The following is a 132067-nucleotide window of genomic DNA, read 5'->3' on the forward strand; positions in this document are numbered from 1 at the left end:
TGAGGACTTACCTAACCAACGACGGCGATCTGCGCGAAATCCGAGCTTGAGGAGAGATCGGGATAAGGCTTTGGTGGAGAGAGGGAGAGCTCTCTTCGCCAAAACCAAGATAGGGCAAGAGTGGTGAGCAAGTAGGTGCCTTTTTTATATTCTCCGAAGCGACTAAACCAGCTTAATTAGGCCGTGCTTGGACCGACCTTACTCGGGCCGGCCCATGAAAAGCAATTCATTAGAGAAAATTTCATTTCACTCCTAAAAAACATTTTGTTACAAAAATGCACTCCTAAATTTTTAACATAAAAAAAACGCTCTCATGAGTTTAATAAAATTTATCATTTGACCTCAATAACTAAAAACCTAACAGAACAAACTTATGTCCCCAATTCACTTGGCCATTTATCAACTTGAACATAGACTAATTCCAAAACTTTAAAGGGCCTTTGAAAAAATCGATAAAGCTTATGGATTTGAATGACATTTTCTCAAGGTGAAGATTCTTATATACCAATAATGTTAACAAACATTAGTATCATATATATAAATAATATTACTAAGTAACATAAATATTATATTTTGTATTTTTGAAATTTAGGTTTATTACTCATCATCATTATTATTATTATTATTATTATTTTTTTTTTTTTTGAAAAAGTTTGTATTGCCAAATATATATATATTTTTGCCTTACAAATAGAAATTTGAATGGGCAATTTTATTTGAAATTAATGCAAACTTGCTTCCCATTTACATCTTGGATGCATGTGAGTGGGACCCAAGTGGCCAACTTTATTTGTGTCAATTATGCAAACTGGTGAATGCATGTGGGAATGATGAAAACACAGCTAGTTTGTCCCCCCTTTTGATTTTCTTTATTTTATTTTTTTATTAATCTTTCATCCAACATTACAACTCGTCCAATACATTTTTTCTTAGATGATTTTTTTTTAGTTTTCATTCTTAAATGCCCAAAAGAAAGATTCTACTTACAGGTAAGCAATAAAATTATGTTTATTGTTTATATTGCATTCTGTAGTTACCTACAGAGGATATAATATATGCTTTGTCAATTGTGTTTGTTTACAAAAAAAAAATGTGAGAAAGGAAGATATATAAAGTTTTTTTTATTTGTATAAGAGCTTGTCAACTCATTGGCGACTTGAAATAGTATGGCTATCACGATTCTTGCCGATACATTCTTTAATATAGTTGACTACTTTGGTTAACATACCTAATTAAGTGGTTGAGATACTTGTTAGAGTAGGCAATGACTCTCCATGATCGAGGTATGCGATATTTTAGGTAGTTTACACTTTATAGACACACCTTTTGGGGCATATCGTCGACATAACCCTTTCGTCGTCGACGCATACCTCTTTTAGTAAGTTTTAAGATTAATGTAAGAGTCGAGCTTAGTCTCTTCAAGATGATATTACTCGACTCATGTGTTTATAGTCTTGGACATCCCTTAGACAAATAACAAATAGCAATTGCAATATTAATAGCAATAGAAGAAAATGAGAAGGAATTGTAACAAATAGGAATCGATGGAAACTTCTTTGGAAACCCTCTTTCTTTTCTTAGTAGTGTGATTCTATTTTTATATTTCATTAAACACAACCCGTAGGATTTATTTATTTATTTTATTGTTCAAATGATTTTATTTTTCCTCTGCGGGCATCTTGGTCAAGCATGGGCCATGGCATTTTCCTCGACGGATCGACGTGTTCCGCTAAACCCTAAAAAGTTGTACTCTCGTAGCATCTTCCTTTGTGTTCCGTTTCCGTGGCGGCAAGCAGCGTCCAACGCAAGAGAAAAGACCCATTTAATCCTCTCTCTAGCCACGCTTAATCCAGCGATTTCGTGTCGTCGTCTACGATTTCTCCCTTATCCAGCTCGGCCTCTGCTAAATCGTATTTTCGCTTGTTGATCTTGGGAAATCTAGTTGCGAGCTTTGGTAAAGTTTCCGCCTTTGACGGAGAAGAGATGGATGGTGCTGGCTTTCAGAGTGGAGGATGGCGACGGAGGAAGAGGGGCTCTAGGATTGGGTTTGGAGGTTCCGGTAGATTGGTTACTTCTTCGCTTCCGAAACTCGGTGCGTTTTCCTCTGAGCTGGTCCGTGTGATTTCTAGTTTCTAGTGCGTTCGTTGTTTGTGTTGATCATTGAACATCCAGGAGATTTCATTGAACTCAGATCGTGCTTTATTTTCTTAAAAAAGAATTAGGATTTCTGGCTTTGCTAGATCACTACTGAACTTATCGAATAGTTGTTCGCCTGTCAGAATTTGATATCTGACAATTATGATTACGATCTTTTGGCAATAGTTAGGACCCTTTGTTTTCTCCATTTAAGGATGAATTCAAGTAAAGAATCAGATATGTGCCTTTTTGAGTTATCATTGAGATGAAGTGCAAAGTTAAATCAATAAGCAAAACTGAAAATTGTTTTCCTCTTTCAGATTATAATTTCATCATCATGAATAATCTCTATTGCTTATCCTTGGTAGACATATGCTTAAATATACCCGAATTGCTTTTACACTAGTTCTGCAAATTTAGTTTTCATAATTCAGATAGTATGTGACCTATATCATCATATAGATGAAAGAATATCATTCATTTATGGGCTTCTGCAAATTTAGTTTTTGTAATTCAGATAATATGACCTTCTGTTTTTCATAGTAATGAGCACACTGCTCTGATTACCATCCTGACAGCTTTATGTGTTCTATAAGTTTTCAATCATCTGCTTAAGCTCTGAGTGTGTATTCATTTGGTAGTTTGACTAGATGTCCATCTCAAGCTGTGTATCTTACTACAGTGTTTGCAATTGCATGCGTGAGAGATGATGCTTAGATTCTTATTTTCATGTCTATTTTCCTTGCAGGGCTTGACCATCCGCGTGATGGGAGCTATTTTAATGTAGAATCAGATTCTACTAGCAGCAGTGGGTATCGAACCGAAGAAAGTTCAGTAAGTGCAGCATGCTCCTTCTTAGGCTATAACCACATGATACACTCTTCCTTAATGATTAAGATTTACAAGTCCAACTATGCTTTCTTATCTAAACTAACAAAATTAGATCGTGTTACACATATTAACAGAATATTATTCTGTTTGCAAAATGATGTCTGCGAAATTTCATTGTTTTGACACGCTTAATAATATTCTGATGATGATTTTTTTCTGTTCTAGCAGAGTTCAGACAAGCAAGCAGATAGAGGACAAATAAGTAGGGAAATGGCTGAAAAGTTAGCAAATGCAGAAGATACTAAATACTGTTTACCAAGCATGATTGAAAAATTAATGCATGCTGATGACCTGCATAGTGCAGGAATAATCCGTAAGAAACAGAGGACAATATGCTCTTGGGGTTTGACAAAGATGGATAAGGGCAATACAAATCCAATTCAAACATCTTTCATGAACTTACAAAAAACCAAAGTGAATTTGGTTTCTAGGCAACATAAATGTGTTGGTCCAATAGGTTTCCCGGTTAATGAACCATTATGTGGCCGAGAACAGTCTAGCAATTATTTGGAGGAACAAAGCTTCGCCGGAGACAACATAAACTCTGTTAGGGAAAGAACTTCCTGCCTATTCAGTCAGTCTCTTAAAGAACATAGTCAATTTAGGTTAGCAAAATTGCAGTATACAGGCAAAAGCTTCCCACGTATCCATCCAAGTCAAGTCAGCATGTTGAAGCACAATTTAAAGAAAGATTATAAAACGGGTGGTGATGTTTTGCTTCCAAACCAATCTGCAAATCTGCAACTTAGTAACAGAGCACAGGAAACTAGATTGAGGTTCATAGAATTCCATTCTAAAGGAAGGGGCCATCTTAGTGTGCCCAGCAATATGAAAAAGTTTGTCAGTAAGACAAGGAATTCAAGAGAAGTTGCCAAAAGTGTCAAAAAGCTTGTGGGGCAGTCCGTGGATGTTGGCACTAGGACACCCGGCTCACTTGGCTTGGGCTCAAGGTATGAGTCTAATGATGATTTCAGAATTTTTACAAAAAAGTTGTACTCAAGGCACAAAAATTACTATTCTTATAGTCGAAGTTTCACAAGGAATGGCATCATGCGCAATAGGGAGAAGCTTCAACATAAGCTACCTTCATATGACCTGCAAGTGTGTGAAGATGGGAAGGTACCTGAGCTTGACCTTCCTGGCTCGGCTATTGCAGCTGTTTCTGATGATGGGAACCTGGATGATGTGGATATTCTGTTGCCAAATATTAGACATATGGATGAAGAAGCTAGAATAGATACACACTCAATAAAGAATGAAGATAATATCAGCAGTCATCCAGAGGTTCTTGGTCAGGCCCAAATTTCCAAATCAAATACGGAAGTTACATGCGACGACAATTCAGAAGTTCTCAGACTGCCTAATGTAGATGTTGAAAATCTTAGATCGCTTCAACAGAGTGAGGACTTAAGGGAGTTTGTTAACGAAAGGGTCAGGGATTCCTACCTGCTTGACATATTCTTACATCCTGGTGCTTGTTGTGCTAAGAAAAGGAAGCTTTTTGATGCAAACTACTTGATGGAATGTGGTACTGGCACAGGTCTGTTTGAAAAACTCGAAAAGAAGTACAACACGCCTGTCTCATGGTCAAGTTCAGAAAGAAAGCTAATTTTTGACCTTCTAATCTCCATCCTTGCTGAAAGCCTGTCTGATTGTGTGTACCTGCATCCATGGACAAACTCAACTCGTAAGATCGAGCCTATCTTGTGTTTTCAAGGAACGATTGAGAATACAGTACAACTTTTAAATAGAAAACACAGAGAACTTTGTTTAGGAAATGCAGAAGAAATGGTGCTGGATACCAAATGGTTAGATTTGGGAAATGATATCCATGAAATGGGAAAAGATATAGCACAGATGCTGCAGGAAGAACTCCTAGATGATCTTGTTTCAGAATTCATCTCATGTTACGATGGTTTTTGCTAGGAAATGCTTACATACGGTGGGAGTTTTTCAATTACCAGAAAGGTTTGAATCGGTCATTCCAGTTGAGTCGAGAGGATGCCTATGGGTCGATCATGATGATCAATAAGCGCTGGGGTTACCGGAGTCGAGTCATCTTGCTCGTCTATAGGTGTTAAGGTCCAACAATCATGCCAAATTGTTAAGGTCTATAGGTGTTAAGGTCCAACAATCATGCCAAATTGTTAAGGTCTATAGGCATGGCTATTTTTTTCTCTCCTTGTGATACTTTTATAGTGAGCATTTGGAAGCCAATTTGGTAAGAGTACCAGAGGTTTTTTTTGTCCGTTTTAGGAAATAGTTGTCGCTAGGTATTTAGGATTGCTTGATTGTTTGGTTAGCAATAGCTATGCTTAGTCTCTCTTGTATTTGTTCTACCACCAATTCTTCATAGAAAATAATAATAATCATAATAATGAAAAAAAGAGATGGATTGGAATTGTTGAAATGAGTGATAAGGGTTGACTTTTCGACATTTGTCTCGTGCGACTGGTAATCTAAATCGCTATTATTTTTTGGTTTTTTCTCTATCTATATATTATCAAAAAAGCTACGGTACTTTTTCCAAACAATAATGAAAATATTGGATGTCATGACTTAAAATAAATAAAAATAAAAAGAGCTTTCTTTTATTAAAATGTGGCATACGCCAAACAAATTAATCGAATATATGGAAAGAAGCGTAAAAAAACTTAATAGACGAAATTTACACGATATAAAAAAATATTGCATTTACTTGATCATACACTGGATACAATTTAGCCACGTTGTAAGTGAATCTCCAATGGGGAAGCCACTAAACTTTTACCAGCTGCAGGAATACTAGTGTTGGATCTTTTCGTTGGGGTCATCGGGAGGATGGTGAAGAACAATGATGTGGCAGGTACGGACAAGCTTTCCACAAAACTAGAAACTCCTCTCCAAAAATGAGTGATCAATCAGATCCAGTGCAAACATATAAACGAATAAGAAATGGATCAAAAAGTGGAATCCTAGTGATAACAAGCCAAAAATTCTGGAACAAATCATAGTGATAAGAAATGGATCAAGTGCATAGTTCGTGACATGAAGTACTTGCAGTTGTTTGGAATCGAACGTTAGTTTTTTTTTTGTAAATGAAAAACAAACAATAATGGGAAAAAAATCCAGACACAGGCACATTTGCTGGAAAATTTCTTGATCACTATACTAAAAATTTTCTAGGCCATGGGCCTGCATGGAAAAGAAAATCCAATTGGTTTCAATCCAAGAAACTGGCACTTTTGATTCCACTCTACCGGCTTATTAATTTCCAGTTACAACCAGAGGCTGAAGCCCCCAGTTGAGCACTCAATAGATGAGAAGGTAACCCCAAATAGCATCATAACAATATAACAATGTTGTAATCGTATGAAAATTAAGAACTGAGTGGCTAAATGCAAGAATAGTGTTTTATTTTTAAATTATGTCTAAGGCTGCTTGAGGGATACCACATGGAGAGATGAGTGAGAGTCCCCTCAAACGGCCTCATAGGAAGAAACCTTCCTTTTCTGTGCACCCCTTAACTAAGTCAGATGGCACTCTGGAGCTTTCACCACCACATGGCTACTCAAGGAGGCAATGAAAACACAGGACTAATTCCCGACCAAGGTAAAACATCCTAATCCGCAAGGCCATGTTTCCTACCAACGAGACAAACTGTTGAAAGAAAAAGCAGGGGGAAAACTCATACAAAAAAATGTATTTTTATTTTCCATCTGAGTGTTTCTGAGGCTGCTTGGGGAAACCACACGAAGATAAGTGGAGTCCCCTCAAAAAGGTGCCATAAGGAGAAACCTTGACTTTTTCTGTCCACCCCTAACTAGGCCAGATGGCAGAAGAGCTTTTGCTGCCACAAGGCTACTCAAAGAGAAGATGGTACTAGGGCTTTTGCTGCCATTGGGTTAGTTCTTACCAAGGAAACACCAGCTAGTCCTTAACAGATGATAATTATGTGCTGAAACGCTAAATACAGGATTAGTTTTTTTTTAAAAAAAAATAATGTCCAAGGCAGATTGGGGGATACCACATGGAGTTGAGTGATGGTCTCCCCACAAAAGCTTCAAAGGAAGAAACTTAACTTTTCTGTGCGCCCCCTAACTAAGCCAGATGGTACTAGGGCTTTCGCCGCCACATGGCTACTCAAAGAGGCAATGAAAATAGAGGATTAGCATTGTCGAACAAATTGTGAGGATGTACTACGGATGACAGTGCCGAAGATGGAGCAGAGATCAACAATTTAAGTGCCGCAGGACAGATGGCAAACGATCCAAGAAAATGTGACTATCCTTTTTCATATGCAGCTGATAAACAGCACAAGAATAACAATTAGATAATAAGTAACAAGTCACATTCTCAGTGTTCCATCTTTCAATACAACAATGATGAGCAAACGAGGATTGGATTGGAGTGAATAAGGTACAACAATGACCTTCTCAAGCACATTAATGAAGGCAGCAACAGAAATAAGATTCACAACACAATAAAATTGAGTCTTTGTTCATCTTTTATAAACAATTTGGTTCTTGCTATAGATCTTAAATTCAAATGATTGTTGAGTACAGTTTCTGATATAATTAAGGATATCTTCAAAACCTAGAACAAAGTACTTAGATTTTAATAAATCTAGCATTCATTTATATACAATAAATTCATGCATATACTTTATACTTTCAACTTCAGAAGAAATCTCCTTAGAAAATCTATTTCTATGAGTTGTTCTTTTTAACTAATTCTTCATAGAGCAATGATATGCACAAGGAAAAATCTCAAGGAAATACTCAAAGATTGACACATAAATTCATGGCCCACTATTTCACATTTTGTGGGTCCCATCATTTTATGTGTCTATCCTTGAGTATTTCCTTGAGATTCTTTCATTGAGCATATCATTTTTCTTCTTCATACTATTAATTCCACATGACATAATCTATCAATTTGACTCCTTTGTATCTCTGATGATCACGCAAGCCATATGATTATTTTTTTGAATAATTAGGTTATTTAAATTGTAGTAAATTTATCTTAATTTTTTAGCTTCTTACCTAACGATATTTAAAATTGTTAAATCACAAATGACAAACATAAAACTCAAGCAAAAAAAGTGTCATGGATACTATTAAGAATGTGCTGGATTTGCTACCCAATTAAAAATACATAACATATAACAAGCAAAAAAAATATCATGAATTTGTTCCCTGTGGGCAACAATCAACAAGAAAAGGGAAGCATGGATGTATACTCTAGATAAACAACAGATTAGAAAGTGAATAATCACTTAAAATACAATTACATACACTCTAAATATCAAATGATGCTCAGCATTAGCATCTTGAGTCACATGTGAGAAACGGCATGCCAAAGCACATTGCCTAATCAAGGGCACAATGAAACCCCAACAGAATAGTGATGTAATTTGTAAATATAAAACTAAACTACAAATACCATGAACAAGACTGTAAACTCAAATTAGGAGAAGAACACGACATTCACATTGAAGTAACTGAACATAACACGAAACCAAAACCAACAGCAAACTAAAAAGGCACAGCCATGATATAGAAGTCCCAAAATACTCCAAAATCAATCCATTTTACTCACATTTAGACAAAGAAAACCACAAAGAAAAGAGCTACCTGATGCTTTTGAGCCGGTTGCGGATGGCACGAGTCATCTTGGGGCGGAGATCCAACGGAAGAAGCTTCTTATTCTTGTAAGCCTCCCTCCGCGCAGCTCTCTGCTTCTGTGAGACCACAGTAAGCACACGCGCTATGACAGTCTCGCATCCTTTCTGCCAAGCAAATCAAAGATCCAAACTTTAAGAAAATATAAGCAACGTAAATTAACACACGTACAAGCGCAATGGAAAAATATAGGAAGGAATGCTGACATCTTCGAGAGCTTGTTGGGCGCGCCACACCGGTCACCTTAGCGACGCGGAGGAGGGAGAGCTCAATCTCCAGGTCCTTCAACTGATTCTGCAGCTCCGCCTTCGTCTTCCCGAGAAGCTCATGAACCTTAATCCTTGCAGCAACCAACAACCACAAAGGAGATCGAAAGACTCCTTCTCCAAGACATCAAAAAAGGAGAGGCACGCATCTGCAGAGATCAAAAGCTTACCCATCGTTGTGGAAAGTCAAATCGCCACCCCCTCTTCGTCGCTACGAGTTCTTCCAATGTGAACAAACCCTAGCACACGACACAAATATATATCATGATCCCAAAACCGAGAGCTCGCTTTAGGTGGGCCTTCAAGCTACGATTTTGGGCTGAACTAAAGGCCGTTTAAATTACAGTTTACTAGGCCCGATTAGAACAATGGGGCTCACTGTTCATTAGAAGGCCGCTTAATATTAGGGTCCAAGCTAAGGTGGTTTTAGAGCATTAATTACGCAGAAGTGAGATATTTTTTTTTTAATGTATAAGCTCGAGAACCTTTCGCTCTCTGCTTTTGTAAAAAAAAAAATATTTAATTTTTTATATCAGATATTAAAATGATAAAAATATATATTATATTTAATTTTAACTACAAAATTAAGAAATATATATTTTCTAATATTTGTAGCTTAAGGTGGGTATAGAAAATTGTTAATTCGTGTTGCTAATTCTTAAATGTAAGACTAAAATAAAATATGACAATACATATTTTTTATATAAAAAATAATTAGAAAAAATTATTAATAAATTTTAAAATTATTATAAAAAAATATTAATCTAATTTAATTTTAAATTTAATCAAAATTAATTATTAAAGGTTGAAATTCTTAATTGAATAGTTGGATTAAAAATAATAATTATTAACTATATCATAAACTTTACTAAATTGATCATAAATTTTTTACTCGTATGAAATACATCACATTTTAGATAAAAAACAATATTCAATTTTCTATAATATTATTAAATTCCTTCCTTGATTAAATATATCAAGTATTAATATAAAATTATTTTTAAAATATATAATTATATTATATAATTTATTTAGAGCAAGAACATAAATTTTTTCCACGGCCATTTGTTGTTTTTTTATTTCATGCATCCAACTCTTCAATGAGATCTCTGGAATAAATCAAAAAGTACTTACAAGATTTATCCAAATAGTCAATTTTAGATTTATCGTCCTACTAGAATTACAGTATATCACAATTGAAATTTTAACTTTAGATGTCGGTCTAAAAGAAGACATTGTATGACCAACTAAGAGTAATCATGAACTATAATCTTTGAATACAAATTAATAAATTATAAGTTAATCTAATGATAAATTCTAATATTGTATTAGACCTCTCAATAAAAGGAAATCCATGAATATGTTACTTTTTATATTTAGCATGTACTTTATTTTGACATTAGTTTGTTTTCTTTTTTTTTTCGGTGAACTTAATATCTATCAACATTGTAACATTCCTTTACTCATGGGCATAAATTTTGCCCAATTGAAGGAGTATGTTAAAGTCATCTTGTGTTGCATAAACTTAGATTATGCATTCATGCGTGATTATTTTATACCTTTGTCCAGTACTAGCACTACTAAATAGAAATTATTTTTGACAAGTGGAAGCGATCAAATCACATAGGTCTTAGTATTTAGAATCATCATATTGTCAATTTCAAAATCATTAAGGGGTTCAAATTCTGAAGACATTGATGTCAACTACATTCTTGAATGATGCAGCAAGCAAATTCATCTCAAATGAAAAGGTTGAGACTTCTATAATTTATGAAAGTTTGTTTTAATGCGGTACAAAGGGAAGAGAAACATTAGAGAGTATATTATGAAAATGTCTAATATGGTAACAAGATTGAAGGCACTAAAATTGGAGATGTCTGAAGGTGTGTTAGTGCACTTCATTTTGATATTTCTCCCTGTACAGTACTTTTAAGATCAGTTACAACACTTAAAAAGAAAAGTGGACATTATAGCTCAGAGGAGGAGAGATTAAAACTAGAGACATTTAAAAGTGCTCATACGGTAACAACTGCTTAGAGTAAGAGTAAGAAAAGGAAAAGCACAATAAATAAGGGTAAGCAAACTGTGAGTAAAATTTAACAACATACAATAAGTAGATATGCAAATCCTTTCATTATTAGAGTTTGATTTCCCTAAATGCTCGGTGGCTAGCTTGGGCCTCTATGAGAGTATGCCTCTATGAGAGTATCACACTAATGACCTCTCTCTATAGAGTCATATAGTCATATACAATCTTTCACAAATTATATATACCTAAACTAGAGTGTGAGATGTTGGAGCTCCATAAAAAAAGGGTTTATTGAAGGGTGTCAAAACATATAAATTCGACTTCTACAAGTATTTTGTTATTAAAAAACAAAGTAGAGTGTAGTTTAAGACAACCACACACAAGACAAAGAAAATTTTAGACTATGTTTATACAATTCTCCGGTGTCATCCGACGTAGCATCACTTGGAGGACATATGTATTTTGTGAATTTCATCAACAATTACTCACGAAAGTCTAAGTGTACCTTATGCACCACAAGTCACAAATATTTTCAAAGTTCAAGATGGGAAAGCTAAAGTAGAGAATCAGACTAGAAGGAAATTAAATGTCTAAGATAAGATAATAGTATTGAGTACAAAAATTCAAAATTCCAAAAATTTTATGATCATCATGATATCAAGAGACACTTCATAGTTCACATGACATCACAACAAAATGATGTAGCAAAAGGATGAACAGGATGATAATCAGCAAAGCTCAATGTTTAAAACTGAATGTAGGGTTTGCAAATAACTTTTGGACAAAAGAAATAAATATGGCGTGTTTCTTGATTAATCGGTCACCAAGGGCAACACTAGATGAAAAAGTTTTAGAGGAGGTGTGTGTTGGGATCTCTCGTACGGCTAGAGAGGGGGGTGTGAATAGCCGACCCCAAATCTTTGCTCGTTTCTTTCTACAAATTAGGTTAGCAGCGGAAATAACAACGTAGAAAGAAAACAGGAGAAGAAATCAAACCTCAACGCAAGGATGTAACGAGGTTCGGAGATTAGGGCTCCTACTCCTCGGCGTGTCCGTAAGGTGGACGAGACCAGTCAATCCGTCGGTGGATGAGTCCCCGGAGAACCGGCTAATACAATATACTCCTTGTGGGTGGAGAAACCTCGCCACAAACGTTTGCAACAGCAAACAAAGAGTACAAGTACAAAGAATAAGCAAGAAATACAATAAGAATACACAAGCACTCTACCAATCTTGCTTTCTCGTCGACTGGAGTCCGGATGAAGCAGCAGCAGCTGTTCCAGTCGGGGAAGCTCGCGAAGCTTTCGGAAGGAACTCAGCAGAGCTCTTATCGCAGCCCACAAATCTTCAGCAGAAGAGAAGAAGGAAGGAAGAAGAATCCCAGAAGCTCTCAGCCTTTATACTGCGAAGAAGAAACAGTGAAGAAACTAGCGTTGCGTCGCAACGGCTAGAACTCTGATCTGATCGGTCTCCACGATCGATCAGACAAGCTGTGGACCGATCAGGTATCGTCCTGATCGGTCCATGGACCGATCGGACCCCGATCGGTCCACGGACCGATCAGAACCTCCTGATCGGTCTACGGACCGATCAGCTTCTTCTCCGCGCCGATCTCCTTCGATCGGTCTCCGATCGAGATAACCATCGATATATCGATCGGTCAGCGATCGGTCACCGGCCGATCGGATGAGCCATATCATTGGATCGGTCCGCAGACCGATCCAAACTTTTCAACCCTAAACCTAAGGCTTCCACACCAACATCCGGTCAACCTTGACTGTTGGTACATCATGCCAGCATCCGGTCACCCTTGACTGCTAGCACTCCCCTAAGTGTCCGGTCAATCCCTTTGACCCACTTAGACTTTCACCAGAAGTCCGATCATCCCCGATCCATCTGGATTTTCCTTGCTGGTTTCACTCACGGGACTTTCCAACCGCCTAACATCGATTAGGACTTTCCACTGCCTAACATCCCGATTAGGACTTTCCACTCTGGTTTCACTCACGGGACTTTCCACACCGCCTAACATCCCGATTAGGACTTTCTCCTTCTGGCTTCACTCACCAGGACTTTCCAACTGCCTAACATCCCAGTTAGGACTTTCCCTCGTGCCAAGCTCCCTGCTTGGACTTTTCCAGTGCCAAGTCTCCATACTTGGACTTTCCGCGTGCCAAGCTCCCTGCTTGGACTTTTCCCGAATCAGGTCAACCAGGTCAATCTTGACCTATGGTTGCACCAACAATTTCCCAAACATCTATTCTTGTCAAACATCAAGAATAGAACTCTCTTCTCGACAAACATCAACATACAACTCAACTAGATCAATCTTGACCTAAGGTTACATCAACAATCTTCCCAAGTCAAACATCAAAATACAACTCGAGTCAAGTCAACTCGAGTCGGGTCAACCAGGTCAACCTTGACCTAAGGTTGCACCAACAGTGTGGATAGGAAATCCAATTGATAACTCTAGTCTCAGGGTATTTGAATGTCCAATCTGTGAGACCGTTGCGGCCGGCTAGGAGGGGGGTTGTTGGATAGTCCTGTAAACACAAAAACTAAACAACCCTTTCTCGAACTCTTTAAGCTACACTTGCATAAATAAAGCAAAACAGTAAATTAAAAACATAAAGAACGAGGCACAAGATATTTACTTGGTTACAACCGATGTGGTTGTTAATCCAAGGAAGTTGAAAGCACTAGAATACTCCTTCAGGCGGAGAAGCCTCTTACAACGTTGACGCACAGAAACAGAAACTCAACTACAACTCTAAAGCACACAAGCGTTGAAATTAATTACTTGGAGTTCGTTGAAAAGCTTCTGGACCAAGGCTATATTTATAGCCTTGGTCGGAGCGCCTAGAAGGGTTCCGGGCGCCCTAGGGGGGATAAAACTTTATCCCCAATGTTCAGATCGTGTTTGACGCGATCTGGTCAAGATTCAAGGTCCGGTCGCTCGGAGCCATTCCGGGCGCCCCGGGATGTTCCGAGCGCCCGGAGCACTATAGTCAACAGTTGACTTTTCTCCGTCGGGACCTTCGCTCCGGTTCAGTTCGCCTTGGTCCGGGTCTTCACCTCCGGATCCACTCGCTTGGGTGATTTTTGTCATCCGGAAAAGGGCTCACCTGAACCCAACTTCCGGTCTTCTCGAGCAACCTTCTGCTCCGGCTTCTCGTCCCTCAGAATCACCGCGTGCTTCCTTCTCGTCTGCCAGCATATTCATCCGCAGTCTTCGTCCTTAGGTCGCACTCCGTGCCAACCTTCTCGCTAGATGCGTCTCTTGCTCCCCGAGCAATCTTCCGCTCCGGCTTTCATCCCTCGGAACCACCACACGCTTCCTTCTTGTCCGCCGATGTACTCTTCCGCAGCGCCTCGTCCCTCGGACGCACCGCGTGCCGTCCTTCTCGCTAGCTGCGTCTTCCGCTCGAGTACCTGTGCTTCTAAGTTCCTGCACACTTAGACACAAGGTTAGAAACACACAGGACCTATCTTAACTTGTTGATCTCACCAAAACAACCTTGGGGTTTCAACACAATCCACATGCATATTTTTAATGAAGACAGATCAAAGGTGAATGCAAAGTCTATAGTACAGTGTATTTTTCTAGGTTATCAAAAATGGTGAAATGCTTCAAACTTTGAGATTCTAAGGAAAATAAGACGGTGATCAGTAGAGATGTGACTTTTGATGAAAAAGTCATATTATAATGTACTCAAAAGGAAAAAAGAAAAAGCCATTAGAAAATTACAGCAACAATAAGGATGTTGTCTCGGTGGAGCTAGAAACCTATCATTCTAATAAAATTAACTCAAATCACATAGAGCATCATCAGACTATAGCTATAGAAAAGAATAGATGTACAATCAAACAACTAACTAGGTATGTTTTTGAGGACTTGATTTCTTATACACTTATCACTAGTAGTGAAAATTTTATGACTTTTCGAGAGGCGAGACAAAGCTCAGAGAAGGACAAATGGATAATTACTATGATGAAAGAGATAGAGTCTTTGCATAATAACTAAACGTGAGATCTAGTAAAAATTTTTGAAGAAAGACGGAATATAGGATACAAATGGGTGTACAACAAAAAAGAATTCATGTAAGAAAGTGAAGAAGAAAAATTCAAGGCTCGATTGGTAGTAAAGGGTTACTCAAAAAAGAAGGGGATTGACTATGATGAGATAATTTCTCTAGTGGTCAAACATACATCTATCAAGGTGGTGTTGCTTTGGTAGCACATCATGATTTGTTATTAGAGCAAATGGATATGAAGATAACTTTTGTTTATGGCAATTTGGAAGAACATATTTATATGTTACAACTAGAAAGATTTAGTCTGTCCAGGCATGGGCACTTAGTTTATAAGCTGAAAAATTACTTTATGAGCTAAAAAAATCTCTATGATAGTGGTACAAGTATTTTAACTCCTACATGATTCAAAACAGGTACAAAAGATGTGAGTATGACAGCTACATTTACGTGAAAAGCTTTGAGGATGATTCACTTATCTTCTTATTACTGTATATGAATGATATGATGATTTGTTGTGAAGAGTATGAAAGGAGGTCAATAAGTTAAATAAGTTTTTTAGCAAGAAATTTGACATAAAAGATTTGAGTGTGACTAAGAAGATTCTTGTTGGATCGATCGCACGTTAGAGGGGGGGGGTGAATCACGTGGTTTTCAAAAACTTATCTTTTCTGTTTTAAAATCAAAGTACGAATGCAGAGGAAACTAGGAAGAATGAGAACACAAGAAGATACGAACGATTTTACTTGGTTTGAAGCCTTCGATGACTCCTACTCCAAGACACAAGTCCCGCTGTTTTATCGATGGATAATTCACTATAAGCCTCTTCTGGTACCTACAGAAGAGGGGATCGAAATACAAAAGAAAGTTCGAACAAGTGCAACACCCTGCACTTATCCTTTTTGCAGTAATTAATTACACAAATTAAATTTTATCGATAGTTTGGGGATTGAAAGTGGGAGCGCTCGTGTAGATGTCGGTCTGTCGGCCTCGATCAAAACTCCTTGGAGCAGTCGTCTGGCGCAGCAGCTTCACAACAAAGTCGTAGCAGGGACCCGGAGCAATCGAAGCCTCAAACAGGCGCGTAATAGCTTGTATGGAAGTTGTTTTTCAATGTCTTCTCGAGACAGCCTTACAAAAGGTATGGAAGGCGCCTTTCATAGCCACGTAAGACGCCTCCAAGGAGGCAACTTCGATCCCGATCAGCCCCGTACTTATCTAGACTTCAACCAAAATTTATCTTGCGAAAGGCGTCTTCCATTGCCATGGAATGTGCCTTCTATGAATAATATGAAGGCGCCTTCTATCAAGCTTGAAGGCGCCTTCGAACACTGTTCATCCGAAGGCAAATATGCTTCTTTGTCCTGCAAAACAACGTTAGTCCAATAAATAAAATAATAACCTGCAAAACAAATGTTAGTACACTAATAATGAGTAGTATTGATTAGTTTCTGTCCTCCTAGGACCAGGAACTAGTTAAGGTCTTAGGTTAGAGATCCCAAATGGACCTAAACTGGAATGATGCCTACTGTCCCACTAACCGGGAACATCCTCACTTGATCACTCTCCTCTAGTGACTTACTTTAACTTACCAGTTTGCCGGACATCCGGTCAGCCTGTCGACTTGTCTGGACTTCATGCTAGCCATCTAATCGGCATGTTGACCTAGCTGGACTGTTTGCCAGATATCCGATCAGCTCGTCGACCTATCTGGACTTGGTACCAGCTATCCGGTCGGCCCGTCGACCTAGCTGGATTTGGTACTAACTATCCGGTCATCTAGCTGGATTTCGTATCAGTCATCTGGTCGGCCCGTTGACTTAGCTGGATTTCCTGCACACTTAATCACGTTGTTAGATCACAACAAAACTTAACTTAACTTACTTGTCATTCATCAAAACTTGAGTTAGACCGTTAGTGCAAAACTGCACCAACAATTCTTAAGGTGGAGATACATAGAGACAGAGTCTGAAAAATTAGAGCTATCTCAACGGAGTTATATTGAGAAGGTGTTGGATAAATTTAACATTGAAAATGTGAAATCTATGAGTACACCTCTGGCGCATCATTTCAAATTCTCTCTTACAAAGTACTTAAGAACAGATGATGAGATTCCTAACATGTAAAATGTTTATTATGCCAGTACAATTGGTTGTCTGATATATGTCATGGTTTGTATAAGACTTGATTTGATGCATACTGTTAGTATGGTTAGTAAGTTTATTTCAAATCCTGTTGACAACATTGGAATGTTGCCCAAATCGGATGGAACATTATTGTCTTCCTCACTGTCGCATCTCCACTTGCTCATCATCGTCCCAATACTACTGCCTCACGAGCCACGGTGACTATTGTAGCTCATGGCTAGTTGTAGGCGACACTACATGGTCACATCTCAAGTAGAGCTGCAATGCCGACCTCATGAGGTGGCCGCACAAGCAACACCATGAGGTCGTCGTGCAGCCCCGGTCCTAACAATCAGGAGGCCCGGGGCGAAACAATCAAAATAGACCCTTAATTTTTTTTCATAAAGTAAAAATTATTTATAATGACTTCTTTTAATTTTTCTAGATGCAAAATCATCCATAATATTATTAATTTCAAGATTTTCTAAAATCTCTTTTTCAATAGATAAAATTATTAATCCATGCAATCTCTTTGTGATATTATTGATCTCATGTATATTCTTAATAATTTTAATTTCGAGAAACTCCTTTTAGTTGATCTTATGGTAACAGACATAGTTAACAATATTTTCTAAGCAATTGCAACATTTGGATAACAATCTATATTTTTCATAAAATTAAAAATATTAATTGCTGACATTATCTCATTTGGTAAAGTTACTTGTAATATTTTTAATTCCGTAAATAAATCATCTAACTCAACATCTAATAAATTTTCATGCGTAAAAGTGGATGTTAATACAATATTTTCTCAACTCATTATTATCTAATGATTTTAATATTTTCGAATCAAATAAAAAATCAAATATATTTTCAAATATTATCATTTCACCAAATGTTTTCATTACAATAATTGTAAAACTATAATTTAAATAAACTGAATAAAACTATAATTTAAATCAATTAAAATAATTATACCTGGATGAAAAAGATGAGTAGATCTGTAGATGACAGTCCGCAACCGTCGCAACTCGCAAACCTCGGCACCGTAAGCTCAAAACCTCCAGGAGCAACGTGTCGGAGGTGGTGGTGCAGCTGTGTAAAGAAGTGGCAAAGTCACAGCTTCACTGTGATGCCGTCGCGGTCTCATGGAGTCGCTAGTAGAAAAGAGAACAAACAAAAATCAGACAACAGTTTACCAAATCTAATTCTAAAATAATTAATATATATATATATATATATATATATATATATATATATATATATATATATATATATATATATATGAGTATTGATATTGTGCGCGACGCGCACAGTGCGCGACTGTGCGCGTCGCGCACAATATCAGTGTTTTTTATTTTTTTTTAGTTTTTTTGAATTTAAAAAATTCAACATTTCCTTATTTAAAATTTAATATATAGATATATCCCCTAAACACATTACAATACTCAATAAATATTTAAATTAATTTTATTTTAATTTTTTTTTAAACCAAATACTATAACCTAATTAGAAAGCCTAAACCCTATAGGTAAAATCTAAAAAAAAAAATAGCTTTAACACTATACCCAAAGCCTGAACCCTATAAATAAAATCGTAAAGAAATTTTTTCATTATTTTTAAATTCAAAAAAACTAAAAAAAAATAAAAAACACTGATATTGTGCGGGACGCGCACAGTCGCGCACTGTGCGTGTCGCGCACAATATCAATACTATATATATATATATATATATATATATATATATATATATATAATCATTTAAAAGTTAAAAGTTGTGGGCCCCTCCAAGAAGTTGAGGTTGTGCGGCGGCGAAAGACAAGTGCAACAGTGAAAAGTTATAAAACTTAGTTTTTAAAATAATTAATATATATATATATATATATATATATATATATATATATATATATATATATATTATATAAATATTTAATATTTGTGGGCTCTCCCAAAGTTGGGGCCCTGGGCAATCGCCCAGGATGGCCCTGCCTCTGGGCCGGGCCTGTCGTCGTGTAAGGTGGTGCTGCACGTAGTTGTTCGTGCAATGGTGGCATTGTGCAGCTGTTCATTTTTTATTTTCCCCATTTTTTCCTTGGATTCTCTTATCTTCCATCTTCTATCATATCTTTTCTTTGCCTTCACTTCGAAGAATTTTTTCCTCCAAGGAGATTGCTTTTCTCTCTCAATCCGGACATTTTTTATTTTGCATATTTCATATATAATTTCTGTAGAAAACTTTGGACAAGCAAACTCATCTTATTAATTTCAACATTTGTTAATTAACAATCATTCTAAACATACGATTTATTAAGCATTCTATTTGGTAAACTAATCGCACAACCTTCCCTCCTTCCTCCCTGTTGTAGCCAGAGAGGTTTATCTTAGGAGGACTACGAGGCTGTTGAAGTATGAGTTCAGGAGGCACAGTAGTACGAGGAGAACGAGGGTGGCGACCACGATGACGAGGACGAATATGCCTAGGGAATCGGCGTGTGTGAAGAGATTCATACGTCTCCACCGAGCATTTAGTCAATCCTCTCCGACTCCATTTTAACTCCAAATTCACATACTATCAACAAAAACAAGCAAATAACAGTTCTTTGAATCAAAAGAGTAAAAATAATGAAATCACATATAAATAGGATGTGATAATAATGTAAATCAAATTCATTAAATGCAAATAAATGTATGACAATCAATGCCCAGAAACATGCAAATATATGCACATCAAGGACCGAGCTTATCTCTAAGTCGGCTCCTAATGGAGTCAATTCTCGTCTTAGTCGGATTAAATCTAGCTTATGTGGATCCATCCTTCTCGTTTGATATGTTTGGAGTTTTCTTTATTTTCACAGAGTAGCTGTTAACAACTTTTATCATGTGTGCTTCCAGACTCCACCATGTTGGTCGTGCTGAAAGAGCTACCCTCCTAGGACACGCAGGGGATCGTACGGGCGGAAGCCCTCCCTGTCAGTTTTGCCAGTTGCTCCCACTACAAAGGCTATATGAGTTCCCTCTATATAAGCAAGATTACTATCCACTATAAAGAAGAGGATACCTGTTGTGCGAGCGGAAGCCACCCTTTTAGAGCCTTTTCCTACAAGCTCTCCTACATCGATATCAATGCAGCATGCCAGGAAGAAGAAGAAAGCGACACAAGCAATGACTGCTTCCTAAGAACTGAGTGCTGCAAGCCCCTCTTTGGGGACCTTGAGATTCTCATTTAGAACTAAGGGACTTGGTTTTGAAAGTAAAGGGAGCTAAGTAGGCAGAGAGCCCACTAAGAATTAAGAAGAAGAAGAAGAAGAATAAGAGGACAACTGGACTGACACTATCCCCATTTGGAGACGTGACCTTCGTTGTCACTCCATTATAGATCTTAGAGCCTCATGCAAACATAGAGACGCTTAGCCTAGTGAGGAAAATGAGCCAGACAATTGATGTACCATCTATTGGGTTCAGTGTAAAATTAAAGTATTAAAATAAATATAATAGAAAAAAGAACCCATCAAAGATTCAAACAAAATCTAGTTATATCATAGATTTTGTAAAGATGTTACCTCTTGATACGTAAAATTCCTTTTGTGTATCTGGAGAGTCTAGTCAATCTCAACATAATCAATATGTTCGTGCTTCTAGCGGTATCTATACGAGTACAACCGTCGCTCGTTTCACAAGCACAATTGGAGTCTCTCAAAATCACATGTACATAGTGCTAGCTATCATGCATGTATATAAGTAAAAATAAAACCCTAACTTTTAGATAATTTTTTTAGATAAGATATGCTCGTGTTGTCACTAAGTCTTATCTATCTAATAAGACTTTTTAAAATATGGTCAAGTATCTAATAAGACTAGTCTTATCTAATAAGACTTTTCAAAACATGATCAAGTATTTTATGATGGATTTTATTTAATAATGTAGTCAATTCTTATATACTAAAATATTATCTTAGAATGTGGGCTTCATTTGGGTTTATTTAAAAAATATAAATAAATATTAACTAACTATTAATCCAATAAATTTAAAATCTAATTAGATTAACTCATTAATCTAATAAGATTTAATTAGATTAAAGTAAGACTTTGATTGTATTCTCAACATCATCATCGTCGATGGCCATTCGACAGGTAGAGTCAACATCTCCCTTTGTTGGCGTGACCACCATGTAGAAAATTGGGGCATTATAAGGTATACACTTTTAAGACATTCCCTTAAAACACCTCATGAGCATCTATGGTAGATGCATATAAAGTTTTTAGAGACCTTTTAAAAATTAAATTAGACAAATTATTTGGTGAATTTAAATTGCATGAATAGACTAACTTGAGTAAAGATATAGTTTTGATTGCATGTCAAATCAAGCAAGAAGTCAAAATCTAAGTCTAGAATTGAAATTTGAAGATGGGTCAAATTCAGATGAAGACGACGAGAAACTAACTTCGGGGATAGTTAACCTAATCCGGAAGATGTTCAAGAAAATAAAGGGTTCACCAAACAATAAATCAAAAAGGTCATCCAAACAAAATGCCAGCAAGTGGATCTCATTGCACCGTAGCCCTAGGCTCCTTTAATGCCTTTGTTATAATTAAAAATGATTATATTCATTTTAGATATCCCTCACCATCCGTCGAAATTTATGTGAACCTCTGATGCATTTGTGACCCATAAAAACATTGAAAATAAATTTAAAATTAAGTCATAAGAAAGCCTAAAAGGTTAGAGATTTGACTATACTCATCATTGATGTCTATCTAATGCAAAATAAATAAAGCAGGCAAATGCTCCACAGCATCTCACTCCAAGTAGGTTGCTCTGGTTTTCTTTAGTTCCTCTTTAGACACCTTTGCTTAGTTTATGGATTATTTGTCTACACCTCAAATATTTTTCCATATCCTGCATTCCAATCAAGGAATCAATTTGTTCTTCGGTGGGTTTCTGCAATTATTGCCAGCACCATGATCATGCTTTTGTCTCCATCAGCTCCAGAGAACATGCATGAAGACAAAATTAAGCGAGGAAGACACAAAAAGTCAACCTTCGAACTCTGCGTCCTCTGTTCTTTGTTTACAGAAACTGCCAAAATGAGATCTTTGATTGTTTTGAACAGTTTGGAGTGATTTGAGGCTGATGTTCAAGAAGAAAATAAGCATCAAAGACAAAATTTTTGACCTTTTTTCTTTCTTTCCCATGAGAAGAAGAACAACAAGGCAAAAGGGGGGCAAATCTAACTCGGAGGCTTCGCCTGATCACAGTTTGGTGCAATTCTGGAAGCGGAGAGCAAGTGGAAGCCGGCATTGCTCGCGCTCTTCCTGGCAGCGGAATGACCGGAGTCAAACGCACGTTGACTACTCTTCTTGCAGTAGGCGATCGCCCCCTGGATCGAGGTCTCCGCGTCGGAGCTCGCGCTGCTGCTCCGCCTCAGCATGGACTTACCGCCGCTGAACTCGCTGGAGAAGGACGATGATTTGGAAGAAGCGGCGGAGGACTTGCTCCAGCTCTCGTCTTCCGCCATGTTTGGATTTTGACGGCGCCTCGAGGTTTTTGGGCCTTCCAATTTGTCATTTGTGGGTCGAGGTTTGTGGAACAGGGATTTGAAATAAGATCTGGAAGCTTTGACTTTGAGGCTGAGAGTGGCCTCCTTGAGCTTCTTGGCCCATGATTTCTTGGGGTTGAGCTCGGCGAAGCTGTCCTGGAAGTAGTCCTCTTCCTCGGGATTGAGCTCACAGCTGACGTTGCAGGAGTGGTATGGCGTTGCGGTGGCGGAGGAGGAGGCGTTGCGGAGGAGCTGCTGGACCATTTGGAGGCGAGGGGGGAGCTGGAGGGGGAGGAGCTTGCCCTTGTAGAAGAGCTCGTCGGCGGGGGAGGGCAGGGGTGGGTCGTCGGAGGTCATATGGAATTCGAACTCCGGCTGAAAGGAAGCGAAGTCGATGTCGATGAAGTCTTCTTCCGCCATGGACGCTGATCTCTGTTTGCTCTCGGCGATGGCGTGGTGCGTGGGGAGGAGTGAAGGTGGCTTTTAAAGCAGAGCTGGGTTCACTGAGGCATTGTGTCGAACACCTGTCTCACTCACTAAGATCAAGATTTTATAGCCAAAATAAAAGGGAAATTTTTGTTCATTTTAGTTTTCATATTTGACATAAAATATTATTCATTAAATCCATATTCATCTAAGTTAATATAAAATATCAGTTTTGTCAAATTGTTCCTCCTTAGCACAAAATATAAAAAACTAAAATAATTAATCATTTCGAAGCCCTAACCCAAATCTCCTCGAATTATGTGCTTGTTTAGCTATGTAGTTAGATATCAAATGACTTTATTAACAACTTAATATTACCAGAATCCAGAGCGTAGGCATTGTTTTATAGACGTTTATATAATAATTTTTGCTACGGAAATGAGTAAGAACACTTTGAATGGAGGCATTCTTTTTTGTTCTATCGGAACATCTACGCAACTAGTTGATAATAATTTAAAAAGAAAAACAAAAATCATGTTTTTTTAATCAGTAGTTGGAATGTCCTAAACACAAAGTATAACAATATCACTCAACTTTTACTGCATTTTTAATGTCAAATTTGTCGTTAGCTAGACACAACTCAAACAAACAAAAAGGAAAAAAAGAGTTTTTTTAATTGAAATATTGTGGAAATATTTATGTATTAAATGGAGCTCCCTTCGCAGTTGGCCTTCAAATGAAAGGGGACATTGAATGGTGGTGGGTGGCAAAGAGGTGATTAAAAATAGGGGCCTTGGAAGCTCGAGGCGTCTCCCTCTCTGCCTTTGTGTTGCCCACGCGATCTCAATGAGCACGTCTATTGTATTCTTCTCGCACGTAGGCGATAGCCGAGAAACAAACAAGCTTGCACGCTATCCAACTCTGGTTTTTCAGGAAACAAAAAAAGAAGATAATCAAATTGAAACGGATCAAATTAGTTTAACCTTCCCAGTTCAAACTCAATTTCCAGAATGGATCAGCTTTCTCATTGATGGTCCTACAATTTATCCCCCACTTTACGTACGGAATAATCATATTCTTCTTCTGATTAAAAAAAAAGGGGGGAGAAAACATGATAGAAAGGTGATGCAGTTGTGTTGTTGCATCAGGTGTGGCAAACAAGCAGGCCGAAGCCACTATGTGATGCTGCCTTTTATATAGTCTGAACAAAAACATGATACCAGGAAGGCAGGAAACTAGCTGCTGCATTACTTATATCGAGTGGATGGGACAAAATATGAGAGATGCAATTACTGAATTTAGTCATTTTTCATTTCTATATAGGTGGTCTTTCGCACATTATTTTGGAACAGCTCACCTCCAGAGAGGGTGGTGGTGTAAAAAATTCCTCCACTAGGCATCATAATACAACTTTGTAAGAACACCTCCTTAATCACTCTTTATCTGAATCACCTCGAGCAAAAGTGTGGTGAACATTATCAATCAATTTTCATCAGTGGCATCCTCCAGTAGTTCCAAGAGTTGAACTCCTCCTGCACAACGGAGCAGATAGAAAAGCATTTACCATCTGTAAGCAGATTTCGAAAAGCTTGTACTGTCCGGACGATATGAACAAAGTCCCGAGAGAAATTTGATTACTCGAGCTGGTTCACGCAACATCGTGCTTTATTTATACTCCAAATGAAATACTCAAAAGATCATTCATCAAGGAAATGTAGAAACTTAATGGTCTGAAAGCACTATAGACACAAGGGGAGGTAAATAAATGCAGGTGGTATTAACAGTGTTTAAGCTCATATAAAAGAATGAACTTTCCGTAAGTGGAAACACACACCTGTTCAACCAGCGAAGTTGACGGAAACATGTCATTGACCAGCGTATGCAGGGAGGTATAAGATTTCACATCGACACAGTGATTGATTGCCACTTCACCCTGTCAATTAAACTTTTGAGAGAACGTTAATACTAGCAGGCATTTTTGCGTGTATTCCTCGTGAACCATTAAAAAGCGAACCAAAAGATTAACCTTTGGATTTATAATGAAAATCTTTCCCTTGGGGATTCCGATCTTCCTGTAACTAAGCTCATCCGTGTCTCTATTCCCGAAGCCCGCATAGAATGGGTTGTAGTCAGCAGGAAAAAGTGCTTTAATGTCCTACAAATACATAAATGCAGTTGATTCATTCATAACTCAAAACCATCAAAGAAAAAATGCAGCAACTTTTATCAATACGAGATTTTCAATCAACTGGCAACTTTTGCGTAAATCACTGTACGCGCATCTTATGTAATACTCAAGAAGAGTGATTGATTGAAGTATGGTAAGCTGAAACTGATGACAAGACCATTTGAGTAAGATTCTTCAACTTCATTAGCTTTACTATAGTTAAAAAGCTTTAAGGTTTCACTTGGCATCGGGGTTTTATTTATCCAGCAAAATGGGATTACACAAGATCTTCAATAAACCTAAGTTTGAACTCTCAGATCATATTCAAGATAAACCTAATATTATTTGCAGATAATATTGTTTGTTGCTGAGTTAAACAGTTGAATTTAAATTCGGGAGGGAAGCTTTAAAATCTAAAGGATATAAGTCATGTAGAAGTATAACTAAATATATGAAATATAATTATTAATAATAAAGAAATGAGTGAATAATAAGAAGTTTGGGAATGAAATTCTTCAAGTAAAAAAATGTAAAATGTAAAATTTTTGAATTATTATTGAACCAAAAGGAGAAATTAATGAATAATTATTAACAAAAAAATTATGGTTAAAATAGAAAGAAATTTTCATTTTTTTGTGTGATTGTTATCTACCATCTGGGTGGAAAAAAAATTTCTATCAAATAGTGGCATGTTACCCATGGAAGAAACATGTAAAGAATTATTTAAGTAGCAATAAGAATAAGAATGCTAAGATGTAGTATGAGTTTACTAAAGAAGCTAGCATAGCCACTAATATCTCAAACAATCAGATTTAGCTTCAATAGACAATAAAATATAGACAAGTTGAGATAGCAAGGATATGACATAAGTTAACCATCTAAGTAAGCAAATTTTATTCAATGCAATAAAAATAATAATTTAATTGGTTTGAATATTACTAGTAATATGAGATTGTATAAAATTCAATGAAGAGATAAAATCCATTTAGTTAACCCTAAATAATTGAGATAAACATGGTTTGATAGAGAATGAATTCTTGTTGTTTATACATCAAGTAGTGATAAAAATGTTTTATCAATACTTAGGTGAAAGTTAGTTATGTACATATCAAAGTAACCTAAGTGCTGATATACAAGCATAAGGCCATCATACAAGATTCCTACCCAAATTTAAGTGAAAAATGATTTGTTTGTATACCAGAGTAAACAAACAAATATGTTTCTCTAAAATCACAAACATTAACAAGGCTAATGTACCCTGCTGATGTCCCTGTATGTCATGACTGTTAGACATCTGATAGAATTCCATGTTTCTCACAAGTCCTGACCAAATGTCTAGATGAGTCATATGTGATCCAAACGTGTGTTTCCCATAATTAGTACGAGGGAAGCGCTGATCACTCTGTAAAAGCTCCTTATATTTGTGTTAATCTTTTTTGTCTACCTTACTTTTTAGATAAAAAAATAAATGAAAAAATAAATAACAGAATAAATGTCTAATAGGATTGAAATATCACCTCCAAACATGCAATCTTGAACTCATGAGGAGCTCTCCTTATAACTGCCAAAAGATGCATGACAATTAGAAATAAAAATGCATATGATTTTATTTATATATCATATTTCTCACTTTTCGTTTAATATTGGCTGGAAAAGTATGCATTGCTAAGCTTTATGAGGTTAACAAAAAGCTCAATAATACAAAACACATTCACATGGGAGCAATTTCAAAGATTAGGACTGGTTTGACACAGCACAAATTTGATAGTTTTTGGACTGGCTTGACATAGCACAAATTTAATAGTTTGTGGATACCGATCTGCCCCAGTCTTACAAGACTCCTTTCAATACAAATATTGATTTAAGCCCATACATATTAAAAATAAAATATTCATGAGCAAGCACTATACTTGACGTAGTAAACACTCATTTTATGTCATCCAAACAAGAGAAACAAAGAAGCTCGTTTTAAACTTAGCTCATCCATGTTCATGAGAAAAGTTCATAAGAAATTATTCAACAAACTTAATTGCAAGCTTCGTAGTGCTTGTTTACTCATGCAAATGTATAAAAAAATATTATATATATCTGAATTACATATGTGATGTATATTTGTCTTACAAATTCTAAGGTTGTAAATTCCACAACATTAATGAGTCATGTTGGTGTCAGCCCACAACCCTTTGGGTCAACAACATGGTGTAATCCTTCCAATAGACTCTATGCAACACTATATGAGCTTATCATTAAAATTTAATCTCTTGAATGACTTTTAGATTATGTTAACTGGAATTTTCTTAGCCACTCTCAACATTTTATACCTTCCATTTCAATTGATTCATTTAGCAATTTTTGAATATTTTCCAACTATCTTAACCTATTTTTCCTCATTTAATTATTCTATGATCCTAAACTATTTGAAGTATTCTAAAATAAGCACGAAGTATTCTAAAATAAGCACAAATAAATAACATAAATTTCATTTATAAATTCAAGTCATAACTGATTCAACCTTTTCTCTAGTTGGGCTCTGTAAAAGTTAGAGCTCTGTGAACTCTCAAATAATTCATTTTGTAAGAAAATAAACTTTGAACACAAATTTTGAGCTCCGTTAACAATTTTCTAATAAACAAGATTGAATGTAGCATGAGTTTCTTGTAAGAATCAATATCATTGTATTGTTTTGATTTGTGAAGGAAAACCTTAAAATTTAACGAAAAATGGACCATTAGGTAAAATGGACCTTAAAATTAGTTGAATAACAAGAGATATTCAACTATTTTTTTCACTTCTTGAAGCCATAAAAATACCTTCTCGGTAAAGTGAGGGAAACAATCCATCAGGAGAAATAACAATCGGACCATTAGGCAAGGCTTTTCCATCCTGAATAATATAGAAATAATCAAGCATTCATCGATTAGCATAATGGTAAAGAAAATAAATGACGATCAATTCTAAGAAATAAAGTTGTTGGAAATTAAACCAAATCCTGAATCAAAATATATGAATAAAGGGCAGCCCGATGCACGAAGCCATGCGAGGTCCCGGGGAAGGATCCATTGTACGTAGCCTTACCCTGCTTTTTGCAAGAGGCTGTTCCCAGGATTCGAACCCGTGACCTTTTGGTCACATGGCAACAACTTTACCATTGCGCCAAGGCTCCCCTTCAATCAAAATATATGAATAAACCAACATTTTCTGCATGTTCAGTGAATCGTCAAAATACTATCTACTTTTCCAAATGGAAATAAACAGCCATGTTGAGTGATCAGCGAATAAGTCAGTCAAACGATTTCTGGAAATAATTAGCCAGTTCTTATTCAATCATCAAGCAAGCTCTGCAGACTGAATGAAACGTTGCCAACTACTTACTATTTAGTCTCAAAGGATAATGTTCCCAATGATGAGATACTACCAAGTCAGTTTGAGGACAGAAGCCATTATGTTTAAGTAATATTGACATATAGGTTACCTGTTTCAGATTGAGAAGAAAACTTCTGGTAAGATATGCCTGAACAATAGCCCTTGCACTCAAGAACAATAATTGATAGCCATTTTCCTGATTAAGAATAAGAAAAGGCATCACGAGATCTTCAATGTTACATAACAAATGTTACAATTGGAATCTTAAATAGGTCAGAAAGCTATATCCTGATCAGAACATCACCAAATGGAACATAACCACCATCGAGACTCATTGAGTTACTATTTTCCAGTTAATATGCACACTAGAAACTGAACTAATGCTACCAGCTTAAAAACAAACTCTCTAATCATAACAGGAGCATTTCAGAACAAAATCTACATAAAGGTATGTTAACCAAGTTGAACTCTATTAACAAAGAAATAAATCTACAGGGGCACTAGTAGCAAGAACTGGAAGTATATTGACTATAAAATGTTTGGTTGTTTCAACTTTCAAGACAAAGTCACTAGTCAACTCATTCTACACAAATGCCAACATGAAATGTTTAATCATTTCAAGAAACAAACCACAATTTTTCAAGAGATACAGAAAGAACGAAGATGTATTGTGACTTAATGATAAGGTAATTCAATAATTTAGAATCCTTTCCTATTGTTGGGAAAAAAATGATATATAACATGCTTCTGGCCTAATGCTTGTTTGTTTGCTGCTGCAGCTTTCAAATTTCAAACAGAACAAATAAACTATGTAACTATATTCTGAAAACAATTGGCTTACAGAAACAGCAAGATCCAGAAACACAACTATGGGCTGAAGAACTTCTAATTATTGCATAACTGGTAACCTTTATTGCAGAGAAAAGTCCAGCAACTCCAGACTGAGTCCAATCCCTTCCAACAAGTGGCATGAACTGTCCCAGAACATCAGATCTAAAAATAGGACCAAAATGAACTTGTCATGACTCGTCAATGAATGCATGAAACCAACACAAAACATCAACTATCAACAACTGGGTTAAAGTGCTAAACACAAGATAGAGAAATACAGATCAATTCATAAGCACATCACCAAAATAAGTATAATTGCAAATCAGAGAAGTTATGAACTTCATGAATTTTCCTTAAGAGTCATTAGCAAACTCTTTAGTTTGATTATATAGAGCAAAACAACAAATAACTTCATATCAGCTAAACTGCTTTATGATGAACCAAATGTTGATTAAAAAACAGAAAAGATACTTGGTTAACAACACAGTTTTAAAAACCATGACGTGCCAGTCAGCATGGCCAAAACATTTCATTCAGCAGATCGACTGAAATGCAGAACAGTGCCTAGCTCCTTTATTTTCCAAGTGACTCATACTCTTCGTCCAAAACAACATCATCTTCTGAAAGCAACTCTAGCTTTCCAGCATCTAAAAATGCAGAACACGCCCAAATTAACATCAAGGTGGAATAGACTGCATTTCTAGGGCATGCTTCCTTTCTTATTCAAATTCTTCTTCTTTTATGAGCGCTCAACACCGAGATTGACACAGCTTGAGCACATCTGTTTCCAGTCAAGCACTATACTTCTAACATGACACATGACTTTAAACTGTAGTTAAAAATCAGATACAGCAGCATGAAGGAGACCTTAAACCTTAGTCAGCAATGCCAAAGCCTAATCAAAGAATTCTCTAAGCAAAAAAACAATGGAGCAAAGAAGTAATATCATTCATTTTATTACTGAAAAAACTCTGGATTAAAAATTAAATGCACATTTCCACCAGGAATAATGTTTATTGTAAAATAAACAACAAAGTTCATAGCTAATTATGCAGCTTCTGCTGAACACGTTAACCCAATTGCAATGCAAAAATCATAAGAAAATGGCTTCAATTACAAGCATATATTTCAAATGAAAGAGGATCTAGTAACTAAGATAATCTAAAGTGATGACATCTTTCTATCTGCAAATTTTATTGCTCAGTTATAGTTAGATAGCCTATCTTACTAACATATCAGTTAACCAAAATTTCTAAGCAATGAAAAGAGACTTACTTTGTAATTGTTCCATCTACATCAGATATGACTATCCGTGCATTCCACTTCCACAAATAAATATGTGCATCAACCTGTCAAAGTAGCTTAATCAAACGGACATATTAAAATGCTTATGAAAGTTCTAAAAAATCAAACATTATAATAACAAGAACCTGTTGCCTCCCTAAAACTCTAGTTGAAAAACTGAAGGCTATCATGTTTTGACCTTCCCTTAAGTTTAAAGAAGCAATCTGCTCATTTGTAGGAATAAGTGTTCGCAAATATTGCTTGCGAGGAGATTGCTTTATGTCATCATTGTTAATTTTTTCCACACTTGAATTTTGTAATCCAGGTTCTGAATCGACATAAAGATCCTCATTAGAAGAATTACTTGTGCTGTGTTGAAGAGACCTTGACCTCCTAAATGGAATTGGCCATAGTCTCCATCTACGACTGATGGAAGGTGATACTCCCGTTGTATCCTCTCCCGACTTTGTTATGGCTTCATCTTCAATGGGGATACAATCTTTCAATTCCATTGAAACATTACAACCAAATACAGCCTTTCTGAGTATAAGATGGGCAACATTGTCCCATTTGAAATATTTGTTTTCATATCTGACAACAAGATTTACATTCTTGATGATGGACATTCCAGATGCCTTGTACTCGTCTTCAGAAATTAGATGGGCTTGAAAGACTTCCTTGGCAGAATTATGCCCCATACCAGGACGTAGTAAGTTACCACAAAGTGAAATTTCAAAGCCTGTATCATAAACAAATGATAGAACAAAAGTGAATTGTCAAATCTAAAAAAGATAAACATGACCCAACTTCATATAGTTGACATACCTAACCCAGCATCTTTCTTTTCTGTGACATAATTCTCAGTTGTGCAGCATTCTTCTTCAGCAGTAGAATCAGAAGCTATTGTGTGAAAATGTTCCTCATTATTTACGTGTTTGACATAATTAGACGTACCCTCAAGGTGCACAGTTTCATTGCCAAGGATTTTATCCTTGGAATTTAAAGTATCAATTTTCTCATTCAATAACCTCTGGGAGCATGATAAATGACCAGCATCAATATCTTTTTTCGAATCCTCCATTTTTGTCATCAAAGTTTCTGATGGATCAGACCTGAAGTTAGGATCATAGTTAATCATTGGCTTGAACAATGGTCACTATAAAGAAGATATTTTTCAAATACCTGAAATACACATCTTGTGAATCAACATCATCAGCATGTAACGAAAAATCCAAACAGCTCTTAAATGTGTCATTTTTCATCAGACCTGCAGCATCTTCCTCCATATCACTGAGGTCATCTGCTTTATCAGTCTCTTTATCATTTTGTCTCAATTCATTAAGGGCTTCCAACTGGTGATCAGAAGCATTTTTTTCCTTCAGAGTCTCATCTAGATCACCAAATAAACCAGATTCCCACACTTCTTCGTTGGCAACAAATTCTTCAGTGGATTCTTTGCCAGGTCCAAGGTGGAACTGAGGAGTATCTAATTGGACATTGTCAGTGTTCTCTTGATTTGATGAGATTGGGGCAGTCAGAATATGCCCATCCACACTTATCAACACCATTTCTGAATTAGAGTCGCTTGATTCTTTAACCATATCTTCCACCTCATCAAGACTACCATAGTGGTAATTGCTAAACACCGAGGACCCAGACGAACTCTGTGGTGAAGTTTGTTCATCCTGAAACCCATTTAATTGTTCGACAGTCTTAACATCATCACCCTTGTCTGAATTGTAATCAGTTTTCAAACTATCAGCATTGTTGACAAAACTAGCAGTTGGCCTTGAATTTGAAGTGTCTAAATCACTTATAATATGAATGCTGGACTCTGCATCGTCACTTCCTGGCACAACCTCTCTCAGAAAATAGGCCTGTCCAGAATTATCAAGATACATGTGGAAATTTGCTTCAACGCCATTAACAGATATCGTGACAACCTTCTCTGCACCTTTAAGTACACCTTGAAACTTTCCAAACCGCACATACCATGGTGTGCTGCGATATGAGCCATCCTCTTGCCGAACAACAATGACATCAACGGCACCACCAAAAGGGTGGAAAGGTGTCGCAACCGAGTAAACTCCTTGAGAGATGAGGCTTCCTACTCTTCCTACCACATTCATCTTAGATGATGCACGCAAGGCCTAACTCATAAGCTTCATCTTAGAACAAGGCAATCCAGACAAATAAATTGCTAATCAGCTGACCCTCGAATGACCAAACGAAAACCATCTTCTAAAAAGCAGCGTTAGTTGACAGAAGCTACTACTCTGCAAGATTCAAAGAAAAATTAACGGGTTTTGTGCAGGCAAGCCAAATTCTTGGAAACTACCCGTCAAGAAAATATTTTGAGGCTCTTCCAATTGAGGAGGAACAAAAAAAGAAACGACGCAATGATCACACGTCGGCAATAGTCAAGTAGTCAGGGGAAAAAGGAAAACCTAAAAAAATCAAGTAAAGCCACATTTTTCGAATAAGGCAAAAAAAAACAAAGAAGGAAGTATTCATCAACACTCGTCGTACGGAGCATAACTATTCGATCTAGTCAACAGACACAATAGTACTGGTAAAAATCGACTCGACCAAAGAACAACAGATAAAAGCTCGAAAAATCAAAAGCGATCCTCGTCTGAATCCTTGCAGATAAGAGATCAAAAAATCCAGATAAGAGAAAGACAAGGAGGCTCACCGAACAACCGAAAAAGCAGAAAAAAAAAGACACCGCCGAGGCTCTTGCTCGTTAGCTCTGCAGTCCCCAAATCGTCGTATGCGGCGTTCGCAGATTCCAAGATTCAAAGGCGCCGGCTCGAATGATTACCCTGTTCTTGATCGAGGCTTCGAAACCATAACGAGAGGTCAAGGACGCGCTCGAGGAGACGGGAAAAAAAACCGAGCACGAGGAAAAAAAGGGGAAAAAAAAAAAGAGGAGAACTCAGAAGTGACGCCGTGACGGGCACGGCAATCCGTTACATTCTTCTTATCACGAGATTATCCAACCCCTCTAATTTAAAGAACTATTTTTGCACATTTTTATTTTTAAAAAAATAGATGTGTGTTGTTTGCGAATATCTTAATTTAAAAACTCATATTTCCAGACTTTATTCGACAGAGATTGGGTGGAATTAGCAAATAGATAAAAATATATATATTAGTATAAATAAATTTAATTACGAGACAACAAATTAAAGTCTGGGTACCGTGCGTGAGGGGCCCGCATGAATGGAGGTCTTCAACGCCGTTGCGAGTCGCTCTTAAATTAACGCCTTAATGGACAAAAAAAATAATAAATAAAAACTAAAAAACGTGGCCGGCACATGACCGGTGGGTGCTTCGTCTTCCATGCGGAAGACATGCTTGCCACTTGTATATCATCATTTTAACTTTTTTATATTCAATATTATTTTATTTTATGAAGGTTTATTTTCGTTTTTTTTGTTATGTCTTGTTTCTATGCTATCAGTAAAAAAAATCTAACCTGCCGCTTCTCAATTTCTCAATCATTTACATAGGACTATAAATGAATCAAGTGTTCATGAACAAATTAGGTATTCAGCTTGATACGAACTTATTTATATTCGTTCAATATACATTAGATTAATTAAACAAACAAACTTGAACAGCTCGTTAAACTAAACAAACAAGCTTGAACACAAATATGTTCAGCTCGTTAACGCTCGTGAACAATATTCGTGAATAACGTTCATGAACAATGTTCGTGAACAACGTTCATGAATAATATTCACGAACCATATTTATTAATAAAACTATTTTCAATACACTAAATAAACAATCAAATAAAAAATAATAATAAATAAATTTAAATTATCAATCTTAATAACCAATCAAACAATTTAAAGTTTCAAACAATCAAACAAACTTGAATTGAGAGCTTGATAATATCTAAACGAACCAAGCTCAAGTCAAGCTTGAATTGAGAACTTGATAACATCTAAACGAACCAAGCTCAAGTCAAGTTTCAAACAAACTCAAGCCCATAAAAAATAAACCAAGCCAAACTTGAACACTCATTTCAAAAACTTGGTTATTTTAAGCTCGGCTCGGCTCGGTTATCTTATCAAATAAACTTGAATATCCCAAATCTTGACTCGACTCGTCTTGTTTACAACCCTACATTTACAGATCGAATGCAGTCTTACGAATTAATTCATGAATTGTTTTTAACTCTAAGTGTTCAAATTTTGTTACGATCCAAGATTAATCTTGAAGGGGATCAACCGACCATCATGATTTTTGCAGTCTTTGTAAGACTATTCAAAGTCGAATCGATATTTTACTTGTGAAGATAAACTCATAAGCTTTAAGATAAACTATGAACTTTTTCTATGAGCTCATAGATACCCCGCCAAATTATTTTGGCTAAATTAAACGACAATACTATTCCAATAAAAGATCATCGGCACTCAATTTATTTCTTAACCGTTGCCCGTTTATATTGCAAAAACAAAATTTAAGTGCTACTTTCATAGAGTCAGTAGAGTCAGGACATAATAATAAAAATTATTACGCTATGATCTAGAGATTACGGGCTAAAATCGCAAAAACAATCTTTTATAAGATACAATTATCATACAATAGACACACTATAATTTGATAAAAATTTCATTAATTTCTAATAACTAGGTGTACTTGGATGAAAATCTAACATTAAAAATTTTCATTTATTAAACTTCTTAGAAAATATAATTAAATAATTAAGATTTTTAAATCAAAGTAAAATTCCATGCATGTAAACGGCACTTTTAAGGTCCAAACCAAGTTTTAAAGCGAACTTAAAAAAAAAAAAAAGCTAGTCAGTCAATCTTTCTCTCCATCTATTTTCAGACAATGAAACAGAACAATGGAAAGAAAGATATTTTGAGATAAATAATTGCCACAAGCAAGCGCATCATTCTACTTCCCACAAATATGAAGTTTGATACAAATAATTGCTATGAAACAAGCCAAATCCATCATAAATTTAAGATGAAAAAAAATCGATGATGAAATCTTCTCCAATGCTGCTATAGGAAGATATCAACCGACTAAGCAAGCATGGTTGTTTTCTCTGCACTCCTAGACTTTTCAATCACAAGCTTGCAGAACTCGTGGCACCAACAAGCCGCAACTTCAAATAGTTTCGAATCGACTACATAAAAACGCTCAAGTAACTAGATATCCAATTTTTTAGGCAATACTAGTAACCCAGGCTTGTCCAGAAGCATATGAAACTTAGCATCTAAACCCACTTAAACAACAATCCATTCTACTGCAAAATAAAGAGGAACTAAATGAAGGTCACTGGTCGTCTCCTGACTCCTTCTTTGGGCCTTCCTTGATCTCATCACCTCCATCCTCCTGTCAAACAAACGCATAGTTAGTACTTAGTAGAGTTAAAAGGACTGTTAATATCAAAGTTTTAAGAATTTATTGAACTGACCATAATATCAGAGGTCCATAATGTCAAATTGTCCCGGAGAAGCTGCATAATCAATGTACTGTCCTTGTATGATTCTTCACCCAAGGTATCAAGCTCAGAGATAGCTTCATCAAATGCCTGAAAATTTTTACACCCGAACAAAAGTAGGATGCTAGAGAAGATTACCTCACCAGCTAAAGTAGGATGACTGGAAAATATCAATTCAACAACATGAAATGCAAACAAAGACAGAGAAGTGGGAAGGGAATAGACAAACCTGCTTTGCAAGGCTACATGCGCGATCAGGTGAATTAAGAATCTCATAATAGAACACAGAGAAGTTAAGTGCCAGCCCAAGCCTTATGGGATGAGTTGGAGCTAGATCTGCTATAGCAATGTCCTGCCAATGTGTTTTCAAGTGTCATATTTTGGTATTAAACATGCCATCCAATTAACCATGATATCTGAAGCGTAACACCGGCCTGATTTAAAAAAAACAGTGGGCATTATGACACAACATATGGTTTGGATGTTTAATCAAAAGCAATCATTATTGTGTCCTGAATCAAATTTCACACTATAAGTAAAAGGTTACTAGAAATCCAAAGTTCTATGAAGGGAGATCTTCAGGAAGGTCAGTTGTTTATCTTGCCAATACAAGCAGGACATTAGTTTCTTGGCAAAGCTTCTCTAGTAATCCAAGTCAAATAAGAGAATAACTACCATGAAGGAAAAGCTTAGCCATAATTTTCTGTATGTAAAATAGAATGAGTTTATTAGACAAACAATGATGTAGAATACCAAGCATTTCAACCCATTTACAAAAAAATACAGTATCAAATGAATGTTAGATTGTACATTTAGGATTCTAAGCTTCAAATAACCAAAGTTCAGTTTCTTTTCATCATCTTGATTCTTTTGCAGTTAATTTCTTACGATAATTTTTCTTAAAGAAAAAGAAACAACTCAATAGAAAATACCTGGGCAGATTTGTATGCCAACATGGTGCTCTCAGCAGCTTCTTTCCTCTCAGCTCCAGTCTTGAATTCTGCAAGGTACCTAAGCACCAATCCACCATGCACCGAGATCATAGTTGGCACAAAATAAAATTGGGATTTTTTTTTTCTCTAATTTGTTGCGCAAACCTATTTAATCAGCTATCCTTGGACTAACCTGTGATAGTCACCTTTCATCTTATGGTAAAACACCTTGGATTCTGCAGAACTGGCAGATGGTACAAGGTGGGAATCTAGCAGCTTCAGAATCCCTTCACAGATCTTGCCGAGTTCCGCCTCCACCTTCCCACGATACTCCTTGATGACTGTGACGTGTTCCTCGTTGCCGCGACTCTCCTCCTTCTGCTCGATGGAAGAGATAATACGCCAAGAAGCACGTCTAGCCCCAATCACGTTCTTATAGGCCACTGAGAGTAGGTTGCGCTCCTCCACACTAAGCTCCTCCCCGTCGATTGTTCTCACCACCTTTTCCATGAACTCTACCATCTCCTCGTACCTCTCTGCCTGCTCGGCAAGTTTGGCCAAATACACATTATTCTCGCGTGAGGATTCCATGGGAGACATTTTGCTAGACCTTGATTACAGATTCCGGCCTCTGTCAAATTATAAACACTAGATCGGCATCAAAAAGGTAACTTCCACAATTTATATACGATCCAGACCCAAAATCATATATGAATAACTATTCTTGGCCCAGAAATAGGATATTATGCATAAAAAATTTCGATTTAGAAGTAGAAAACAAAACCAGATACGATAAAACACCAAAAAGAAATGAATACTCGAAAACATAAGCCTAGAAGAAAAAGCTAGACGTCAAACCACAGATCGGTAATAAAGGGCGACAAACCTTTTACCTAATAGTAGTCTAAAACAAAACAAACTACAAGAAAAAAAAAATAACAGCGCAGGATCGAAGGAAGTGACGGTGGACGAGCCGACAACGCGAGAACGTACCCTCCCAAAATTAGGGTTCTATGCTCGCTCCCTTCCTCTCCTTCCCCCCTTGCACTCCTTTATTCGTTTTTTTTTTTATTTGTTCTTCTTCTTTGATTTTTTTTGAGGCGGACCGAGAGCCGATGATACCATTTCTCCCCAAATTCTTACCAAGCTGTGTGGAGATCGGTGGGACTCTCAGACACTTGAAACGTGGCCTACTTTGAAACTCAATAAACAAAGGGGTACTTAACAGAGTGAATTCAGCAAGGTACGCGAGTTTGCACTTTGGTGGGCCCCGAAGGAAGGACGGCCGTACACGTGATCGGTGAAGGAGGCGTGGCATCGGGTGGGCCCGCGCCTCGCGATCACCGGCAAACTTTGGCTGGACCATATGTATCACGGTCCAAGGTTTCTCCCCGATCAGTTCGCTACTTCCTGTTGGAATGACGTTATTAATGATAACATGACGTCAATTTAGCGAGTCTGGCCTTTCTCGAAGGTGTTCCGTGTCTCGTACGTTGAGTTTGACCGAGGCGGGTTCGTAGACGATCCGATCAACCGAATCCGATATGCGGTTCAAATTTCAAATCAGCGTGATTTCCGCGAAGATAAAATAATTAACAAAAGATCAAATAAGATAAAAATGGGCTTAATTTAATTTTTAGATCAAATACATATAATAGTTCGCCCGTCATATGGACGGCCAAGATGAAAAGTGGAGTTGATGTGGACGGTCGAAGTCCTCGTACGTTTATTCGAAGATAAAAAAAAAAACTTAGGAGCACACCTCCTTTCGCTTTTCGCCCAGATCGGTCGGGAAACGCTCCTCCGGCGATCGCCCGACGCCGTCCGTTTCATTTCCACCTTGTTCATTCGTAAGTGAGAAAGGGTTTTTTTTTTCTTTTCTTGTTAGCGTTTTTCTCCGCTTCGCTATCCACTTTCCAATTACCATGCTCCGGTTAATCGTTAACCTCTTTTCCGAAAAAAATGTTCAGAGGGGGAGAGGGGGCTGGGTAGGAAGAGAAAAGAGTAGTAATATATGATTCTGGTAGAAAGAAAGGGAAGGGGAGTGGTGGGACTTGGGAGGAGGAGATATGGTGAACGGGGAATGGTTGCAGGAGTAGCGGAGGGTAGGAGGAGCTGAATGGATCAAAAAGATGAAGAGGAAAGACAGGACGCCAGTTTTTTATTTAAAACCCCAAAATTAAAATTTAGATTTAATCTTTTTTCTGATTAACGATGGATTGAAGGAATAGGTAAAATGAGAAACATTGCAGATGAAATATCTTTGCAAATGCTCCAGTATTCAAGGATGCAGATAGTATCTGGACTTATTTTTGGTGATTTTTGGTCATTTTTCTCCTAATTATGCCAATAAAATTAAAGTAGCTTGCTTTTGAAATATGGTAAAATTTGTTCTTTTTCTTGTTGATTGTGCAGGATTGCAGGTTCTTGGCCATGGAATGCTTAAAGACGAACTTAATGAGGTAAATTATAATCGTTTTCCCCTCTTGAGCCAGATATCATGAAAGTTGATTTGCTAACTACTTACCTCAACAGCTTGACCTTTCAGAAAAGCGATCTATTTATATGTTTAGATCCTTAATACTCTATTTTCATGTGTAGGTGACTATACTTCGCTTGGTCGGTCCAATTCCAATACATGAATAGATGAAATAATGTTTTTTTTACACAAGCATGATTTGAACCCTGATACTCCTGCATTGATACCCATGTAAAATTGATTGACTAATCACTTAAGATTTTCTCAGATGGATGCTGTGACATACTGTGAATGTGTAAAGAACTATAAAAAAAAAAGTTTGAACATGTGATCTTGTTATGAAAGTACATGTTTAGATGTTTTCACAACAAATGGTGCCAGATATATAGACATAATGTGTTCAAAGTCTGTTTCTTGCTATTTTGCCTATGTGCACACATGGATTTTTGAAGTTTGTGGGATCAAGTGGCCTCGACTGTCATTGTGTTTTGTCATATTGTCTATCTAAACTAACTTTCCACTTGTATATTAGGAAATATTTTGCTAATAAGCCTATTTATTTAAAACCTTCAACATTTTTCTTACTGTCTCAATTGTACAAGTAGATTCTAGCGGTTCTGGTTGACTTTATTTTATTGTTAATAAAGACTACCCAGGAGCACCAGGGCACTAATCTTGAAACATGATTTTGGCTGGCATGTATTTTTTTGCACTAAAGGAAGTTGGACCTGGCACAAGATTACACATACCCTTGTATTGAGCCATCAGGTAGATTATGGATGAGGCGCAGGAGGCCGACATATTCACACAATTCTTATACAAGTTCGCAAGATTTCCCTAGATATTTTAGCATGATATACCCATCTCAGTCATTCCTCTATAGACACAAATCTTCAAGAACCTTTGCTATACCCATAAATGTGGGTGTTGAACCATCCTCATTATCAGAAGAAAAAAACACAAATGGTGCTAATGAGATCGTGCTGGAGGATACATCAGAAGTGGGCTCACCCAGAAAGTTGACATCTGATGAGGTGATAATTAAAACAATTTCACTTTTTTCAAATCATCGTATTATTTTGGCTAACTCTGGCTTCAATCCGCTTCTGCATTTTTTTTTCATCACCATTCTAGGCTTAGTATTCAAAAGTTGTTTTTAGTTGCATGAATATATGCACATTTTTGTTTGTAAATGGAGCTTTATTGTTCTTAATTCCTCTTAGATATATTGTTAATATTATAATTTTGCTCTAAAGTGCAAGGAGATATATTGCGTGTTCTCAAGTAAGCCTAGTATGTGTTGTAAGATAGACAAGGTTTTAGTTTCCGATGTGCTACTGCTAAATTTCCCTACATCGACTAATTTCTTCTCCTTTCGTAGTTACTAATTTTTCTTGGTGAAATTAATGTGGCACCATCATGCTTGGTATTGTTGATCATGGCCTTCTTTGAACAATAAATTTGTGCATTCCATACAAATTGTACTTCTTAGTGGAGTTTTTGTATCATCTTTAATGAACTCATCCAATTGTTATTTCTCTGACATCTTGCTTCACTGAACACTACATGGTTAATTCATTATGTTTTATTGTATTTTTTGATTGACAGTTGAAAGCACTACTACTTGACTCTGAAAGAAAAAAACTTATGCAGAAACTCAGTGAAGCTAATCAGAATAACAGATTCTTCAAAAGACAGGTCTAGATGAATTACTCACCGTATTTTTTTTTCTTCTTCATTTGTGCAACCAACTACTTATTGGAACTTAGGAGTTTGTGTATATTTATATTTTTGTCAGTTGCCTTCGTCTTAACTTACACAATTATGCAATCTAGTAATGCCCAATATTGAGTTATTGACTGGGTCATTATCTGAATTATGGATGTCTAGATTTCACATGTGAAATGAGTCTAGGACTCTATTGCTATCAACTGCTAAGGAGTGATGCTGACAATTTAATTAAATTATGAATGTAGTCCATGAAATTAATCTAAGGTATATTGCTGTCAAACTAAGTCGTTCCACATTTCATGATTCATGGCTTCAAAAGAAACCTTTTTTGGATTTATTGCGGTCTCTTAGTCTGGTTCAGTTAACTTACAAATTAGACTCTAGTCATTATCTGAATTATGGATGTCTACATATCACACATGAAATCAATCTAGGATTCTATTGCTATCAACTGCTAAGGAGTGATGTTGACAATTTAATTAAATTATGGTTGTAGCCTATGAAATCAATCTAAGACATATTGCTGTCAAACTAAGTAGTTCCACATTTCATGATTCACGGCTTCAAAAGAAACATTTTTTTCCTTTATCGTGGTCTCTAAATCTAGTTCAGTTAACTTACAAGTTAGAATCTCTTGGATCTGTTAAATACTTTCCTTTTATCAACTTTTTAATGTTTATTTGTAGAACATCAGGATCCGTTGTTTCTTTTGCTATTGAGGATGTTATTGCCTTTTGCAATTATTCTATGTTATCAATCTTCAATACAGTATCAAAAAAAAGCTATACAGTGTGCAAGATATCATAAACCCTGTTACTTTATGTTACTTCCCGCACAGTGGTTCATTTATCAACTTGGGAATTATAGTTTTCAGTTGTTTAACGGGTATTATCTCCTTACACTAGGAGTCTAGGATAGTTGACAGTTGACATATGATTCAGAAATTTATCTGCTAGAAAAAGGTGGAATGTTAATTTCTTTAAATTAGTTCTGCACTGCACAATTATTCCCTATTTAGCAAAAGGTAAATAGGAATTTGATAATTGTCTTATTTCATGCTTTTAGAAAACATAATTGAAAGGTGGCTCACCTCAGATTAGTCATGAGAGGTTTATGTGGACCCTGTTTACCCCTACCTAGGTAGGGTAGGGTGTCCCTTTCAAGTGTTGCTTGGGTTTGGATCAGTTCCACCTAAAATGTATGTAAATGCAAAGAAAAAGTCTGGTTAGCATAACTGTAAGTTTGTAATTTGTAGATTCATGAAAAGATTTCTTTTAACATAAAGGATCTTCATAGATCTCTTTCTTGGAATATTGAGGACATGTTTCTAGATAATGCCAATCATTTTATATCATGGTCGTTAGAACCATATGGTGTTATCTTAAGATATAAGGCAATTGAATCTCATTATGATTCACAATACAATGTGATTCATGATTCAAAGATTTACCAAACAATTAATTATATGAACCAAAGGTTGACAACTTTTTTGTTATTAACTTTTCCAGGTCAGGATGATATTCATAATGAAATATTTGTAGTTGACTTGTATTTATGAGTTTTTAACTGTGTGATTGTAGTTCTCAGTTTGAATAGTTTTGTTTTCTAAGCAGTCAACTATTCCACCGAGCACTGTTCTAGGATATCATTCATGTCTCTCTCTTTAGTTAGTTTGAATTCATAGTTCAATAATAGTGATCTGTGATTTCAATTAACAGATACTCCATTCACTGGAAGTATCTTATCTATGTTCTCTTGATTTCGGTTAGACGTTAGATACTTCAGAATCTTTTGATGGTAACTCATAACCTTTCCGTGTCGCAGTTGCTTGTAGAAGAGGATGCATTAACCAAGTACAAAAATGAACTTGCTGTCTTGGAACTTGAGCTTCAGGCTAGTATACATCTGGTTTATATATCATATCAAATAATTAAACAGCTAATGTAACTGGATAAAGAGCTGCAAATGTGGTGTTAACTTGCTAAAGGAAAAGATAGAAAACTGCAGTCATAGACAATGCTATATTATCTGTGATCTCAGGGTGAAGATAAATGTATTTATTTTAGTTGTCTCTACGCTAAAATAGTTAAAAATTAACAAAGTTTGTTAGCTTTGAAAGCTTCTAAATTCTGATTCCCACACTCGAAAAAATTGAACCTAAGAAATTCAAATTAATTTGTATGATAATCACCTTCACAATTTTAGGCCACAATTCTGCATCTTCTGACTCTGAACCTTTCCGTACTGCATGCATCTGAAAGATTTTGTACTTTTAACTTGTGTTAGAATGCTTTGTGAACTTGATTTACATTCTGTCCTAGTCAGGCTTTGGTTGGCCTAGCAGAAGAGGTAGCTAACAGTGGAATCCCACTTGACTCGAGGAAGATAAATGGAAAATATATCCAATCCCACCTCCTTGCCAGATTAGAAGGTTGTTTCATGTTGTATGCATAGGCACATCTATTCTAATTCTACTTAGCAGTTGATTATTTTTTAGTTGCCCAGGCATGTTTAGAAGTTCCACAAATGTGTGCAATTATGGTGTGATTTACCTGCTTCATGACTTGAGGTCCTATGGCTTATATGTATGCCTGTGATAAGGACAGTGGTCTTTTGGATTTTAAGTCCACGAGACAAACGCATTTTTAGTTATTTGCACATTTGAATTAGCCATTTCTACCACATACCAGCTTCTGCCTCGCCATTCTTGGCCATAGTCACATGCTTTGTGATATCAGTCTATAATAGAAATGATTGGAAAATACAATTGTTTCTAATTTAGGAAAATTAGCTTCATAAAGATAAATTTCTGTAGATTCACTTTTCTTTGATGTGTTAAATTTAAGGAAATTTTAAAAGCACATTCGTCTGCATTTGTCAAGACAACCTCTGTCTGACTTTTTGGAATATTCAAGGTGGCAAAAAGGCGAATACGCTCGCCCCAGCGCTTGTTGGAATATTCAAGCTATTTGGTATTGTGGCTTCAGACTTTAGCAGCCCAGACTATTAACTATTGTCATTTCATGTTATCATGAAGCTTTTCAGCCCAGCTCAAAAGATCTATCAATATGATGAAATTTATGCTATCACTTTGATGTATCGTGTTGACATAGAACTGGCTACCATTTATTAATTCAATTTCTTTTCTTTATGGAATCTCAATATGATATTTCAGTCATCTCTTATGTTTTTCCCGAATAGCGGTGCATGAAAAAGTTAAGGAGCAGATAAAGGATGTTGACTTACTGAGATTTGAGGAGGTTGAATTATTCTGGGTCGGCATGGCTGAGGTGAACCTCTAACCACCAACAGTTCAACATGTCTTGGTTTACGTAGACAGCTTTACTTATTGATTAGTTCTCATAGTGAACACTGTGATATAATACAGTGAAGAACTTTTAACACATGTAGATCATCAAAAGTTTGCCTCCTCAAACTTCTGAACTATCAAAGTTTTGTAACTTCTCTCAATAATGAGTTTATTCCTAAACACTTTGTTGGCATCTAAAGAAGCTTATATTAAGGCACATTGAAGATGCAAAACTACATGCTTCTGGTTCTAGCTGGTTCACTATAGACATCTTTAGCTATCAATTAGTAAGGTCGAAATTTTATGTCAATATTACTAACATTCCTTGCCAGAGCGTCCAAGTTAAGGGCTCATTCGATGGTTGGACCAAAGGGGAGGAGATGTCACCAGAATATAGTGGCAACTGTGCCAGATTTTCTGCTACTCTGAAACTAAGACCCGGGAGGTATATGATTCGATCTTTCCCTTGCAGAATATAATTTTTCTTAAGCATGATGGTAACCTTTACTCTCCTTGTTTTGGATTTAAGGTACGAGATCAAGTTCTTGGTTGATGGAGAGTGGCAACTCTCAACTGAACTCCCCACTGTGGGTGAGGGACTAATGCAAAATAACTTGCTGGTGGTAACCAGTTAGTTTACCTTTGGCTTTCCATGAACGACTGCTCTAGTAAATGCAATTGCAATGTCAGATTTGCGTACCAGCTCTTATGATACATGGTTGAACTGGTTTATAGTTCTAATGCCTCATTGCTCTTGCACAGTTTAATGTTTCCTTGTAGCTTTGTTTATTGCTCTTGCTCATACTTTTCATTGTAGCTTTGATTTTTGTAGTAAATGCTGCTATAGTTAATCCAACTGTTTGTGTTGAATTAAAATTTAAAATAAAAATTTATTTTATACCTACCATCCTAATCCCTAGATGTGGTCCATGAACTAGCAAAATATAATCATTATCACTCGATGCTTATCTGTTGAAGAAGAAGACAAGTGTAGGAACAAATGTCCTATGGATGTACTCGGCATCTCAAGAAAAAAACAAGGCCTGTGAAGCGAACTCGAAACAATGTCTTTAATTTTGCCTTGTTTCCTATTGAATTTGCATGCTAACATGCAACCCCATCAATCATACGCCCAATATTTTTAAATGGGGTTTTTTTTTTGTAGTTTATCAATATTTAATATTTTCTTTTTAGTCTTTTTTTTTCTCCAAAAAAAAAATTCTCACTTTAATCTACCAACAACCTTATTTATATGTTTTCCTTTTTTTTTTTTTTTTTTTTTGTTATTCCACGTATTCTTATTTTTCATTCACAAGTGGTTTCTCCATTAAATATTACTAAATTTTAGAGAAGAGACTATGTTTAGGCATATTAATTAATAGGCCCAAGTTTGTGAAAGTCAAGATTCTTTTCCCTTGAATTAATATATGGGAAATTGGAAAAAATGATTATATGATTTTATAAAAAAAAAAAGAAAAATTCATATTTTATAAGATCTAAATAACACTATTATTAGTCTATAATTCAAAGCAGCATGTTAATGAACAAAATCCAAAAAGACATAAATTTAAATTGTCCTCCAATTTAACTGTATTTATTGTTTTAATTTCTTGTTAATTGGTCCAAGAAAGAAAACTAAAATTAGGTCTCAATTCACCCAATGTGGGTCCAGATTCCTACGCTAGGGACCCCACCATTCACAATGAATACCATATAATATCCCGGGGGTGCCAAAATTCCCGACGCCGGAGCCACCGCTTCAAAACGCCGGCGGCCGTCGCCGGATTCCTGCTCCGTCGCCTCCAGGAAGAGAAGCCTCTGGTTCATTGAGAACGAGTGTGTCGCAAACGCTGGCGCCACCATTGTCACTCTCACGCCCCCTTCGACCGCTGTCCCCACCTCGTACTCCATCGTGAATCGCTCGCCGTAGCTCAGCTGCATCGGAGGTGCCGGAACTGTGATCCGCGGCCGCAATGCGGCGTTTTTGAAGCTCAAGTAGGACGGGGAGAAGGCATCCAGGCTGAGATCGGTGGGGAACTGGACGCCGGAGAAGTTGTAGCCCTCGTGTGGGTTGCTCCCACCGATGAGCACGCGGCCGTCGCGGAGGAGCACGGCGGTGGAGTGGTAGAGCCGCGGCCTGGACGCCTCGCTCTGCTCCTCGAATCTCGCCCCGGCTGAAGCCGCTGGACGGTACACTACCGGAGCCATCACCGGGTTCTGACCGAGCTCCCACCCCGCCGTGCCGGATGCCGCCCCATTGACTAAGAGCACCTCGCCGGAGGGAAGCAACACCATGTCGCCCATGACCCTGGGCCCCGGCATCGTCTCCATGTCCCACTGCGCTGCCGGGTCCGTGATCTTGATTCGCCCGCACGTGTCGAGCGCCCGACGATAGGTCCGGTTAGTCTTAGCATCCAAGTACGCGCCCGGCGGAGCGCCGCCGCACACGAGCACCTCCGCCTCCATTGGCGCCGGTGCGAGCGGAAGAAGCACCGACGAACCGGTGCTTGGGTAGTTCCTCGGCTCACCGCCGGGCATTGGCGGATACGTTCGGACCACCCTATTCTTGACGTAGTCGAGCAGGACAGCGCGGTTGTTGGCGAATACAAAAAGGTTACCGTCGATGTTGAGGTGGACAAAGGGGTAGAGATTGTCCTCGACGGCGTCCTTGGTCTCGGCTAGGAAGCGGAAGGAAATGGCGGCGGAGTCAGAGCTGCTCTTCTTGGGGAAAAACTCGTAGTTAAACTGTCTGCGACCGCCGACAATGACGGTTCGGCCGTCGGGGAGAGCTTGGTTCGAAGCATACCATCGCCTGACGGAGAGGGCGTCGGGGGACTCCTCCCAGTCACACGTACCGTCGTCGCAGGGGCGGAAGGTGCGGGCGACGCGCTCGCCATCATTGTAGCCGCCGGTCTGGAGGAGGGCGCCGTCGGGAGCAAGGGAGCCGGAGGAGCACCAGGTATCGGTGAGCACGGTGAGTGGGCGGAAGGTGTTGGCGGCGACGTCGTACTCGACCGAATGGGCGGTGCAGTCGTGCTTGAGGGCCTTCTCTTTGGGGTCGTCGCGGCAGCGGCCGCCGGGAAGGGAGAGATTGGAGCGGCCGAAGTCGGTGCGGTCGAAGACGATGACGCGGTCGTTGCGGAGAAGCTGCATGTGCATGGCCGACACGCCGATGCTCGTTTGCAGCACCTTCCACTGCCAGCTTCCTTCTTCGCCGTCGCCGCCACCGGCAGCCGTCGAAACGAAAACGACAAGGGACAAGAAGAAGGTAGCAACAAGGACTCGTTTTGGCCTCATCATGCTCTGTTTCACCTCTGCTTTCCCCTGTTTCGCTGGCTTTTATAATGCAAGAGATCAAATCGATATGCAAATATGGAATGCACCTGACGATAACAGAGGAATTCAATGGACAGAGTTCGTCTTCCGTTTGGATTTGATTAAGCAATCATTAATTAGAAATTTTAGAGCGATTTATCACAATGGGAAAGAGATTTGCGTGACGACTAGAGATTCCCTTCCATAAATGACAAGACGCATCCCGAAAATCATTATCCAGATTTTCTCAAATGTATTTGAGATTCGATAAATCCAGATTTTCTCAAATATATTTAAGATCCAATAAAACGCTGTGAAGAATTCATAAGCAAACAAATATCCATCTTGGGCTCGCGGAGAGGCAGGGAATCAGTGCACGAACAGTGTTCGTTGGATTTATTCGCGAGATGGAATACCGTGGGCGGTGATGAACACACAAGGCTTACTCTGTTTTCTCCTTTCTACAGAGCCTTTTTTGCAAGATGAAAAGATAGGGCCAAGTCCCCTTTTTTGTTCTTTCATATTTTTTGAAAAGGGAAAGTACCAACTGTGAAGATCGGTTGGATGGAAAGGTTGTTTTGATTGATTTGAATTTTTTCATGATTTCTTGTTCTTTGCTTGAATATCTAACAAATTAGAAAGAGAGTAATGAGTTTGAGGGCTATAACAAATTGTTCAAGTTTGGCCATTAAAGCCATTAAAGTTTTAATTAGCTTAATCTAATAAATAACACATAAATTTGTCATTTGTTTATATATACTATAAAAGTATAAAATTTTGTAAGATATGCATCGTATTTCATATAACTTAAAATATAAAAGTAATTTCATATAAGTACATTTAATAAAAATTCTTTATTAGTTTGGTCCATGCCTTGCCAATTGACCTTTAATATTTATAGTTATAATATTAGGATTCAAACAGATTTAGATATTTTCATAACATTGCCACTTTAGACTCCTCCTACCAATAACTAAAGATATTTTATAAACATCTTTCCTATATATTTTTAATATGAAATTTTATTTATAACTTTCTACATCCGATTCTCAATCCATCAAGGTTTCCTATTCTTCGACCCACCCGACCTACTAGGATTTCCTTACTTAGTCACAACTAGAACTTCCTGCCTGGTGATTCGGATACGGGAGCCTCCACTTCCTTTATTCGAGGCCAATATTACAACTCGAGTTTTGATACAAATTGTTAGAATTAAAAGGGATTTAGATATCTTCATAATAGCATGATATCGTTCACTTTAGATCTAAATCCTTATGACTTTACTCTTGAACTTTACCCAAAAGACCTTGTACTATTGGAAATGTCTTTCTCTTATAAATCTATTATTTTTTATATATATTTTCAACATATTTTCAACTTAAAATTTTATTTATAATCTTGTAACCCAACATTATATGCTTTGTATGTTATCATTATTTTTCCTACATTACTACAATTATTTTTCTTACATTGCTTAACAAAAGTCTTAAATGTGGCATTGCCATATGCTCTTTCCTCGTAGCTACTTCTCAATATCGACAAGCACTATTTTTGTTCGTCGAGGAAATGCTAGTTTTGTCGCTAAGCAATCACTTCATTGGTGAACATATGCATGACTATGCTATCAAGAGGAACATGAAGAAGCAAAGTCGTGTAGATGTTGAGGAAATGGTAATATGTGGGACATAAAAGATCAAACGCAAAGCATGGGCATTAAATGAAGAAACGAATTGTACATTACGAAGAAGGCAACCTTGAGGTGGAGGTCGGCTTGGATCAAGAATGAGTGGACTGTGACGAAGAGGAGAGGATGAAATGAAGTAAAAGAGAGTAGAAGAGGAGGTGGGTGTTTGCTAGATTTATTTTGGGCACATGCTGTGTCTCTTGATGGGAGGATAGATTGAGAAGAATCTGTACGAGTTGGTGGACGAAGAATTGCCAAGAGAATTTGTTATCTTAATCGAGTGAGTGAACGGATGATGCTCTACTGGAAGTGAGTCAGTAACTTTGGTTACCTTTGGTTGCTCGCTCTGATAGATAAAACTTTGTTACTTTTTCACTTTGACAGATTCAGAACTACTGAGATTAAAGAATCAAATTTTAAGTCAGTTCATCTGGATCGAGCCGACTAGTCTGAGCTTTGAGTACCACTGGCTTGATGCTTAGTTGAGGGGGAATGTGAGGGTGAATGGTAGAGGCATGGAATGTCAGGTAGATATAAAGAGAGATGTAAAAAGAGACACGATGCTAGCTTTATGATCTGGGCAGGGAAACACAGCAGTCAATTATGGAGCATCCTTATCTGATCCATTTGATGTAACTGCAGTCAGATGTCTGTTGCAGCTGCAAATAGTTTGAAGCTCAATGAATATGGTAGGGGATCAGAGCTCAAACTCAGACCTAGATCTCCATCCGACCCACTTGCCATTTTAAACGGCTTTCATTTTGTAAGGACTCAAAACTTAGTATGTTTCAATTTTGGACTCCAAGTTTCCCTGGCCCTAATCCAAGACTCGTGTTAGGCCTAGAAGATATGTCATTGTGGACTGAGCCAAAGCCATACACAACCTGACTGAAATTGAACCAGCTTGAAACTGTCATGCTCAGGCCAGACATCAGAAGGAAAACAGGCTTCAATTGTCAATGGAGTTCTACTAGTTTTCCAAAGCTTGGATGAAGATAAATAAATATTCCTTCAAGTCATATTACAAGACAATATTAAGCATAAAATCCATCTTTTTGGCAGTAAAAAAGGACGAGGAAATTTGGATTAACCACACAAACTATGGTAAACGCTTGTCCTTCCCAGCTTTCTACCAGTAATATATTCCCTACTCAATCTTATACAGTAGTTATAGATACAAAAGTAGCTCTTAAACTGTTTTCCTTGGTTAAACATCATATAACTCTTTCTTTATCAACTAAGCCAACTCAAAAAATGATTAGCTGTTTGCTTAATCTGTAGGACAACCAAACACACTAAGTGAACTGGATTCGTTGATCAGAATTACTTCACTGTTGTATATTGCATACCATAGAGTACAAGTTAAGCACTCCACAAGTCTGTATCTTGCTGAAAATAACCATCGGCTTCCATCTTGATTGGTATTTCAATAACCACTAATAGAGTGCACTTTCTGTGTTCCTAAACCAGAATGATAAGCTGCGCTGATCTCCAGATCCGAACTTGAACTGCGGCTCTGGTGTGTCCGTCACAGTAGGGTTGGAAGTAGTTGCTAATGAGAAATTGAGGCCACTGTTAGGGCAAGGTGAGCTAAAGATAAATGATGGCATGTTATTAGCAGCAGAGGTAGGCATTGTGGACATGGCAGGTGAAGTGGAGGCAGGCATTGCTGGTGGTTCAAGGGAAGCAATTAAAGAGGTGGAGCTGGAAACAGGAAACTTGAAGGATACGTCTGTTGATGATGAAGTCAAGACAGGCATAGATGGTGTTTTGGATGAAGCATTTAGAGGTGTGGAACCAGAAACAACAACCTTAATGGCTGCATCATAACTTTTCTTATTGGCCCTGAAATTAGATTGGATATTAGATGTATATGAGCAACACAACAAGACAAGCATCCAAGAAAGGTGGACTTGTTTTTACTAACCCTGGCAATTTATGGTCTTTGGTCATTGGAGTTGGAGTTGCAGACAGCAAAACCGTGTTATCATCTTTGCTCATAGTTGGCATGGCTACAGCCTGCATGATGAATAGATTTAAGAATTGTTAGTTTGCAAACTATGTTATAGAACCAGCCCACAACATTTCTAACGTAGTTGTCAATTAGCTATTTCCAACTCACACAAGAACAATAGAATTAAGCAACAAAATTGAAACAATTCCATTCCCTCTTTCTTTCCTTCATTTTCTTTTCTAAAAGGACCATATGTTAGATTGACTGTCAAACAAGATGGCCAGATGATTACTAGATTCATCGAAGCACATTATTTACCATTCCTTTGGGTGATAATTATCATGTACACAAACCAACAAATTGCCACCATGCCAGGTCAATGCAACACTAATCTACCAACTCCATAGCCAAGGTATCAAGTTTGCACCAAATTACCAAGTACAAAACTCAGGATATCAAGTTCAATATGAATCAACCATGTCCAGGTGAGCCATGTAACCAGTGGTCCAAGATTCAGAACAACTCCACAAAGTCCAACATCAGGGCACAAGCTTGTAGAAAACTGCAGTACATTAAAAACACAAATTAAACAGTATTCATCCACCTATGTATCCATACACCGACGATAATTCATCACTCTGTTTTTCCATCCCTTTGGGTAAACAGGCCCTAAGGCTGTGTTTACTTGATTAAAAGTTAAGAAAGGGAAGAGAAAGCTTACAAAATTGCATATGAAACACCACTATTATGAACTTTTTTTTTTGGTCACTTTTCCACCCCTCGTATTTCCATCTAAGTAAACAACCCTCAATCCCAAGCCAAAATTGCCAACATTGTGGATGAAGGCACCATTCTTTCAAGTCCTTCAAAAGCAATATCTCCTCAAATTTCTGAGACAAGGGTAGTATTCTCTCAGAAGATTTGACCTGATTAGATTGGAAAAATGAGATATGGGACATTTCAGAAAACATGGATACTGCAAACAAGGAGTCATTTTCCAGTTTGGTGTCATATTCCTCTTTTTTTTTCAAGCTCTCTTCTGCTTGTCATATTTTCCAAACTAGAAATTTTCAATTTGGTCACATCCTAAATCCTGTCAAATTTCTTTTGAGTCAAGGCCATAGCCCAGACGATTCCAATTCTGTCTCACTTAGTTAGAATCTTCAGGATTAGGGACATAGTTCACAATAAAAACACTCTGGATCATATTCTTCATTTTGTCAATTTAATTCAGATGGAGCTACATTCCTCTTCCATATGCTTCTTTTAGTCTATCCGCAGGCCCCCGGGGCTATGGTGCAGCGGTAGGGCATCTAGGTTGTCACCCAGGCATCCGCGGTTCAAGCCCTAGCTATGACGAATTTATAAGAATTTTTCCACCAAATGGGGCACGCAACTAAAGGATGCTGGGCTCCTGGGCTGCCCGCTGCGAGCGCTTCCCGATTTACCCTGGTGGCTGGTGGGAAACTTTCGTGGGGTCGGGCCGTCACCCCAGGCTCGACGTTACCAACCTGGTTAATCATGTTTTTTTAGTCTATCAGCAGACTTACCATTCCACCAAATTGTCATTTTTCAGCACTCCCAATTATATAAATCTTCTCTAATTCTGTGGTTGTTTTCACATTCTATCAAATTATTTCATGTAAGACCATACTCTGCTATATCCAATCTAACTAATGTCATCATATTAAATACTCCACTTAAGCCAATTCTCCATTCTATCAAATTTATTCGTCTAAATAAACCATGTAATAAGCAAGGTTTAAAATTTCGACCCGTGCCGAGGTTTCGGTCCTGGACCGGAACGATACGATTTCGGTACCGTATCGTGCCGTGCCGATATAGTTTCGGTATTTTTTAAATATAAAATATATTAATTAAAAACTAAAATATTTAACATAAATATTTAAAAAATAAATAAGATAAAAAATAATCTTTTAAAAAAGGAAAAGATATGAAAATAGATAAATAAATAAACAAAAAATTTATTATAATTTTTAAATTAAAATAATTGAAATAAAAATTAATTAGATAATTTTATTAAGATTTAATAAAGTCTCTTTAGATTATCTCCATCATAGCTAGGAGTTGATTAAAATAATTAACCTAAGTTTAATTAAAATTTTTTTTGAAATCTGACACCACTTGCGAGCCCGCACGATTTCGGCGCTGGCGCGGGGTTGCGCGACCAGCCATGGCCGCAGGGATTGCGTGACTCCTTCGGCACGACCACGTTGACCATGCGACCCCTCTACAGTGACCGTAGGATCGCATGATCCCTCCGTGGCGGCAACGGAAAGGTTATGCGACCCCTCCGCTACTGTTGCATGGTCGAGCGACCCCTCCGCTGTGACCACGGGGTTGCGCGATACGTCGAGCGGAACGAGACGTTTCGCCCGTTTCGACTGTTTCGGCACGGCACTTTAAATCATGGTAATAAGTGAAAAGGAAAAAAAAAAATAGCACTTTGTCATGCTTATTTCATACTGTAGCACCTCTGTTGCTTGTACTCAGGTTATTTCAAACCATTCAAGAAAAAAAAATCTTAGAGCAATATGAAGCAAGAATATAAGTGGTGAAATTTCATTGCATTATATGCTTTAATGTAAAAAATATTTCGAGTTTACAATCCTAAATTGGCAAATATGATGCAGCAGAAAGCTAAATAAGGTTAGAAGGCAGTTTTTTTCCACTCGTTTATAAGTTTCAGAACAATCATGTGAAAAAATATGCTCCTGAGAACTAAATTTCAAAGTATAAGAAAGTTTATCCATTAGATCACCAACTTCTAAACGTCATATTCATCTCATTGGAAGCTAACAATTTCCTAAATGTTCATGTTAGATGATAAGAGAGTTCAATCAAATAAACAAATAAATCTCCAAGTCTAGAATAAATATTTACTACTGGCTTGGGCAGAGAAACAAATTAATCAGACTTATGATAGATTGGAAAACAAAATATACCTTTTCTTCAAAAAAAATTTCTTCCTCAGCAACACCCTTACTGAACAATGAGGCTTTTGCCTCTTCATCATCAGCAGGTTTCTTTGCATGGCAATCAGTAGCAAAGTTTGAGAAAGATTTAGTTTCAAGTACTTCTGGATTTGCATGTATCAGCTTCTCCTTAGGAGAAGGAATGGTTTTATTGAGGTGCTCCAGTATTTTCATAGCTGCTTGACTGGATTTTGGTGGAACTGAATTAAAATGAACATTTTCAGAACCTTCAACAATGTGGTAATTCAAGTTTTATGCCATGGAATTTTTACCATAATTTGCTTTCCAAGTGGAAGATAAGTTCTTCATGGCATTTGGAATTGATGATGGCGTAGAGGAAAAAATAGCAAGATTTGAATCAAGTAATTCTTTGGAAGGAGTTGATGCATCATACTTTGGGGGAACCTGGTGTATGAATAGGATGGAGGATATAAATCGTCCATACATATTGAATAAAAAAGAGGGAAAACAAAGAAACTCAGAAAGTGCATAATAAACCAACAATACAACAAGATTTATCTCAGTGGATATAGAATCAAATGTTAATCCTTCATGCCACTAGCAGGTCTAATTAACAAAAACGATTTTCTAATATATGTACACTTAGTAACCTCATGCTAGAATTTGAATAAATATCCAAACAATGGAGGAATAAAATCCATGTGATTGACCCCTTATAGCTGGAACAAACATGGCTTCATGATGACAACCCAATCATCCAAAATCACTTTCCATATGTTAAAGAGTTTCTAGTTTACTTTACTCCATCAAACCTTCGAATTAATCAATTCTACTTGTTCAAATCCATTGGTTGTCTTTAGCCATGCTCACACAGCCTTAACATATTTTCTGTTATTTTTTCATCAAAATAAGCTACAACTAATTGCTCATGAAGTAACACCTTTTCCTGCCAAGTAATTGCAGATCTCAATAAAACTTTTCTATTTATTATTTTTAAATTAATCAATACAAGGGCCCAAAAAGCATGGCTAACATAAATTTTATCATAGCCAATGAGGTGCATGACAATTAAAAAAAAACTCTGGATGTGACTTGAAATTTAAACTGCTCAGACTTTATCACACATCTTCGTCAATATCTCCTAGCAGCTATTTTTGAATTACAAATTCAAGATATCCAATACTACTTATGATTTCGAGAAAATCAAAATTATTTATTATCTTTTCACATCTCATGTATTCAATCTAAATTGTACTTGGCTCAAAACTAGAAATTCTAAAATTATCATGGCAATATAAGTGTTGAATTTATTAAGAAAAGGGAAATTGCTTATTCGCTAGCTACATCTATCAAATAGCAAGCAAATCTTATAAATTTCTCTTTTGGAATCAGAATAGAATTTTACTGTGATGCCACGAAGAGCAGTAGAAGATTCCTTCCACCCAAATGATGAAACAGTTTGAGTCCTTCGACGTTCTCCACCGTCTTGAAACTGCTAACGCTCAAAAGAATTGGAGACTTAGTCTTAAAAACTAAATTTAGCAAACCAACAGTGCAAATATGAAGTAAACTACAAACCTTAGCTTTTGAGAAAATCGAACCAGAGTAAGGAGCCCGTCGGGAACTAAATGGCTCAACCTTGGATCTAGAAGTTTTAAGAGGAAGATGGGTTTCATTATTCTCCACAATTGCTCCAGGCCAGCATACAGGCGATCTAATTACCGATGAGCAAGCGATTTCTGATGCCAATGCATTATTGTCTGCAGTCATATTCTTTAATCCTGACTTACGAGGTTCATGGAAAGACTCAGTAACCAGTCCTTCCATGTAGGCTTTTGCAATTTCAACAGCTGAAGAACTAACATCATTTACCTACACAAATTGAACAAATAGGCAATTTCTTTAAAATGGCACATCAACAACTAAACCAACATTAATAGCCAATCGGTTAGCAAGGACATGTCTAGGCCAAAAAGTATTCTAGAGTTTAATATTACAACTTTCATCTTTAAAGATTCCTCAGGTTTTGGTGTTAACAAATGCCCAGGCAGCACAGTAGATTGTGATTTAATTGAAACTTTTTGGTTCAATATGCCTTCAGTTTCTCCATGGCAATCAAAGTCTCTCGTCCTTGACTGCAATAACTCCTTCAAATAATTGGACTGTTCTCTGGACAGGAAGAAAAGCATTAACATACTATTCAATATTCAACCTGACTATAAAATTATAGTAAGAAAAGGATTAACATATTATTCAACCTCATTATAGGATTATAGTAAGAGATGAATCAGCAATTTTCACTAGGAGCAACTGAAAGATTTCAGGGTAGAATAAGTGCAGTGCATAAGACAAACAAAAAGTAGGTAAAGCAGTTTCTCCAGTGGCAAACAATTCCAAAAATAATATGTCTACATAAATGCTAGTCCAAATGCCGCTTAGATTCTCTCAAATTTGATATGTAAAATTAGAAATAAGCTAAATGCCACAAACTTTACAAGTCAAGTTGTTAAACTTTGACAAGTCAAGTTGTTAAACTTTGACAAGTCAAGTTGTTAAACTTTGACAAGTCAAATGGATAAAGTTCATTCATTCAGCTAGTGCAACATGAGAGATTTGAAATGACTTCAACAAAACTCCCTAAGACAATGAAATCATGCTATAAATTGGTCATGAACTTAAAAAAAAAAAAATGGTTTGCCATATGATGAAGAAACAAATTAGTTGTGACTTGAAATTTTTTTTTCCCATCAACTAATAACTGTAACACTTAAATTACTTTCAACAGGTTCAGATTTCAAACTCCGAAATGATTTTGTGAAAGGTTTAGTCCTTCTCAATTTAAGCATACAAGATGATTCGTAGCAAACTGTAGCAAAGCCTGATAGGGTACAAAATGCAATTAAAACATGCCACTTTAAAAGTGACCGGTCCAATAAAATAAAGTGGATAGGGTCTAATTTAAATTTCATTAATTTTATAGTTTAATATACAATTTCGTTAGTTTTAATTTTTATTAAAACTTAATCTATTTTGCTTGTAGAGACAATGCTATGTTAAAGCCAACAAAAGAAACTGCAGGTCATTGTTCAAATTATTCAATCAATACTACCAAGTTTTCTACTTCAGAATTTAAATTCACCTTTTCTTTACTAGCAGTTTTGAAATAAAAGAAAAGGGTTATTTTTAGAACCTTGCTGCATTCACCTTCATTCAATCGGCCAGTCCTAAGTGAGATACACCCTCATAGAGCTCTTAAAAAGCTCAAGTGGAAAAGGTCAAAGTAATTGGCCTGTCAGTATGAAATGGAAGCCACTTAGGAACTACAATTCCATTTAAAGACATTTTCTCATTCCCCACCTCCTTATTTTTAATTGACTTGCAGTTTCTCATGTGATCCCATAGGTTATCAATTGTGGCAAAAAGATCTTTCTTGGTGTCGCATTAAATGTACAGAGCCAACCGGCTGAACACAATGGTTTAGCTACATTTTTTAGTGGTTGTATTCCTTCGTAGTTGCACAACCCTCTCTCAGAAGCCACAAGGACATAGCAATACACTTGCAGGTAAAATAATGTAAGAGAAGACAAGACTTGGTTGAAATCTATTTTGTGCAAACTTCCCACATGAGATTGAGATCAAGAAGCACAGCAACTTTCACTAGATAACTCGCTTGCATTGATCGAATAAGAAAGTGAGCTTAATTTTGTTGGCTCGTTTAATTTAGCTCTTAACCAAGTCTTTACATTAAAAAATTAGATTAGTCAGAAAAAATCTTTCTTTCTTTAGTCCAAAAAAGAAGAAGAAAAAAAATCAATTTATTGTGCTTTGATTGATCGTGTAACTTTCTTTATAGTCGTTGTCATTCAAACACTCCTACATTGGAATTATGAGAGGAAAGACCATGACCATTATGAAAGAGATGCTAGGTATGAGGATCTCAAAATCAAAATGGAGGATGGAGTTAGATAAGCTATTTAGTCAACTGATAAAAGAGAAGTGTCTTGCAGAAATAGATAGGAATGATTAATTACCTTGTGTTCAATATTTAGTTCATGAAACATAGATATGGTATGAAAGTTGGTTCGGGAGATTCACTTCCAAAACAAACAAAAGATGCGGTCGAAAAGAAACAAAAAACAGACTTGATCTAAACAGTATATACTTGCCTAGAAAATGTCCTTTGCTTGAGCCACAGTTCAACTTCAGCGATCCCACTGTTGTCACACATATTAGTTGCTTCACCAAAGACCTGATCATTAGAAGGATCAGCATAAACCTGATATTTTTCAGCCCCCAATAAAGGATTAATTGCCTGCATATCTGACAGGGGAATTTTCTGCCAGAAGTTGTGTGGATGGACAAAGTGAAATGGTATGGCACAACTTACAAAACCAAGCCATGCTTTTGTTGGAAGATGTTTTGAAATTAAATTCATCAAGGGATTCAAACCATGAGAGTTTGCTACATATGATTACAATATACAGAGGACTCTAATAAAATAATAGAAAAATTGTAGTTTGCACATCTGAATACACCATTCTTGAAGTCAATTGTACTCTATTATACAAGATCTACAAAAGCCGTCAATCCAACAAAGTTGGATCAATTACATGGATCCTTTTTCCGCCAATAAGATCTGTGCACTGCAGTATCTAAACAATAGTGACGATGTAGTTTGAACACAGTGGTACAATAAGCTGAACAGACCATTCTTGCAGTTCACTGAACTCAATTATACATGACCTACAACAGCCGCAAGTCGAACTATGTTGGAAGTTGGTCCACCTATGTTGGATCAGTTGCATGGATCCATTTCTGCCAACACGTGCAGGGTTGTATCTTCAGGAATACTAACAAATGTTAACACAAACAATGATGACCCTTAGCTATGATGAAAAAGGTGGAAAATTATGTTAATATCGTATTGGCTGGTACATTTCTAGCACAAGCCTCTGACATGTCACTGTGCATGTCAGATTTTGCTCTAGAAGATCACCACTCATGGAGCCCTTAATCCATGTGAGTGATCTCTGTCATGTATTGCAGTCACTGCTCACTAGCCATCACAATTGGGGAAAACTTCGAAATAGAAGGTAATTACTATGTCATAGAGAATATGAACTGAAGGCAGAGACCTAGGTTGGTTGTAGCTCACAAAAATAGCATGTTGGAAACAATTATAGCATGCCAGCTTCCAAGCTGCAGCATCCAGCATCATGCCTCAGCCTGAATTTGATACTCACCCCAATGCCATATCTGAGCATGTGCAGAAGTAAAACACTTATCTTCTAAACCTTTTGCAACACTATAATTTTGGAATGAAAATCTGTTAAATACCGAATTTTATCTTATACAAATCTTTGTGTGCCTTAAATTATTTTGTTTTTCAAATTTTAGATACTAATTAAGATGAATGGAACCAATATTTCAGGTTGGAGGTCGATTGAAGTAGGGTTAGGTTTGGGTAGAACCCATTGAGTGGACATGATAATTAATCAGCTATTGGTTTCAAACTGAACTTGATTTGGACGCATTTTGGGCACTTTAAGGCTGAACCAAGTTAATAGTTGGGATAGTTGGGTTGTGTACCTAAGCCAATTAATAGTAACTAAGGATTCACACTTCCATAAACCTAAAATCAACCATTAGAAATCTAACAAAATTTTAAGAGAAGAATACAATTTATTGTGGAAGGAACTTTATGGATACATACAATGTTTGCAATTTCTTATTTGGAAACATTAAATTTACAAGAAAATATGTAAATAGTCTACATAGTTTTGTACATATTTTCCAAAAATCACAATTTATTATGATTTTAACTTGACAAAAACTTATATGAAAGTCCTGCCAATTCTGCATCAATATCTTGCATGAATGATATCAGTTTTCCAAAAGCTTGACATGATTAGCAAACAACAAACACAAGTATAGATAAAGTAGTAAACAACTTATTTGGAATGTAAAAAGTTCAAACAATATCAAAGGAGAATTAAGGTGGTAGTCCTCCCTCCTTACATTACGAGAAGAGGAGGGCCTATCATAATCTTCTTGCATTGATTCTGCAAAAAAAATCAAATTAAAGGAACTAGTCAATTGAAAAGATTAACAACTAATATTTAAGATAGGATCTTTGTTTGTAACACATTCAGAAATTAAATTGTACATGAAAAGAATGGCAAGATTCAAGCATGTGACAGAGACAAAAGAAATGTTTTTTTTTCCTTTCAATTTTACAGTTTATATTAAGATAAATGATCGATGATAAAAGTACACAAACTTTTATATTATTTATATTATTTTAATTACACAATATCTACCTCTTGATATAGATGTTTACAAACAATTTGATAGAAACAGGAAAAGTGAAAGACAATGGAGACTAAACCTATTCTATTTTAGGGAAAAAATAGGATACTTATTCTATTCTAATGAATGAAGACAAATTAGGAATCCTAATCTTTTCTCTAAATGAACTAGTTGATCCAGTGTTATTCGCTTGATCTTTCCTGATCCATTCAACTATGATTTGTTATTCTTCGACAACCAATAACATAATACAAAAAAATTATAAAACAATGTAATTTAACCACACAACAATCTTATGAGAACCACAGGGGAAAATATCTTTCTTTTTTTTTTTTTTTTTTTTTTTTTTTTTTTACTTAAAGGACTTGATTCCACCACTCCTTCAAGAAGACAAGACCAAATCTCCATGAATCATGAAGTCTACCAAGGCAACAGTAATAGAGGAAGAGAGAGCATACGAGGAAGAGCTTTGGAAGTCGAAGACCAAGGATCTTGAATAAGCGCGGAAGCAGAGAATTTTGGAGAGAATACGGTGGGACTGGGAGGAGCAGATATCCAACCGAACCCCCTACTTCGCCCAGTAAGCTCGGGGCGATCATACGGCGTGAGCGCAATCCTTGGCCGTAGTTCCTTCCGTGTTAGCTTCCCTCCGGCGCCTGCATAATGATCATCCTCATCTACTGCCTTCCGCTTCATTGCGTCAGTGATCGAACCCTACGACGCCCTCCTTCTCCCTCCCTTCACTTCCTTCGACTGAGTGGGATGGGATGGAATGGAATGCGTGAAGAAGAAACCGTCGCCGGCCTCCCTCTGACCACCGCTCGACGCTCTGCCCTCCGACATACCAGTGGCAGACAGCAATACAAAAAGTGCATAAGGCGCTCTTTCGGACCTAGGGCAATAGCAAATCATTAAACGGGCCGGACTTTAGGATTATCGTATCAGCCCATTAACCTGATAATTAAGTTGACAGACACCTCAGTCAACTCCTTCTATCGAATATTTTACCAATGTCAGTCTAATGACCTCTTATTTTTTTAATAACTATTTACAAGAAAAATTCATATTCATATTATTCTTTCTTTTCACTTTTTTTCTCTTATAATTAACTATTGAAAAATTTAAAAAAGTATTTATTTTTATTAAAGTTCATTATTTTATATTACATTTAGTGTTTGAAAAAAATTATTAAAAATTAAGGGTCTTAAAGTAAAAAAATTTATTTATTTTTTAATTTAATTTGATTTGATTTAGTTTAACTAAGAAAAAATAATTTTTATGTATATTTTAATTTAGGATTATTGTAGTTAATAAGAAAATGCATTAAGAATTCCTTGGTAGAAACTCCTTGAATGTGTAAGGATGTAAACGAGCCGAGCCGAGTCGAGCTGAGTTTTTGGGTGTTCAAGTTTGTTTGATAAGATAACCGAGCCAAGCTGAGCCGAGCTTAAAATGAACCAAGCTTTTGAAATGAGTGTTCAAGCTTGGTTTGGTTTATTTTTTATGAGCTTTAGCTTGTTTGAAGCTTGGCTTGAGCTTGGTTCATTTAGATGTTATCAAGCTCTCAATTCAAGCTTGTTTGATTGTTTGAAACTTTTAATTGTTTGATTGATTATTAAGATTGATAATTTAAATTTATTTATTTATTTATTTTATTTTATTGTTTATTTAGCATATTGAAAAGAGTTTTATTAATAAATATGGTTCGTGAACATTGTTCCTTACCAAGTCGAACACCAAGCTTGTTCACGAATGCTTGGTTCATTTACAGCCCTATGAATGTGATAGGAGGAAAATAGCTTTTTCTATGCCCCCTCGTTTTCGGGAAGAAACGATTCCTATTCTTCTTTTTTATTTTATTTTATTTTAATTAAAATAAATGTTTTAATTTAAATTTAAAAAGTTAATATTTTTTATTTCAAATAATGTAATTTATTTTTTAATTATTAATATTATTTAATGATAAATTTATGAATTTAAATTTTATTTATATATAAAAAGTAAAATATAATAAAAAGATGTGGGACTTATAGAAAAATTAGTTAGAGATTTTGTTCATAGTAAAAAAGATGTGTAAGATTTTTACGTGGTGCAGATGTGACAACGGAAAACTCACGGAGAAATTCCTGTAGTGTGGACTCGAACAGATCTGACCATGCCACGTCGACCATGCGTCTTTTCCAGGATTCGTCGAGCCATTCTGGGAATCCTAATGGGTCTCCGGAAGCATCCGCAGCAGGAACACGGAGCTCCGCCCAACCAAACCCTACTCCAGAAGTTTCCGCTGCTCCGCTAAAACCCTAAACCCTGTCCCCATTTATAGCGTCTCAACTTTGCTCGTCAAGTCGCTCTCTTTCTCCTCCCAGTCACCGTCGCCAAGGTTCGCAAGCTGTGGCAAAGATGCTCGGCGCTTCGAAGCGATCGATAGTACATGCGGCGCGGTCCGCCGGCTCTCGCTACCGCGCAGTGGCGTCTCGTCTCTCCGCCTCGTCTCCTTCGGTGAGCACATTAACTTTTTCTACTTCATCCATTTCCATGGTAGAATGGATTAGGCGGTTTGCGAAAGATGAGGCCTTGGATTGATACGAGTGGTTGACGTTCATTAGGCTCGAAATCTCCAACATAAGTTCCATTCTTTTGAGATGAAACGAATTTCTTTTAAGGCTATGTAAAGTTACAATTTTTAAAACAATTAACTGGAAAACGTTTTTCGTTAGTGTGCTTCTTCTGTTAGATAATTGAATTGGTTGTAGTATGCTAGCAGAAAACATGGAATCAATCTAAGCTTTAGGTGTGATATTGTTTACGTCAACCCTTGATGGAACTTTTACTATTAGTCCTACCCAGTTATCCCATCAGTCAAGCAACGAACTTTCTGCAAGAATAAATACTAACTGATCTAACTGGCGTTTTTTGATTTGTCAGGTAACTGAGAATGAATACCGAACTCCAGAGGTTGCACCACACAGGTTTCTTTCAACACTATGCGCACCTAAAAGTAATGGGACCAACTTTGGGATGCACTCGAGCTTGAGGCACAGCATGCTTGTTTGCAATCGTCTTGAATCAACTGCAGCAGCATCTGATTCACCCGAACCATCAAGTGAGAAATTTGAGTATCAAGCTGAGGTATGCTAATTAAAGGGCTTATTTTGTTATTTTCTTCAAATACAAACTTATTTGAGTCCTCTGTAATTAATAGGTTAGTCGCTTAATGGATCTCATAGTACACAGCCTATACAGTAATAAGGAAGTGTTCCTGCGGGAACTTGTCAGGTTGGTGTTATTTCTATCATGTTATCATGTTATTTGCATTCCCCAATGTTTTGGTAAACTGAATTTCTATCACATTCTCCACTTATATTGTTAATACTATAGATATTTATGAATTTAAACAACAAATATCCTCTTATTAGTAGAGCACTAAAACATTTTGGATATTTGTGCCTAGGAATAAATTATTTTCCACTTATTATTATTCCCAAGTTCCTACCCAAATTATTTTATTATAGTTGAAGGCCATGGATGCTACAAATGGACCGGTGCAACTCTCTTCAAATTATTCTTCCGCTGCTATGTGTAATGATATACTATGTATTTTTGCCTTTAGTTCTATGTTCGTTTTTGTAACTTTTTTTTTTTTCACTCTGTCCCCGGGACCCCGCATGGCGGGAGCTTCGTGCGCCGGACTGTCCTTTTTTTTTTCATGTTTATTGTGCACTATATATTTTGTTTCTGCAATGGAACTCTACATTGATGAGGTTTTTGTTTGTTATTTTAATTCTGCAATCTGCATATATAAAGTTTTTTTTTTCTACAGAAGCCTTGCTAACTGTAAATGTAATTGGTTATTGATTATTCTATAATTAAATTGTTTATAGAGCAATTGAAGTAGGATATTTACATTGATATAGAAATTTCTATAAGAAATCATGTAGAATGTTCAGAAAGGTAAATATAATTAATGATGATTATAAAACTGAAAAATCTTGTTATTTTTTGTGCTTCTCTCTCTTCAAGAATGATCATTAAATATCTCTGGCTTTGAACACATACTATGTTTTTGCGTTACCGCTAGAGAGTCAATGTCATAAAAATTTGTTAGTGTGTTTCACATTAATGCAAATACTCTTTGCTATGATATTCTGCTGCTTTATTTCTGTGTTATTTGAAAATGTAAATATAATTTCAGCAATGCAAGTGATGCACTTGACAAGTTACGTTTTCTGAGTGTCACGGAACCTGAACTTTTGAAGGATGCTGTTGATCTCGACATTCGTATTCAAAGTGATAAAGATAATGGAATTATTACAATCACGTAAGTACTTCAGTCGAAGAATGAAAGTGTCCATAGTAATCACTTCTTTTTGACATTTTCAAACAACCATGGCTCAACCACATTATTTTCTCTTCATCAGTGATACTGGAATTGGTATGACTAGACAAGAGCTCGTAGATTGTCTTGGTACTATAGCACAAAGTGGAACTGCCAAATTTTTGAAGGCTTTGAAGGTATAAGCACCATTATTCTTCCTTTTCTTATATCTATAAATGTTTCTATATTTAACTTTTTTAGTTGTCTCATGTGTTTTGCCTTGTTATACAGGATAGCAAGGATGCTGGCGTCGATAGTAATTTAATTGGCCAATTTGGTGTAGGCTTTTATTCGGCATTCCTTGTGTCAGACAAGGTATATCTCGAACCTTGTTTATCTTTATTATATTAATATTCGTGACTTGGTAAAAGTCAGTTTATTTTTAGTTATGATGGGTTAAGTATTGTATTTTTTTGTGCATAACAGGTGGTTGTTTCAACAAAAAATCCAAAGTCTGAAAAGCAGTATGTATGGGAGGGAGAAGCTAATGCCAACTCTTATACAATTAGGGAAGAAACTGACCCAGAGAAGTTACTTCCTAGAGGAACACGTCTGACGTTGTATCTTAAGGTCTGTGGTATTGGTTTTTGGTAGACAGTGAAGTTTCCTTTGTCATGGTTTCAATCTCACTGTTACTTGTTACTCAGCGTGACGACAAAAGTTTTGCTCATCCCGAGCGGATTCAGAATCTTGTGAAGAACTATTCTCAGTTTGTTTCTTTCCCAATCTACACATGGCAAGAGAAGGGTTTTACTAAAGAGGTATGTGTCAAGCTGTCACTGCCAGTTGCAAACTGCCTACTAGTTAATACAGTATTTATGATCAAGCAGTGCTGATAAATTATTCTAAACCTTGAGAAACTAATTTAAATCTTTCTTCCAGATTTTTGCAATCATACTCGAACTTCAATTTCTTTCTGACAATCTTGGGTTTGTTATTTTATTTGTACAAGGTTGAGATAGATGAGCCTCCAACTGACTCCAAAAAGGAAGGTGATGAAGATCCAGATGTAGAGGTACTGATAATGTAGTAACTTTGTGATTTGACATAGTTTAGAAACTTTCTACTCATAATTTGTCTATCTATATTTGAACTGTTGCAATCCTTACAGAAGAAGAAGAAAACTAAGAAGGTCATTGAAAGATATTGGGATTGGGATCTCACTAATGAAACCCAACCTATATGGGTGAGCATTACCTGAGATATAAAATTATCCAATATACTATAGTAACTGTTTTTTAGTAATAAATATTCCATTTCCGCAGCTAAGAAATCCTAAAGAAGTGACTACTGAAGAGTACAATGCATTTTACAAGACGACTTTTGATGAATATGCTGATCCGTTAGCTTCTTCACACTTCACAACTGAGGTATTTATTCTACCACTACCACCCACCAGCATTTTAGTTAATCATGAAGATTTTTAAATAAAGAGCTTGTCATATATACATGCGTAGGCCTCACTTTTACTAGAAAGAATTTCAGATTTAAAAAAAAAACTTCTAAATTGAGTTCCTACAGAGAGTTTATCAACAGGTTCAACTTCTTTAATATTTCAGGCAATTTTGTGAGTGAATTCTGGAGTGTTAAATTGTTGTGTTCTAAACTGTTTCATTAAGTTCTGCTCCAAAATTATTATCTGGCACGTTGTATTGGTGATAAGCTCAGTTACTATGACCTTGTGCTGTGGAAGTTAATTATTACAGGTTTCCACTTGTAGATGTCAATTTATTATTGTGAGAATCTTATTAGTGTTCTTAGGATATAATTGGCTTAATCTTTTTTTGTTCTAATTGGCAAATTGTATTAGTGGGTATGCTTACTTTTTACTCAAAGAACCTTTTTCTTTTTCTGAATATGTCAAACTTGAATAATTTAAATTTTCCTGCTTATATTTTATGGATGTTTTGGTTGCCATTTGATGGTTTTCTTCTTTTTCAGGGTGAAGTGGAATTTCGGTCCATTCTTTTTGTGCCCTCTTTCAAGAAGGATGAAATTATTAACTCAAAAACCAAGAATATTAGGTTATATGTTAAACGCGTCTTCATATCTGATGACTTTGATGGGGAATTGGTATGGATTAGCGTCCTGAACATGTTGATTTGCTCATTGAAACTTTACTGACACTGTAATGTTTTTATCAGTTCCCAAAATATTTGAGCTTTGTGAAGGGTGTTGTTGATTCAAATGACCTTCCCTTGAATGTGTCGCGTGAAATCCTTCAAGAGAGTCGTATTGTAAGTGTTTATGCAAATTATAAATTTCATAAGAAAATGTATTACTCGATAAGTACGTCCATTGCTAATTTCTCAGTTGTTCTCTAGGTGCGTATCATGAGAAAAAGATTAGTTCGAAAAACCTTTGATATGATACTTGGCATCTCTCAGAGTGAAAACAAAGAAGTAAGTCTTTTTTTTTGGCAACAAATCTGGTGTTCTTGAAAATAATAGTTTTTGTGGTTCTTCTCATATTCTGACTCATCAAAATCTTTTTTAATGAGGATGGCAACTTTTTCTTGTAACTTCAGGATTATGAGAAATTCTGGGAGAACTTTGGCAAATACTTGAAGTTAGGTTGCATTGAAGATAATGCGAACCACAAACGCATTGCTCCACTTTTGCGATTCTTTTCTTCACATGCTGACAATGAGCTTATTAGCTTGGATGAGTATGTTGAGAGTATGAAACCTGAACAAAAGAATATCTACTATATTGCTGCGGACAACTTGACTAGTGCTAGGAATACGCCTTTCTTGGAGAGGCTTGTTGAGAAGGATTATGAGGTACTTAACATATGGATGGATTACTTGACACAAAATCTGTGGTTGAGCATGGCCATCCTTGAAAATAAACTTTATTAGTTTGGTGATGTTCTAACTTCGCCCTCATGAATTTCTTATTTTTCAGGTGCTATTTTTAGTTGATCCTATGGATGAGATAGCTATCCAGAATCTGAAATCTTACAAGGAAAAGAATTTTGTTGACATAAGCAAGGAAGACCTAGATCTAGGTAGTCATTCTACCCTTTCATAGATGTATAAAATCCAGCTATGTCAGTCATTTCTTCCTTATTTTTAATTATAGAATAGTATACTGCCACTCTTTTCTATTGGTTTTTTTCTTTCACTCAGAGGAAAATCATCCTTGCAGGCGATAAGGATGAAGAGAAGGAGAAGGTAATCAATCAGGAATTCGGCCACATGTGTGATTGGATTAAGAAGAGGTTGGGCGATAAGGTTGCTAATGTTCAGATTTCCAGCCGTCTTAGCACCTCCCCTTGCGTTCTGGTGTCAGGGAAATTCGGATGGTCTGCCAACATGGAAAGGTAGGCAAAAGCTGTCTACACTTGAATTTTTTGCTTTATGCTTGTGATCTTATATAAAAAAGAAACTTTCGTTTTCCTGCAGGTTGATGAAGGCACAAACACTTGGCGATACAACTAGCTTGGATTTCATGAGAGGAAGGAGAGTGTTTGAAATCAATCCAGGGCATTCCATAATTAAAGATTTGAATGTGAGTCTTAACTTTTCTTTTTTATTAGCTTTCTTGTTCCTATCGAAATAAAAGCACGACTGTTCAATGATCACTGATCCCTTTTGTCTGAGTACAGATAGCTTGCAGAAGCAACCCTGACGATCCTGAGGCTCAGAAGGCCATAGACCTGTTGTATGACACAGCTCTAATTTCCAGTGGCTTCACTGTGAGTTCTATTCCTAATTGTTGCATGTTTTAACGAATACATTGAATTCATTCTTACTGATTTCTTTGAACTTTGGTCGGTTACTTCTTGATCTTGTAGCCCGAAAACCCCTCGGAATTAAGTAGCAAGATATACGCGATGATGGGAACTGCTCTCACTGCCAAATGGACAGCCGCTCCTGCTAACGTGCAGCATGAAACATCAAGCCACTCTTCTTCACAACAAAACGCACAAACACCTGAAGCTGAAATTGTTCAACCATTCGAAGCTGCCGGCCAAAAATAAGTCTTTGCATAATTTTATTCTTTATCGGAATTACACTCCCCCTCTCTTTCAGCTTTGAGCTGCATTCTATGTAGGACAGTTTAGTTATGAGTTCCTGAGCTTATAGTCCTACCTCTATTCGAGTCGTTTACTTACTAATTTCGATGATAATAACATATGAATTATTGGTAAGCCCTTTTAATATGGTATTAATTTATTTTGTTTTATTATGAGAAGTTAAACATGTTTCCTTTATTAAAAATTTGGACAAATGAACTAGTTCTGTATCTTATCGCTTCAAACGTTTCCAAAATGAAACGAAAAGAGTTTAAATTTTTGAAGTATTTTGATGATTATAAAATTCACTCGGGGGCAAAATTGTGATGCTCCGCGGATATTTTTTAAGCGAAGCGATAAAAATCGGCTTGTGCGGTAGACAAACGCGCCGTCTCTTGCTCTTCCTCTCAACGTGAAAGCGTGCACGGCAGTAGTGAACGGGCACTGGCGATGGCTTCGGCCATGCTGTATCTTCCGCCGCTCGACCTCTCCGGCGGACCGTTTTCCCCGCGACCGCGACGGTCCACGAGCACCGGCAGAATTAGCAGCGGGTTGCATCCGAAGCCGTTTCCTGCAGGATGCGTCGGATCGGACGCGGCGCAGGTGGACCCTTCGGATGCCGACGGCAATTGCGGGGACGCTGCCCCTTGTGAGCTCTTTTATATCCCTCATTTCTTGCCCTAATATCAGTTTCGTGAAGAAGCATTTATTTCTATTCACGATTTTCCTACCGGATCCTATTGAGTTTGCAGTTCCCGGAGCTTGTGTTTGTAAATTGTTTTTCGTGAGGAAAAAACTGAGGGATTGGTCAAAAGGACCAACTTCAGAGATGAGGATCCAGTGTGTTCTGGCTTCATAACAATGGAAATAAAGACTAAGTTTATTTTGCATTTTGATCTGATATCCGAAAATTCATCCATTTGTTATATTCTAAAACTGTTGCATCCAATTTTATGTGGATGATACGGATGCCTATATTATTTGAACTTCGTTGTGTCCTCTTGGTTGTGACTTGTGAGTGGAACTGTGTCCTGCACTTAGCAACTTGCAAGGGAAATTGCTTTGACAAATGGTAAAGATGAAAGCATTTAACCATGCCAATTAAGATCTTTCTATATCAATCTTCTTAATGTATGTTGTAAGTTGATGTGCCAATGTTTGGTGATACAAAAACAAAGAGGGCTGGATTTACTTTGAATATTTCTGATGCTAGATCTTTTATTTTGCTTATCTTGTTATATAACTTGTCTGTATTCTCATGGTACTAATCTCAATCACGAGATACACCCATCCTTCTATACTTTTCTTACCCTCACATAAAGTTGTAACCAAAAATAACTAATAAATCACTGGATCACAGTTTATACTAAGAAAATTGGTTATTTACTTTATTAAATTTTCTATGATTTTTAGTAGTCTTAACAGAAATTCTGACGCATAACGTTTTGGGTGAAGGTACAGGAAAATTTCTGTCATCCTATGGAAGAAGAAGGCTTACCTTGGCATTGTCTCTTCCTTTCATGTTTCCTCAGTACCATATTGCTAAAGCGTAAGTGTGATATGAAGCACTTGGTTCTTCCTTAGATATTCGTCCTTATATGTTCTTTTAATCTTGCATAGATCCTTTGGAATCACCAGTTCAAGGATCAGTTAATTCTTTTTTATTTCACAAGGCAAGTGAGCATATATTACTAAAAGAATATGTACATGAGTAGAATAAACAAAGAAAATCTCTGAAATACAAAAAAAAAATCCCTTATTAAAAGATACTATTCAAATCAATTAAGGAGGGATGAAGTTCATGTAGATGATTTCCAGCAAGGAATCAGTGTACTGTGTCGGTTTATAAGATGCTAAACTATTTTGTAATCTATCAGTTTACATGGAAATTTTAGCCCATCTCTCTAAGGACTACCTTGTTTTCCTATCAAGATAATGACTTGATCAAGGTGCTAGCTTAAATAAAATATACAAAGCAGAAAATACTTTATGTGATCTGTTGATGATTTTGTTAATAGAGAAACAAACATGTTGGGAATACACACTTAAGGCATGTGCGGTTATATGGTTTCTAATCAAAATTATCAATTTTGGCAGTTAAGTGAGAAAAAAAAAAGTTCGGAGGGATTAAATCAATTTGTTTCTCTGATTTACAAAATCAAGTTCTCCCTTCTAGTTTACCTTGCTTTTTAATTCAGTGCATCGAAACCTTGAATAGGAATATCTTTGTAGTTTTTATAATTAAGGATTTCTTTGTTTCTTTAGGATTGACATCAGAGAAGAAGCATTGGTTATTCAAAATGGGGTGAGCAGTTTTATGACCAAGGCAAAAGCTGCTGGAATGCTACGTCTGGCTTTCCATGATGCAGGGACATTTGATTCAGGCGACAATTCAGGTTACTACACAACAGTAATCATTTCTATGACCATCTATTAGATGATGAATGTCTACTGTGAATCTAAATGAAAAAAAACAATGATTTACCTTCTCTAAATTATGGTTTTTTGGATAATCTTTTTAATTACTATTAATCAACTTCTATTTGTGCTATCTTGTACAGGTGGAATGAATGGTTCTATAGTATATGAACTTGAGAGACCAGAAAACGTTGGTCTTAACAAATCAGTCAAAGTAATCTTTTTGCAACAAGAACTATATCATCCATTGTTATTTGTGGATACTTGTGCATATAATTATTTTAAACAATTCAAACGCTGACATGTTTATAATGCTTAGCCATGAACATTGATACACATAGGTATAGACAGATGCATCATTATCCTTTAGTGTGAGAGTGCTTTAAAACTACTTATTGATTTTCAGATCCTTGCTCCAATTTGTCACGTCTTTGTAGGTATTGACTAAAGCAAAGATGGAGATTGAAAAAACTCACCCAGGTATAGATCTGCAGCAGGAAAACATCAATTCTTTTGTATGGATTTTTTTTTTTCTCATAAACATAGGTTTTTTGATGTCTAGTATCATGGGCGGATCTAATTGCTGTAGCTGGTGCTCAGGCGGTTTCTTTCTGTAGAGGACCAACTATTCCTCTTCAATTAGGTCGGATAGATGTAAGGTGCATGGTCCTATCTCATTTTGTTACTTATCGAACTTTGCATCGCTAAATACCAAATGCTAAGATAGACTTCAGATGGTAATACCATGTCAACAATGTGGCAGATTGGCCATAAAAACAACTTCAAGAATGCAAGTTGATTCTTCTATATTTCCTTATTCTAGTTATGGAAATAGTTGATCCTGCTCAATTCTTAGCTGAATGGATATAAATCCTTTTAGGACACCAGATCCTGAAAGAAGGCTTCCTGAAGAAACTCTAGATGCCTCTGGTCTAAAGGAGTGCTTTTTGAAGAAAGGCTTTTCGTGAGTTCTGCATTTACATGACAGGTTTAATTTTTAGTTCATCCCAAGGAAACTTACATGATACCAATTTGCAAAATCTATAAATGGGAATACAATAATATTTGCGACACGTAACCTATGAATTGTTATGCTTAGATTCAAAATTCATTATTCTCACCCTTAATCATAAATATGAAAATGTTTATATCTTGCTGAAATAAGGAAATAAATATGCAAGTATGTTGCAGGACACAAGAACTAGTTGCATTATCTGGAGCACATACGATTGGAGGCAAGGGATTTGGCAGTCCTGTTATTTTCGACAATGCCTACTACAAAATACTTCTAGAAAAACCATGGGCATCTTCAGGTGAGTGGTTTTGTCTTCAAGTTTGTTTTACTCTTTTTTATTATTTTTTCCCTGAGTAAATCAAAGTTCAATAGCCTACCAAGGCAGTTCATGCATTTGCAAATGACACTCTTACCACAATCTGGACTTGCTTTATTTACTTTTTATCTTCACTGAGGATACTTTGTTTCCTCTTTTTCTCCCCAAAGCCGGTATGTCAAGCATGATTGGGCTTCCATCAGATCGAGCAATAGCAGATGATGACGAATGCTTAAGGTCTTCCTCCACTCTATCTTGGAGAGCAGTAAATGACTGTACCCTAGTGGATGTTCTCGTATAAATTACAAATTATTTGTTGACTTATTGCAGGTGGATAAAACTTTATGCAGTTGATCAGGAGAAGTTCTTTGGTGATTTTAAGAATGCTTATATCAAGCTTGTTAACTCTGGAGCTTCATGGAAAACTGTGTAACTAAAGAAATTTTCTCCCATGGCAACAAAAGTCTATCAGAAACAGATGAAGACCACAAAACAAGAGTTTTGCTACTTCATGTAGTTTATCGTCCTTTTTAGCTTTGTTACATTGACAACAATCATGTGGCAAAAGGTGATTAGCTCGTCGTACCTCTGTCAATCCATCTCTAGGTCAATACTGAAGAGGTAAATCAGACTACTAGTTATTAGTGCAAATGATAAGACATGAGAGAAAATATGTTCGGTCACACCGAGTTTCGATCCCAAAACTTTATGTGGTAACATTCCATATTTTAATCATCACACCGCCTTGAGAAGACTACATTGGCAACAATTGAGTTCCTACAAGTGTTCATAAATCATGGAGAAATTTCAATGGATTCAGGACATGACTAACTATTTTTGCAACTTTTCTGAAACCTCAAAGAAATCTCTATGGCACTGGTTCATCGTAGGAGCATTTAATTTATAGGCACATACAATTACTGAAGAATTTTTTCAGTGCCTCCACGGAATTTTATGGTTCCATAAATTTCTTCAGTGAGATGTGCACTAGATTTGATGATCCTCATGTACCCATCACTAATGTGTTCATGGTGCCTGTATCTTACTGTGAAACCGGTGAAATGAGTGATATCGCCTTTTGCATGTTCATTGGTAGGCTGATATTGGATGGTTGGTAGTTGGTGGTTGTTGTATTAGGTGATCATTAAGTGGTGCAAGGTCAATTACCAAGTAAAATGAATTCGTCTTGGTAATTGTTTAATTTATTTAGTTTGTTTCAACGGGTTCTAAGTATCTAAAATATCCAGTGGAAATAAATTATTTTTGTCATTTAGTGCAATCTGTTGAATTCAAGGACTTTGAAAATTCAAAAGTCATTTGTCATTGGTTCCTCATTCAAATAGTGGTTTTAGGTTGATTGTTTGTTTGTCCTTTTTTATATATATATATATATATATATATATATATATATATATATATAAAAGTTATGATTAGTGTAGTATTAGGTAATTATCATTAGGGTATTCATAATCTTGAACCTATATCTAATTTTATTATAAAATTATTATATCATTGCCACATAAAAATAAAAAAATCATAATTTTTATAAACCCCTCCCATAATCATAAAATTTAAAAATTATTTTATATTAGGTCCCACTAATTTTGAAACATAATTTGAAATAGTCATGGTAAAAAAAAAATGACATTTTGATTAAATTTTTTGTTTTTTTTATAATTTTGTAACATAATTTGAAATAGTCACGGTCAAAAATGGCATTTTGATTAAATTTTTTATTTGTTTAAAAAAATTAAGTAACTGATAACAGTATGTGTGGGGCCCATGCCCCACGCGTGCGCGCTACGCAGGTATCCGGAGAGGTGTTGTGTACCTCTCTCTTGACCTCTTCTTTTTCGTTTAAAATTATTTTAAATCCAACATCCAAAATAGGTTTATAAAACTCACGTCAATTACATTAGATTTATAAAATCCAAACATTACTGTCACTCTTACTCTTAGTATTCTTGCACAGAGTCTTATGTTGGACGGGACCTAAAACGCATGTTAAAAAATATCTTTTACTATGATAAATAATAATAAAATTTAATTTATAAATAACATATATACTAAATATATAAATAAATTAAAAATAAATATATTACATCAAATATTTAAAATAATTATATAAATACTATTCGTCTAGTTGTTTTAGTGATAAAAATATTTATCAAATTTGGATAATCCAATTATTAGACTATTTCTTTCTCAATCGATCACGTTGATAATCTATTTAGTGTATCCTGTAACACGGAGACCAATGCGGTGACTGTAGGCACTAGCAAGGCGACAAGTAGTAACAACCATGCAATTAGGTCACAGTTTGCATAAGCGACTGAGATAGCGTGCGATAGCCCCGTGCTACGCAATTAGGTCACCCGAGCAAAGGTCAACCGCCAGCTCGCGTCGCATGAGATAGCCACTACGAGAATCGACACGATTAAGTCACGCAAACTGTCATAATTGCACAATTAGGTTACAATTAGTGTCACGTGTTGCAAGGCGAAGAAGATGGTGAAAGAAGAAGATTATGATTACTTCTTATTTAGTAGATCCGTGCCTTAGTAGAAAGAATACCGGAGAAGAAATCACATGCAAAGAAAAGCAACACTGGAGAAGAAATTGCGTGAAAAGAAGAGGCATGCGTCGGTGTGTGCCTTAGAGCCGTGAGAATAGGTTTAAAGGCCATTTAAGGTCCATGCCTCTCATTTTTTTGAGTATAATTAAAAAAAATGGGCCTTTCATTGGATTGAGCCATGAGGCAGTTGCCTCTCTGACCTCATGGAAGTTACGACTCTGTTCTTGCATTATCTTTCACTGTAACAATGGAACACAATGCAAGTCACTCTTAATATGACAATTAATGGAAGATAATGCAAGAAAGTATGTGTGCAAGGTCAATAATGAAGCAAAATACCATCATTAATATTCTTGCATGGTAATTTCGTAGCTCCAGAATCAAAATTTAACCTACGTGTTTCGAGTGTATGAGTCTCCATTTCGATGAATTAACAGATAGATTTTGTTTAATAGATGGGTGATAAAAATGTTGAGTTGATGGAGCATAATGTGGTAACTTTGTGATTTGACATAGTTTAGAAACTTTCTACTCATAATTTGTCTATCTATATTTGTACTGTTGCAATCCTTACAGAAGAAGAAGAAAACTAAGAAAGTCATTGAAAGATATTGGGATTGGGATCTCACTAATGAAACCCAACCTATATGGGTGAGCATTACCTGAGATATAAAATTATCCAATATACTATAGTAACTGTTTTTTAGTAATAAATATTCCATTTCCGCAGCTAAGAAATCCTAAAGAAGTGACTACTGAAGAGTACAATGCATTTTACAAGACGACTTTTGATGAATATGCTGATCCGTTAGCTTCTTCACACTTCACAACTGAGGTATTTATTCTACCACCCACCAGCATTTTAGTTAATCATGAAGATTTTTAAATAAAGAGCTTGTCATATATACATGCGTAGGCCTCACTTTTGCTAGAAAGAATTTCAGATTTAAAAAAAAAACTTCTAAATTGAGTTCCTACAGAGAGTTTATCAATAGGTTCAACTTCTTTAATATTTCAGGCAATTTTGTGAGTGAATTCTGGAGTGTTAAATTGTTGTGTTCTAAACTGTTTCATTAAGTTCTGCTCCAAAATTATTATCTGGCACATTGTATTGGTGATAAGCTCAGTTACTATGACCTTGTGCTGTGGAAGTTAATTATTACAGGTTTCCACTTGTAGATGTCAATTTATTATTGTGAGAATCTTATTAGTGTTCTTAGGATATAATTGGCTTAATCTTTTTTTGTTATAATTGGCAAATTGTACTAGTGGGTATGCTTACTTTTTACTCAAAGAACCTTTTTCTTTTTCTGAATATGTCAAACTTGAATAATTTAATTTTCCTGCTTATATTTTATGGATGTTTTGGTTGCCATTTGATGGTTTTCTTCTTTTTCAGGGCGAAGTGGAATTTCGGTCCATTCTTTTTGTGCCCTCTTTCAAGAAGGATGAAATTATTAACTCAAAAACCAAGAATATTAGGTTATATGTTAAACGCGTCTTCATATCTGATGACTTTGATGGGGAATTGGTATGGATTAGCATCCTGAACATGTTGATTTGCTTCATTGTTACTTTACTGACACTGTAATGTTTTTATCAGTTCCCAAAATATTTGAGCTTCGTGAAGGGTGTTGTTGATTCAAATGACCTTCCCTTGAATGTGTCGCGTGAAATCCTTCAAGAGAGTCGTATTGTAAGTGTTTATGCAAATTATAAATTTCATAAGAAAATGTATTACTCGATAAGTACGTCCATTGCTAATTTCTCAGTTGTTCTCTAGGTGCGTATCATGAGAAAAAGATTAGTTCGAAAAACCTTTGATATGATACTTGGCATCTCTCAGAGTGAAAACAAAGAAGTAAGTCTTTTTTTTTTGGCAACAAATCTGGTGTTCTTGAAAATAATAGTTTTTGTGGTTCTTCTCATTTTCTGACTCATCAAAATCTTTTTTAATGAGGATGGCAACTTTTTCTTGTAACTTCAGGATTATGAGAAATTCTGGGAGAACTTTGGCAAATACTTGAAGTTAGGTTGCATTGAAGATAATGCAAACCACAAACGCATTGCTCCACTTTTGCGATTCTTTTCTTCACATGCTGACAATGAGCTTATTAGCTTGGATGAGTATGTTGAGAGTATGAAACCTGAACAAAAGAATATCTACTATATTGCTGCGGACAACTTGACTAGTGCTAGGAATACGCCTTTCTTGGAGAGACTTGTTGAGAAGGATTATGAGGTACTTAACATATGGATGGATTACTTGACACAAAAAATCTGTGGTTGAGCATGGTCATCCTTGAAAATAAACTTTATTAGTTTGGTGATGTTCTAACTTCGCCCTCATGAATTTCTTATTTTTCAGGTGCTATTTTTAGTTGATCCTATGGATGAGATAGCTATCCAGAATCTGAAATCTTACAAGGAAAAGAATTTTGTTGACATAAGCAAGGAAGACCTAGATCTAGGTAGTCATTCTACCCTTTCATTGATGTATAAATTCCAGCTATGTCAGTCATTTCTTCCTTATTTTTAATTATAGAATAGTATACTGCCACTCTTTTCTATTGGTTTTTTTCTTTCACTCAGAGGAAAATCATCCTTGCAGGTGATAAGGATGAAGAGAAGGAGAAGGTAATCAATCAGGAATTCGGCCACATGTGTGATTGGATTAAGAAGAGGTTGGGCGATAAGGTTGCTAATGTTCAGATTTCCAGCCGTCTTAGCGCCTCCCCTTGCGTTCTGGTGTCAGGGAAATTCGGATGGTCTGCCAACATGGAAAGGTAGGCAAAAGCTATCTACACTTGAATTTTTTTCTTCATGCTTGTGATCTTATAGAAAAAAGAAACTTTCGTTTTCCTGCAGGTTGATGAAGGCACAAACACTTGGCGATACAACTAGCTTGGATTTCATGAGAGGAAGGAGAGTGTTTGAAATCAATCCAGGGCATTCCATAATTAAAGATTTGAATGTGAGTCTTAACTTTTCTTTTTTATTAGCTTTCTTGTTCCTATCGAAATAAAAGCACGACTGTTCAATGATCACTGATCCCTTTTGTCTGAGTACAGATAGCTTGCAGAAGCAACCCTGACGATCCTGAGGCTCAGAAGGCCATAGACCTGCTGTATGACACAGCTCTAATTTCCAGTGGCTTCACTGTGAGTTCTATTCCTAATTGTTGCATGTTTTAACGAACACATTGAATTCATTCTTACTGATTTCTTTGAACTTTGGTCGGTTACTTCTTGATCTTGTAGCCTGAAAACCCCTCGGAATTAAGTAGCAAGATATACGCGATGATGGGTACTGCTCTCACTGCCAAATGGACAGCCGCTCCTGCTAACGTGCAGCATGAAACATCAAGCCACTCTTCTTCACAACAAGACGCGCAAACACCTGAAGCTGAAATTGTTCAACCATTCGAAGCTGCCGGCCAAAAATAAGTCTTTGCATAATTTTATTCTTTATCGGAATTACACTCCCCCTCTCTTTCAGCTTTGAGCTGCAGTCTATGTAGGACAGTTTAGTTATGAGTTGCTGAGCTTATAGTCCTACCTCTATTCGAGTCGTTTACTTGCTAATTTCGATGATAATAACATATGAATTATTGGTAAATCCTTTTAATAATGTATTAATTTATTTTGTTTTATTATGAGAAGCCAAACATGTATCCTTTATTACAAATTTGGACAAATAAACTAATTCTGTATCTTATCGCTTCAAACGTTTCCAAAATGAAACGAAAAGAGTTTAAATTTTTGAAGTATTTTGATGATTATAAAATTCACTCGGGGGCAAAATTGTGATGCTCCGCGGATATTTTTTAAGCGAAGCGATAAAAATCGGCTTGTGCGGTAGACAAACGCGCCGTCTCTTGCTCTTCCTCTCAACGTGAAAGCGTGCACGGCAGTAGTGAACGGACACTGGCGATGGCTTCGGCGATGCTGTATCTTCCGCCGCTCGACCTCGCCGGCGGACCGTTTTCCCCGCGACCGCGACGGCCCACGAGCACCGGCAGAATTAGCAGCGGGTTGCATCCGAAGCCGTTTCCTGCAGGATGCGTCGGATCGGACGCGGCGCAGGTGGACCCTTCGGATGCCGACGGCAATTGCGGGGACGCTGCCCCTTGTGAGCTCTTTTATATCCCTCATTTCTTGCCCTTAATATCAGTTTCGTGAAGAAGCATTTATTTCTATTCACGATTTTCCTACCGGATCCTGTTGAGTTTGCAGTTCCCGGAGCTTGTGTTTGTAAATTGTTTTTCGTGAGGAAAAACTGAGGGATTGGTCAAAAGGACCAACATCAGAGATGAGGATCCAGTGTTTTCTGGCTTCATAACAATGGAAATAAAGACTAAGTTTATTTTGCATTTTGATCTGATATCCGAAAATTCATCCATTTGTGATATTCTAAAACTGTTGCATCCAATTTTATGTGGATGATACGGATGTCTATATTATTTGAACTTCGTTGTGTCCTCTTTGGTTGTGACCGGAACTGTGTCCTGCACTTAGCAACTTGCAAGGGAAATTGCTTTGACAAATGGTAAAGATGAAAGCATTTAACCATGCCGATTAAGATCTTTCTATATCAATCTTCTTAATGTATGTTGTAAGTTGATGTGCCAATGTTTGGTGATACAAAAAGAAAGAGGGCTGGATTTACTTTGAATATTTCTGATGCTAGATCTTATTTTGCTTATCTTGTTATATAACTTGTCTGTATTCTCATGGTACTAATCTCAATCACGAGATACACCCATCCTTCCATACTTTTCTTACCCTCACATAAAGTTGTAACCAAAAATAACTAATAAATCACTGGATCACAGTTTATACTAAGAAAATTGATTATTTACTTTATTAAATTTTCTATGATTTTTAGTAGTCTTAACAGAAATTCTGACGCATAACGTTTTGGGTGAAGGTACAGGAAAATTTCTGTCATCCTATGGAAGAAGAAGGCTTACCTTGACATTGTCTCTTCCTTTCATGTTTCCTCAGTACCATATTGCTAAAGCGTAAGTGTGATATGAAGCACTTGGTTCTTCCTTAGATATTCGTCCTTATATGTTCTTTTAATCTTGCATAGATCCTTTGGAAACACCAGTTCAAGGATCAGTTAATTCTTTTTTATTTCACAAGGCAAGTGAGCATATATTACTAAAAGAATATGTACATGAGTAGAATAGACAAAGAAAATATCTGAAATACAAAAAAGAATCCCTTATTAAAAGATACTATTCAAATCAATTAAGGAGGGATGAAGTTCATGTAGATGATTTCCAGCAAGGAATCAGTGTATTGTGTCATTTTATAAGATGCTAAACTATTTTGTAATCTATCAGTTTACATGGAAATTTTAGCCCATCTCTCTAAGGACTACCTTGTTTTCCTATCAAGATAATGACTTGATCAAGGTGCTAGCTTAAATAAAATATACAAAGCAGAAAATACTTTATGTGATCTGTTGATGATTTTGTTAATAGAGAAACAAACATGTTGGGAATACACACTTAAGGCATGTGCAGTTATATGGTTTCTAATCAAAATTATCAATTTTGGCAGTTAAGTGAGAAAAAAAAAAGTTTGGAGGGATTAAATCAATTTGTTTCTCTGATTTACAAAATCAAGTTCTCCCTTCTAGTTTACCTTGCTTTTTAATTCAGTGCATCGAAACCTTGAATAGGAATATCTTTGTAGTTTTTATAATTAACGATTTTTTTGTTACTTTAGGATTGACATCAGAGAAGAAGCATTGGTTATTCAAAATGGGGTGAGCAGTGTTATGACCAAGGCAAAAGCTGCTGGAATGCTACGTCTGGCTTTCCATGATGCAGGGACATTTGATTCAGGCGACAATTCAGGTTACTACACAACAGTAATCATTTCTATGACCATCTATTAGATGATGAATGTCTACTGTGAATCTAAATGAAAAAAAACAATGATTTACCTTCTCTAAATTATGGTTTTTTGGATAATCTTTTTAATTACTATTAATCAACTTCTATTTGTGCTATCTTGTACAGGTGGAATGAATGGTTCTATAGTATATGAACTTGAGAGACCAGAAAACGTTGGTCTTAACAAATCAGTCAAAGTAATCTTTTTGCAACAAGAACTATATCATCCATTGTTATTTGTGGATACTTGTGCATATAATTATTTTAAACAATTCAAACGCTGACATGTTTATAATGCTTAGCCATGAACATTGATACACATAGGTATAGACAGATGCATCATTATCCTTTGATTTTCAGATCCTTGCTCCAATTTGTCACGTCTTTGTAGGTATTGACTAAAGCAAAGATGGAGATTGAAAAAACTCATCCAGGTATAGATCTGCAGCAGGAAAACATCAATTCTTTTGTATGGGTTTTTTTTTTCTCATAAACATAGGTTTTTTGATGTCTAGTATCATGGGCGGATCTAATTGCTGTAGCTGGTGCTCAGGCGATTTCTTTCTGTAGAGGACCAACTATTCCTCTTCAATTAGGTCGGATAGATGTAAGGTGCATGGTCTTATCTCATTTTGTAACTTATCGAACTTTGCATCGCTAAATACCAAATGCTAAGATAGACTTCAGATGGTAATACCATGTCAACAATGTGGCAGATTGGCCATAAAAACAACTTCAAGAATGCAAGTTGATTCTTCTATATTTCCTTATTCTAGTTATGGAAATAGTTGATCCTGCTCAATTCTTAGCTGAATGGATATAAATCCTTTTAGGACACCAGATCCTGAAAGAAGGCTTCCTGAAGAAACTCTAGATGCCTCTGGTCTAAAGGAGTGCTTTTTGAAGAAAGGCTTTTCGTGAGTTCTGCATTTACATGACAGGTTTAATTTTTAGTTCATCCCAAAGAAACTTACATGATACCAATTTGCAAAATCTATAAATGGGAATACAATAATATTTGCGACACCGACACGCAACCTATGAATTGTTATGCTTAGATTCAAAATTCATTATTCTCACCCTTAATCATAAATATGAAAATGTTTATATCTTGCTGAAATAAGGAAATAAATCTGCAAGTATGTTGCAGGACACAGGAACTAGTTGCATTATCTGGAGCACATACGATTGGAGGCAAGGGATTTGGCAGTCCTGTTATTTTCGACAATGCCTACTACAAAATACTTCTAGAAAAACCATGGGCATCTTCAGGTGAGTGGTTTTGTCTTGAAGTTTGTTTTACTCTTTTTTATTATTTTTTCCCTGAGTAAATCAAAGTTCAATAGCCTACCAAGGCAGTTCATGCATTTGCAAATGACACTCTTACCACAATCTAGGACTTGCTTTATTTACTTTTTATCTTCACTGAGGATACTTTGTTTCCACTTTTTCTCCCCAAAGCCGGTATGTCAAGCATGATTGGGCTTCCATCAGATCGAGCAATAGCAGATGATGACGAATGCTTAAGGTCTTCCTCCACTCTATCTTGGAGAGCAGTAAATGACTGTACCCTAGTGGATGTTCTCGTATAAATTACAAATTATTTGTTGACTTATTGCAGGTGGATAAAACTTTATGCAGTTGATCAGGAGAAGTTCTTTGGCGATTTTAAGAATGCTTATATCAAGCTTGTTAACTCTGGAGCTTCATGGAAAACTGTGTAACTAGAGAAATTTTCTCTCATGGCAACAAAAGCCTATCAGAAACAGATGAAGATCACAAAACAAGAGTTTTGCTACTTCATGTAGTTTATCGTCCTTTTTAGCTTTGTTACATTGGCAACAATCGTATGGCAAAAGATGATTCGCTGGTCGTACCTCCGTCAATCCATTTCTAGGTCAATACGGAAGAGATAAATCATAGGTAACTACTAGCCATTAGTGCAAATGATAAGACATGAGAGAAAATATACTTGGTCACACCGAGTTTCGATCCTAAAACTTTATGTGGTAACATTTCATATTTTAATTATCACATCGCTTTGAGAAGACTACATTGACAACAATTGAGTTCCTACAAGTGTTAATGAATAATGGAGAAATTTCAATGGATTCAGGACATGACTAACTATTTTTGCAACTTTTCTGAAACCTCAAAGAAATCTCTATGGCACTGGTTAGCATTTAATTTATAGGCACATACAATTACTGAAGAATTTTTTCAGTGCCTCCACGGAATTTTATGGTTCCATAAATTTCTTCAGTGAGATGTGCACTAGATTTGATGATCCTCATGTACCCATCACTAATGTGTTCATGGTGCCTGTATCTTACTGTGAAACCGGTGAAATGAGTGATATCGCCTTTTGCATGTTCATTGGTAGGCTGATATTGGATGGTTGGTAGTTGGTGGTTGTTGTATTAGGTGATCATTAAGTGGTGCAAGGTCAATTACCAAGTAAAATGAATTCGTCTTGGTAATTGTTTAATTTATTTAGTTTGTTTCAACGGGTTCTAAGTATCTAAAATATCCAGTGGAAATAAATTATTTTTGTCATTTAGTGCAATCAGTTGAATTCAAGGACTTTGAAAATTCAAAAGTCATTTGTCATTGGTTCCTCATTCAAATAGTGGTTTTAGGTTGATTGTTTGTTTGTCCTTATTTATATATATATATATATATATATAGAGAGAGAGAGAGAGAGAGAGAGAGAGGGAGGTTGATTGTTTGTTTGTCCTTATATATATGATTAGTGTAGTATTAGGTAATTATCATTAGGGTATTCATAATCTTGAACCTATAAATCTATTTTTATTATAAATTATTATATCATTGCCACGTAAAAATAAAAAAAACATAATTTTTATAAACCCCTCCCATAATCATAAATTTTAAAAATAATTTTATATTAGGTCCTACTAATTTTGAAACATAATTTGAAATAGTCATGGTCAAAAAATGACATTTTGATTAATTTTTTTGTTTTTTTTTTATAATTTTGTAACATAATTTGAAATAGTCACGGTCAAAAATGACATTTTGATTAATTTTTTTATTTATTTTTAAATTAAGTAACTGATAACACTATGTGTGGGGCCCATGCCCCACGCGTGCGCGCTGCGCAGGTATACGGAGAGGTGTTGTGTACCTTCTCATGACCTCTTCTTTTCCGTTTAAAATTATTTTAAATCCAACCTCCAAAATAGGTTTATAAAACTCACGTCAATTACAATACCATTAGATTTATAAAATCCAAACATTACTGTCACTCTTAGTATTCTTGCACAGAGTCTTATGTTCGATGAGACCTGAAACACATGTTAAAAAATATCTTTTACTATGATAAATAATAATAAAGTTTAATTTATAAATAATATATATACTAAATACATAAATAAATTAAAAATAAATATATTATATTAAATATTTAAAATAATTATATAAATACTACTCGTCTAATTGTTTTAGTGATAAAAATATTTATCAAATTTGGATAATCCAATTATTAGATTATTTCTTTCTCAATCGATCACGTTGATAATCCATTTAGTGCATCCTGTAACACGGAGACCAATGCGGTGGCTACATGTAGTAGCAGCGCGACAAGTAGTAACAACCATGCAATTAGGTTATAGTTTGCATAAGCGACTGAGGTAGCGTGCGATAGCCCCGTGCTACGCAATTAGGTCACCCGAGCAAAGGTCAACCGCCAGCTCGCGTCGCATGAGATAGCCACTACGAGAATCGACACGATTAAGCCACGTAAACTGTCATAATTGCACAATTAGGTTACAATTAGTGCCACGTGTTGCAAGACGAAGAAGATGGTCAAAGAAGATGATTATGATTACTTCTTATTTAGTAGATCCGTGCCTTAGTAGAAAGAATACCGGAGAAGAAATCACATGCAAAGAAGAGCAACACTGGAGAAGAAATTGCGTGAAAAGAAGAGGCATGCGTCGATGTGTGCCTTAGAGCTGTGAGAATAGGTTTAAAGGTCATTTAAGGTCCATGCCTCTCATTTTTTTAGTATAATTAAAAAAAATGGGCCCTTCATTGAATTGAGCCATGAGGCAGTTGCCTTTCTGACCTCATGAAAGTTACGACTCTGTTCTTGCATTATCTTCCACTGTAACAATGGAAGACAATGCAAATCACTCTTAATATAACAATTAATGGAAGATAATGCAAGAAAGTATGTGTGCAAGGTCAATAATGAAGCAAAATACCATCATTAATGTTTTTGCATCGTAATTTCGTAGCTCCAGAATCAAAATTTAACCTACGTGTTTCGAGTGTCTGAGTCTCAATTTCGATGAATTAACAGATAGATTTTGTTTAATAGGTGGGTGATAAAAATGTTGAGTTGATGGAGCATATGTTGTGAGTACTTCCTAATTTACTTGATATCGATGAGAAATTTTTAAGGGATAAGATTGATTAATCCAGGATTGATCAAGATAATCAACGTCAATTAAAAAAAAATTCAATCCGTGTTGGTTAGATCAAGATAGCGACAATGGGGTTTGCACAATAGAACCGGGGGTCGATCCTCGGCAAAATGCTGAGGATTAAAAAAAAACTCTCCCATGCATTTGCTAGCTGTAATTCTCTGATTTAATTTCTCCGTGTTGGTCGTGAGACCGATTGACGAGGGTGTTGGGGGTGAGCTTTATGCCTTTTGCACCAAAGATAGCGACAGAACCACGGTTCATCAGCTGGTTCAATTTGAAAAATCGAAGCCTACTGTGTGCGAGTTTCATGAACAGTGGCTTCTTTGACCTCACTGGTAAACCTAGAGTTAAGCTTTCATTTAAGCACCAAATCGACGACTACTTACAAGATTAGAGAGATTTAATTAATTACCAACCGACGAAGCTTCCAATCAATCAATGGATCTCATCCGCTGCATTACCCTATATCGCAACATCCCATTGTACAATGCCACTCTGTTTGCCAAAATCCGCCTCGCTCCTTCGCCTTGTCCTCCTCCGGCGATGAGTATAACTCACCAAATCGGAGGAGAATTGGATTCTGATGGATCCTTCTTCCTCTCCTCTTCCCACCGAGCCGTCTAATTTAGGGAAATCGAGATGAGAATAGATTTTTCAGAAATTGGGAAGAACGATGTGGAGACATACCGCAGGAAGACGAGAGGAAGACGAAAACATGAGGAGACAGCGACTGAGGCGGAAGAGGCAGCGGCAAGAGTGACTATATTGGATTATATTAAATAAAAAAAATGAATAACCTAGGGCTGCCCTAGGTGATCGACTCGGTCCTGCAAAATTTTTCTACTAGTCAACAGAGTAAATCGGAAAGTGCTCGCAGAATAGGACGAGCCGGTCTTCATGGATATCTTTGCTTCGGAATAAAACAATTAGAATTAGGCTCGATCTACCTGAATATGTATTATCCATATGGGGATCCTCCGATTGAGAAGATCCCCTGACCTGAGAAGAATAAAAAGGTCTATCTATTTTCTTTAGTTATTAAGTTAAACCAATGATTCATTATTGGAGCAGATAGCAACAAACATTTCATCAGACATGTATATTTTATTTTCCAATGGATTTCCATGGTTTCATGAATAGAAATTATTTGATGTAGTGAGTAATAGACTCTTGTTGTTCACCGTTCAAGAATTCTTTTTTAGGAAGTTCATATCATCCATACATAGTGTTTTGATTTAAGATTTCAATTCTTCCATGTTTCAACAGTAGCATATTGTTCCATGGAGCTAAGGTCCAAAATATGGAATAAAAAGTATTTCCACGACTCTACCATCTGGCCAATCCTGTTCCACTTAATCCTTTTTTCATGGCCACATATCTTTACGGCTAAGGAATGAGAAATCTTTCTCTTGTTACATGAATCAAATGTTTCATTTCATCCGAGAAAAGTCATCTCCTTCTCAACACTGTCTTTGTCATTTGATACAATAGCGTTCCTTTAGATAGGAAGAAATTTGATAAATATTGATAACTCTCGAATATAATATTAGAACAGAAAGATCTATTAGATAATGAACTCTTACTTCTAAGCTATTTCTGGCCTAGAAGCTCAATGCCCCTTAATTTTGTTAACAACTAAATTAATAAGGATAAGATAGTTATTTTATCATCATAAATTAATTCCTCGAGTGAATAAGAAATTAATGTTTAATGAATAATTGGTCCAGTATGATCGGGTGAAAGTTTTGGTTCACACGAGCTAGGTTCATGTATGAGATTATACCAACTCTAACTCAAGTATGCATGAATATAAAATTTAATTGATTAATTAAAAAATTAATCAATAATTGTAATATTAATGAATTAATTAATTAATATTTATAATAGATTAAGTAAATAATTAATCAAATTATCATAGCTATAACATTAATTTAATTAATTAATGTTGTTCATTAATTAAGTGAAAAGGCATCCCCATATCTTTTCACCTCTTGGAACAAACTCTTCATCCTTTGAGAGTAGCCTTTCATTAGTATAAAAGAAACTCTACTCCTTTGATTCACATCAGTTAATTCTGAAGCTGTGAATTCTCTTCTTGAGTTCTCTTTTCTCTCCTCTCTCTCCTATTAAGATTTCAAAAATTTGAAGTGCTCCTATTTTAAAACGTAAGTCGTTGTATCTTGGGAGAATTGTCAATAAATCATAAGTACCTAGACAAGGCAATATCATCTTAAGGAAAAAAAGTCTAGTCTTTACCTTGACCTTAATACTTTTATCCGTAGGGATAAGCTTACCCAAATAAATGTGTATCAATATCTAAAGGAATAACTTGATGACTTACGAGATTAAATCAACAATGACAATACCTAAATGGGTATATCCATTACCATAAGGGGTATCTTGATAACTGAAAGGGTGTGTCGAGAGTATAAATGGGATAAGGTCCACGTCATCATATCGAGCTCCATTGGTTCAAGTTGACAACTCATCATCGAGCTAATTAACCGAACTCAATTGTTGGATTAACACCACCAATTACATCCATCCATATAAACATCCAACAATCTTAAGATAATATTTACGGTTATGGCAACCGTTCACTCTTACTGCAGAGAAATTGAAAAAATTCTTCGTAATCATCTTCAAGCAATGACAGTAAAAGAGACGGTATTACTTGAAGAAAACGTACCTGGTAAGGTTACTCTATCAAAAGATGCCCTTGCATATCTAAAAATGAACCTTAAGAGATGAGAGAGTTATCCATAAGGAAGAATATAATTTTCCTATGCGAGAACCATGCCTTAAAAGGCTAGACGACAAAACTATACCATGAGTATAGTATAACAATGATGGTCAAAACTTTGTGGGAGTCATTTGACTAAAATCATGAAGTTGAGGATAGTGAGTTTAAACTATCCAAAAAAGAGGGCTAATGAAAAACTTCAAATAAAAGATTAAACCCACTTGGCCAAAAGCTAGATTTGAGTCTAACTTAATGAGACCTAAGGGGAGGTCAAAATAGATGAGTTAGAAGGATTGCATCACATGTATTGCAATTGACTAAGAAATTGAGTCAAGTGTCTTTTGAATACTAAATGTAATCTGGTCAGCACTCCAATCAAATAATCTTAGCTCTCGCTCGGTGCAATTGGAAAATCAAGAGATGTATACTTCTTGAGTCGAATTTTTCTGAAAGAGTATAAATACAATCCTGATCAACACTCTAATCAGATGATCGCAACTTTGGCTCAATGAAATTGGAAGACCAAGGGATGCATAATTTTTAGATTGGACACTTTTTAAGAACAAGTGCAATCTTGTGTTAGGATTACAATGCTAACGTTTGGATTTTGCTTGGTATCCATCTTCTTGAGGTGACTAATCCAAGGATACACTCCTCACTCGCAGATGAACTATGAAAATCTCTTTTCCAAAGGTAGAGAAGGCTCGTACAAACTCGAACACGAGAATACAACAAGAGAATACAAATGAAATCGAAAACGACTTTACAACAATGAACCTTGCTTTGCTTGCTTATTTCTTGCTTTGGTTAGCCTCTTGATACTTAGAAAGTGCAACAACACTTCTCACCAACCAACTTGTTAGAATGTTCAAGAAAATCCTTTTCTAGGGTTTCTTCGACGCCTCCTAATTGATTATGCTTACCCCTTAATCGATTACCATGTCAAAGATCGTTCAAAAACTTACAAAATGACTCTTTTTCAAACACCTAATTGATTGGTGAGTCATACTAATCGATTAGAAAGCTTCTAATCGATTGCCCCAATAGATTTGAAGGCTTTCTATGCTGTCACAAATTTGACCTTAATCGATTGCTGAATTAATCTCAGCACCTTCTGTGTTGTCGTGACAAAGGTCCAAATCGATTACCTTAATCGATTCGACCATACTGAATAGATTAGCCTAATCAATCCAGCCCTTTCTGTGCTTCACAAAAATAACTATTAATTAATTAAGCAATCAACCTAATCAATTAGAACAATTCTCAATGATTAGGCAATCTGCCTAATCGATTTAAGCATCTTCTATTAATGAGACACACCGCTCAATCGATTTCCCTAATTGATTCCCAACCCTAACTCCTTTAATCTGAGTTTAGGGTTCCTTTGCCCAAACTATGATCAACTTTGACTTATTGGGACTTACTTATATCAAGTGTCCGGCCAACCTTTGACTTTTGATCACCAAGTGTAGCCTCGCTAGAACTTTCATTACCTAGTTCCCAAATAGGTCTTCACTGTTACCTAGCCCTGCTAGGACTTCAAATGTCTAGTACTCTAGTAGGTCTTCACTGTCTATCCTCGCTAGGACTTCCATTGCCTAATCTCCCGTTAGGACTCTAAGTTACGTACCTAACCTCCAATTAGGACTTTCCATTGTCTAACGTCTAGTTAGGACTTTCCTATACAAGTATCTATTCCTCCCTTAAATTACTTGACTTCTCTCTTACATATTGTCAAATATCGAAACTCAAACTTGACCCAACTTGAACTTAGTCAAACGGGTTTGTTAGGACCAAAAGAATTTTAGATATCTCCATAATAATATATTGTCCACTTTAGGTCTAAATCCTCATGGTTTTGCTCTTGAGCTTTACCCAAAATGGAGATATCTTTATCTTATAAACCCATGATCTTTCTCATGTGTTTTCAATATGGGACTATGTTTACAACCTTGCAACTTTAACAATCCCCCCTCCTCAAACAAAGGACCACAGGGTCCCCCTCAAGTATTGGGTCACTCTTGACCTGCTCAAGACCTCATCTCAAGCATTAGGTCACTTAACTGCTCAGGGCCTCTCCTACTTCGTTTAAGGTTTTACTCACATGGTTCGACCTTAGATCATGGCTCTGGCTTGTGTTTTTTTCGGCGGTTAGTTCGATGAAGGATGACCTCATTCTGATACTAATTATTATGGCCAAAAGGAATTTATATATCTCTACAATAGCATGATATTGTCGACTTTGAGCTTAAGCCCTCGTGATTTTATTTTTGAGTTCTACCTAAAAGAGCTCATACCAATGGAGATATCTTTTCATTATAAATCTATGATCTTTCCCATGTATATTCAATGTGGGACTTTGTTTGCAACCTTGCAACCCAACAGGGTCAACTTACACTAAAGGATCATTGCACCAACATCTTGGTCATTATTCAGATTAGGCAATCACAATTTTAACTCGGTAAAATTAGAAGATCAAGGGATACATGCTCTTTAGACCAACTTTGATTAGACAGTTGTAACTTTTGGTTCAACATGATCAAGAGGTCAAATCAAGTTGTAACTTTTGGTTCAACATGATCAAGAGGTCAAATCAAGACATGTGATTCTAAATGAGATTGTGGTCTTATATCATGAAAGGGGAACTTTACCAAAGGTGTTATAACCTTTGATCTTTCCTCGCAAAGAACACTTCTTCATTAGTTATTGAAGGAGTTATAGAGACTTGTTTTAAGCAAGATTGAGGCACTTGAAGTGTTAAAAAAATACTAGAAATAGGGTTGGAAAAATTAATTAAGTAAGATCATCGAGGGAGAGAGTGCAAGATATTACTTAAGGAATATTACTTGAGGAAGAGCAATATTCATTAATTAGACTATATCTCGCTTACCTCAATCCAATAATGTTGTGGAACATGAGAACCAAATATTAAGGAGATGATAAAGGTTAAGTTGATAAGTTCCTAAAATTGTGGGGTGAAGTCCTCTCGGCATACCACAAGCCCCAATGAGATAGAAATGAAAAATTTTCTATAAGGCATTGAAAAGTTACGAACCTTCCAATGGAGACTATGAATGAGGGGGTGAACCAATTAATGTGGGGGTATTTAGACAAAATACAAATACCCAAATTGGGGGTTTAAAGAATTAATTACATAAAATGTATCGATATGTATCAATATATATGATATATTATGATATCTAAAAAGTTATGAGAAGAACACTAGTGTAAAATGGTAAGTACTTAATGTTGGTGCAAGTTGCACTAATAATTAGGTTTTGATGTATGACAAATAGATTAAAATTAGATGTGTTGTTTGTTTAACCTTTTACCAAGTGTGCAGGATTTGATGGGTCTAGAGAACCGAAACACTAGGCTGAAGTCCAGCTAGGTTGATAGCTGACATGAAGTCCAGATTGGTTGAGATCTGGCAGAAAGGCAGAAAGGAAGTTCAGTTGGGTTGACAACTTGTTGAAGTTCAGATTGGTTGAGATCTGATAGAAAATCTTGGTGGGTCAAGAGACCTGACATCAAGGAAGTTTGTAATTGGTAAGTGTACGTAAGCAACTGGAGGAGAGATCCAGTGGCCACGCGTTCCCGGTTGAGGGAACAGTGCATGTCGGTCCGACTTAGAGTTTCAGCAAAACTCAAAGTTAGGATTAGATAGTCCGATGACTGTCAACATTTACATTACTTTATAGATTATTGCTTGTCTTTCTAACTCTATGGTGCAGGTGATTGAAAGTAAGAGATAGCTGGGAAAATAGGGCTCTAAGTGCCCGGAGCTTGTCCAGGCGCTCGGATGTTTGGGCGCTCGGAGTTGCTCCGGGCACCTGGGTCAGTACTGACGAGGAGCACCACAAATGGGTGCATAGTGAGGCACTCGGAGGGTCTGAGCGCCTAGGTTTTCTCTAGGCGCCTAGACCAGCAAAAATCAATCTTCATGTTGTAGTGTCATGTGTCAAGTGGTCGATCCACGTTAGTGATCCTGGTGCCCGGAGGGTGTCCGGGCCCCCGGACAAGGATAAACTTCTTGGATGAAGTTTCGACAAGGTGTAGCCACATCAACCCAGTGGGGGCGCCTAGAGAGGGATCCAGGCGCCCGGATGGGGCTATAAAATAAGGGTTTGACCAACAAAAACATCAATTACTCCAACTTTCATTCCTGCACTCTGGTCTGAAAAGGCTCCTACGATGCTGTAATGCTCCTCCGACAACCTGCAATCAAGTTATGCTAATTTTCTTTATTGTCGGTTGTAGGATCATTAAGACGCTAGAGGGGTGTGAATAGCGATCATCACTTTTTCGGAAATCGAGGATATGCAGCGGAAAAGAAATACGAAAACATGAATGCTAACACAAGTAATTTTTTACTTGGTTCGGAGCTTTCGACAACTCCTACTCCAAGGCACGCACTTGTTGAGTGCTTTTGTTGGACAATTATTATCAGTTTGAAAATGAATTACAAAGATTGAATACAAGAACTAAAATAAAAATATTACTGACAAATAGAAATGAAATTGAAGAAGTCTTCATTCTTCGAACTTCGAAGCAGTCTTTCGGTGTCGTCGGAGCCTTTTCAGAATGAAACTTGTAGCAAATGATTATCTAAAGCTGCTGGTCGAAGGCCTTTATATGGGCTCATTCCGGACCCTTGGAACCCCTCCGGGCGCTTGGATCGTTGCTCACATGGCGATCTCTCGTCGAAACTTGATCTATCAAGTTTATCCACCTCCGGACGCCTGGACCCCCTCCGAGCGCCTAGATCATTGACGTGGATTTGGCCAATCGTCATGCTCCAACTCAGCTTCTGGATGATTCTTCTGGTTCGAGTGCCTAGACTAACACCGGGCGCTCGGACCGCCCGGGTGCCTGCCAGGCACCCGCTACAAAGCTTGCCCGAGCGCTCGGAGCAACTCCGGGTACTCGGAGTTCAATCGCTCGGACCACTTTTTGTCTCTTTCTTTCTTACAGCAAAAAAGTTAGTCAAGGCATAAAAGATTACCCTGCAAAACAGAGTTAGCTCAACACAATAAATGTAATAGTAGTAATTAGATCATATCTTTCCGAGATCAAAATCTAGTCAAGGTCTCAACTTAGATTTCCCAAATGGACCTAAGATGGACTGATGCCTAATGTTCCCTCAACGGGAACGCTTCCTCACAGGATCTCTCCTCCAATTGCTTACCTCTTACTTACCAACTGTAGTCACTTGACTTGCCTTTAACCCACCAGGTTTTCCCGCTAGTTGTCAGGTCCCACGGATCCAACCGGACACAATCGGACTTCCCACCAGATATCGGGTCTCGCGAACCTCTCTAGAATTCGTACCAACTATCGGGTCCCATGGACCTAGCTAGATTTTAGCATGGTGTCAGATCCTCCAGACCCATCAGCTCATGCACACTTGGTAAATAATTTGATCACAAACACTTTAACTTTAATCTACTTGTCATTTATCTAAATCTGAGTTAGATCATTAGTGCAAATTGCACCAACAATCTCCCCCATTTTGATGCAATGATAACCTCGGTTAAAGTTAGAAAAAGAAAAATATTGAAAGACAATATGCAAAAAAATAAACAAATGATCTAAGTTAGTTTTGAATTTTATTTACATGATCAAGTTTGTTTGTTCTTTTTTTACATTAACTCTTACCCTCTCCCTTTGTCATTCATAAAAAAAACTAAGATAAAAGAAATATAAGCATAAGGAATGCCAAACATACTATAAAATATGACTAAAATTAAACACTTTGTATTTATCCAACTTAGGAAGAGGTTTGAATAAAAGTTCAGTTTTAAAAAATTACAAATATTTTTAAATTAATTTTGAAGTCAAAATTGTATTCCAAGAAAGGCTTTGTAAAAAACTTTTTAAGTACTTTTTTAAAAAAATTCTAAGTAAACTTTTTCAAAAATTTATGAGGAAACTTTTTTAAAAATTTCTAAGTAAACTTTTAAAAAAATTTCTAAGTAATTTTTTTTAAAAAATATATAAGTAAATATTTACAAAGTAATTTCAAAGAAAAAATTTCTAGTAAAAATTTTCAAAGTAATTTTAAAGAAATAGTTTTCTAGGAAAGATTTAAAGATAAATTTTCTAGGAAAGATTTTTATAGTAAGTTTGAGGAAAAATTTTCTAAGAAATTTTTCAAAGCAAGTTGAAGAAAAATTCTCAAAGTAAATTTGAAGAAAAATTTTTCTAAGAAAGATTTCATAGTATGTTTGAAGAAAATTTTTCTAAAAATGATTTTCATAGTAAGTTTAATGAAAACTTTTTCAATGAAAGATTTTCATAGTAAGTTTGAAGAAAAATTTTTTAAGAAAAATTTTCAAAACAAGTTTGAAGGAAAATTTTTCTAAGAAATATTTTCATAGTAAGTTTGAAGAAAAAATTTCTAAGAAAAATTTTAAAAGTAATAAAATTTTTCAAAGAAAACTCCTTACACAAAAATTTTTAGGTAAGAGATGCTTTCAACATAATTTTAAGAGTATAGATTCAAAATACTTTTTTAAATTTTACAAATGATTTGATTTTTCAAAAACTTTCAAAATTATGTATTTCTCAAAGCAAATAATTTTTCTAAGATGTGTTGAAGGTAAGTTGTTCAAAGCAATTTTTGAAAAAGGTTTTTCAAATCAATGTTTCAAAGAAATTCAGGGAATTAATTTTGAAAATATTTCCAAAATATATTTCAGAACAAAGTAAAAATATTTTTCAAAATAGTTGAATCCTCTCCTTTTTAAGTTAATACTCCCCCTTAAATTAACACTTTCCCTTAAGTTAACACCTTTTGATTATTTTTGTTAGCTATAAGAAATTCTACTAAGTGTTTTGGGGATTTAGTGTGAATAACACTTATGTTCAGCAAATATATTATTTACATAAGTATTTTTATATACTTATTATAATTGTTCATTTAAGTTTGATTAATTAAAATAAAATTATTTAAATCATTAATAAAAAATTAACCTTGAATGTAATTAAGTTAAAATTAAGTTTCAGTTTAAATGAAATAATTTCTTACTAACTCAATAATAGTTAATCATTATTAATAGTCTATTAATTTACTCTTAAATCACTTATTTGATTAATCAACCTAAATTTCTTATTAATTAATTGTGTTAATTGATTAATGATAGTATTAGTTTTATTTTTATTTACTTTATCTTTAAGTTTTGATTAGATTTAACTTAAGTTAAATTATTAATTAAATCAATTAATTTTATTTATTTTAAAAAACTTTAGAATTAACTTCATTTAATTAATGTAAATTTAGTTAGTGTTTTGGATTTTATTCTATTTTAAGTTAGATTTAATTTATATTTTAGTTAAGTTTAAATATTTTAAATGAATTTTTATAAGATTTTAAAAATAATTTTTAGAAGGATTTTAAAAATAATTTATAAAATATTTAAAAGATTATTATAATAAATTTTTTAAAATGATTTTTGAAAAGATTTTTTAAAATTCTTTTTAAAATATATATTTTTTTTAAAAAAATAAAACATGTAACACGTTAGATAATTTTACTTTAACTTTAATTTAATTTAATTTAAAATTTAATCCTTATTCATCTCACCCAGTCTAAGTTTTCAGACAAAGATATCTTATGATTTTATAAAATGAGTTAAGTTGAATTTCAGGATTTGATTTAACTTGTGTTTGATTCAAGTTTAGTTTTGGGATCCGTAAGTAGACATTCTTTAAATAAATATCTAAGTTATGGTGAATCACATGAATATCATTAAAGTAGTCATGCCTTCAAAATTTTTCAAATAGTAGGAACCCACTGAGCTTAGTATAAAACTTTGGTTTAACAGCTAAGATTAGTAAAGGGTAGCTTTAGTTAATTCTACTAAGCCAAATGCATCAGGTCAAAGTTATATCTTTCTAGATATGCATAAATAGAGTTTTCCAAACATACTATTATCTAAAATTTCTCCAGTGCTGTTTGTCGAATTAAACTTTCATCCCTAATTAAACTAGTCATAATTACTTAGTCGAGTAAACTATGATTTTGGATGTGTTAACTAATTTAATGTCTCCCCCTGTTTTATTGAACTTGTGTTATATTTAATTAAGTTTTAGTTAAGGTTTAATTATTTTATGTTCAATTTTTGAATTAATTAAGTTGATTAAATTATCCTTAAGATTTAATTTTTTAATTTTAAATTTATTAAATTATTTGAACTATCTTTGTTTAACTGATTATATTTAGTATTTAAGGTTTTATTAATTTTTAATTTTTAATTAGTTAAATGGTTAAATTATCTTTCTTTAAAGGTTTATCTTTAATATTTGATTTTTATTAATATTTGATTGTGAATTTGCTAGATTTGGTTTTGATTTTATTAAAGTGTTTGATTTTATCCTCATATTTTCTTTGTCTTTTATATTGTTAGTAGAATTTATTAGATTAGTTTTATTTGTATATTTATCCTTAAGATTTTTATTTATTAAATTTATTTTTGATAGAAATCTCTAAATTGACATGCATCTTCGACTTGAGAAGTGCCTCTTCTCAATCAATTATAATGAAATTCAAATAGTATCGTCATGCGCGTGAAGGACTCGGGAGTGGACAACGGATGCTATGCTCTCCGCACAGGGGAGGGAATGCCTCAATACGGAACTACGGTTCAGTCGATCTGGTCGGATAATCTCTACGTCACTAGCGATTGCATGCCGAACTCTCCAATCTACATAAGATAAGAAGTCAGTTCCCAATCCCATGAGCGGCAAAGCTTAATCCTCCGAAGGCTTAGTAGGCCATGCGAAGTATCTAGATTATCGAATATTTTATTAAAAATTTTATTAATTTTATCTGTATTTGAGTTTGTCAATGTTATCACTTGAATTTTTAGATCTATTTAAGTTTAAATTATTATTTAAATTTTCAGATGCATTTAAATTTAAATTTTCTGAATTAATTACAACTAAAGTTTTATTAATTATTTGATTTAATTTCAATTTTTTTTGATTTAATTAAATTTAAATTTTTTAGTATGTTTATAGGGGTATTGTTATGAATATCTAAATTATCATGCAGATTTATAGAAGAATTTTTCTAAACTATCATGTACACTATTTAAATTATTGCTGATAAGGGTACTTTGATAAATATTACTAACATTGAGTGCGACCTGTAATTCTATAGGCTTCTTCGTTGGATTGAGCTTGAGTTTAGATTCATTTTTATCTTGTTCCTCTAGCTTCAATGACTCCTCATGAAGCTTGGTCAAGTGGGTCCAAAACTCGCGAACATTTTTGACCGTTCCTATTTTACATGTAACATTGTTAGGTAATAAATTTAAAATTAACTTTATTACCTTTTGATTTGCTTCAGAGTTCTTAGAAAATCGCTTCAACGTCATGCCACCATTGAAATCGTTCTTCAAGACGAAGCTTTCCATTTGCATCCTCCATAAGTTGAATTCGTCCTTCTTATATATCTCGTATGGAGGTGGTTGGTTGATGTTCCGCTCGAGCATTTCTTTGTACTCCATTTCACTTACACAACACAATTTCACAGAGAAATTCCAAAACTGACTCTTGGGGTAAGTAGTGTGGGATGAAATAAAAGTATTAAAACTCGATTAGTGTTGCACGAATTCAGAGTATTTTGCAACGAAAAAAATTATCCAAAGAGGTAATTGTACCAATTTGAACTATATCGAAAAGTTTAAAACTGAAATAAAAAATTAAAAGAAGGTTTTGAAAGTCGCCCCCTTGCTTGATTTGTGGTTGCTTCAATTCAAGGCCAACCTGGCTCTGATACCACTTGAAAGATTGTTAAGACGCTAGAGGGGGTGAATAACAATCGCCGTTTTTTTAGAAATCGAGAATTAGTGAAAAGGAAATACAAAAATACGAATGCTAACACAAGTAATTTTTTACTTGGTTCATAGCCTTCGACGACTCCTATTCCAAGATCCGGACTTGTTGAGTGCTTTCGTTGGACAATCACTATTAGTTCAAAAATGAATTACAAAGATTGAGTACAAGAACTGAATTAAAAATGTTACCGACAAACAGAAAGGAAATTGAAGAAGTCTTTGTTCTTTAAATTTCGGAGCAGCCTTTTAGTGTCGTCATAGTGTCGTCAGAGCATTTTTGGAATAGCATGCGAGAATATAACTTGTAGTAGATGATTATCTAAAACTGCTGGTCGAATGCCTTTATATGGGCTCATTCTGAGCGCTTGGAATCCCTTTAGGTATTTGGATCATTGCTGATGTGGTGATCTCTCATCGAAACTTGATTCATCAAGTTTATCCATCTCCGAGGGACTGGACCCCTCTGAGCGCCTGGACCGTTGACGTAGGTTCGACTAATCATCACGCTCTAACTCAGCTTCTGGATGATTTGTTCTAGTCCGAGTGTCTGGACCAACCCCGGGCGCCGGGACCTCTTGGGTGCCTTCCAGGCACCCGCTATGAAGCTTGCCCAGGCACCTAGACCACTTTTTGTCTCTTTCTTTCTTGCAGCAAAAAGTTAGTCCAGGCATAAAAGATTACCCTGCAAAATAGAGTTAGCTCAACATAATAAAAGTAATAGTAGTAATTAGATCCTATCTCTCCGAGACCAGGATTTACTTAAGGTCTCAGTTTAATTTTCCTAAATGGACCTAATTAAGTTGGACCGATACCTACTATTCCCTTAATTGGGAATGCGTCCTCACTAGATCTCTCCTCTAGTTGCTTACCTCTTACTTGCCAACTATAGTCGCTTGACTTGCCTTTGACCCACCAAGTCTTCCTGCTAATTGTTAAGCCCCGCGGACCCAACTAACTTCAACCAATTGTCAGGTCCCGCGGATCCAATTAGACTTCCCGCCAGATATCGTGTCTCGCAGATCTATCTGGACTTCATACCAACTATTGGGTCCTGCAAACTTAGCTAGATTTTAGCCTAATGTCAGGCCCTCCAGACCCGTCAACTCCTGCACACTTGGTAAAATAATTAGATCACGAACACTCTAACTTTAATTCACTTGTCATTCATCAAAATATGAGTTAGATCATTAGTACAAATTGTATCAACATCGATAACTTTTCTTATAGTTCTTATACATCATTGGTATTTCAATTCTATAATATTAGAACTATTAGTGGATTGCCCAACGAAAGCACTCAACGAGTGTGAGTCTTAGAGTAGGAGTTGTCGAAGGCTCCAAACCAAGTAAGAAATTACTTGTCTTAGCGCTTGACTGTTTGTTTTTATCTTGCTTCTTTTTCCTTAGTTTTATTTCCGCTATGAACTCGGGATTTCAAAAGAAAAGAACGATTTCAAAATCATGTGATTCATCCTCTCCCCTCCCCCCGTCTATGTGCTCATGATCCAACAAGTGGTATCAGAGTCAGACCGCTTTGAATTGGTGCAACCACCAATCAAGCAGGGAGTTTCTTTTTGAAAAGAAAATATATATATATATATTGTATATGTTTAAAAGTGGTGATATTACCTTTTCTGACAGATTTGTCATATTTTTTATTTTTATTATTATTTTATTATTTTTATCAAAATTGGTGTAACACCAATTAAGACTTTTTCCTTACTTACCTCAAGACCTAATCTTGGATTTTTTACAAAATTTGAGCTTTCAGAATTAAATGGCTTGAATCGAAGGATGTAACACCACTCGTCCCCTACTGATTAATGAGGATGACTTCCCATATTGAAAGAAGCGGATGGAAGTGTACCTAAATGTTGGTGCAATATCCCTCAGGTCAAGGGTGACCTGGTTAACCAAGCTGAGTCTTGGTTAGGGTTTAGATGTTTGACAATAAGATATTGATCGAAGAAGAGTCAAGTAGGTCAAGGTTGACCGGATACTTGACTGGGAAGTCCTAACTGGCATGTTAGGCAGAATGGAAGTCCTAGTGAGTGAAGCTAGGCAGAAGGAAATTCTGGTGAGTGAAGCCAGGTGAAAGTCCTAGTGAGTGAAGCTAGGCAGAAGGAAATCCTGGTGAGTGAAGCCAGGTGAAAGTCCTAGTGAGTGAAGCTAGGCAGAAGAAAATCCTGGTGAGTGAAGCTAGGTGAAAGTCCTGGTGAGTGAAGCCAGGCAAGGAAGGAAATCCAGATGGATCAAGGATGATCGGACATCTGGTGTTGGGAAGTCCAAGTAGGTCAAAGGGATTGACTGGATACTTGGCAAGGAAGGAAGTCCAGATGGATCAAGGATGATCGGACATCTGGTGTTGGGAAGTCCAAGTAGGTCAAAGGGATTGACTGGATACTTGGCAAGGAAGGAAGTCCAGATGGGTCAAGGCTGACCAGATATCTGGTGGAAGTCCAAGTAGGTCAATGGAGTGACCGGATACTTGGCACGACGAGTAAAAGTCCAAGTGGGTCAAAGGGATTGACCGGACACTTGGTGGGGAGTCCTGGCAGGTCAAGGGAGTGACCAGATGCGAGGCATGATGTACCAACAGGTCAAGGTTGACCGGATGTTGGTTAGGGAGGTTTGGGACTTGGTTTTGGGCAAAAACCAAGTGCTGGATCGATCCGTGGATCGATCCAGGATGTGGATCGATCAGTGGATCGATCCAGGATGTGGATCGATCAGTGGATCGATCCAGATTCTTCCCAGCGAACAGAAAGCTTCTGGATCGATCCGTGGATCGATCCAGAGGTCCCGATCGATCAGCCGATCGATCGGGACGATGCTGCTTCGCGCGATAAGCGCTGGATCGATCCGTGGATCGATCCAGGCGCGTTTCCAGAGCACAGAGGCGCTCTGGATCGATCCGTGGATCGATCCAAAGCCTCCCCGATCGATTCGGAACATTTGAATCTATCGGGATCCGACCGTTGCGTCGGGTTTAAAGCCGCAGGCGAGCGTGGTCTTCGGCATCTCTTCACGAGCTCTTCTCAGATTCATTCTAGCTCCTCCACAGCTCTCTACAAGCACGTGATCGCCAGTTCTTGAAGGTTCTTGGAGGCTTTCCAAGTCAAGAGGCGGATCTATTGCAAGAGGAAGAAGTTAGGGTTAGGGTTTTTACTGCACATCTTGTAAGCTTTTGCTTAACTTGTATTTCCCTTTCTTCTTCTTGTATTGAGAGTGTTGTAGGGCTTCTCCGCCTTTGGTAGTTACCATAAAGGAGTGTTTTCATAGTGGAGGGTGCGTGTGTGGTGTGGATCCTTGGACTAGTCACCTCTTGTGAGGTGGATACCAAGTAAACCAACCGTGTTAGCGTTGTGTGTTGTTTCTTTGTATTTTCCGCTGCACATCCAAGAAGAAACAAGCAACGCCGAGCGACGAGCACGCGACGAGCTATTCACCCCCCCCTCTAGCTACTTTTGGTCCTAACAAGTGGTATCAGAGCAAGGCCGCTCTTCACCGGAATCATCGCCGGAAGGGTCAAGCATATCAAGAAAAGCTAGAGGGTGAAGAAGTTGGAGCAAATTCTTCAAGTTCAAGACTTCATCAAGCTCAACTTCAAGATGCAATTCCAAGATGGACTTGGATTTGACACAAGGGTGGCTCCACCATACACTTCCACAAGTTTTGATTCTTGGAGATCAAGAATCGAAAACTTTCTTATGATGGAGATAGAGCAATGGTTTGCTCTAATGGAAGGCTTCAAAGCTCCAACGAACTCCAAGGGCAAGCTTCTAAAGAAAAGCAGATGGAGCTCGGAGCAAATTCAAAGGGGCGAGGCAAATGACAAAGTGACCAAGCTTTTGGTCAACTTATTGCCTAGCCACATCTTGGCTCAAGTTGGAGAATTCGAAGATGCCAAGGAGCTTTGGAGCAAATTGGCCAAGCTTCAAGAAGAGATCCCCTCCACTGTACAAGATCAAGAAGAATCCAGAGAGGGTGACTCTTTGGAGCAAGACCAAGAGGAGGATTCCGAGGTTGAAAAATGCTCAACCGCCGAAGAAGAAGAAATCCAAGAAGCTTCATCCTCAAGGGAATGCAACGAAGGGAACAAGGAGAGAGCATACTCCTTGTTTAATATTCAAGATGATGAAGCCTCCACCTCTAGGATTGAGGGGGAGCAATCCTTGGTGACGCCGGATCAAGAAGAAGGAGAAGCTTCTACATCCGGGTCAAGAGATGAAGAGGAGGAAGAAGATTCTACCTCCACAAGTCAAGAAAAATCAAATGGAGGAGAATCAAGGTCCGATCAAGAGGAAGTCTCTACCTCCGGATCCAAAGAAAAAGATGCTACCCCTACAAGCAAAGGTATAAATATTTCAATTAATAATAAAAATCATATTATATGCTTTGAATGTAGGGAACATGGGCACTACAAGAGCAAGTGCCCTAAATTAGCCAAGAAGAAGGGCCAAGTGGCACAAAAGGGCAAGGTGAAGCCCAAGGAGACCATCCCCAACACGAAGAAGAGCAAGGAGCATATTATATGCTTCTCTTGCAATCAAAAGGGGCATTATCTTAGTCAATGCCCCAAGGGGAAGAAGAAGGTCAAGGCTCAAGGAGGCACTAGTCAAGGGGGAGCCTCCAAGGTAAAGAAGAAGGTAACATTTATTGAGCCTACTCCTTTACATTATGGTAAAAAGCATGATAGGTCTAACTTTTATCATTTTAATGCAATTTACCATAAGAATAGAAAGCATAAGGGCTTTAAGGAAAAGCATGTGGCCCTACATGCTAAGACTATCACTCCTAGGGTTAGGAATGTAGGTAATAGTCTAGGCAATAACTCTAAGGATTTTAGATACAAGCCTAGAAACCAAAATGCTCATGGACTTACTGAAAAACCAAATTCTAAGGATTTAATGATAGAAAATCAAGTCTTGAGATCAAGACTTGATAAAATGGAAAAGACCTTAAAAAGGATGGAAAACATCCTAAAAGGGCAAAATGAGCAAAACCTAGGGCTAGGAAAGTCAAAACAATCAAATAGCCATAGAGGTTTGGGATACAAACCAAAGGCTAAGAAGGATGTGCCTAGTTATCATAGGGTTCCATATAGTTATGGAACAAACCCTAGGTTTAGTGGTCAAGTCAAGAATACTAGGGAAGTCATCCCTAAGAGTATTTTTGCAACCAAAGTGACTAAGACTTCTAAGAAGTCTAAGAAAGTCACTAACAATGTCACAAGGGAGGCTATCCCTAGGGTTGACCTAGAAAATGTGACCAAGGCTTCTAAGAAGCCCAACAAGGTCACTAGGAAGGTATCTAGGGAAGTTATCCCTAGTGAGTACCTAGAGCATCCAAGGAGCACCAATAGGTGTTGGGTTCCTAGGAGCATCTTCTCTACCCCATAAATGGGTTAGAGAGTGTCAAATTAGACGGGTAGTGAACCCAACTTTGAGGAAATTGACACTCAAGGAGCATTTTCAAGGTTTTTGTTAACCTTTGAAAATGAAATGGAACTATTATTTACTCCTTGAAAGAGTAAAATGTGCCTAGTGGTGAAAATTTGATTTTAATCTTAAAAGGCACACATTGGGAAATTCATAAGAGCTACCAAGTTGGGATTTTGGTATGTTCTTAGGAAATTTAAGGCAATCCGGGCCTTAACTTTAAAGTGCTACTCTTGTGGAAAAATGAAATATGCCAACATTTGAGGAATATGCTTAATTTCAATTGGCATAAATTAATCAAGGGAAGTAGAAATGCCAATTTAGGTTTTGGCGTTTTCTTGACGCACTTAAGGGCAATCTAGGTTTAAGTTGTAAGTTTAGCTAAGGTTTTAAGGATACTTAGATAGGTAATCTAGGTATATTTTATTTATGCTAAACCTTGCCATGATTGTTTGCTCACAATATGCCATGACATCATATTTTATCTTATTTGTATTTTGCATTCATGACTTATTATGAAAAATACAAAAATACCATGTCATGACATTCATACATCATGTAGTTATAGGATATTTTCTTTTGAAAATTATTTCCTTTTGATGTATGCCATAACATTATCATGCATTAGTTTAATTTCTTGTAAGTAAGGATAAATGGCATTTAACAACACTTATTAACAAGTGACATCCTAGGTGGATGTCTAATATCTTTGAAATGCCTAAATAGATATGCATGATCCCTAGAATAGGGCAAAACCAAAATCTTACATCTCACAAGGACTATAAGATGACTTGTATGTGTTTTAGTGCACATTAGATACAAGTGAGATGTTAGGAAGATGAACAAAACTCAAAATGTTGATTTAGTGCATTCATTTGAGTTTTTAAGTTCATCAAAACACATAGTTATGTGTTTTCCCATCATTGGGAAAGCTAATGTACAAGTCATGTGCATTATGCCCAAGGAACATGATGGGATATTGGTTTTGAAAATGGTTTTAAAATGTTTTTGGAAAACCTTGGTGAAGGCTATCTTTTGATAGTAATCACCATTGAATAGTTAGACACAAACTTGAAGAAAACACTAAAGTTTTTGGAAATTTTCAAGTTTGTGTCAATCTTTGAAAATATGATGTATTTTCATAGAAAACTATTTTTCCTTGATACTATATGCCCTAAACAATGTCTACACGAAATTTCATAATTTTTGGATTTTTGTAGAATTTTCTAGGGGTTTCTGAAGTTGACTGAAATGGAATTTCAGCAACTATCAGAGCTCCGATCGATCCATGGATCGATTGGAGTGCCTGAATCGATCCATGGATCGATTCAGAAGGCAAATCTCGCGAGCAGTAGCTCGATCAGCCGATCGATCCAGGTAGTCTGAATCGATCAGTGGATCGATTCAGAAAGGTTCAATCGATTGGAACCCAACTCCAATCGATCCGAGTTGCTGATTTTGGCTGGGAAAGCCTGATTTCAGCACTTTGAACCTATTTTAGTCTAGGTAACCATTCCAAACCCTTTAAAATACATTTGTATACATAAAAAGGGTGTTTTCGTGTTGAAAACAAGGATGGAATGGTAAAGGAAGGCTAAGTTGAAGTTTAGGTTGAGGTTTGTTTCAAATTTTGAACATTTGAACCTCAAAACTTCTAAATCTGGGTTTCCTAAAGGTTTAGGGATTCCAAGTCATTGTTGGTGCAATGACAGAAGTTACCACCATGTCTTTAGGGGGAGGGACTCTTTAAAGACATGAAAATTATTTTTCATGAACCTTGGAAGGTGGTTAACCTTCTGTTGTGAACTTGCTCAAGGTTGAGCATTTAAATTTGAAATGGGGATAAATGGAGAGTGGATATCCTCATCATTTCAAGTGGCAACTCAAGTGGTTGAAAATGCTCAAGGTTGGGTATTTGTCAACATTGAGGAAGTTAAGGATAATGAAGGGACCATTGAGTTGATCCATGGTGTGATCACGATGAGCAACTCTTAGAGTCTTCCAAATGGAGTTGTTAAAGGAGCATAGGTTGATGTGTGTCCAAAGGATGTTTGGTTGATGTTAGGGGAGAATGAAAGGAAGTAAGTTAGGTTTTCATTACCTAGAGGGAGTTTGCCCTCTTAGGGGGAGAATGGAAAGATTAATTTATGGGTTCATTACCTAGTGGCATGAAGAAGGAGGCTATAGGATTAGCCTAACTTACATGTGGGATTGTAAGTGTTATTGTGGTATTGTCAAACATCAAAAAGGGGGAGATTGTTGGTGCAATATCCCTCAGGTCAAGGGTGACCTGGTTAACCAAGCTGAGTCTTGGTTAGGGTTTAGATGTTTGACAATAAGATATTGATCGAAGAAGAGTCAAGTAGGTCAAGGTTGACCGGATACTTGACTGGGAAGTCCTAACTGGCATGTTAGGCAGAATGGAAGTCCTAGTGAGTGAAGCTAGGCAGAAGGAAATTCTGGTGAGTGAAGCCAGGTGAAAGTCCTAGTGAGTGAAGCTAGGCAGAAGGAAATCCTGGTGAGTGAAGCCAGGTGAAAGTCCTAGTGAGTGAAGCTAGGCAGAAGAAAATCCTGGTGAGTGAAGCTAGGTGAAAGTCCTGGTGAGTGAAGCCAGGCAAGGAAGGAAATCCAGATGGATCAAGGATGATCGGACATCTGGTGTTGGGAAGTCCAAGTAGGTCAAAGGGATTGACTGGATACTTGGCAAGGAAGGAAGTCCAGATGGATCGGATGATCGGACATGTTGGGAAGTCAGAGGAGGTGATACTAAAGGAATCATGGGGTTGACGATATCGAAGTCCAAGAGGTCAATGGGATCAGTAAAGAGTGGGTCAAAGGTTGACACACTAGTCGCAGGGTGAGGATGATGTACCGGGTTGACGATGTTGGTTAGAGGTTGGGACTTAGTTTGGGCAAAGGGATCGATCCGTGGATCGATAGATGGATCATCCGATCCTTCAGCTTGATCGATCCGTATCGCAGGTCTCGATCCATCGCCGGCGGATCGATCGATCGATCGGCTAGGATCGTCCGTGGATCGATCGCCTCATCGATAACATTTGAATTCGATCCCCGCGGGGTTTAGCCCGGTCTTCGGCATCTCTTCACGAGCTCTTCTCAGATTCATTCTAGCTCCTCCACAGCTCTCTACAAGCACGTGATCGCCAGTTCTTGAAGGTTCTTGGAGGCTTTCCAAGTCAAGAGGCGGATCTATTGCAAGAGGAAGAAGTTAGGGTTAGGGTTTTTACTGCACATCTTGTAAGCTTTTGCTTAACTTGTATTTCCCTTTCTTCTTCTTGTATTGAGAGTGTTGTAGGGCTTCTCCGCCTTTGGTAGTTACCATAAAGGAGTGTTTTCATAGTGGAGGGTGCGTGTGTGGTGTGGATCCTTGGACTAGTCACCTCTTGTGAGGTGGATACCAAGTAAACCAACCGTGTTAGCGTTGTGTGTTGTTTCTTTGTATTTTCCGCTGCACATCCAAGAAGAAACAAGCAACGCCAAGCAACGAAGCGCACCGAGCGAACGCGACGAGCTATTCACCCCCCCTCTAGCTACTTTTGGTCCTAACAAGACCGACATCGACCAATGGTTCAACATTTGAAGAGGATATACTGCCCTAATTGATGACAACACCGAAATTCCACTTGACCAAGAAAAGTGGAATCCGGAAATGAAGAAGAAAGTTCAAGTCGACTCGAAGGTAATGAATACAATCCAATACAGGCTTGCAAAGGAAGAACTAATCCGCATCGTCTCGCACGAAAATGTGAATGAGCTGTGGGACAAGCTGGTTGAATTACACGAGGGCACGATCGATTCAAGGGTATTCAAAGAGACTTACTTTTGGACTGTTTATTTAACATTAAACTGCAGGATGATGAGACTGTAAGTCAGCTCTACGCCAGAATAAAGAACATCCTGAACGGTCTTCACCTAATTGGGCATCAACTTGAGAGTTGCGATGTGATAAGGTATGCTCTCAACTTCTTTCCTCGAAATGTACTGTGGGCATCTATAGTAGATGTCTATAAATTTTCGAAGAATCTCTCTAAATTAAAGTTAGATGAATTATTCTATGAACTAAAATTACATGAACAAATTAATGTCAAACAGGTTGAGAAGGGTATAGTTTTCTTTGCAGGTTCCACAAAACAGGCAAAGACCAAAACTAAGCTTAAGCCAGAATCTGAGTCTGACTCATATGAAGATGAGCAACTTGTGAACATGGTGAGAAAGATGCTCACTAGGAAGAAGAAAGAATTCAACAAGAAAGACCTTCAAAACATGGTCAAACCAAACAAGTCAGGCATTACCTGCTTCAGATGCAACAAAAAGGGGCATTATAAACACTAGTGCTTGAATCTCAAAGAAGACGAGCCAAAAAAGTCGAAGAAGAAGAAGATGTTGGACCCCATGATTGTTTTGATGTGATCAACCAAGTTTAGGTTAGGTCCTGTTTGTCTAATCCCTGTGTCTAAGTGTGCAGGAGCTTAGGAGCGTAGGAAGCCGAGCGAAAGATGCAGCTAGCAAGAAGGACTGCACGGGAAGGGAGCCTACGGGCTCGGTGCGTCCGAAGAACGAGAGAGCTACAGAAGAGTACACCGGTGGACGTGAAGAACGTGCGCGGCGTTTGAGGGATGTAAATCCGGGACGGAAGACTGCTAGAAGAGAAGGCCGGGAATTGGGTTCGGGTGAGCCCTATTTCGATTGGCGAAATCACCCAAGCAAACCGAACCAGAGCAAGTCAATCGGGAGTTGACTTGACAAGAGTTCGGTTGACCGAACCCCATGATCGGTCGACCGAACCCCTATCTTTAGAAGCCAGCCGTTCCAGCCACGTCAACAACCAGCAGTTGGCTGATCAGTCGACCGAACCGAAGATAATCAAAGACTTGGTTGAGCGATTTGATCAGGTCAGATCGAGTGGAGACTGTTGGCTGATCGGTCGACCGAACGCAAGGATCGGTCGACCGAACCTAAGCTCGATCCAGAGAGATTGCACCTGGACGGAAGACTGGGCAGGTACAGCAGGTTCGGTCGATCGATCCCTCTCAAAGTCAAAACCTGATCCTGAAGATCAAGTGATCTGATAAGTTTTGGAACCCCTATATTAACGGGTCTCGAACAGCTAAACAGAACAACAACTCTTGTACCCGCATTTTTCCAAGCAATAGTTCTGTGCTCTCCAAGTGTAAAAGGCTTCTCCGCCTTCAGAAAATGAGACTTTGTTAGTGTGCTTTCCAACTGCCTTGGATTAACAACTATCTCGGTTGTAACCAAGTCAATCACTGAGTCCACTTTTTCTGTTCTATTTTAGTTATGTTCAATTTCTTAATCATTGCTTATATTTGAGTTGAAAGTTCTTGAGGAGGGTATAATTTTTGTTTGCAGGCAATTCACCCCCTCTTGCCGGTCCCGCTGCACCAATAGAAGACCCTCGAATGACTTGGGATGAATCCTCCTCAGAAGAATCGGGCATCAAATATTGAAAATAAGCAAGCTACCTCACGCTTACGGCAACCGAACCCAAGTCGGAAAGTGATTCAGATCAAGAAGATAGTCTGAATACGAATCAAGCAACGAGTCCGTACACACTCCTTAAGGAAAATCAACACTTAAGGAACAACTTAACTCCCAAACAGAAAACACTAACTCAACTCAAGTCAAAAGACTTGAGAAAGTAAACTCTAAATTAAAAACTAAAGTAACCAATCTAAAAGAATTGTTAGAAAAATTCACAACTAGATCTAAGTACCTATGATACTTGGATCTCAACGAGCTGTGTACAATAAATCCAGACTCAGATACCAGTCCAGCTCGACAAGTAAAGTGTTCATCTCATTAATAAGTCAAAATAAAAAAACAAATCAAAGTATGGGTTCCAAAATCTTATCTAACCAAGAAAGTAGGACTAAAATAATTTTATATACCTAAAAATGAAATATACTATATGAAAACAAAACAAGATAGTCCCTTAAATAAATCTATCAAACCAAATATAAACCCAAGTCATCCATTCAACTCAACTAAATCAAATATAACTTTAGGCTACATGCCTAAATCAAAGCAAAGACCTAAATTCCATGAACAAAGATATAATCACGTATACTACAATTGCAAGACAAACCGACATAAATATAAAATTAAGAATAAACCTAAGTTCAATAATTCAAGGGGAGGTACCGAACTAGTTGGCACCTCCAAAATAATAGTTTATTCGGTTGGGTAATTAAGACTAGACTTAAAAAGATAATTTAATTTTTGTCCAACTTAGTACCAGGGTGGGGCGAGATGGTACGTTAGGAAAGTTTAATCTAGGGAGTCAAGTAGGGTAAGACGTACCCTTCTTGATCTACTTAACTAAGTGAAATTAACCGAAGCTATTTTGCCAAATCCTAGACTAGTTTGACCAAGGTTTATCAATAAGAAAATTAAATGTTTAATTTCTTAAAATGACTTTATCTAAAAGTGGTCGCTGCTTTGATACCCAAGAAGGTCCCTGTGCCTCACCATAGCCTCGATTTTGAAATGCATACATTTAATTAACTGATTGTTAAACCTAAATTTAACATAAGATCAAATTATCTTCAAACTAAAATTTCAATATGACGCATCTCACAAAGTTATAGGATTCCCTTGATCGAAAATATAGATTAGATGAGATGAATACAGATTAATTAAATTAAAATAATTAAAATTAAATTAAATTAAATTAAATTAACATAAATTAAATTAAATTAAATATAAATATAAATATAAATAAATTACATTAAAATTAAAATAAAATATATTGAACTAAATTAAATTAAATTATTATTAATTCCAATTAATCAATTTAAATTTCAACAATTAATTAATAATAATCCAAATGTAATAAATTAATTAATTAATAACTGATTAATTCGGAATGACTTTTATCAAAATTAATATCAGTGAAATAATCAAATTTAATTAAAAATTTAGAATTAAATAATAAGTTATTTAATAATACTAATGAATACAAAAGAGTGACTCTAACTTAGTAATCTATCATATTTACAAATTTAGTAAAATAATTATAAGTAGGTTAAAGGGGAGGATCTATTTGGACAACTTAAAAATATTTTAAAATTTACTTTGAAAAATATTTTACAAAATTTATGCAAAGCTTTATGTGTTAAAAATAACTTGTGAATTTTTGAAAATGACCTTGAAAATACTTGGAACTTTTATTAAAATTTGCTTCAAAAATACTTTCTGAAAACTACTTTGACATTAATATTTGAAAACTTTTTCCTTTTGGAAAATCATTGTTTTAAAATTACTTATTTAGAACAATATTTTAAAAAATACTTACAAATTTTTAATTACATGATCATCTTAATGAAATACTAAATTACTAAACTATGTTTGAAAAGTTTATTTTCAAAACCTTCATTTCGAAATGTTTTTGAAATTTTAACTGAAAAGTCAATTGAAAATTTTATTTGTTTTCAAAATTCTGTTTGTTTTCAAATTTGAACAATTTGTTACCAAAAGAGTTTTGAAAAATATGTTTATCTGTTTCAAAATCTCACCTCACAATTTATTTACTTGAAAATTTATTTGAAAATATTACTTAGAATTTTTTTTTGAAAAATTTATATTGTAGAAAATATCTTTTTTGCAAAATATCCACCTATTTTTTTTTTTTTCAAAAGATAGCACTTTCTATTTACAAAAGAAAATATTTATTTTCAAAAACTTGTTTCAAAACATTGCTTTGAAAACATACTAAAAAATTTATTTCAAATTGTAATTTAAAAAAAAATATATTATTTGAAAACTTATTTGAAAAACTTGGTTTGTAAAATCTATTTATTTTACTAAAACTTTATTTAAGTTGTTCAAAAAATTTCAAAATTTTGTCAAAAAAATGGGTTGAAATATTTGCAACTTTTATTTCAATTTTTTAAAAATATTTTGAAAGTTAAGTTGGCAACTTTTATGAACAATTCAAATTGGATTTTTTTTAATAGTTCTTCGAAAACTAGCTTTAGATTAGTTAATAGATAAACTACTTGATTGATGTACTCTATTTTTAAACATCTAAGCTGTTCTAATATGCCCATCATAACAGTTACTTATGTTTAATAAGTTATATTATTTTTTGATGTATGCCAAAGGGGGATAGAAGGTTAGGTTAGAAAAATCAACTCACTTTACTCAAATTAAATTTGCATTATATGTTTAATGCTTATTTACATGTATTTTTTTTAACCTTAACCCAGGTTGTCATTATGTTAAAAATAGGGAGATTGTTAGTGCAGATTGCACTAATAATTAGATTTTGATGTATGACAAATAGGTTAAAGTTAGATGTGTTGTTTGTCTAATCTTTTATCAAGTGTGAAGGATTTGATGGATCTAGAGAACCGAAACACCAAGTTGAAGTCTAGCTAAGTTGATAGGTAGTACAAAGTCCAGATTAGTTGAGATCTGGCAGAAAGGAAGTCCAATTGGGTTGACAACTAGCTAAAGGCCAGATTGGTTGAGATCTGGTAGGAAGTCTTGGTGGGTCAAGAGACCTGACATCAACGTAGTCTGCGATTGGTAAGTAGAGGTAAGAAACTGGAGGAATGATCCAATGAGGACGCATTCCTGATTGAGGGAATAGTAGGCGTTGGCTCAACCTAGAGTTTCAACGAAACTCAAAGTCAGGACCGGACAGTCCGGAGATTGTCAACATTTACATTACTTTATATATTATTGCTTGTATTATTAACTCTATGGTGCAGGTGATTGAAAGTGAGAGATCGCTGGAAAAATAGGGCTCCAGGCATCCGAAGCTTGTCCGGGTGCCCAGAGTTGCTTCGGGTGCACGGGTGAGTGCCGACAAGGAGCATCGACACCCAGATGGTCCGGGCGCTCGGGTTTCCTCTAGGCACCTGGACCAGCAAAAATGAATCTTCATGCTGTAGTGTCATGCGTTGAGTGGCCAACCCATGTCAGCAGTCTAAGCACCCGAAGGGGGTCCGAGCATCCGGACATGAATAAACTTTCAGGATGAAGTTTCAATGAGGTGCAACCATGTCAACCTAGTGGGGATGCCTGGAGAGGGATCCAGGCGCCCAAATGGGGTTATAAAAGGAAGATTTGACCAGTAGCTTCAAAACATCAATTACTCCAACTTTTGTTCTTACGCGCTGCTCTAAAAAGGCTCCTACGACGCTGTAACGCTCCTTCGACAACCTACGATTAAGTTCTGCTAATTTTCTTTATTGCTGGTAAATTTTCTTATAGTTCTTATACATCACTGGTACTTTAATTTTGTAATATTTAAACTATTAGTGGATTGCCCAAAGAAAGCACTCAATGAGTGCTGGCCTTGGAGTAGGAGTCGTCGAAGGCTCTGAACCAAGTAAAAAATTACTTGTGTTAGTGCTTGACTTTTTGTTTTATCTTGCTTCTTTTTCCTTAGTTTTATTTCCACTGCGAACTCAAGATTTCAAAAGGAAAAAATGGTTTCAAAATCATGTGATTCATCTCCCCTTCTCTCACGTGCTCACGATCCAACACTTAATACCATTAAAGCAGTAGATCTTTAGTGGTAAAATTTCCATTAAACATCAAGAATTGTACAAATCCGCTAGTTAAAAAGGTCTACCGAAAGATCAACTATACTAATATTTAAATCAAGTAATGGTAACCCAACTATGTTAATTAGAGATCCCAAGATAATGGTTTAAAAAGGATAACTAAGTTATAAGATTTGAAGTGCCTAAGAGTAATTACTACAAATCATTCCTGAAGAAAAAGGTATGATTTGTAAAATAAGTAAAAAATGAACAAAAGTTCTTAATGATTCTTATATTATACCACCAAGGGTATAATAGGGTATTAAATGATACTTTTAATAGGAGATCACCTATATAAGTGTGAAAACAGACCGCTTCAATGAAACATTTATGAATTCCAAGCTTTGTCGATGGTCAAAATGGACACAATAGAGAACCGGTAAAAATATAGGGGCTATTATGTGAATATGATTGTCTTGGTTTACACCAACAGCTGAATAATTCAAGTTATAGTTCATCAGACAACCAAGTAAATCCAATCATATTTTACTACGGAAGATTCAAAGTCACAAGTTACCTCTCCTGATGTGATAGTCTTCCGATGAAACTCTTACTCGAGACTTGAAACTTATCCATAATTTACATTTATGTGAGAGATTGTTGAAAATTAGTTTTGTAACAAATAAATTAAACAGGGATAAGATGGCTATTGCACAAGTAGACTGTCGTAAACCAGTTTCTCGAGTAAATAAAAAATTAATGTTTAACGAAGGATTTGTTCGGTATGAATGGATAGAAGGTTTGGCTCACAGCTAGGTACATGCATGGATAAGATTGCATGAATGTTAACTCAAGTATGCATGAATATTAATCCATAAGGAACCATTGAGAGTGTGAAATTAGAATTAATTTCATTGATTGATTAAAAGGTTAATGGATGATTATTATATTAATTAATTAATAGTTATAATAGATTAAGTAAATAATTAATTAGATAAATCATAGCTATAATATTAATTTAATTAATTAATATTATTGATTAATTGAATCAATCAATGCTATAATTGATAATATTTAAGTAAAAAAAAGACTCCCTCCCTGTCTTCACCTCTTCTAAGAAACTCTTCACCCTACTTATTTTATTCACATTACTCAATTCTCAAGCTATATGATTTCTCCTCTTGAGTTCTTTTTATCTCTCTCCTCTCTTAAGAATTCTAAGGCTTCGAAAGTTTGACAGAATTTTAAAATTTAGAGTGCTCCAATTTCAAAATGTAAGTCGTTGTATCTTGGGAGATGATTGCCGATAAATTATAAATACTTGAGCGAGATAATATCGTCTTAAGGAAAGAAGGTATAGCCTTCATCTCGACCTTAATACTCTTATCAGTAAGGATAAGTTTGTCCGAATGGGTGTGTCGATATCCGAAGGCATAACTCAACGACTAATTAGATTGAGTTGATAATGATGGTACGGGTATGTCTATTACATGAATGGGTACCTCGATAATTGAAAGGGTGTGTAAAAAATATAAATGTGATAAGGTTCACATCGTCATACCGAACTCCACCAATTCGCGCGTCGACTACTCATTGTGGAGTTGATTAACCAGACTCAATTGTTAGATCAACATTCCCAATTACATCCATCCATATAAAAATCCAATAATTTTCATATAAAAAATAAACTTGCAACTGAAAAATAATTTTTCAATTTGTTTTTCTAATTTATTCATTTTATGAATGCCTCATGAATAAATATTTACAACTCTTTTATAAGATTTAATTGTAGTTTTATTTTTATTTTAAATATCAAGAAACACTATAGGGGAAAAAATATTCTAAAATATTTATAATATATTAAAAATTAATATAAATTTTATTTATTGAATCAATATTTTAATTAATATTTCAGGCTCACTACATAAGCCAATCCAAACAAACCAGTTTTAAAATATATTTATAAGTTTAATAAATTAATTGAATAAACTTGAATATAATTAAATTTGACTACTGACTTTTACTACCCTAATTAAATTAGGTTTTCAAAATGTAACATCAAGAATTCGTGCAGGTATTATTTGCAAAAACAGTTATGACAGTGACTGTAGTTGTAAAACATTCTTAATATTTAATCTTATTGAACATGCATGCTAAACCACTACTCCTTAAAGAAGGTCTATTAGCAAGGTCTACCAGTTACTTCTAATTAACCTAGTACATTCAAGTTATGTCAATTAATTTTAACTGGTGGAGTTTTATAAAAATTTTCTATCAATAAGAATAAATCGGAAATTATTCACAATAGATATCTATTAATCCATTATTTTTACACTATAATAAATTATTAAAATAGTGATGAAATATTAATGATGAATTAACAATTAGTAGCTAAAAAGTGATGTTACCGATGAAATAACGGATCGTCACAAATAAATGTATTAAAAAATATTATTTCATACGAAATAGAACTATTTGTAATGAAATATGTGATATTCATTGTTAAGTTATAAATTTTTAGTGGATATATATAATAATCTGTCAATAATAATTAAACCTCATGTAATTTTAAAATGTTACCAATGATTTGAATTAAACTCATCACTAATAATAATTATATTAGCCATGTTTCAGGATTAAAACATTGTTAAAATATTAATAAAATATTTATAATGAATTTAATTAAAAATCTTAGCGATGATTTTTTTATTATAAATCACCACTAAAGTTATTAGAATATCAATAAACCCTAAAATCATTACTAAAATACACATAAAACTTACTCCACAAAAACTTTTCTTTCGGCTTGATTTTCTTCTCCTTCATGGCTTCTGCTCCAACGATTCCTCTTCCGCTCTCGGGTGATTCTCCAACTCTTCTCTTACAACAATTTCTCCTCTCTCCTCCTACGATTCTTGGTGACTCCAACCAATCTTCCTTGTCTCCAACCATTCTTTCTTCTCCTGCTTCGGTGATTGCTTTTTCTCATGCTCCGACTCGACGCCAATGGGCCTTCCTATTCCAACAGCTCCTCCGAATCTTTTCTTTCGGATTACGGTAGAAGCTCTTCATATAATATTTTTAATTATAATTTTAGAGTTATTTTGATACTTATATGATAATTTAAGGAATATTTTGATATTTAGATGATAATTTTTGAGTTATTTTGATCCTTAGATGATAATTTTAGAGTTATTCTTCATCTAGTATTTTCAATATTTTTAATCAAAATTTTAGAGTTATTTTGATGATGATAATTTTAGAAATATTTTGAAACTTCGATCATAATTTTAAATGTCTGCAATGTAAATGATATTCAATATCATACAAGGTTCTGTGATTCTCGCAGAACTACTCAGAATAATAGAGTTAGTACAATCATCTAATGATATTGACAATTTGAATTTTTTTTAGAGTGCTGAAGGATGTTGTTTAACTTTATTACTTTTGCATATAAAAAGTACATATTTCCAATATAATTACAAGAGTTTGATCTTATGTATTAACACTTCTAAAACATGGTAAGTTGATGACCCATTTATTTTGGCCAACCAAGTATACCAAGTTTATTATTTAAATGATATAAAGCATGGAGGCCATGGGAAGATAGTGCAAAATTAAGGTTCAATTCCGAGAAATATACGAAGTAACTAAAGTTGATGAAGTATCTAAAGAAATTGAATCCGAAAATCATTTCAATATTGAAATTGTAGGACCGTTGATGGTCGGTTAGAGGTGTAAGATACTGTAACTAAATAATAAGTGTTATTCGAGAAATAACATTATTAGATTTTTTAGGAATTTTTTAAAAAAAATTGGGATTTAAACGGAGTCCATAAAATACATATAAGGGGATGGATCATTGGGCTAAGAGAAAGCATGTTTGGAATAACGATCTAAGTGAGAGTTAATTAAGGAATTAACTTAGGATTTAATAAATTTATCCTAAGTATATAACCTATGCGGTGCTACAGTGCCCTAATCCTTCTTCATACGTTGATTTCCTCCACCTGATCCCCTTCTACTCACCAACGTCGACCTTCGCCTCCTTTTCATCGTCATCTACCGCCGATGTTGTCAGCTGACTGCTGACGCAAGCTGAAGCCTCATTGAGCTGTGACTAGCTCCGATCAACGCTGAGTTGTCCTGGCCCTCTCCTGATCTCTATTAGCATCGCCATCTCCCTTACTCGGCCAATTGTGTTGATTGCCCACCTCGAGCCACTATCGGACGTCATCCTCAATCAGCCGTCGTCGGCCTATCTCCCTGCCGCAAGAAAGGGAGAGAGGGAGGGAGCTCCAACACCCATTTGGTTGTGTCGAACCCTAGTGTTCCTTTCAGTGTCGCATCGTCTCCTTTGCCGAAGTTGTGGTGCGGTCATAGTTGCCAACACCCAGCTATAACCATCATTGTTGGTGACCATTCATGATCTATGTACATCCTCACACCCTCGAGCTTCTCTACCGATTGTTGGTGTGCTTTGCTGTCCTGCTGCCACCGTAGAGGTAATCAATTAAACTTTGTAGAGGATTTGGGTATTCGATCTAAATTTGGTACTGATTTAGGGAAATTGTGTTGGACGATAATTAGTCATCTTCCCTTTGGATTCAACAACAAGGATTTCCTGTTCATCACAGTTACGATTGGGATCTCCACCGAGCTGCTGCAAAACAAATTGAGGTAACACACTAGATCTGACCAGATTAATAGGTGGATTAATTTGTGCGGCTAGCATGGGATTGATTTAGATTTCTTTATCTGATTAGAGATTTGTTAATCTGTTGTTGTTGATAGGGATTTGATTTCAGTCTCTTTGTGGTAGTTGGGTTTATGATGCTCAGTAGTGGATTTAATGGATTAAACGATTGGATGATTATTGGATTGAGTTGTATTGTGATGATGACAGTTAGAATTTCATTATAGATTAAGGGTGATTGATAACTATCGAATGGATTAATTCACAAGAAGAGTGGATATGATTGAATAGAGAATTAATTGAAGTTAATCATTAATTAGGGTTAATTAATGATCGTTCGATTAGGATTTCCTCTACTAGTTTGGGCTTTGGGTTTAGCTAGCTATTGCATATGTAGTTAGCTAAACTGTATATCATGTGATTTACAAGACGTTGATTTGAGAGAAGCGTCTGGACGTGGGATTGTTTAGCTCGATCTACATTTAAGATGGGTACTTCCTGCTTTGTCTCTTTAGTACATTGACCTTAGTGCATGAGCTATATATTCAGATAGTCGATGTGTTTACCCTGACTCCACTCATATTTTTCCTGTGCTTGATGCTTATCCATTCGATCTTTGAGATACTCGTTTCCATATCTATACAATCTCTCATTGTTATCTATGATATTTAGCAGATACTAGATACCATGCTTACTTGTTTTGACTACTATTTATTCATGTGCCTTATTGAGCATGTGGCTTCATGTAGCATACCTGATTTTTGTATATATATATATATATATAACGACTGTTGTATTTTACGCATCATGTCATTGCATGCATGTCGACGACCATGCCTCCCTTGTGGTTGAGAGGGTCGTTGGCCAGGGCTACACGCTCGTCCACTCATGGGTAGTGGTAGCTGGAGCAGATGTCGCTTGTCCTGTTGTGCCCCCACTCGCTCACTCATGGGTAATGATAGCTGGAGTTGCGGACAACAGGGACCCCCGTCGCTACGTAGTTAGTTAGCTACTATACAACTGTCCCCTTGGCCACTCAAGAGTAGTGGTAGCTGGAGTGGTGTATAGTTTGTCACTGGCCCGACCTCTCGACCATACAGGGGCCATGGTACACAGGGGTGGGCGGGAGTGACCATCCGTGCATACGCTGTTATTATTATACTTGCTTATGTTGTTGTTTGTTTACTTATGCAATTCTCTTACTGTATCTATGTGATATGCTTACATATGTTGAATTATATACTTGTTGCATATGGATAGACACTGCTTACTTATGAGTAGTATGTATATACCTCACATGTCATCCTTGTAGTTATGAGCAGTACTGTAGCAGATCTTTACTACTCCCGACCTTCTATTACTAGCCTAGGCTATGGTTTTAGGTATGGACATTTATTATGATACAACTGTTGTATTTGCTATTTTCCCTACGAGACTGTACACCTTTGTATCTCTAGTTCTTTACTATATTCATGCACTATTTGTCTATTACCCGCTGAGTCCCAGCACTCACCACCTCATACATTGGTTTTCTTTTGCCATGTAGCAGGTAAAGGATTTATGAAGTCATCTGGAGATCCTGTCCGCTGGTCCCATGTCACATCGAGCGACTTATTCTGTTATTGCTTTCGTCTGCATTATTGGTTTTTGATTTTGTTTGTGTATATGTATCTTTCGTATGGAGTTCAACTTTATGGTTTCTTATATGGGTTTGATGTTGTTGTGTCAAGCCGAGTTGGCTCACAGTTAGTTGTATTGTGATTTTGTGATTTTTGCTGTGTTTTGCTACAGTTGTGTGGACTATTTATAAATTGCGTGGTTGTGTTTACATCTAGTCGTGTTGGCTGTAGTTTGCTTGTGAGTATCCTTGTGGTAATGTATATTGGTTTCATTTGTCACAGGGAGGTGCTGTCTGATTTTCATTGGACAATCTTATCCTCAAGGTGTGACAAGAGGGGCTGAATAACTCTGTAGATAAAGTTAGAAAGATCTCTTGCTTTTTGAACTTAACAAGGACACAATATTAGATAATCAAAAATAACATTAAAGAGAACAATATAAGAAAAACAGTAAGATAGTTGATTGTACTTATTTGGCTAGGAGTTGCTTTTTGAATTTATTTGGTTACAACCTACATAGTTGTTAATCCAAGGAAGTTGAAAAGTTCCACTAAAATAACTCTTTCGTGAAGGCCGAGTAGCCTCTTACAAACATTGAAAGATCACAAATGACTTAGAAAGTGGTTACAGTGATTGTACTTAAACTCCTAGCTCTAGGGTGCTATTTATAACACTCTGGGCAAAAACTATCGTTAGCTGACTTAGCTTGGAGGCACCTCTAAAACCATCCAGGGCACTTCTAGTGGATAAAGTTTTATCCACATTGCAACAGTCCTTCAATGACTCTGTTACGTTGGAGGCATCTCAGTTGATCGGAGGCGCCTCGCATTGGATCATTTGAGGCGCCTCAGATTAGCTCTGTAGCTTATCTTCTCACCAGCAATTCTCGCATCTTGGAGGTGCTTCGGTTGTCCTGAGACACCTCAACACTGTCCATCCGAGGTGCCTCCAGCTTCATTAGAGGTACTTCGAGCACTGTTCATCCTAGAATGAACAACTCCAATTACTTGGGCGATGCTCCATTTATCTAGAGTTGAGCTCACCTAAACCTAACTCCGATCTTTTCCTCGAGCAGGCTTCCTCCCGGCTTCTCATCCCTCAAATGCTCTGCACATGTCCTTCTTATCTATCGGTACACTCTTTCGTAGCTATTTGTCCCTCAAATACACAGAGTCCCTCGACTCATTTTCCGTGTCATCCTTCTCATTAGCCGCTGTTGGTTGCTACTCGGAAAACCTATAGGTTCCACTGTACAAAAATTTTGTACAAAGGTCTGAACCTTTTCCTAGCTACCATGTGTTCTTTTAAATTAAATTTTGGATCGCCTGCGGAACTTAACACGTTTGATCCAAAACTTAATCTATTTGTTCTTTTAGGTTTTGACTTGGATCTCCTGCGGAACTTAACACGTTCGACCCAAGTCACCTTAAGTTATTAATTCCATTAAATATTAATTTCCATAAAAGGTTCCCAGTACTGACGTGGCGAGGCACATGGCCTTCTTGGATATGGGAGCAACCACCACCGACTAGACAAAACCTTTAATAGAAAGCTAATATTTAATTTCCTAAAATAACTTTAGGTTAACCAAAAGGAACAATCAAATCACAAGGAAAAGAAAGAAACAAAAGAACACAACTTCGAAAAACATATTCGAAATTCTAGAACGTAAGCCTCTTGTATTTGGTATTATTTCCATAAATAACTAGCATGATGCGGAAATAAAATTTACTAGTTATACCTTGTAGAAAAACCTCTTGATCTTCTACCGTATTCCTCTTCTAACCTCGGACGTTGTGTGGGCAACGATCTTCCGAGACGAGAAACCACCAATCACCTTCTTCTCCTCCTAGCTAGGTTCGGCCAACAAAGAGGAAGCTTCACCAAGGAAGAAAAACAAAATACTAACCAAGCTCCAAGAGATGCTAGCTTTCTCTCCTTCTTCTTCTTCTTCTCCGAGTAGTATCCGGCCACCACAAGAGCTCCAATAGAAGGGTAGGGTTCGGCCACCACAAGAGGAAGAGAGGGAGAGGTTGGCCGGCCACACCAAGGAACAAAAGAGGGAGAGGAATAATAGATGTTGTTCCTTGTGAAGGCACCCTCACCCCTTCTTTTATATTCCTTGGCCTAGGCAAATTAGGAAATTTAATTACAATAAAATTTCCTTAATTTCCTTGACATGATTTAATTGAGAAAAATTAAATAAAATTTCCAATTTAATCTCTAATGGCCGGCCACTTCTAGAGGAAATAAATTAGACAAGTTTTAATCAACAAATTAAAACTTCCTAATTTGTTTCCGGAAATTTTAAAAAATAAAATTTCTCTTTAAAAATCTCTTCATGGTTGATAAAGGAAATTTCTATAATTTTAATTTTATCAACATGTGGATAATTTTTAAAGAGAAAATAAAATAACTCATCAATCTACAAATAAGGAAAGAGATCTAATCTCTTTCTTTAATCTTTTGTAGATCTTTTACAAGAGAGATATTTTAATTTTAATTCTCTTTAAAAATTATTTCTTCCACATAATAAAAACTAAAATTAAAATCCCTTTTTAATTTAATTTGGCCGGCCCCACTAGCTTGGGTTCAAGCTAGGGCCGACCACCCAATAATATACCTAGGCCGGCCCTAGCTTGGTTCCCAAGCTAGCTTGGCCGACCCCTTATTAGTGGGTATAGAAGGTGGGTATAGGTGGGTATAAAACTTCTACAAATAAGAGGCTACGATAGGGACCGAGAGGAGGAATTGGTTTTGGTCTCCCGATAAAATTAAGCATCCCGTGTTCGCCCCGAACACACAACTTAATTTTATCAATGATAATTCATTCCACTAGAGAATTATCATTGAACTACCGCACCAATCCCAAATTACATTTTTGGGCTCCTTATTATGAGTGTGTTAGTCTCCCTGTGTTTAAGATATCAAATGTCCACTAATTAAGTGAGTTACTGACAACTCATTTAATTAATATCTAAGTCCAAGAGTAGTACCACTCAACCTTATTATCATGTCGGACTAAGTCCACCTGCAGGGTTTAACATGACAATCTTTATGAGCTCCTCTTGAGGACATTATCAACCTAGTATCTCTAGGACACAGTTTCCTTCTATAATCAACAACACACACTATAAGTGATACCATTTCCCAACTTATCGGGTTTATTGATTCAACGAACTAAATCTCACCCATTGATAAATTAAAGAAATAAATATCAAATATATGTGCTTGTTATTACATTAGGATTAAGAGCACATACTTCCATAATAACCGAGGTCTTTGTTTCTTTATAAAGTCAGTATAAAAGAAACGACCTCAAATGGTCCTACTCAATACACTCTGAGTGTACTAGTGTAATTATATAGTCAAGATAAACTAATACCTAATTACACTACGACCTTCCAATGGTTTGTTCCTTTCCATCATGGTTGTGAGCTACTGTTTATAATTTATAAGCTACTGATAACATGATCTTCTGTGTGTGACACCACACACCATGTCATCTACAATATAAATTAATTGAACAACTACATTTATTATAAATGTAGACATTCGACCAATGTGATTCTTATTTCTAGATAAATGTTTATACCAAAAGCTAGGCTTTTAGTATACACTCCAACAGCCGCGTCTTCCACTTGAATTCTTATATTCCTAAGTTTATGCACACTTAGAAATAATGCATTAAAATGACAAAGGATCTAACTTAATCCGGTTGATCACATCAAAACTAACCCAAGGTACTTACAGAGACTAACCAAGATATTTCATCTAATGAAGCAATTTTACTAGTTGGTGAAAACTTAGAGATATCCTAACTTTGTAGATTAGATGTTGAGAATAACATATAAATATGTCAAATGCATAAGTAGAGTTGGCTAGAGATGCTCAAAGTTTTTTTTAATGATGATGATGAAGATACTGAAATTGATTGTGATGTAGATGATCAATTATCTCTTTCAAATGATGATAGTGATTAATTTTTATTTACATGGTATTTATGTTTTTTTTAATTCATTTATATAAGATAAGTTTCATTACTTGTGGATACATATATATGTTGATGCATATCTGTTGATCTATATATGATAAATATGTGACAGTCATGACATCCTAGAGCATTGAGCATCTACTAGATCAACAGACACCTGATGATGATAATTCTCCTAGTGGTTAGTTATTTTATATTTAAATTACAAAAGTTTTATTTAGTTTGCTATATATTTAAGTAATTCATTTGTTAATCGTTAACACTTTGTATTTACATGTCGTTCACTACGTAGAGAGACACATGACACATATTTTGATCGATTGTGATGCTAGATCAATGAACGGGGTAAATTATCCATTAATTTTTATCAGAACAATGGGCATCCAATTGGCCCAAACACATCTTCATTTATGACCGAGTTGGATCTCTCAGTAAAGAAGTTTGCTTCCTTATAAGCTAAGAGTTGAAAGCACGCCCCCACAGATAATAAAAAGATGATATACACTCGATTATCAGTAAGTACAAATAATTCAACATATTTATAACCACTCCTTTATTACTAGTCACACGCAAAATAAATTTATTTTTTCATGCTACTTGTGATATCCGTTTTGAGGAGGGTTATCATTTGTCAGAAAGGAGATAAACCGGTTAATGAGTGTAAGGCATAGAGACAATAGAACTAAAATGCATAGTCATTATAAGAAGCTATTGCACCTTCTTTTTGTTGAGCATCAGCAACATATGCTAATCGAGTTTTGTGAGACGCAAGATGATTGGATATGTGCTCTGTTTAAATCAAAGGTCTTTTAGATAACTCATTCTATAATAAATATCTTTTTTATATAAAAATTTAATTATTTATTCTATAACTAATTAATGTTTTATTTATATAAAATTTAATGTTTTAGAAACGATCTGCAACAAATGCTGAAAATCAAGGAAAACTCTCATATAACCATCACAGAGGTTCTAAATCATTCATTTAATATAGCTATAATCGTGTAAGTGCTAATTTTATAATTATCATATATTGTTTGATGATTAAAATATTAACACATTAGTTTTTTTTCCAGACTGATCGGTTATATAGAAAAAATCGGATTAGTGTCTTTAATGAAATTCATTATAGCTCACCAAAAAGGTAGATTGGAGAGAGGGTCGAAATTGAATACGTATTCTATGACCTTATTTAGTGAATTTATTCTTAACTGTGCATAATTATTTTTTATGATATTTTTAACATGTTTGTTATTTCTAAGATGATATAGTGAGATTGCGTGATGAGTATGTTCAAATATAAAAAAATACTAAAAATGACATCAAGGCAGTCCAAATTATGGATACAATTTGTGATCAGGTCAACAATACTTATTATGTTATCTACTTGTCATGTTTGGCACAATTTTTTCAATATAGACTCTAATGTAGCTTGTTGATGAAAGAATTCCAATAAGATAAGAGATTATATCAGACACTTGTGCGTCAAATATTACCAAACAAGTGATTTTGTCACTACTTTTAGCAAGATTCATTTGCTTGCACCTCTCGTTATGGTTATCTTTGATCCTTGAATTGAATTTTCATATCATGGTATTTTTATTGTCAAGCTACATCAGGTCTTCAGTACTCATTCTGGATACATTAGAGGACTTGGAAGTTAGCTTAAGACAGTTAGGTCCACTTCTTCATACACCACCTCATCCATATCTGTAGGTGCAGTGGAGGCCGGCAAGAGGGGGGTGAATTACTCCTAAAAAATTAAAACTATACCCTCCTCGTCTTTCAACTCAAACAGATAGCAATAATAAAATAATTAAAGGCAAAAATGAAAGAGACACAGAAATTTAACCTGGTTACAACAAAGGGGATTGTTAATCCAAGGCAATGGCAAGCACACTAACAAGAGTCTCCTTTACTGAAGGCGGAGAAGTCTTTTACACTCTAATGACTCAGAACTATTGCTAGGTTGCTTACAGAGTTGAATGTAGAAGTTGTATGTAATTCCTAGCTCCAGGGGTCCTTTTATAGCCCTTGGAAATTCTATCTCGGAGGTCCAGGGCGCCTCCAACAGAGGTCCAAGGCGCCTCCAAGGGGTGAGCGGATAAAACTTTATCCGCAGCTCAAAACGGTCGCTTTGACCAGTTGGAGGCGCCTCCAACAGGACTGGAGGCGCCTCTAGTGTTGTTTGAGGCGCCTCCAAGGTGGAGGCGCCTCCAGCACTGGCTGAGGCACCTTAAGCTACATTTCCAGCTTTTTGCTTCTTTTGCTTCGGCTTCCGATGCTCTGTTCTTTTGGACGATTTCACCAACCGAAATAGGGCTCACCCGAACCCAATTTCCGGCCTTCCTCGAGCAGCCTTCCTCCCCGGCTTAACGTCCCTCGAACGCCGCACACGTTCTTCTCGCCCACCGGTGTACTCTTCCGCAACTCTCTCGTCCTTCGAACGCACCGAGCCCATCGACTCCCTTCCCGTGCCGTCCTTCTCGCTAGTGTTGGTTGCTACTCGGAAAACCTAGAGGTTCCACTGTACAAAAATTTTGTACAAAGGTCTGAACCTTTTCCTAGCTACCATGTGTTCTTTTAAATTAAATTTTGGATCGCCTGCGGAACTTAACACGTTTGATCCAAAACTTAATCTATTTGTTCTTTTAGGTTTTGACTTGGATCTCCTGCGGAACTTAACACGTTCGACCCAAGTCACCTTAAGTTATTAATTCCATTAAATATTAATTTCCATAATTGGTTCCCAGTACTGACGTGGCGAGGCACATGGCCTTCTTGGATATGGGAGCAACCACCACCGACTAGACAAAACCTTTTATGGAAAGCTAATATTTAATTTCCTAAAATAACTTTAGGTTAACCGAAAAAAACAATCAAATCACAAGGAAAAGAAAAACAAAAGAACACTATATCGAAAATAAATTCGAAACTCTAGAATCATATGCCTCTTGTATTTAGTATTATTTCCAAAAATAACTAGTATGATGCGGAAAGAAAAAATACTAGTTATACCTTTTAGAAAAACCTCTTGATCTTCTACCGTATTCCTCTTCTAACCTCGGACGTTGTGTGGGCAACGATCTTCCGAGATGAGAAACCATCAAAGCACCTTCTCCTTTCTTCAAATTTCGGCCAAGCACAAAGCTTCCAAAAGATGAAGATCTTTTCCACCAACCAAGCTCCAAGGGATGTAGGCTTTCTCTCCTTCTTCCTCAAGCTAGATCCGACCACCAATTAAAACTCCATAAGCATAAAGAGGTTCGGCCACAAAGAGAAGAAGAAGAGAAGAAGGAAGGGCCGGCCACACCACTAAGGAAAAGAGGAAGAAAAATAGAATAGAGTCGTTCACCTTGAACCCTCCTCTACCCCCTCTTTTATAATCCTTGGTCTTGGCAAATAAGGAAAATTTAATAAAAATTTCCATAATTCTTTTTCCATTTAAAAGAAAAATTATTTAATTAAAAATAATTTTCTTTTTCAAATACAATGGCCGGCCACCTCAAGCCTCAAATAAAGGAAAGTTTTAATTAAAACAAGAATTAAAACTTCCTAATTTATTTCCGGAAATTTATAAAAATTTCTCCAATAATTTAATCCCTTCATGATTGGTTTATAAAAAGGAAATTTAAAATATTTCTTTTAAACATGTGGATAAAAAGAAAGTTATCTCTAAAAATTAAAATATCTTTTAATCTACAAATAAGGAAAGACATCAAGTCTTTTCTTAATCTTTTGTAGAAACTAATAAAAGAGAATTATTAATTTTTAAACTTTCTTTTAAATCATGAACATGGTTAAAAAGGAAAGTTTTCTTAAAATTTAAAATCCTCCTTTAATCAACAAATAAGGAAAGATTTCAAATTTTAAACTCTCTTTTAAACATGTAGATGATTTACAAATAAGGAAAGTTTTTACCAAAAATTAAAACCATCCTTTTAAACTACAGATAAGGAAAAAGATTAATCTCTTCTCTTAATCTTTTGTAGAAAGCTATAAAAGGAAATTTTTAATTTTTAAACTCTCTTTTAAAATCATTATATCCACATAAGAAATAATTTTAATAAAAATCCTTTTTAATATTCTAGTGGCCGGCCACCTAAGCTTGGGACCCAAGCTTTGGCCGGCCACCTACATGACTCATCCACTTAATCTTGGCCGGCCCTAGCTTGGGTTCCAAGCTAGCTTGGCCGGCCCCATTGGATGGGTAAGAAGGTGGGTATGCGGTGGGTATAAATCTCTATATACTAGAGGCTACGATAGGGACTGAGGGGAGGAATTGGTTTTGGTCTCCCGATGAAATTAAGCATCCCGTGTTCGCCCCGAACACACAACTTAATTTCATCAATAATAATTCATTTCACTAAAGAACTATTATTGAACTACCGCACCAATCCCAAATTACATTTTGGGCTCCTTCTTATTATGAGTGTGTTAGTCTCCCTGTGTTTAAGATAACAAATGTCCACTAATTAAGTAAGTTACTGACAACTCACTTAATTAATATCTAGCTCCAAGAGTAGTACCACTCAACTTCATCATCATGTCGGACTAAGTCCACCTGCAGGGTTTAACATGACAATCCTTATAAGCTCCTCTTGGGGACATTCTCAACCTAGATTACTAGGACACAGTTTCCTTCTATAATCAATAACACACACTATAAGTGATATCATTTCTCAACTTATCGGGCTTATTGATTCATCGAACTAAATCTCACCCATTGATAAATTAAAGAAATAAATATCAAATATATGTGTTTGTTATTATATTAGGATTAAGAGCACACACTTCCATAATAACTGAGGTCTTTGTTCCTTCATAAAGTCAGTATAAAAGGAACGACCTCAAATGATCATACTCAATACACTCTAAGTGTACTAGTGTAATTATATAGTTAAGATAAACTAATACCTAATTACACTACGACCTTCCAATGGTTTGTTCCTTTCCATCTTGGTCGTGAGCTACTGTTTATAATTTATAAGGAACCAATAACATGATCTTCTATGTGTGACACCACACACCATGTTATCTATAATATAAATTAATTGAGCAACTACATTTATCATAAATGTAGACATTTGACCAATGTGATTCTTATTTCTAGATAAATATTTATACCAAAAGCTAGGCTTTTAGTATACACTCTAACAGCTAGTTGTGTCTTCCGCTCGACTTCCTGTGCTCCTAAGCTCCTGCACACTCAGACACAGGGATCAAACACAAAGCAGGACCTAACCAACTTAGTTGATCACATCAAAACTACCACGGGGTCCAACAATCTCCTCCTTTTTGATGTGCATCAACCCAAGTTCAAGTTAGGGTAAAACCAGAAACAAAAAAATAATTTTAAAGAAAATTACTAAACTAACATGTTAAGCATAAATTTTCAATAAATAAAATTGCAACACAGTGTGGAAAAATATTTAAAAATTGTAATTTTCCTAACTCCCCCTAAATATGTACTAAACTTGTACTAATCTCTCCCCCTTTGATCACAGCAAAAACGGGGTAAGAGTATAACACCAAAAAATATTTATCAGATTTTTAAGTTGAAAGAAATTTTTTTTAAGTTAACTGTATTTTTAGAATTTTTTAGAAAAAAAAAATCTAAGTTAAATTAATTTTTAGAATTTTCCATAAATAATTTCTAAGTTAAGAATTAATTTAAAAAAAAACATTTAAAAAAACTTTCAAAGCATTATTTAATTCTAGTTTAATGCATTTTCAGAAAGTTAATTAAATATTTTATTTCAATATTTCAGCTTCCAGGTCGTGGCGAGGCACTACGCCTTCTTGGTTATTGGAGCAACAACTACTTCCTTAGACAAAGCTTCATTAAGAAATTTAACATTTAATTTTGCTTCTGAGAGCTTTAATTAAATAAATTAATTTAGTACATATTTCGGAACTCAATAGAGGTTCCTTCCTACTGGATTAATCAGATACTTAGGGGGTATATAATTCTTGGGCACTCTTTTAAGTTGACCCTGATGGTTTCTAATGTACCAATTTAATTTTTCATAAATTCTAATTTTTGATTTTGGAAATTTATTTAAATATCCATCAGATTTCAATTTCTAATTTTAATTTATCATTTTCTAATTTCAATTTATCTAAGTTTCTATTTAAATCAGCATTCTCTTTTTCTAATTTAAATAAATCTTTTGAAAGAGATTTGATAAATTTAAACGACTGAGTAGGGGTTAGATTGCGTACCTGACTTACCTAATTCGGTGAGGCTCCCCCTTCACTGCAGCTTTCCTCTTCTGAAGTTCCTCCCCCTTCATCGATGCTCATCTCTGAGCTTAACTCTTCTTCCAGCTGATGGTTAGCTATTAGAGCTAACCCTGAGAATTCTTCGACGTCTGATTCGGAAGATAAGTCTGACCAAGTTGCCTTGAGGTTCTTGTGCTTGGAGGATTCTGGCTTCTTGTACTTTGTCTTTGCCTTCTCCTTTGCTTGCTTTTCAATTTCGGCCAGTCATCCTTGATGTGCCCTTCTTCGTTGCAGTTATAGCAACTAGTCGTTCTTCTTTTTTGCGCATGCCTCTGCGATCTAAATTTGTCAGATTTAAAAAATTTATTAAAGCGTCTTACCAGTAGTGTCGCTTCTGATTCGTCGACCGAGGCTTCGGAGTCAGAAATGTTTATTTTTTGCTTTTAAAGCAATGTTCTGACTGGTCTTCTCTACCCCATTGGGCTCTGTAACTCGAGATTCATGAAGTTCAAAAGTAGAAAATAATTGTTCTAAAGTACTTACCTCGAGGTCCTTAGAGATGTAGTACGCATCTACTAAGGAGGCCCACTGTGGAGTTCTCGGGAAGGCGTTGAGCGTGTACCAAATCGAGTCCCGGTTCGTTACTTCTTCTCGAAGGTTGTTGAGTTGCATGATTAGCTCTTTTATCCTCGCTTGAAGTTGCGCTACCTTCTCGCCTTGGTTCATCCGGAGGTTCGTAAGTTGAGTCCAAAGGATGTCGCGCCTCGCTAGCTTTGCTTCCGAGGCACCTTCGTGGAGCTCTAGGAATTTTTCCCAGAGGTCTTTCGCGGAGTTGTAGCTTCCGATTCGACTTACCTCTTGTGGTGATAGCACGCTAAGCAGGTGGAATTCTGCCTTTCCGTTGGCGACAAACTTGGCTTGCTCCTTCTTGCTCCACTGATGCTCTTCTTTATCTTTCGGAACTTCAAAACCATATTTCATAGTTAGTAAAATATCGAAGTCGGTTTTGAAAAATACCTCCATCCGGCGTTTCCACGTCGTAAAGTCTCCGTCGAACTTCGGGGGATGAATATTCACTCCGGCCATCGTCTTGATCGTTGTGCTTCAGTCGACAGTTAGTCCTTCTGAGGTGGTCTGGCTCTGATACCAATTGTAGGTGCAGTGGAGGCCGGCAAGAGGGGGGTGAACTGCTCCTAAAAAATTAAAACTATACCCTCCTCGTCTTTCAACTCAAATAGATAGCAATAATAAAATAATTAAAGGCAAAAATGAAAGAGACACAGAAATTTAACCTGGTTACAACCAAGGGAGTTGTTAATCCAGGGCAATGGCAAGCGCACTAACAAGAGTCTCCTTTACTGAAGGCGGAGAAGCCTTTTACACTCTAACAACTCAGAACTATTGCTAGGAATTGCTTACAGAGTTGAATGTAGAAGTTGTATGTAATTCCTAGCTCCAGGGGTCCTTTTATAGCCATTGAAAATTCTATCTCGGAGGTCCAAGGCGCCTCCAAGGGGTGAGCGGATAAAACTTTATCCGCAACTCAAAACGGTCACTTTGACCAGTTAGAGGCGCCTCCAATAGGACTGGAGGCGCCTCCAATGTGGAGGCGCCTCCAGTGCTGTTTGAGGCGCCTCCAACACTGGCTGAGGTGCCTTAAGCTGCATTTCCAGCTTTTTGCTTCTTTTGCTTCGGCTTCCGATGCTCTGTTCTTTTGGGTGATTTCGCCAATCGAAATAAGGCTCACCCGAACCCAATTTCCGGCCTTCCTCCCCGGCTTAACATCCCTCGAACGTCGCATACGTTCTTCTCGCCCACCGGTGTACTCTTCCGCAGCTCTCTCGTCCTTCGGACGCACCGAGCCCGTCGGCACCCTTCTCGTGCCGTCCTTTTCGCTAGTTGCGTCTTCCACTCGACTTCCTGTGCTCCTAAGCTCCTGCACACTCAGACACATGGATCAAACACAAAGCAGGACCTAACCAACTTGGTTGATCACA

The 132067-nt window shown here is 36.3% G+C and overlaps 11 protein-coding genes and 1 long non-coding RNA gene across 25 annotated transcripts in view; 5 read left to right on the forward strand and 7 right to left on the reverse strand.

The window, feature by feature from the left end:
* Positions 1 to 136, reverse strand: part of LOC121988799 (actin-101) — a 2901-nt gene extending 2765 nt beyond the window's left edge. Inside the window, exon 1 of one of the 2 annotated variants that reach the window (XR_006114102.1) lies at positions 12 to 123. The gene's annotated coding sequence lies outside the window, so the exon portion shown is untranslated. Of the gene's footprint in view, positions 1 to 11 lie in introns of both variants that reach the window. The other variant, XM_042542462.1, reaches the window with a different exon arrangement.
* Positions 137 to 1746: 1610 nt separating this feature from the next.
* LOC121988800 lies at positions 1747 to 5437 on the forward strand. 2 transcript variants are annotated; one of them, XM_042542465.1, is made up of 4 exons: positions 1747 to 2092; positions 2885 to 2970; positions 3196 to 3977; positions 4053 to 5437. In XM_042542465.1, the coding sequence occupies exons 1-4, from the start codon at positions 1984 to 1986 to the stop codon at positions 4951 to 4953; spliced, it is 1878 nt and encodes a 625-aa protein (XP_042398399.1). In that variant the 5' UTR covers positions 1747 to 1983; the 3' UTR covers positions 4954 to 5437. The 2 variants fall into 2 exon arrangements, with proteins under 2 accessions (XP_042398399.1, XP_042398398.1); XM_042542464.1 differs by having other exon boundaries at positions 1749 to 2092; positions 3196 to 5437.
* On the reverse strand, positions 4542 to 9184 carry LOC121988801. Of its 3 annotated transcripts, none has more exons than XR_006114104.1 (4): positions 8897 to 9184; positions 8643 to 8797; positions 5736 to 5895; positions 4542 to 4689 (listed from the first exon to the last, which is right to left on the reverse strand). It is a non-coding gene; the product is annotated as an uncharacterized LOC121988801 (long non-coding RNA). The 3 variants fall into 3 exon arrangements; XR_006114103.1 differs by having other exon boundaries at positions 5726 to 5895; XR_006114105.1 differs by having other exon boundaries at positions 5726 to 5902.
* Positions 9185 to 21795: 12611 nt separating this feature from the next.
* Positions 21796 to 23182, reverse strand: LOC121990515 (probable membrane-associated kinase regulator 4). Its single transcript, XM_042544631.1, has 2 exons — positions 22319 to 23182; positions 21796 to 22222 (listed from the first exon to the last, which is right to left on the reverse strand). Exon 1 carries the CDS (start codon positions 23100 to 23102, stop codon positions 22374 to 22376), a length of 729 nt encoding a protein of 242 aa, XP_042400565.1. The 5' UTR covers positions 23103 to 23182; the 3' UTR covers positions 21796 to 22222; positions 22319 to 22373.
* Positions 23183 to 24397: 1215 nt separating this feature from the next.
* Positions 24398 to 33731, reverse strand: LOC121988802 (phosphatidate phosphatase PAH1-like). 3 transcript variants are annotated; one of them, XM_042542466.1, is made up of 12 exons: positions 33449 to 33727; positions 31936 to 33029; positions 31579 to 31865; positions 30900 to 31492; positions 30745 to 30818; positions 29547 to 29631; positions 28748 to 28834; positions 28086 to 28158; positions 26793 to 26836; positions 25135 to 25263; positions 24943 to 25041; positions 24398 to 24640 (listed from the first exon to the last, which is right to left on the reverse strand). In XM_042542466.1, exons 2-12 carry the CDS (start codon positions 32880 to 32882, stop codon positions 24587 to 24589), a joined length of 2472 nt encoding a protein of 823 aa, XP_042398400.1. In that variant the 5' UTR covers positions 32883 to 33029; positions 33449 to 33727; the 3' UTR covers positions 24398 to 24586. The 3 variants fall into 3 exon arrangements, 2 of the variants coding, with proteins under 2 accessions (XP_042398400.1, XP_042398401.1); XM_042542467.1 differs by lacking the exon at positions 24398 to 24640 and having other exon boundaries at positions 24943 to 25053; XR_006114106.1 differs by lacking the exons at positions 24398 to 24640; positions 24943 to 25041; positions 25135 to 25263; positions 26793 to 26836 and having other exon boundaries at positions 28092 to 28158; positions 29480 to 29631; positions 33449 to 33731.
* A 1916-nt stretch (positions 33732 to 35647) lies between these two features.
* On the reverse strand, positions 35648 to 38310 carry LOC121988803 (14-3-3-like protein GF14-C). Its single transcript, XM_042542468.1, has 6 exons — positions 38149 to 38310; positions 37349 to 37786; positions 37156 to 37234; positions 36453 to 36575; positions 36197 to 36313; positions 35648 to 36114 (listed from the first exon to the last, which is right to left on the reverse strand). Exons 2-6 carry the CDS (start codon positions 37753 to 37755, stop codon positions 36055 to 36057), a joined length of 786 nt encoding a protein of 261 aa, XP_042398402.1. The 5' UTR covers positions 37756 to 37786; positions 38149 to 38310; the 3' UTR covers positions 35648 to 36054.
* A 556-nt stretch (positions 38311 to 38866) lies between these two features.
* Positions 38867 to 45531, forward strand: LOC121988804 (protein PTST, chloroplastic-like). 3 transcript variants are annotated; one of them, XM_042542471.1, is made up of 10 exons: positions 38911 to 39005; positions 39408 to 39470; positions 39571 to 39617; positions 40353 to 40668; positions 41243 to 41332; positions 43190 to 43258; positions 43691 to 43796; positions 44567 to 44655; positions 45008 to 45120; positions 45205 to 45531. In XM_042542471.1, the coding sequence occupies exons 3-10, from the start codon at positions 39589 to 39591 to the stop codon at positions 45308 to 45310; spliced, it is 918 nt and encodes a 305-aa protein (XP_042398405.1). In that variant the 5' UTR covers positions 38911 to 39005; positions 39408 to 39470; positions 39571 to 39588; the 3' UTR covers positions 45311 to 45531. The 3 variants fall into 3 exon arrangements, with proteins under 3 accessions (XP_042398404.1, XP_042398406.1, XP_042398405.1); XM_042542470.1 differs by lacking the exon at positions 39408 to 39470 and having other exon boundaries at positions 38867 to 39005; XM_042542472.1 differs by lacking the exon at positions 39408 to 39470 and having other exon boundaries at positions 38901 to 39005; positions 40282 to 40668.
* A 728-nt stretch (positions 45532 to 46259) lies between these two features.
* LOC121988805 (aldehyde oxidase GLOX-like) lies at positions 46260 to 48100 on the reverse strand. Its single transcript, XM_042542473.1, has one exon. The coding sequence runs from the start codon at positions 47973 to 47975 to the stop codon at positions 46329 to 46331; it is 1647 nt and encodes a 548-aa protein (XP_042398407.1). The 5' UTR covers positions 47976 to 48100; the 3' UTR covers positions 46260 to 46328.
* A 2686-nt stretch (positions 48101 to 50786) lies between these two features.
* Positions 50787 to 61763, reverse strand: LOC121988806. 5 transcript variants are annotated; one of them, XM_042542476.1, is made up of 10 exons: positions 61353 to 61763; positions 60604 to 60647; positions 58752 to 58834; positions 56583 to 56754; positions 56164 to 56457; positions 55991 to 56077; positions 54897 to 55029; positions 54595 to 54824; positions 51602 to 51693; positions 50787 to 51519 (listed from the first exon to the last, which is right to left on the reverse strand). In XM_042542476.1, exons 1-10 carry the CDS (start codon positions 61588 to 61590, stop codon positions 51111 to 51113), a joined length of 1782 nt encoding a protein of 593 aa, XP_042398410.1. In that variant the 5' UTR covers positions 61591 to 61763; the 3' UTR covers positions 50787 to 51110. The 5 variants fall into 5 exon arrangements, with proteins under 5 accessions (XP_042398410.1, XP_042398409.1, XP_042398408.1 ...); XM_042542475.1 differs by having other exon boundaries at positions 56586 to 56754; positions 58752 to 58921; XM_042542474.1 differs by having other exon boundaries at positions 58752 to 58921.
* A 1362-nt stretch (positions 61764 to 63125) lies between these two features.
* Positions 63126 to 79265, forward strand: LOC121988807 (heat shock protein 90-6, mitochondrial-like). 2 transcript variants are annotated; one of them, XR_006114107.1, is made up of 27 exons: positions 63128 to 63393; positions 63820 to 64023; positions 64097 to 64170; positions 65087 to 65212; positions 65313 to 65406; positions 65501 to 65584; positions 65696 to 65839; positions 65917 to 66030; positions 66222 to 66284; positions 66381 to 66455; positions 66535 to 66639; positions 67211 to 67342; positions 67414 to 67506; positions 67594 to 67671; positions 67797 to 68051; positions 68176 to 68278; positions 68419 to 68593; positions 68676 to 68781; positions 68879 to 68968; positions 69068 to 69938; positions 70745 to 70838; positions 71555 to 72187; positions 72270 to 72366; positions 72588 to 72695; positions 72899 to 73020; positions 73209 to 73275; positions 73369 to 73805. XR_006114107.1 is itself a non-coding variant. In XM_042542480.1 (20 exons), exons 1-20 carry the CDS (start codon positions 63295 to 63297, stop codon positions 79057 to 79059), a joined length of 2400 nt encoding a protein of 799 aa, XP_042398414.1. In that variant the 5' UTR covers positions 63126 to 63294; the 3' UTR covers positions 79060 to 79265. The 2 variants fall into 2 exon arrangements, 1 of the variants encoding a protein (XP_042398414.1); XM_042542480.1 differs by lacking the exons at positions 66381 to 66455; positions 66535 to 66639; positions 67211 to 67342; ... (13 more) ...; positions 73209 to 73275; positions 73369 to 73805 and adding exons at positions 76190 to 76264; positions 76344 to 76448; positions 77013 to 77144; ... (6 more) ...; positions 78685 to 78774; positions 78874 to 79265 and having other exon boundaries at positions 63126 to 63393.
* On the forward strand, positions 69740 to 73805 carry LOC121988808 (putative L-ascorbate peroxidase 6). Its single transcript, XM_042542481.1, has 10 exons — positions 69740 to 69938; positions 70745 to 70838; positions 71555 to 71685; positions 71851 to 71921; positions 72145 to 72187; positions 72270 to 72366; positions 72588 to 72671; positions 72899 to 73020; positions 73209 to 73275; positions 73369 to 73805. The coding sequence occupies exons 1-10, from the start codon at positions 69740 to 69742 to the stop codon at positions 73469 to 73471; spliced, it is 1011 nt and encodes a 336-aa protein (XP_042398415.1). The 3' UTR covers positions 73472 to 73805.
* Positions 79266 to 79402: 137 nt separating the features above from the next.
* Positions 79403 to 83366, forward strand: LOC121988809 (putative L-ascorbate peroxidase 6). Its single transcript, XM_042542482.1, has 10 exons — positions 79403 to 79744; positions 80543 to 80636; positions 81352 to 81482; positions 81648 to 81718; positions 81913 to 81955; positions 82037 to 82133; positions 82355 to 82438; positions 82672 to 82793; positions 82983 to 83049; positions 83143 to 83366. Exons 1-10 carry the CDS (start codon positions 79546 to 79548, stop codon positions 83243 to 83245), a joined length of 1011 nt encoding a protein of 336 aa, XP_042398416.1. The 5' UTR covers positions 79403 to 79545; the 3' UTR covers positions 83246 to 83366.
* Positions 83367 to 132067: the final 48701 nt, after the last annotated feature.

This window comes from Zingiber officinale, chromosome 6B (genome assembly GCF_018446385.1).
Source record: "Zingiber officinale cultivar Zhangliang chromosome 6B, Zo_v1.1, whole genome shotgun sequence".
NCBI lineage: Eukaryota > Viridiplantae > Streptophyta > Magnoliopsida > Zingiberales > Zingiberaceae > Zingiber > Zingiber officinale.

Excerpts from the sequence above, each read along its gene's own strand:
- LOC121988805 (XM_042542473.1), bottom strand. The coding sequence starts at position 47,975 with ATGATGAGGCCAAAACGAGTCCTTGTTGCTACCTTCTTCTTGTCCCTT.
- LOC121988804 (XM_042542470.1), top strand. The coding sequence starts at position 39,589 with ATGGAATGCTTAAAGACGAACTTAATGAG. Across the intron at positions 40,669-41,242 it reads GAAAGTTGACATCTGATGAG|TTGAAAGCACTACTACTTGA; the intron begins GTGATAATTAAA and ends TTTGATTGACAG. Across the intron at positions 44,656-45,007 it reads TCTGGGTCGGCATGGCTGAG|AGCGTCCAAGTTAAGGGCTC; the intron begins GTGAACCTCTAA and ends ATTCCTTGCCAG.
- LOC121988800 (XM_042542464.1), top strand. The coding sequence starts at position 1,984 with ATGGATGGTGCTGGCTTTCAGAGTGGAGGATGGCGACGGAGGAAGAGG. Across the intron at positions 2,093-2,884 it reads TTCTTCGCTTCCGAAACTCG|GGCTTGACCATCCGCGTGAT; the intron begins GTGCGTTTTCCT and ends TTTTCCTTGCAG. Across the intron at positions 2,971-3,195 it reads ATCGAACCGAAGAAAGTTCA|AGTTCAGACAAGCAAGCAGA; the intron begins GTAAGTGCAGCA and ends CTGTTCTAGCAG.
- LOC121988808 (XM_042542481.1), top strand. The coding sequence starts at position 69,740 with ATGGCTTCGGCCATGCTGTATCTTCCGCCGCTCGACCTCTCCGGCGGA. Across the intron at positions 70,839-71,554 it reads CAGTACCATATTGCTAAAGC|GATTGACATCAGAGAAGAAG; the intron begins GTAAGTGTGATA and ends TTGTTTCTTTAG. Across the intron at positions 72,672-72,898 it reads TTTTTGAAGAAAGGCTTTTC|GACACAAGAACTAGTTGCAT; the intron begins GTGAGTTCTGCA and ends AGTATGTTGCAG.
- LOC121988806 (XM_042542474.1), bottom strand. The coding sequence starts at position 61,590 with ATGAAGCGGAAGGCAGTAGATGAGGATGATCATTATGCAGGCGCCGGA. Across the intron at positions 60,648-61,352 it reads GACTTCCAAAGCTCTTCCTC|AATCAATGCAAGAAGATTAT; the intron begins GTATGCTCTCTC and ends TTTTTTTTGCAG. Across the intron at positions 54,825-54,896 it reads CACTTGGAAAGCAAATTATG|TTCCACCAAAATCCAGTCAA; the intron begins GTAAAAATTCCA and ends ATTTTAATTCAG.
- LOC121988807 (XM_042542480.1), top strand. The coding sequence starts at position 63,295 with ATGCTCGGCGCTTCGAAGCGATCGATAGTACATGCGGCGCGGTCCGCC. Across the intron at positions 64,024-64,096 it reads AATTTGAGTATCAAGCTGAG|GTTAGTCGCTTAATGGATCT; the intron begins GTATGCTAATTA and ends TGTAATTAATAG. Across the intron at positions 77,856-77,981 it reads TTGTTGAGAAGGATTATGAG|GTGCTATTTTTAGTTGATCC; the intron begins GTACTTAACATA and ends CTTATTTTTCAG.
- LOC121988809 (XM_042542482.1), top strand. The coding sequence starts at position 79,546 with ATGGCTTCGGCGATGCTGTATCTTCCGCCGCTCGACCTCGCCGGCGGA. Across the intron at positions 82,439-82,671 it reads TTTTTGAAGAAAGGCTTTTC|GACACAGGAACTAGTTGCAT; the intron begins GTGAGTTCTGCA and ends AGTATGTTGCAG. Across the intron at positions 82,794-82,982 it reads AAAACCATGGGCATCTTCAG|CCGGTATGTCAAGCATGATT; the intron begins GTGAGTGGTTTT and ends TTCTCCCCAAAG.
- LOC121988802 (XM_042542466.1), bottom strand. The coding sequence starts at position 32,882 with ATGAATGTGGTAGGAAGAGTAGGAAGCCTCATCTCTCAAGGAGTTTAC. Across the intron at positions 31,866-31,935 it reads TCACAAGATGTGTATTTCAG|GTCTGATCCATCAGAAACTT; the intron begins GTATTTGAAAAA and ends TCCTAACTTCAG. Across the intron at positions 24,641-24,942 it reads CAACTTCGCTGGTTGAACAG|GAGGAGTTCAACTCTTGGAA; the intron begins GTGTGTGTTTCC and ends TCCGTTGTGCAG.
- LOC121988803 (XM_042542468.1), bottom strand. The coding sequence starts at position 37,755 with ATGTCTCCCATGGAATCCTCACGCGAGAATAATGTGTATTTGGCCAAA. Across the intron at positions 37,235-37,348 it reads ATGAAAGGTGACTATCACAG|GTACCTTGCAGAATTCAAGA; the intron begins GTTAGTCCAAGG and ends ATTGGTGCTTAG. Across the intron at positions 36,576-37,155 it reads TGGCATACAAATCTGCCCAG|GACATTGCTATAGCAGATCT; the intron begins GTATTTTCTATT and ends ACACATTGGCAG.
- LOC121990515 (XM_042544631.1), bottom strand. The coding sequence starts at position 23,102 with ATGGCGGAAGAAGACTTCATCGACATCGACTTCGCTTCCTTTCAGCCG.